We start from the raw sequence: 144,179 nt of genomic DNA on the forward strand, positions 1-144,179 counted from the left end.
TATGCTGTGCAGTATCATGTGTTAGGGCCCTTTTGCAGAAGTTAATAAGTCATTCTCTTCAGGGCTATCACAAAGTGCTTATGCAAAGTCCTATTGTAAAGAAATAAGTAGCCCAACTGAGAAAACTCAGAGCCAAGGTTGTTGAGTGTTCTCAAAGGAGGAAGTTGTTGGGGACACTGGGGCATGGCCACTAGGTAACTCGAAGGCATGGAAGACCACGAGTGTCGATGAAGCCCCCTCGCACTAGGCCCAAGTGTCCTTGACCCCCCCCAACTGGAGGCACTCGCAGCAGCTCTGTGTACTAGGCCCAAGTGTCCTTGGCCCCCACCGCCTGGAGGCACTCACAGCAGTTATGCTGAGGATCTGCAAAAATAAGTCGCAGAGTCAGACTGCCTGAAACTAAGCAAGGCAGAACAGGGCAGATATGGAAGAACAATGCTGAATAAAGCAGCGTTATGTATAGTTTAACAAATGATACAGAGAACAAGGGAACTAGCTGGGAACTGGATTGGCTGGCTATATGGATACTTAGGGCAGCTTGCTATTGGATAAGTATGCTGGAAAAAAGGATGTATAAAAGCCTGTGTAACTTCCTGCTCTGGGTGCAGGATTTGAGATCTTATTCTCCCTGTACCTTTTTGCAGCTGCAAATAAACCTTTCTGCTTCTCCACCCCGTTGTGATTATTGGGTGTAGCACACCGGGTAGCGAACCAACCCCAGCTGTCGTTTAGCCTCTCAGCACTGGGTGCCAGCAACACCCAGATATTTGAAAACATCTCGGAAATCCTTAACGCAAGCCACATTACAAGATTCATTGCTGAGCATCCCCACATTCGTCACAACTGGAAATAACAGAAGCAAAGAAGAAAGCTTGGTACTTCCCCCACTTTCGGTGTTTGTCGACCACCCTATCTTCTCAATTCTCTCTCTCTCGCTCTCTCTCTGCCGTAGATACTGAAAGTAACTTCAATTACACAAAATGCACCAATAAGTCTTTCTTTCCCCCTCAAGCATGGCATATAAACAACCTTCATACAAGCTTAGACCACAAAATATATCCAAGAAAAATCACCAGGTGAAAAACTTCTGTTTAGAACAGTCTCCAAATGTGAAATGCCACTCAAACCTCATCGGCAGACATCTCTGAAGCATCTTATATATTCATAAAGGCCTCATCAGCACTGTTGACAGCATGTCAAAGAATGTGTTTAACTTCAAAGCATGCAAAACAGCTCACTTCAAAGTCAAAATCAAGCAAACTGTTCTTCCTCTAAGCTCAAATATACTGCAGCTGGGGATTTCTCAGATAAAGGAAAATAAAGTTTTTAGGGTAAATGGCCCACATATTGGAAACCTGAAGACACTGAGTAAGTTATAAGACAGAATAATGAGACTGTCACTTTTGATGCCAGCCCTAAATATTTTATATAAATTTCTATTATCTGAACTATGAGAACAATTAACCAATTCTTTGACTTAGCATTAACCCACCACTAAAAAGGGTACTACTTCAGATGTATGCAGGTAACAGAACTTCCATATACGAAAGTTACTGAATTTTTTTTTTTTTTAAATCAATTTTTAGCTTAAGTGTTGTTCTCACTGAAGAGTATTGGAAATATTCAACCAGGGAGAGTCACAGTAGGCAAAGGATTATTAGGATTTCTGAACTTTTCCCGGGCTTGCTTACCTCTTGGGAGAATTTTAGTTTGTTGCTCAATAAGAGCTGCATTGGCAGGTGGATAGCTTTCAGAGCTCTATAGGAACATGGGTATATTCACACTAACATGACTATTAGGCTATGTTTGTGAGGCTCTGGGAATTCCACAACCAAACTCAAGTAGATTCTACTATTGTCCTGCAGATTAGCAATTGTGTTTTGGGATGCTAATTTTTTTGTTTTGTTTTGTTTTGTTCCCCCTACATTTCTCCTGTTTAGTTTTCTATGACTCACAATCAAACCTAATTTAGATCCATCAGTTCAGACTAGCACAAAAATCATGGAAATTAAAATTAATGATCAAAGAATTTATTTTTATGTCCAAAATCAACGCCAAAGACAATCTGAATAACTACAAGTCGAATATATTGTACACAAAGCAATACAAAACATTAGCTTATATAACAAGTGTTGCAAGAGCATATTTCAAAAGGTCCCAATCACAACAGATGCCAATGGTGGTGCCTTTATCCATTCCTGAAATGAGGTATATGTGCACATCATTCTTACTATACACCTGAGCAACTTTCTCACCATGTAGATGTTTATTAAAAACAGACTAGAGTGCAGATTTGTGTTCTTATGTATTTTTGTGTAGGGCATGGCTCAAGGGTCACAGCTGGCAAAGTTGGTTATCACTTAACTATTCCAGCAAGTTACAGGAGGGGCAGTGTGGAACATACAACTACACTATTGGGAAATACATCCGCTGGTTTCTAGCACTGTTAATTTCTCTCTAGATGCCTGGAATACTTGCCAATAGTGCAGTGTGCTGAACTAAACAGAAACACCCATGCATAAATCACTGGTCTGTAGGTGCATTTCAAGCAACCAACAAAGGAAAGTCATGGAGAAATGATAGATCAACTAACAACGAGAATAAGGAGATGAAATATAGTGCTTGCTGACACAGCAGAATTAGTGCTAAACTTAGAAGTTTATTATTTATTCACTTTTTAGTGACACACATGAACAAAGGGACCTTTCTGAGACAGATTTCTCCCACCGGTATTTAAATGGCCAATCAATGGCAAAACTATCTAGTGGGCCTCATCTCCTCAGGAAGATTACACATCACTACCATTAGTGCAAGTGAGAACCCTGTGCAGGAACAGATCGCTACATGGTTTAGAACCAGAGTTCCTTACAATTCCAAGCAAAATGGCAGAAACATTAAACCTTTTGCCTCTCCCAATAAGAAGAAAACACCACACACAATTCTGAAAATACACATTACTGTATGCAGATACTGCAAAGAAATTCACCTAGGGCTTTATATGCTTTGCTGTTTACTAGAGTATCTAGATTAACCTTGAGCTTCGTTTAAGCCAAAAACAGTAAATCCTTTTGAGGAGTTCCTACATAATCCTTGATGATCTTAAACAGTTAGGGAAGAAACTACTAAAATAACCCAGAAAGCAACCAAAAATTAGATCAACACTTTGAAGGCAAATTTACCTCGGTTAATGAGCCAAAGCTCTCTGAAGTGGCATTTTAGCTACTCTAAGTCCTTTTTCTAACTTTCAACCAGAGAGGAAATAGACAGTCAGTATCTGTCAATCATTTAACAATTAAAACAAAATAAGGATTTCGGCAGGTTTGGTTTTTTGATTTAACATTTGTCAATTGTGTCCAACGAAACGTTGGACTCCAATATGAACCCTCACAGCGACGTTAACAGAAGAGGAGCAAGTCTGACACCATGTACAGTGTGGCAAATATATCCATACACACAAATACAGGAAGAGTCCAAAGCACCTAAAATAACCTCCTTCATCCAACAGAAGTCACTTTATTTGCTAATGAATAGACTGCCATGTATTTGGCACAAACATTTTACCAATTTAAGGAGTTTTGTAGTTAGTGTAACATTTTGTTCAGTGCTAGTGTTGGATTCAAGCAAAAAAAAAAAAGTGGTATACTTTTCAGGGGGAAGATACACTATAGAACTATATAAGGGGAATGTTCTGGTTTATGCAGTGTTGTATAGTACTGTTGTATTGAACTAGCTAGTCCTTTAGGTTCTTGGGAAAAAATGGACAATAAACTTTCAGCCTGACAGAATTTTAGTTAGCTTTCTTGCTTTTATTAACAAGCATATAATATTAATTGGCAAAACACTGAATACAAGCTTCACTATCATAAAATCAAAACATTAAGCAATAATCCCAAAAGGCTTATTCAGACAAAAACTAGCCACCAATAGTACAAAAATTACACAGCAACACAAAGCATAAAAAAAATGTAAACTTTCAAATGAAACTAAGTCAAAAATATGATTTTATACTGTGATAGTTTCAGTATCTTTATTATACCACATATTGAGGATAAAGGCTTAGTGGTTGCACTGGCTTATTGTCCCTTAACCCTAAATTAATCTTGTTCCAGAAAAAAAAGTTTTCTTTTGTCCAGTTAAATCATTTGGATGTTAAGGATTATATTAAACCAATGTTGTAAATCATAAGGACTTCTGCAGGCATGCTGCTAAGTAACTCTGCTCCTGTGAATAATCCCACTGGATTTAAATAGAACCATCCATGTGAGTAAAGTTACAAGGTCAGCATTTGCAGTATTGGACATTTACGCCCCAATCCTACAATCTGCTCTGGGGCAGGCCACATTGACTTCAACTGGATTCTGCGAGGGCATAAGGATCTGCCAGGTGGATCAGATTGCAGGACTGGATATTAAGTTTGTACATGAGCAAATTCAAACTCAATAGTATAAAATAAAAATAAAAGAGTGGGCTTACCATGAGGAGCAAGTTTCCAGAAAATCTGTACCTAATCTCTGCTTTCATCAAAACGCAGTTCAAAGTTAAATTACGCACTTTAAAATAAGCGCTCTCTCTGCACCTGGTACCTAAGGAAATGTTAAGTGAACCTCTCCGTTATAGTTAAGCATAGTTAAGTTATGCAAAAATTCTAGCCTATATGGGATTTTTTCTTTTCTTTAACTTTGAAGCAGAGGAACAAATGAGTAGGTTGCTTTAAAACTTCCAGTGAAGCATCTGAACTGAAGTGATTACCTGAGGAAATACAGAAACTGAATTTTTCTGTAGAGTACAGTTTACGCTGTCTGCATTAAATGCATTTCTTAAGTACTGATTACAATATAAATTTATCAAAGATTCATCTGTTGATGTAAAAACTGGTTGGCTTTTTCCTATTACATTTATCTCAATGGTAAGATTCTCCTAAGACTAATTATGCTGTTACGAAGACAATAGAGCCAGATAAGCTTTCAAAGGCTCATAGCCTATTGGAAAAAATAGCACCATCATAGTTGAGTCTGATATTTCATATGGTCCCATATCCCCAGAGGTTATAGTGTTGTGTATAGTATTGCACAACCAATAAAAAATAAATATTCCCAGGTTAGATGGTACACAAAGATACCAGACGTAACAATGGCACAAAAACAATTTCGGATAGGCTGCAAGTCTTGCAGATTGCTTCCACAATTCACATTAAGGTTTCTTGCCAGATCATTTATTTTAACATATTGCTGACAGGTAGTTCTTGCACTTACACACAATTTTAAAACCCCAAACTTCACTTCAAAATAAAAATAAAAAAAAAAAAAAAGAAAATTAAAAAAACCAAACAAAAACCCATTTGAATGTACATTTTAAAAATCCCACCTACATTCCTTCTCAATTTAGCGGTAAGTAGATGCTACATTTACAATTTAAACATATGCCTTATAAATGCATGTTTCAAACCTATTGCACAAAAGCATAAGTAATGCTCTTTATCCATACAAAAACATCAAATAAAAACTACTCAAACTCAAAGTAAAAGGAAGAAGCTTGTAAAAACATCTCACAATTTCATTTTATATGCCCGTAAATAAAGCTGGACCATAGAAACCAAAATACTTGGATGGTAAAATAAGATAGAAGGCTTAAAATAGAATAAATAATTTTATAAAGTTAATTTTTTTAAAACCCCCAAATCTTATTTAAATTCAATATTATATATTCTATCTGAATTCTCTATTTTAAATGAAAACTATATCTAGTGAGACTATGAGCCTGGGTAATTAGTCTCATTGCTGCTGAGGATAATGCAACAAGATACTTGTACTGCAATTATTTACCAGCGTAAGCAGTTGTGAAAACTACTTCACAGTAACTCCATCTTCACTAAAACCAAAATAAACTGAACATGACCAAGCAGGACCAAGAGATATCTAAGCTGAGCCTGACTTTCAGACCTTAAACAATACTTAAAAAAACAATAGTTATTTTTCCCCAATATAGTTTTGACATTAAATCAACTGTCTCTTAAGCTTCACAGAAGTAAAACAGAACTTTCAGAAATAGAATTCTTAAGGTCTCACACTGACTGTTGAATTTAATTGTATGCTACTCTTTCTACAAAGTTAAAATCAAACCAAATGGTGCAGTAAACCCCTATGGGAAATAGTTTCTGTAGTGAAGATATTCTGACATGATGCAATTTAGAAAAATAGGTATTTTTACCACTGAGGTTTTATCAGGTTAATACATTTAAAAAAAGCAGAATTACACACAATTATGAGCTATAACCAGCTGTTGGTGTTAATACAGGCTTCAGATTTACGTATCTATACAGATATCAACAGATATTTAAATATATTGATATAGCACCATAGCAAATTCAAGTGATTCCAAAGATAGCTACAAACTTACAAATATATATTCTGTACTGTAGATTGCTACAGTGAGAGTTAGAACTGAATGGCAGAGGGTTTTTTGAATTTGCACGTTCATCTGTTTAATTGCTCCTCAGTTTAATTACACAGGAAAATATTCAAATTCTGATGTACTTCAATGGCACTACAGTAACGTCTGGTTTTACAAAATGCTGCTGCAGTGCTTGTTCTGAGGTAGACACATCATGTATATATATTTATTAAACCCTTAGATTCAAATTAATCTGATTGATTAGGATAGGGTCATTTGGTTGAAGTTCCCTGACACACCCCACAATGCGGACAACTGATTAACAGTTCCACAAAGTCCTGGTAAATCAACTGACTTATAGGGTCATGTCGCCTAGGTTCATTTTGTGAAAAGCTCACAAAGGGCCAGTTGCTAGAACTAAACTACTGAAGTCTCTCCTTTCCTCTTCTGACACTGCTATTTTTTCTTCATGTTATACATAGATAAAAGCTGAACTGCAGGTAGGTGCATACAGGAACAGAAAGATCAAACCAAAGCCAAACTCTATTCCCCACACCCTCCAAGGCCTAGATGTGAAGTTGTTTTGCCTGGTCCAAGTACATTTACATCTCTCCTGCCCTAGATTTGCAGAGATGGCACTCCTACTAGTCCAGTAGATTTCCCTTGTTTCTCCATTTGCACCCATTCTGATTTCCTCCTCATTCACCTCTACGATTATGAATAAAAATAAAAGAACACAGCTTTATAACGCTGTTTTGAAATATATACAGGTGAGATTGTGTTCCCTCTCACAAATGTGGCAGTAGGAAAACTAAGAGAGGAGTCAAATGGAGGACCAGCAGACTCCAGGCAAGTACGTGTAAGGAGGCACACAGGAACATGCTGTTTTGGGGAGGCGGTGGATTTCTTTCAGACCCAGGAGAAAAGCGAGTGTACATGTTTGGATAAGCCAGTATTTCTCAGGATGTACTTCCTGATGTTAAATCTAATTTTAAATAATGATTTCTTGCAGGGCAGAGGAGCACAACTGGATGGAGTAGGGTGGTGCCAACAGGCATAATGCTTATGTTAGCCAGTGAGATTTGCCTTATGGAGGAATAAAAGGGTTTAATAATATGTATACAAAACTGGTTTTCAGCTGACAGGGGAACTTTCCCTCCTGAGAATTTAAAAAGAAAGTAATAACCTCCAGCTGCCAGTGTGTCATACTGCACACCCTCTTTTCAGTATCTTACAATCCCCCATGCCAGTCAAACATTTTAACATTTAATATTTTTATTATGTTATACAGTATATCGCCTGCAGAAATCACTTTCAACCAATATTAACAGTTTTTTTAAGTCACCTATTTTTAAAAGCCTTTCAAGATTTTTTTTTTTTTAGTTACCACCCCTCTAAGCATTATCTGAGCATGGACTTGATGACATACATAGTGTCCTGCATCTCTCGAGGCTGAACACAAAATCTAGATTAATAGATTTAAGGCCAGAAGGTACTGCTACGATCTAGTCTGACCTCCAAGATAGCTAATGATGACACTAAAGAAAACAATGGCTTTTTAAGGAAACCATTAAAGGAAATCTAGAACTGGTCAGTAATTAACAGCTGAATTTTTAAACCAGTGAAATGGAAACTTGTGTAATGTTTCTATGGGGTGTTTCTCAAAATAAAAATGCTTTAACCACTAGTTACAAATTTAGCGAAAAAACATTCTCCATAAAGAAAAAAATAAATTTCTGCAAGCCCTTACTGTATAAGACAAGTCTACCTTAAAATTCACAAATTTAGCACTTTGAGTACTCGTGTGTTATGATCGGATGCAATTTATGCCACAGCAAAATATTGGGCCATGTTAAAAAAGTAAACTCATTTTCATTAGCCTCATCAAAACATGCAGAGGATGCCAAAACATTAATGAAATATAAAATGAGATCAAGCACTGTGTGAAACTCATGAAGTTTTCAGATGCCTAGTTTTTTAGGAAGTTTTTAATGCAGCATAAATATCACCAGTCTCTATAATCATAAGGTACGTTCAATGCTCTTCAAAGGGCTCAATGAAAGCCAAAGTAACTGAGGCATACTATGTAAGATGGGAACACCTTGCAGAATATCTCAAAATAAGCTTTAGAAGTTTCAAAAGATGGAAAGTAACTAAAGGTAATTTTGGTGTCAAAGACAACCTTTAAACCCCTACGTTTTAACTTATTTTTGTGGAACTGCAGCAAAGAGATGAATGAAGTTGAGCTACATGGAACTGTGAAGTGTTTTCAGGATCTGTAAACTTAGTGCTGGTAGTGTCCTCTTGTGATTTATTTCTTTCGTACAAAAAAAGTATAAATATTTTCTGTCCAGAAATCTGGGCAACACATCTCCAGAAGAATATTCAGAAAGTTGGTTGGCTGTGAGAGCACTACAGTCTTCCAAAACAATTCTGCTGGTTCGTGTCACATGTGAGTTAAGTGATGCACTAAGAAGGTGCCTGATGATAGTCTCTGCAAAAAACGCTGTCCAGAAGGACAATAAAGGTCTCTTACAGCAAGTCCATTTTGGGTCTGTAATGTAGCAGGAGAGGTGCTTTCTGCAAGATAAAATAATGAGCTAATTTAAAAAGCAAAAGCAAAATGAATCCTTCTATGTGATAGGCAATCAACTCATCAAAATATGTTATCGATTAATATTTTAAGGCCAGAAGGGACTGACCATGTATCATCTAGTTTGACTTTATGTATAACAGATCACAGAATTTCACCCAGTTAGCTGTATATTGAGCCTAACTAGAACATCCAGTGTGCTTTGAAGAGAAGAGATGGAGAATCCACCACTTAACCTTTAGAACAAACTACAAAGGTAGCTACCTTCACTGCTAAAAATGTGTCTTATTTCTAATTTGAATGTGTCTGACCAACTTCCAGCCACTAGTTCTTGTTATGTCATTCTCTGCTAGCTTCGAAAGCCCTTTAGTACTCAGCAGTTTCTACCCATGAAGGTACTTGTACACTATAAGCAAGTTACCTCTCAATATTATTTTTGATAAGCTAAACAGATTGAGCTCTAAGTCTCACCATCAGGTATTTTTTCCAACCTACAGATCATTTTAATAGCTTTTCTCTTCACCCTTTCCAATTTTTCAACACTGATGCCACATATAGAAGTAAAATCACTTTCCTATTCCAGTGCATTACTCCCCGGTTTATGTGGTCAAGGATCACATCCACAGTATCGTACTTGGAGCACACACTGAGCTGCTTGTCCACCACTACGACCCCATAATCATTTTCAGAGTCATTGCAGCCTAAGATACAGTCCCCCATTCTGTAGATATGGCCTGTATTCATTCTTCCTAGATGTGTCACTTTGGTTTTGGAAAATATAATTTGTTTGAATGGGCCCAGCTTAGTAAGCGATCCAGATCGCTCTGTATGACTGCTCTGGCCTCATCTTTATTTACTACCTGGCCAATCTGTGTCATCTGCAAATTTTATCTGCAATAATTTTATACTCACTTTCAGATCTTTGATAAAAATACCAAATAGCATAGGTCTAGTACTGATCACTGGGGGACCCCACTAAAAACATCCCTCTCAATGATTATTCCCTATTGACCATTACTTTGAGATCTGTCAGTCAACTAATCTATTTAAGGTGTGTTTTGTTGATATTGTATAGTTCAAATTTTTAAAACTAGAATGCTGTGTAGTACTAAGTTGAACCTCTTACAAAAGTGTAAGAATATTACACCTACGCAACTACCTTTATTAACCAAATTTGTAATGGTCAAAAAACAAAATCAGGCTTAAGACATTTTCCATAAAACCATGTTGGCTAGCATTAATTATTTTCCCATCCTTCAATTCTATATTGTTTGAATCCTGTATCAGCTTCTCCGTTATTTTGCCTGGGATTGATGTCAGGCTATTTACCCACGTCATCCTGCTTGTCCTTTGCTGATGTTTTGCCAATATGCATAGTTTCAGGCGAGAAGGGAACATGAGATCTTTTAGTCTGACCTCCTGCATACCACAGGCCATTAGTTTTCGTCTTTTTCTATTAAGGCTGAAGACTTTAGTTAGACCAAAGCATTCCAGACCTCAGGAAACTAAACTATTGTGTGCCACTGGGAGAGAACATGAGAGACCAAGGTGCCACCAATGCCCGAAGCCCCTGCAATGGCAGGGAATGGATCTGGTGAGTCATGCCCAGCAGGCATCCACATCCCATGCTGCAGAGGAAGGCAAAAAAAACCCCAAAGTCCCAGCCAATCTGACTTAGGGCAATATTCCTTCCCATCCCCAAATCTAGCAATCAGTGTGACCCCGAGTATGTGAGCAAGACACCAGCTGGGCATTGAGAAAGAGGATTGTTGGAACCACCTCAGAGCGATGGCCAACCCCACCAAGTGTCCCACCTCCAGTTGTGGAGAAACTCGTCTCATCTCCCGGAATTTCCCCATTATTCCAAGGGCTCCTAGGTGCTATGGTAATATAAATAATAAACAGCACCAGCAACCCAGAGATGTCCTGAACCAACCCTCTTAGTTGGTTCACACTATCTGGGCCTGCTGGATGACCTTTGGGTAAGTCACTTCATTTCCATGTGCCTCAGTTTTCCCATCTGTAAAATGGGGACAATGTTTCTTATCTGCTTTGTAAAACACTGAGATCTACTGATAAAAAGTACTATATAAGAGCTAATTATTACCATCATCATCCCTAGCATCCTTAATGCCCTCAATTCCCAATGGACCGAAAAGTAGTTCATCATCGTCACGTAACACAAGTGTATCATCTTGTTTCTTTCCAAATACAGAACTATAAATTGATCGCTTTTACCTTTTCTGCATTATTAACATTTGCACCATCTCCATATAGTAAAGAGCCTATACCACTGTTAGAATTTCTCTTTTTCCTGATTTATCTGAAAAACCTACTGTCCTTAGCCTCGCCAGCCATGGATTTTTTTCCTGTTGTCTTTAGTTTTCCCTCTCCAATTTTCTACATTTCATAATTTCTAATTTATATTGATAGCTATCTACTTCCCCCTTTTTCCCCAGTTGTTATATATTGTTCTTTATTTCGAGTTGTTGCCCTCACTTTGCCCCTAAACCAGGATGGACTTTTAACCAATTTTTTAGCCAGTTTTAAAGTTACTGCAGGTATAAAACTGTGTACAATAGATACTTTATGAACTCTGTTCTATAACCAGGTTAATGACTTAATTTTCATTCTAAATATGAGTGAATTTATGAAAAAGCAGTTGTGTCGTACCTTAAATCTCCATCTAGTGACAACTACAAATTTGAGCGTATGGTCCTTGCCAAGAATTTCTTCATTGCATAATATATCCAGCTGATTGAAAAGGAAGAGAGACTTAAATTCATTAAGAGACACATAGAACACACTTCTGTGACAAGACAATGCAGATGGATAAAAGTCATGTTAAACACGTCCAAAATCATCTGAAGACAACGGAAAAATCCTAACGCTTCCCACACTGTGTGAAACAAAACTTTCAGTCCTAATGGAGAGAGCACCTAGGTCTCTTCTCTGATTTCTGGATGTTGAAAGACATCCTCAACCCATGAAAGTCCACCATGGGAATGTTTCATAATGTAGACCCTAACTTTTTGATCCACTGACTCTTTATGTGATATTGACACCTTCCCCTAACTCCAAACCATCATCGGGACTTTTAAAAAACCTGTACAAACTTTACTTCCTTCCAAGTCTCATGTGAAGACAGCTTATCCTGTTTGACATGCTACGAAAACTGTTTAGCATCATATTGTCGTATACAGTGTTGTTGGTCCTAGGACGTTACAGAGACAAGGTGGGTGAGGGAATAGCTTTTATTGAACCAACTTCTATTGGTGAGAGAGACGAGCTTTTACCTTGAAGTGGCTTTCACCTTGAATGGACCCTTGAAATGTGTGTTAACTACTCATGCTAAACAATCTGTTCCACATTGTACTCAGAGTGGCACAGCTAAATTCATTTCCCAGACCTGAAGAAGAGCTCTGTGTGAGGTCAAAAGCTTGTCTCTCTCACCAACAGAAGCTGGTCCAATAAAAGATATTCCCTCACCCGCCTTGTCTCTCTAGGCATCATATCGCAGATGACAACCTGGGTTGGAAGCTGTATTTTTAATGGCTGGTCTCTTCCACACAGGGACTACGTTTTATATAAATTAACATTGGCTACAGTACCTTTTTGCAGATTTGAAAACTAACATCCTAGTAAAAAGGTGTAAGAACTAGTAAGTGTCTCTGTGATAATTTAAGTGTGCAATTACTTCAGTCCTTAAGTCTATTCTTCACTTGGTACAGGAATGCAACTTCCCTTTGTGAGAACTCCATGCAACCACACAGGGGAAAAGACCACTTATAAATACAATTAAGAGCCAATAAAATTAAGCATGTTCCTTCCTTCACACTACCCAAATAAGTTTTTAAATTGGTGATCGTAACAAGAGTACAGGTGGTCTTCTCTTGTTATATACATGAGCAAGTGAAGCTGTTTCAGTTGACAATTTCTATTTTAAGTAAAAGTAGCCTTCACAATAATTTTGAATAGAGGTAGGTAGATAGATTACACACGGGGGGGTGCAAGGAGTGGGTGACTTCTGAGCCAGGTGAGAGTGGCTGTGGTCAGGTAGGAAGGGGAAGGGTTCAGAGTCTGAAAGGCTGGCTGTTTTTGTAGGTTGTATTCTGAGCATGGGAGAGGATGTTTCAGAGCTGTGGAGAGGTTAGGTAGGAAGAGGAGAGAGGTGTGCATAAGTGGGGACAGGGGTATTTCTGAGCAGGAAGGCGGTTCTGAGCTGGGAAACAGACAAGGAGTTGGCAGGGCTGAATACCAACGCAACACTCAATTGGGAATGAGGCTGTGAATGAACTGGTGGTATGTCCTTTGGGCTAGGACATGGTAGAGTAAGTACTAGATTGTGCGAGGAGAGGATGGGACTGTTTATATGGCTGCTGCCCTTCATAATAATGTGTCCTAGTTTTACAATCTGAAATGGGGCAGATCAGAGGGAAGATGATGACCCCCTTTTTCTTTCTACTTCTTCATTCACCTCTCTTTCCCCCCCCCCCCCCCACCAAATGGCTTCCCAGTGACCCACAGTCTCCTAGTTTTTCCACTTTGGAAGCATGATCAACCTCCAAGGAAACGCAGGAGCATGGCCAGCAGTCCCCCCAGTTTATGTTGGATACATGCTGACCCTATACTTTGGGTGAAATTCATCCTTGTGCATAAGAGCAACACAAGGGCTATGGACCACTTAAGCTATATGGCTTAAAAAAGACTTCAGTGGTGGATAGGCCTGGCACTGGCCCTATGCACTGGGGTGAAATTCTCCATTTTCTCTTACACGCATGATCATATAAACATATAACACTAGTGGAAGCCTATGCCAAAGCTTACCTTAATGACAATGATTTAAAACTGGATGTGGAAAAAGGTGTTAAAGTATTAGACAAGCCATGTGTCTTATATTACTAGCCCAAGTACCAACAAGGGCTGAAACCCAAGGGGATTAAGTTGGGGAAGGAAGGAGGTAAGTGCTTCAACATTCATATTTTGCCTTTATATTTTTATAAAAAGGCTACAGATTTGCCTTGATCCAGCTCAGATGAAAAAGCTATTTTAGTCCTACTACAATAATCACATTTTATCTTAAAGTGGTTTGTTCAGTTCTCTCTAAGAACAAGATTACAAGGAAAAGCTTTGCTTTTAAAAAATGAGCTTCATACACTTGCTACAAGCTTTTTATTTACAGTGCGATTTTCTCTTATATTAAAACATTACCTCATTAAAAGAAGAAAGATTAAGTTTTTTGGCAATGAACTTCTTTAGATGTAAGACTGTTGCTTGTGCTGAGCAGCGGATCCATTTTCGTTTCAATCCACGCAATTTGCTGCTATTGCATTCCAAGCAGATGCTTACCTTCAGGGAAAAGCAAACAGTCCAGAATTGGTTAATAGGATTTCCTGCAATCCTGATTATGCATTCTATAGGCAGCCTTCATTGGTCTACCAAAATAAGGTCAAAACTTAAAAATTAAACACCTTTGAAGTCAAATGTTCACCGTCACCTTACTTAAAGCAAACGAGTTGTCTATAACTTGTCAGCTTATAGTTACACTTCATTTACCTCTTAAAATGTCTGGACAGAAGTTGGCAGCGGCTAATCTGTACATTTTAGAGGTCATTCTGACTAACTCAGGAGTTGTCAAGGTCAAACCACAAACCAAAAGGTGTAAACACTAACAAGTGTGCAATAAAAAGAAAAGGAGTACTGGTGGCACCTTAGAGACTAACAAATTTATTTGCGCACAAGCTTTCGTGAGCTACAGCTCACTTCATCGAATGCATTCAGTGGAAAATACAGTGGGGAGATTTATATATACACAGAGAACATGAAACAATAGGTGTTACCATACACACTGTAACGAGAGTGATCAATTAAGGTGAGCTATTACCAGCGGGGGGGGGGGGGGGGGGCGAAACGGGGGACCTTTTGTAGTGATAATCAAGGTGGGCCGTTTCCAGTAGTTGACAAGAACGTCTGAGGTACGGGGGGGGGGGGGGTAACATTGGGAAATAGTTTTACTTTGTGTAATGACCCATCCCAGCCTAAGTTAATTGTGTCCACTTTGCAAACTAATTCCAATTCAGCAGTCTCTCGGTGGAGTCTGTTTTTGAAGGTTTTTTTTGTTGTAATATTGTGACTTTTAAGTCTGTAATCGAGTGACCAAAGAGATTGAAGTGTTCTCCAACTGGTTTTTGAATGTTCTAATTCTTGACGTCTGATTTGTGTCCATTTATTCTTTTACATAGAGACTGTCCAGTTTGACCAATGTACATGACAGAGGGGCACTGCTGGCACATGATGGCATATATCACATTGGTAGATGTGCAGGTGAACGAGCCTCTGATAGTGTGGCTGATGTAATTAGGCCCTATGATGGTGTCCCCTGAACAGATATGTGGACACAGTTGGCAACGGGCTTTGTTGCAAGAATAGGTTCCTGGGTTAGTGGTTCTGTTGTGTGGTATGTGGTTGCTGGTGAGTATTTGCTTCAGGTTGGGGGGCTGTCTGTAAGCAAGGACTGGCGTGTCTCCCAAGATCTGTGAGAGTGATGGGTCGTCATCCTTCAGGATAGATTGTAGATCCTTGATGATGCGTTGGAGAGGTTTTAGTTGAGGGCTGAAGGTGATGGCTAGTGGCGTTCTGTTATTTTCTTTGTTGGGCCTGTCCTGTAGTAGGTGACTTCTGGGTACTCTTCTGGCTCTGTCAATCTGTTTCTTCACTTCAGCAGGTGGGTATCGTAGTTGTAAGAATGCTTGATAGAGATCTTGTAGGTGTTTGTCTCTGTCTGAGGGGTTGGAGCAAATGCGGTTGTATCGCAGAGCTTGGCTGTAGACAATGGATCATGTTGTGTGGTCTGGATGAAAGCTGGAGGCATGTAGGTAGGAATAGTGGTCAGTAGGTTTCCGGTATAGGGTGGTGTTTATGTGACCATCGCTTATTAGCACTGTAGTATGCTGGAAGTGATCTCTTGTGTGGACTGGTCCGGTTGATGGTTGATGGTAGGATAGAAATTGTTGAAATCATGGTGGAGTTCCTCAAGGGCTTCTTTTCCATGGGTCCAGATGATGAAGATGTCATCAATGTAGCACAAGTAGAGTAGGGGCATTCGGGGACGAGAGTTGAGGAAGCGTTGTTCTAAGTCAGCCATAAAAATGTTGGCATACTGTGGTGCCATGCGGGTACCCATAGTGTGCCGCTGATTTGAAGGTATACACCGTCCCCAAATGTGAAATAGTTATGAGTGAGGACAAAGTCACAAAGTTCAGCCACCAGGTTTGCCATGACATTATCGGGGATACTGTTCCTGACAGCTTGTAGTCCATCTTTGTGTAGAATGTTGGCGTAGAGGGCTTCTACATCCATAGTGGCCAGGATGGTGTTATCAGGAAGATCACCAATGCATTGTAGTTTTCTCAGGAAGTCAGTGGTATTGCAAAGATAGCTAGGAGTGCTGGTAGCATAGGGCCTGAGGAGGGAGTCTACATAGCCAGACAATCCTGCTGTCAGGGTGTCAATGCCTGAGATGATGGGGCGTCCAGGATTTCCAGGTTTTATGGATCTTGGGTAGCAGACAGAATACCCCAGGTCAGGGTTCCAGGGGTGTGTCTGTGCGGATTTGTTCTTGTGCTTTTTCAGGGAGTTTCTTGAGCAAATGGTGTAGTTTCTTTTGTATTCCTCAGTGGGATCAGAGGGTAATGGCTTGTAGAAAGTGGTGCTGGAGAGCTGCCTAGCAGCCTCTTGTTCATATTCCGACCTATTCATGTTGACGACAGCACCTCCTTTGTCAGCCTTTTTGATTATGATGTCAGAGCTGTTTCCGAGGCTGTGGATGGCATTGTGTTCTGCACGGCCGAGGTTATGGGGCAAGTGATGCTGCTTTTCCACAATTTCAGCCCGTGTACGTCGACAGAAGTCCAGTCTGTTGTTTCGACCTTCAGGAGGAGTCCACCTAGAATCCTTCTTTTTGTAGTCTTGGTAGGAAGGTCTCTGTGGGTTAGTATGTTGTTCAGAGGTATGTTGGTATGTTGTTCAGAGGTGTGTTGTTCAGAGGTCGAAAATAGGATTCTAGGTCACCACACAACTGTATCATGTTTGTGGGGGTGGAGGGGCAGAAGGAGAGGCCCTGAGATAGGACAGATTCTTCTGCTGGGCTAAGACCATACTTGGATAGATTAACAATATTGCTGGGTGGGTTAAGGGAACCACTGTTGTGGCCCCTTGTGGCATGTAGTAGTTTAGATAGTTTAGTGTCCTTTTTCTTTTGTAGAGAAGCAAAGTGTGTGTTGTAAATGGCTTGTCTAGTTTTTGTAAAGTCCAGCCATGAGGAAGTGTGTGTGGAAGGTTGGTTTTTGATGAGAATATCCAGTTTTGAGAGCTCATTCTTAATCTTTCCGTTTGCTGTAGAAGATGTTGATCAGGTGGTTCCGCAGTTTCTTTGAGAGCGTGTGGCACAAGCTGTCAGCATAGTCTGTGTGGTATATACAGTGTGAAAACCACCTTCACTTTTTCAATGACTGTTTAGAGTGTCATCTTTACATAATTTTAAAGGCCATGTTAACGTACATTCAGATTATATGCATGTTTTAAAAAGGATCATCAACTTGAAAGTTATTTTGTCTGAGATTTAAAGGTGTTACAAGAAAACAAGTAAAAATTTTTCAAAAAGAAGCTAGTAAAACACCAAAAGATTTTTACTCAAATTACTGATAGGCTAGGCTATGATTTTTTCATGGAAATTTTAATAAAGGTCATGACAGAGGTGCGGGAAAAAAGGCTTATGTCACAGAAATGGGGGAAAGCAGATGACCCATGGGGATGTGAGGTGGCTTGGACAGCAAGCTCTCTCCACACTCCCCCACAGTGGCAGCTCCTCTCCCACAAGGCTAAGCCGAATTTTTTGGTCCGGCACCCTGTCGCCATCCACACGGGGTGGACGCACCAAACCTGAGTGGTCCTGCAACCATGTGGGCCAGATTGCAATATTTGGAAGGGAAGGAAGGGTTGACTAACTTTATTCAAATTTACAATTACCATGAACACTGACAGCTGTCCCAAAATCATAGCCTTACTAACAGGTACTCAACTGTAACAAGGTACTTTTATATTACCGTTTAATTTTTAACTAATCCTAACCTAAGACTGTGAAGAACTGCATTGTGGGAAGCATAAAAAGCAGAACAGAGGGCAATCTTCATGACTTCCAGGAGCAGAGAAGGTTTTGCCATAGGTGGTGCATGGCAACAGAGCCCCACTTAGCAAAGTGCCATCAGCCCCCCCAAAATCTTAGTGGTTTGTCACCAAACCCCACCACTTAGGCAACTCATCAGGGTCCCCATCCCAAATGAGTAGGGCCTTACCAAATTCACGGCCATGAAAAATGCATCACAGACCATGGAATCTGGTCTCCCGCCAGGAAATCTGGACTTGTGTGCTTTTACCCTATACTATACAGATTTCACAGGGGAGACCAGCGTTTCTCAAATTGGGGGTCCCAAAAGGGAGTTGCAGGAAGGATCACAGGGTTATTGGGGGGGGGGGGGTGGAGGGGGAAGAAATCGCAGTATTGCCACCCTTATTTCTGCACTGCCTTCAGAGCTGGGTGGCCGGAGAGTGACGGCTGTTGGCCAGGTTCCCAGCTCTGAAGGCAGCGCCCTGCCAGCAGCAGCAGCGCAGAAGTATGGGTGGCAATACCGTACCGTGCCTTCCTTACTTCTGTGCTGCTGCTGACAGCAGCTCTGCCTTCAGAGCTGGGCTCCCGGCCAGCAGCCGCCGCTGTCCAGCTGCCCAGCTCTGAAGGCAGCGTTGCTGTTGGGTAAGAGTAGCAGTACCACAAAGACACACCCGCACACAACCCCCCCCCCCACCACCACCACACACACACACACACACACACACACACACACCCCCCTTCCTCCTTTTTGGGACAGGACTCCTAAAATTACAACACCTTGAAATTTCAGATTTAAATAGCTGAAAACACGAAATTTACTATTTTTAAAATCCTACAACCATGAAATTGACCAAAATGGACCATGAATTTGGTAGGGCCCTACAAATGACCCTTAGGTACCACATATTCCTGCATGAAGTTATTAATGCTCACCGGGGGCTGGCAAAGCTTACCGAGGTTCATGGCGTTGAGCCCTACATGAACCTCCTAAGGCTTGCAGGGGAGTTGGCTGTGGGTCACAAGAGGTACAGTGTCCCCTCACACAGTCCTGAGCCACTGTATTAGGAAGGGGAAAATCCCCCTGAAATTCTCCCACAAAGCCCTCTTGCAACCTCCAAACTTTAGGTATGCAGGAGAAGGTAACTCTCCATCTCCTCACTGGGCTCTGCACAGGAGAACTGACGAACAGACAACCCCGCCCTTTTTGCTTTCTTTTGCCTCTCCAGGCCTGTCTCCGGAACTTGCAGCAAGTCAAAGCAAGCTCAGCAGCTCCTGACATTCTATTCTGAAGCTCCTGTTTAATGTGTTAATAACCTTAAAATTAGACTACCCAACTAGCATCTCTTGTTTACACACCCACACGCATGCAAGCACTGGAAGTGTGGAGATCCTTTGCTTGGAACGCTCCTGGCCACATGATAAAAGTATAGTTACAGACTGCTCCCACTTTGGACTTTATGGACTCCCACTTTGCCCAGTAAAAAGCACTAAATCCCCACCCAGCAGGGGTAGACATGGAAAAGGTGTATAATCATCTCCTGCTAGCATCCTTCCAACCCATCATAGCTTGGGAAAACACAAATGGGACTTTCAGTGTGCCACGAGGTGGATTAATGAGAGCAGCTTCAGACAGGGAGCGAGTATCCCAAACCTAAAGGAGCCTTCAGAAAATGCTTTGCCAGCGGCCCTGTATCTGGGTGGCATCCCCATGGATCTCAATGTGGCAGGATGGCAGAGGGAGAGAGGTCATCTTTCAGAAAAGTAGGTTCCAGGCCATTTATGCCTTTATAGGTAAAAGACCAACACCTTCAATTGTAGCCAGTACCTGGGGGATGGGAAGCCAGTGTAGATTTAAAAGCACGGTTTCCTATGCTTTACTGGGGGGAGAGGGGAGGGAGGGGGAATTGATGGATTCCATAACAGACAAGCTAGTTTATTCTACACGTTTTTTTTATCTGAAGAGTGGTTTAAGCTGTAGTGCAGTTAACAACTACAATCTCCTGGCCATACGAAAAGGTGAAAAAACTGACCTACTTTACTAGCAAATGAAAGTCCAGACAGATTGATAAAATGCACACCTGCCCCACAAACGGCAACTGAACACCCTCAGCAGAGGTGGTATCTCTGCCATTTTTTCCTGTTTTTTCCCAACCAACATCACAACTCCAACTTCTATGGATTTTGCCTCAGCCATCTGGCTCTCATCCAAACAGCAGGCTAAGCAATCAATTGCTTTGCCTAGGTAAGGGACTTTGGAGCTGGTCCTATGACAGCTATTTTGGTCCTGATCTGGAGTATAAAAAGACGCCATTAGTTCTCTTCCTTCCTTGCTGTTTTTGCTACAAAGTAGCAAAAACAAATCATCATCTGTATTAAATATATTTTAAGGTGTTAGATAAAGTTCTAGATTTAAATTACTTTGCATTTTTAGAGAGTAATTTTCTCAGCCACAGACATCACATACCAGTTTTGAGGCACATTTTTTAATTCACTTCAGGCTAGAGGACAATCAATCACAATTATAACGGCCACTGATCCTTAATGAGATTTTCTTGAAAAACAAACGCCACCCCTTCCCTACACATAAAGGCACTTGGTTCAACTTTATACATTCTACTAAAAAGCATGGAAAAACAGTACCTTGCTTCCATCAACTGATGAAAGTATGGATATAAAAGATTATTCGTCCTTCATAGCACATAATGAAAATAAAGTTAAATGGCAACCTAAAACTAAGTAAAAGTTGCCTGAAAGATATTCTACCTGTTCATCACTTCTGTGATAGTCATTATCTTCTTCCTGTTTTTCTTCTGATGTTTCTTTGTTTGAACTCTCATCAGCTTTAGTTTCACCTTAAATAAAAAAGGAAAGCATTATAATCATGAAATTAAAAGATGTTAAACTGTAGGTAATCTCAATCGATAGTAACAAAAATAAAATCAAGACAAAGCAAATGGGGTTTTATAAGTTTCTGAATGCGTCAGACTGGGGGTGAGCTCATTTTATAAAAGTTAAAAAGGAGCTTAACCATCTTTGGGATTTTCTGGATGCATACTTAGCTAGGTGCAGATTCACAGGCAGTGCACCTATGTTTCAAGGGCCCTAATCCAAAACCCACTGAGGACAATGGAAAGACTGACACTGAGCTTTAAAGCAGGACATAAATGCACAGCTAAGGAAGAACGCATTTGTTGCTTTGAAGGACTTACAAGCTGGACAGTCACCATGTCGAAAAATAATTTTCTCCTTAAAAAAAAGATTATCAATGCACCATTACTGTCCCAAGATTGTATTCAAAAGTCAGGAAGTTCAAAAACTTCAGGTTGCCAAAGAAATGTCAACTCTGCTAAGTATTATATACGCAGTAATTTCTATTCCTTTTCCTCTCAAAAAGAAGCCTTAAGGTATTACATTTATTAGTAAAATATAATTCCAGCCCTAACTGTTCAAATTTCCTAGTATTAGAGTGTGATATCCCCAGCTTTATGCATTGATGTGCTGTTCACTCAAATTTTAAGTAAACTCTGAAAACTGTTGTGTGATACTTTTTTTTTTTTTTGGTCACTAAAAACTATATTTAATAGGAAATTTGGGAGGGGGCGGGGGGGTTGAATTATGCATGCACAATCAATCTCTACCGACAAACAAAATTATGGTCCAAATCCCTGGATATAGCAAGAGGGGAAATCACAGCTCAGGAATGTGACCTTTGCTCTCCACCAAATCTTGGGCTTGCTACTTTAAGCGACTGTCAACAGCCCCACGGGTCCATGGTGGCAACTGGGTATCAGCAGACCATAACCCTCACCATGGCCAACTCTGCTAGCAGCCAGTATCATGGTAGTGTAGGAGCCCCTACACCAGCACAATTCCAAAAGATATCCCATGCGGGGGTGGTCTTCCTATGGCCAGTTAAGATGGTTTAAGGGTAGAGGTAGTGTGATGCAAAGCGGACTCACCACACCCTAGGAGGTGAGCATATAGTACTCCTGAGGGAATTCTGCGCCAAAAAATTAAAAATTCTGCAAGTTTTATTTATCAAGGAATAAATGTGGAGGTTCCAGCATGGCAGCGAGGAGCACAGGCCACTGGCTACACAGAGGTGGGAGATCACCCTGCAGCCTCCCTCCCCCATCCCAGGACACTGACTTGGTCCTGAGGCTGCACCCAACTTTACGTAGCGCAAGGGCTGAGCCTGCCCCAGAAACACTGCAGGGCCCTGCCCCTCCATGCCAAATGCACCAGGTGTGGGGTAGGCAGGCTCAACCAGGCAGGAACCAAGTGTGGAGGGGCTCAGTGTGTGGGGATCCAGGTGTGGAGTGAGAGGGTTCTGTGTGGGACAATCTGGGTGCAGACAGCTCAGTGAGGGATCCAGGTGTGGAGGTAATCTGGATGCACAGAGGCTTGTTCTGGGGTTTCAGGTGCAGGGGCAATGGGACTCTGCAGGGGAGGGTCTGAGTATGAGGGGCTCAGCGGGAGGGTGGGGGGCTAGGTGCTGGGGGAGTGGGGCTTGGGGGTCTGGGTGCAGCTAGCTAAGGCTCAGTGGGGTGGGGGATCTGGGTGTGAGGGAGCTCATTGGGGTGGTCCAGGTGCAGGGGGTGGTCTGGGTGCAGAGGTGGAGGTCTGGAGACAGGGGGTCTGGGTGCAAGGGGGTCTCCAGATGTAGGGGTTGAGGTTCAGCAGGGTAGGATTCAGGTATGGAGGGGTGTGGGGGGCAGATTCTGGGATGAGGCTTGGCAGGATGGGTCCGAGTATGGGGGGGTCCGGATGCAGGGGGTTGGGCGGACAGGGGAGCAGCTCCCCATACAGTGACCCCTTTCCTGCAGCTGAGGTGTGATGAGGGCTGGAAGCAAGGGAGGATGCTGAGCTTCCTGCAGCCAGGGGAGGTTTCTGGGGGTGGGTCTAGCAGCTGATCCCAGTGCAGGGTAGGAGCCACCATAGTGGATTTGCCTCTCTGCCAGCTGCTCCAGGTGCATGAAACTATGTGCCTGAGCTGCTAGGGAGAGGTGCGTGACCGCTCTTGCAACTTCCCTTTGCTTCCCCTGTCAGAAAGTCATTTTTCTGAGGGGAAGCAAAGAAATCCGTGGGGGACACGAATTCTGTGTGTGCATAGTGACGCAGAATTTCTCCAGGAGTAGTACAACTTAACACCATTAGATCATAGAATCATAGAATATCAGGGTTGGAAGGGACCCCTGAAGGTCATCTAGTCCAACCCCCTGCTCGAAGCAGGACCAATTCCCAGTTAAATCATCCCAGCCAGGGCTTTGTCAAGCCTGACCTTAAAAACCTCTAAGGAAGGAGATTCTACCACCTCCCTAGGTAACGCATTCCAGTGTTTCACCACCCTCTTAGTGAAAAAGTTTTTCCTAATATCCAATCTAAACCTCCCCCACTACAACTTGAGACCATTACTCCTCGTTCTGTCATCTGCTACCATTGAGAACAGTCTAGAGCCATCCTCTTTGGAACCCCCTTTCAGGTAGTTGAAAGCAGCTATCAAATCCCCCCTCATTCTTCTCTTCTGCAGGCTAAACAATCCCAGCTCCCTCAGCCTCTCCTCATAAGTCATGTGTTCTAGACCCCTAATCATTTTTGTTGCCCTTCGCTGGACTCTCTCCAATTTATCCACATCCTTCTTGTAGTGTGGGGCCCAAAACTGGACACAGTACTCCAGATGAGGCCTCACCAATGTCGAATAGAGGGGAACGATCACGTCCCTCGATCTGCTCGCTATGCCCCTACTTATACATCCCAAAAGGCCATTGGCCTTCTTGGCAACAAGGGCACACTGCTGACTCATATCCAGCTTCTCGTCCACTGTCACCCCTAGGTCCTTTTCCGCAGAACTGCTGCCTAGCCATTCGGTCCCTAGTCTGTAGCGGTGCACTGGATTCTTCCATCCTAAGTGCAGGACCCTGCACTTATCCTTATTGAACCTCATCAGATTTCTTTTGGCCCAAGATGTTTAATGCAGTCACATTCAGAATGTACAATACTACATAACAATTTCTATAATTATGATTGGTGTTTAGAATAATCTTATTAGCATAATGGCATTTTTCCAAAGAGAGCAAACAAAAATAAATTACCATTCCGATGCGAATCTAAATGTTGCTTAGCAGAGCAGGTCTCCCCTTTGATGTCCCCTGGTACTTCCATGCCTAGTTTATGATAGAATTCTCTCTGCTTTCTCATTTCCGCTGTTTAAAAATTTAAACAGTTTCACTAATAAGTGTCAATGTAACATTTATAAAATTGTTTCAAACCTCTCCCACTTCCTCATAGAAGAAACTTCCCAGCAAGAAGAGGCACTTATCGGAGTGTGAACAACACTATCCCTTCACTTTTGGCTGCATCTCTGCTTTTCCTAATTGCCATTTTATCAAGTTACACCACATATCTTGTCATTCAGCTGTAGAATAACCACCTCATCTTCCCAGGCTGCTATTACATCATTTCTGTGATTTCAGATCATATGGATTTTAAAGCTACTCCATATTTTTCCATGTATCCTTCTACAAATCTCTCAGTTGAAGTACATGATACATGCCTGTTTAGTTACACATGTAAGAGATTCTGAATTTCCTTTTTTCTCCCTACTTCTAATTTTTAGCCTGAAAGAATTTCATTTATATATAGTCTCTTTACTTAAACTTGCATATTTAAAAGTGAGAGAATGTCCTCTTGACTTGACAACTTAGTTTCAATGAAAATTTTCCACCTAAACAGGTAGTAAAACACTACTGAAAAAAAATGAGAATGGTCCAGTAGTTGGTACAGAATATTCCTTCAGCTCAAGACACCCAATACTGTCAAACTATTACTGTTATAAGAAGAAGCACACAAATTAGAAGTTACCTGTTAGCAAAGGCCTAAAGTACAAAAGGAAGAAAATTATGCTGAAACCAAACATTTTCTCTGCATTAAATGTTTCACTTTTGACAACTTGGGAAAGCAGCAACCAAATGATTGAATAAACGTAGAATTCAAAACAAAATGTACATACAAAATATAATGCCAACACACAAAAGTTTGCTTTAAAGTGTTACACAACATTATACAATGTTTTAATTTTCCTGAAACATCCCCACAATTTTCATGACTGGAACATTTTCCAGTACTGGGTGTCTAACATTAACAGAAAGCACATATTGAAGGATAAAGTGAAATCAGTGCTAGAATTTGAATAAGTGCAGAAATGCTTCCACTGTATATTTTTCACCACTATCTTTGTCTAAAAGCAGCAAGCAGGTGAAAAACCTATGCTATCCCTTAAACATGCACAGTAGCTCTTTGTAAATCTAACATTTACAGCTAAAAGAAGACATACCAAGACTTACCATCTTGAAGGCCTGGCACAAGTTTGTAAACAATATCTTGCATTGTTCTGTCATGACTGGCAAAAAGAACAAAACAATTAGAATTTGAAAACTTCCTGTTTTTTAATCAATCATCTCTATTCTAAATGTCATCTCACTTAAAGAGAAAGACTCCAATATTAAATAGATTATGCAGACAGGAATATAGACTTTTAAACATCACTGTAGAGAATATTCAGATTTATAAATGGTAATTGAACATCAGAAAGATGTAATATGAGAAAATGATTTTAGTGGACTGGAAGGAGCAAGATGAGAAAGGAAGCCTGATAAGGCCCCAACTATCAAGGCAGAAGGTAATAAAGTAGCCCATGTGATGTGGAGAATGACATACTAGAATGTTAACAGGCTGTGTGAATTTTCTGAAGTCCACCCTTAACAGAACACAGAAGAACATGAATGATCCGTCTAGAGCAGAATGTGGAATTGCGCCCAACTGCATCAAGGTACACATGTTGGTAATGCACATTTTACTATACCTCGATAGAATTTTGACCTAAGGCAGGCAATTTTTGGCTCAAGATGAGGAAAAATACACTTTAACACGGCCTTCCTATTCAGCACGGTATCAGCCAAAGGATATTACTGAAGGTTTGCAATGGTACAAACATCTTTATGAATAACTGTACATTTCTCATACATGTGGAACAATACTTAAATCAAATTTTCATTAGTTATAGTGCACTGCACCAGAGAATCTGGTCCCAGCTATTTCTGCTGCTATGCAGCTTGACTATCTAAATTACAGGGTCCCTATTCTGTTACAAAAGTCTTATTTCTCTTACAGCTATTTTAAATAGAGTCTAGAAGATTTTGTTTTCCTCCATACACAGCTGTTTCATGAAGTTACATACCACATTCTTTGCTGGTGATAAACTGGTGCAACTACAACAACTTCAACAGATATTTACCTATTTCCACCAGCAATGAATTTGCCCATATGGGATTAGACCAACATTCCTATATAAATAGATAGAGATAGACCATTTTGTTATGAGAATGCACAGATACACTAGGAGATGTTAACATCCCCAGGTCCTTCAATCCCACATTTGGGGATGTTTGGCGAAATTATCCATACTATGTTCCTTTTCTAACGAACAGCTAGAGAAAAGCATGCACAGGAAAAGCATATAAATCAAGAAAAAGGAGTTAAGCCCATACATTCGGCTGTTTATAGGCAAAGACAGTAAATTGCTCTTAATCCAACCACTTCCATTCAAATTTAAGAGCAGCAATGAGCAGCTCACAAAGCTGAGTTGTCCAGTAATTCTTAAGCAGAAAGGTAAGGTGGCCTGACACTAGGCATGAAGGGGGAAAAAAGCAAAATTGGTCAAGACCCTAAACCTTTAGCCCTCAACCTCCTTGGAGAAGCTAATCTACTGATTCGCTTTCAACAGAAATTCAAACAAAGAAAAATCAAGAAAGGGCAATTCTATCTAGAAAAGTACCATTTGAAAGGGCCAGAATGTTACCAGACCTCTGAAACGATACTACCAAGTTCTAATATTAAGCAAAAACAGTGCAATAATTTTAAAAATACACCCATCCCAGCTGACAGCTGGCATTACCCTGGAAAAATGTACCATGTTGAGCACTGGCTCTGACTCCAAGGCAGGAGTGTATGCTCGTAACAGAGGTCAGTTCTCAGCAGTACTCCACAACAGCGGAGACCACTCAGACAGAAACAGCAGTAACAGAGTTAGTAGCAGTTTACTAGTTACTTCAACCTTTTAAAACAATATTTTAAGAGCATGAGGAGAACAATTAGGTTTAAATGAACTAATGGAACATCCCCATTTTAGCTAAGTCTCTAACATGAGTGTGAGGGGTCTATTTCCAGATTGCAGACGCTTCACCAAGAGCATTTCAATATAAATGAACCACAGTCAAGCAGTCAGTCAAACTACAGTAACCAATACATAGCAGCAAGCAGGTATAAAAACTTAACTGCCTTCTCACTTCTGAATCACGAGAGGTGCTTAGGTTACCTATTTCCCAGCTGGAGGGGAAGAAGTCAAGCTATGGGTCTGCATAACAAGTGGTTAACAGAATTAAGATTTATATAAAACAATTTCCTTCCTGTACACATTCTCTAGTCGAAAAATCGTGTATCTTCAACAGCAGCTTGAACAAAGGAACCACTGTGACCATCTAGTCTGACTTCTGTATAACACAGGCCAGACAACTTTCCCAAAATAATTCCTAGAGAATCTCTTAGAATGACATGCAATTTTGATTTAAAAATTACTAGGGATGAAAAATCCTCCGCGACCCTTAGCAAATTTTTCCAATGGTTCTCTCTCTCTCTCACTGTTAAAAATTTACACCTTATTTCCAGTCTGAATTTGTCTAGATTCAACTTCCAGCTGCTGAATTATGTTAAGCCTTTCTCTGCTAGACTGAAGAGCTCATTATCAAATATTTGTTCCCATATAGGTAGGTACTTACAGACTGTAATCAAGTCACCCCTTAACCTTCTCTTTGTTAAGCTAAATAAATAGAGCTTCTTGAAACTATCACCCTAAGCCAAGTTTTCTAATCCTTTACTCATTCTCATGCCTCCTCTCTGAACGGTCTCCAATTTATCAACAGACACCAGAGCTCTGGATACAGTAGTCCAGCAGCGGTGGCACCAGTGCCAAATACAGAGGTAAAATAACCTCTCTGGGAAACTCAAGTTTTCCATTTTTATGCATCCCACGACTGCACTAATCCTTTTGGACACTGTCACACAGGAGTTCATGTTCAACTGATTATTCATCAGGATCCCCCAATCTTTTTCTGAGTCACTGATTCCAGAATAGAATCCCCCATCCTGTAAGCATGGCCTACATTCTTAGTTCCTAGATGTACACAGTTATATTTGCCATATTAAAAAACACATTGTTTGCTTGCACCCAGGTCATCAAGTGATCCAGATCGCTCTGAATCAGTGACCTATCTTCTTCGTTATTTACTACTTCCCAAATTTGTGTCATCAACTAGAAAACGGGGGGAAGGAAGGCAGGGGGTTGACTACACTTTTCAAAATCCACTGCTTTCAGCATCTGTGCCAGGGACTGTGGGATACATATTCAAAGTAGTGCAACTAACAATTTCATCAAATACTTTGCTTGGAGGCAGGGCAGAAGTGCACCTTAAAAGAATAGCTGGTGTGGATGCACTGCCCCGATCCAACTTACAGCGCTGCATTTTCAGCAGTGAAATCTGCAGTAGTACAGTTCTTTAGTGTGGACCAAGCCAGGTGAGGCAATAGCAGCAGTTGATTATCATGGTGACCGATGCCTTAGAAATATTTAAGTTGAGAGGAAACTGTAGGAGAAAAAGTAAGGGAAAGCACAACCTGCAAAAATATATTATACAGTAGAGACACAGAAAGAGAGGACAATACAAGCAGGATACCACAAACATGCTAGGGCATGTTGTGAATGGACATTGAGTGGCTGTGGGCTTAGAAAGAGGGCAGGTACAAATCCTTCAGCATTGGCTCCAACCAAAAGAGGTCGGTCTAAGCTTTCTGCTGCTCTACCTCTTATGTGTAATTAGATTATCCTGCAAATTAACTGTCACTCAGAAGACTAAACAATGACAATGCTGCCACCTTCAGATTTCAGTCTTTGAATAGTACCTCAAATAAAAGATTAAAACCACAGTGCATCTGCCATAACAAAAAATACATTTGAACTACCAGTCATGTGAATATAATGAAATATTAGATAAACATGTAATTCGCACAATCAGAAATAGATTATATACAACCTATGAGAGCCAGATAAAGTCTAACCAGAAATTACTAAATCCAACTAAACTTCAGTAGAAATTGGTAAAAACTAGACAAATATTTTGCTTGTTCTTAAATTTGACCAAACACATTAAGTTTCAAAGATCACTTCAAAGTTCAATCTCCCACTTTGCTTACACAGAATCATTATTTTAATTTCAAATCAAGCTCCTCGCTTTTAAGTATTTAAGAAAGAATAGCAGGGAAGTAAGAAAATCTGGTAAAGAATCGTGCCATAATCGGAGATATCTACACATGACCTTTAATGATTTTAATTATCTGTGATTTTCATTTCATGCTGCACACTTACCCGATATACTGTAGTGGATGGCTCTGATGTATAACAATTCTACATGTTGGACAGGTGTTATTTTCCTCCAAATACTTCACCAGGCAACTTCTACAGACTGCAGACACATTTATAATTAGGAAGAAAAAACACCTACTAAAACAAGTTCACATTTAATTTCTTTTCAAATGTTCACAAAAACACAAATTGCATAGAAATAGAAACAGAACTCACACACAATTCAGATTTTGTCCCTTATATTTCATATAAATAAGTTCTAATATACCACTGAATAACACACAATCTCTATTATCTTTCATGGGAGTTCTTAAAACAGAACAATGGTAGATGACAATCAACGTATGAAGGACATATTATGTTATTGTCCTGTTCCTGAACATGTAAAGCTTACTTCAAAACTATTAGAATACATAATACACAACCCAAAATACCATATGCTAGAAAGAAAGTTAGAGCTGTGGTTGTAAACGAAAGGAAACTTAGCCAAGGAAATAAACTTTGGGCAAAGAAAATATTTCCTTCCGAGAAGTTGCTGTTTAGTGAACATGCAGCTCCTAGCTGAAAAAGTGCATTCAGGTGCTATTTCACCTCAGACCGAATACAACGTACGTTATAATTACAAATATTAAAACAATCATAATAGAGCACTGCACAATAGTTTGCTTTTGGACCTGTTTCAAAGTCTATATACATAATTGTATTCATTTCATTTTACATAAATTTACAACCAAGTTACTCATTTTAACCAAATACTATTAACTGTTTAAAGGAAAATCATACAAAATTATTTACTTGGACAGTAATTGCTTATAGAGACAAGATAGGTGAAAGAGACAAGATTTTGATCTACAAAGAGCTCTTCTTCTGGACTGTGTAGCTCAAAACTTGTCTTTCTCCAACAGAAGTTGGTCCAATAAAAGATATTACTTCACCCACCTTGTCTCCCTAATATCCCAGGACCAACACAAGTACAACACTGCAAACAGTAATTACTTATGTGATAAATGAATTCCAGCTAAAGATTTTTCTTTTTTCTAATGATTTTTGAGTTACTGAAATTTCTGTGCAAATATAAAGTGGGAAATTTGGGTAAGTGAGCATCTTTCTAATAACTCAGGCTGATTCATTATTTTTACCCAACAGTGCTATAAGAGTTCTAAAGACTAAGTTACAGAGGTATACTTTCTGCAGTTAAACAGTGCCATCTACCTCTCACACAAGTTGATGTATGTTTGAAGAATAATTACAAATCAAAAGCCAAAAGTCAGCAAAGGTGTAATGTATGAACGGATTACAGTATTTTCAGTCATTACATTTAAGATAACATTGTTAGCACCTGCTGTCAATGACTTAACTAGTAGGACAGCATTCTTATCCTGAACCATAAACCAAGTCTAGTAGCACTGCTCACTGAAGCCCAGATCCTGCAGAGGAATCTGCCTCAGTGGGACTCTACACAGGTGAAGAGGTCCAGACTAGCAGATTCTCATGCAGAGCGGAAGCCCAGGAAGGCAACCAGGAAACCCAAATCCTGCTCTCAATGAGTCAATGAAAGCAGAATCAAACCCATCATTTATAGCTTTAAACTCAATTGTAAGTTTTATTTCTTATTTTAAACTATAATTCAGAATGTTTATTTTAAAAAGCATCCACTAGAAAATAGCAGTCACTATCCGTTGCAATCTCCTACACTACCTTTCTTACATTTTCATTCCTGTCAGCTTTTTTTTTTTTTTGGTTGTTTATAACCAAGAAATCTATCTTTCCTCATCTTTTATTATCCTTTTGAATGACGAAGATAAAAATCTATATTTGGAGCATAACTTTTCATGACACATTAAGACAGCTTTCATATACATCCTGCCGTCCAAGTATCAAGGTAGAAGATGAAGTATTAAAACAATTTTAACAGAAGCTGCATTTTGTTATTGCCATTGTTAATAAAAAGGCATGAATAGGAGAAGACTGTTAATAGCTACCAAAGCACAGTATCTGTTGGAGTTTGTCCTAACCATGTCATAAGACTGGAAAGTTATAATTACCAAGATACATGTGAAGGAAGAGAGCATGGGAAGAGATGGAGGAAATTTACTTTCCCCATAATTCTCCTCCTCTGGAGGGCACCTTGCAGGGATTCTCACTCTAGTTTTAAGTACCTAGCATGACAGATGGAATCCCTGAAATTCTAAAGGTTTGAGTATCCCCGAAAGCAATAAGTAGCAACCAGACATGTGAGCCACCCCGCCAGTGCCCATATAGTACCTTGGAATCTTCCAGTTTGGTTCTCAGTTAGTAGAAAACAAAATTAAAGCCAGACACAAAAATAGCATTGATTGAGAGAAGTCAGTGCCTTGAAAGCACGTAATATATGTAAATGTTGCAAATAATCCAACATCTAAAACAGACTCCTCCAAGATAATATTTTCCAAAAGGGAAAATAAAAAAGACAATTTTCCTTCCTCTAAAGATACTTTACAGCAGTGTGTCCTGCATACTCAAGGAATATCCCAAAAGACAAACATAGTACTATCCAACAGCACATGCAATTTGAACAATGCCAATACCAACAAGATTTGTTGTAGTTTTTCAATTATAGTAAGGTAACATACCTCCTGTCACCTGTCCAGCTTAACATAAGACTAAAGGATGGATCCAGAAGTAACAAAACTTTCCAAAAGCACAGACAACACAAATGAACGACATACCTGAAAATATAAAAGCTCGAGGGGCTGGAGATTTGAGCTTTCTTATTTCAGATACGGGTTCTGCATAATTGTCACCCCAAAACAGTATTCTTCTCGAGTCCCAATCCAAGAAATAGTGCTTGGCAAGCATATGTAGCAACAACCATATTTATGCCTTGCCTACATGAACGGAACATGCTTGCCTGCCATGCACATTTCTCAGCTACAGGCAAGCAAAGACTTTCCTGCTTCAGATCGAATGAGCCTTGACATGACTTTCTAGCCTTAGGTCTGGCAGATCATTTCTATCAGCCATTTAAACATAGTCCTTTTAATGACAGCATTGCTCAAGTTTGGTACTAGGTGGATCAGCAAAAAAAAACCCTTCAACTCATTCCACCAGGGAGGAATCATTCCAAAACTAGACTGGTAATTCACGAAGCAAAGAGTAGCAGCCACGTACTGGCAACCTCTTCATCAGAGCAGATCCCAGCCTTGGATCATAACATTTCAGGGTTATGGGGCACAGTACAGCCCAGGCCACCTGTACAACCAAGTTCTTGCATTGGGGTGGGAGAAGTAAAAACTGGTACAGGATAGGGTGGCAAGACTGGATGGTGTTTAATCCTAGTACCTCTCTCTGATGGCCCTTATCAACATAATCAGAATAGATAGAAAGCAGAGAAAAACCACTAGAAAGAGACACTGCACCACCCCAAAGCTGGAGCGGATGAAGAGCTAAGTGGTAATTGAAGAAGAAGTTGACCAGGTGGTTTAAAGGCAAGTAATAAGGTTACTGTAAGGGTAGGGTACGACAACCAGTTTGGGGAGAAGGGACTAGCACTCATGGCTGCTACTGCCTATAGTGTACTCTAGAATTTCAGAGCTCTGCCCATCTCACTCCAGGGTGAGTTCTGAACAGACAAAAAACCAGAAAATAAGGTTTGTTTTTTTTCCAAATCAACTTAGTTACAATTCAAAGTCCTTCTAGCATTTGTCTTCATATTTTGATGTACAAATTTTCTAACAAGTATTTAGTATGATAAATTTTTTTTAACTACCAATATTGCGTATGTGAAAAATCAGTCTGATTATTGCTGTTGAGATAACTACTACTTTTTTAAATCAGTGCAAGATACTTTTTAAAACCACTTCCATTTATTATATATGGTGTCAGCTCTGTGCAACACATCTAGGGCTCATGGTTTTCCTTCTCTTGTTCTCTTCATGAGAATATAATTTTTGCTTACAACGTGAAGTATATAGCAAAATTTGCATTGTTTTGGCAGAGCCACAATAGATTTTTAAACGTCAACTGAAAACTGAAGTATCTAGTATGTGAAGTAAAAAAACATTAATTTTCTTTAACACGCTATAGAATCATAGTCATACTCACAGGTATGTAGGCATTCTGTTACAGTGGTGGCATCAATAAGGTATCCATTGCAGAGACGACAGGTTATATGGGCATTAATATCCCAGAGTTTAATCTTTCTAGTCAGCATCTTTGGTGTCTATAGAAGAAACACACAATTGTTAGCATGTCAGGTGTACTGATTATGTAGCAAGTCTTGGAGTAACCTAATTATAATAATTTGTATTAGGGATATCAATATGCAACTTCAGGCTCCCAGGCATTTTATGTATGGAATAAGGGTATTATATAATTTTAAAGGATTTACCTGATAAAAATGGGCAGTGAAACAAACAATGCAAGACCTACAGTATTTTGAGGTTTGAATAATGTAAATGAGAAGGATTGGTAATTACTACATTAATATAGCTCAGATTCCGTAAGCAACTAGAAGGAGTTTGATATTCTGATCTTAACAGTTTTTCTTCTAAGTTACGCCAGCATGTGGCATAACAGAGCTCCTTTACTGATGAAAAAGACTAAATTTTAGGGCCAAATCCTGTTTGTTTTACTCATGTAAGTAATCCCATTCAAGCCAATATGAAAGTGAGAAGAGTGGACCCTGAAGAAAGTTCATCAGAGCACAATATCAAAAGGAGTAGGTCTGGCTAGGTAAAATTTATCAAGTTGTACTTTGTATTTATAGCCTATTTTCCCTATAGATAAAACTTCACTTCGAAATTGAAGAAAAGTTGTATTTGAAAAAAGTGGCTGTAAAGTAAACAGAAATGGTTTTCCTAAAAGCTAAAACTAGGTTCTCAGGAAGAAAAAAAGATGACTTCAAACATAAAATTAGCTCTATACCGACAAAGTTACCTCCTATGAAACTAAGAAATCTGAACTGCATGTGTCTTTCCTTCCAAGGTGAAGGAGATTACAAATACCATAACGAAAGAAAAGGAAGACAGGGATTCTAAAACAGAATAGCTCTTTTCAAACCATTTTTCACAGCATTTCTGATATCGCTGGCAGAGCAAAGAGAAATCTGCAAAAGCCTTTTTAGGGGATGGTACATGCCTCTGATTGTAAACTGGGTAGTGGTGTATTTTAACTAAGAAATAGGTATGTACTTTTTCCTCTTCTGGAATCGCAAGAAAGTCTGCTTGAAATTTTAAGAAGTTTGTACTTCACCCTTAAAACCATTTTAGGATGACAGATATTTATCATAGCTAGAAATTAGACTACAGCACGCAACGCTATATAGATTCCATATCCCTTTACTTCCATAAGCATACAGTAAACAAGCAACATACATGGATTTAGATTTAAATTCTGGCCCCTAGAATATTTTAACACACTAATCTTTTCCAAAATGTCAATACATGAGCACTTAGTGTATAATTTATCTCCTCTGTTGCTGTTAGCTGATCCTCCTGGAAAAATGTGACTTCGTTGCTGACCCGATTGATGCAGGTAGTTTGTTAGCCCCAGCCAAATATTAAGGAGCAAGGATTGGCTCTGTAGAAAGGACCCATGGTGTGAACTGAGCAACCCACAAACCAGAATATGGGAAGCAACCAAGTCTGAGGAAAACGCTAAATTCTGCTAAATTAAACCAAATTCTGTGCATCATTTTAGTTCCTTTTATTTAAACAGCAGACCCAGAAAGGGCCAAGCTATGACCTGCTAAAATCTGTGTAATTTTAAGCTTGGTAAAGAAGCTGTGGTAAAGAAGCCACCGCTTACACATTCTTGCTGTAAAGGAACATATATTGGTAGAATAAAATGATAGAACTAACATTAAAGCAGGAAGAAAAACTGGTTTTACAATGAGTTACATTCAGCTCCCACACTGCAGGTGTCACCAAACTGCTTTTTAGTAAAATGATTGACAGTGTTTGGTTCAGAACTACAAATTTTAGTTTATTTTTGAATACATTTCATAATCTGAATGAAGTTCTTCAGAGCACGCAAGCTTTCCTATTTGGATACAGCAAGAAGATAGTGTTCAACCTTTACCTTGCACTCTGCTTTTTTATTCTTTCCCTCTGTTTAATTCAAGTATGTAATTAAACATGATGGGTCAGCGGAAACCAAGCTTTTGAACCAATAGGAGGAGTAATCGGACTGAAAAAAGTACATTACCCTCTATTTTAAGCCACTAAAATGCATTTCACCTCTAGCACTGTAAAAACATAGCATGTGACATGAGAAAAAACTTGAAGTACTTCAAATTCTTAAGGCTGAGAAGACAAGTAAATGTAAAAAGAAGTGTTGTATGGAATTCTAAGGTTTCATAATTAAATGAAGTAGTGAGTAGCTGCTAAAGACACACTAAAAGTGCATTTAATTTGTGCTGTATAACAGATAGGTCAGAACCTAATTCTGTAGCATAAAGTAATCCTTTTTCAGTATACATTTTCTAGCTTAGTTTCCAAGCAACTGAAAGATTTAGCAGTTCATAGATAGTAGGAGTCTCGTTAAAAAGACTGTTGCATAGAAGACAGCTATGTTTACAGAACCCAAAGAGGAGAGACTATTTGTGACTTATTCTTAAAATGATGTACGGTAGTTGGTATAAGTAGTAGCTACTGTTAAACCACTAGATAATGGTGATCACAACAGAATTAGGTTCCACATCTTTGTGGGGGGAAGGGAAAGAATCATACTGTCATGGTGACAGCCAAACTTTAGAAAAGGGCATTTTAAAAATGATTATTAAGCTAGCCAAATAAAACTAGTGTAAGTAAACTTACACTTAGCCATACAATAATCAAAGGCACACATATCACTAAACAAAGTAAAAAAGTCTGGTGAAACGGTAACTTTCAAGAAGTTGATAACGCCAAATAGGAGAGTCACTCAGAAAATGGAAATTCAACACTAGAAGCTCATAGAAAGTATAAATTAGAATAGATAACATGTTAGTTAGGAAGGCTAAGAAGATATTTGAAGGGCAAATAGCCAAAGCCATAAAAAAAAATATGACTAAGTATTTTAGTAGGAATCCAGCCAAAGAACTGATGAGTCCACAGAAACAGCAAGGAGTAAACAGAGTAATTAATAAGGATAAAAATACTGGTGAACATTTACTTCTCTAGAGAATGATGGGGGAATTCTTCACATTGTAAAGATGAGCTACTATCAAACAATGAAGGATCAACACAAGTGGTGCCAGAACAATCTGAGCAGTTAGTTAGCAAAAGGCTACCAGGACCAAGTATTATACATCTACCAGGTCTGAAAGAGCTAAAGAATGAAGCAGCTGAGATACTAACAAAAATACGCAACCTCATTAAAATCAGCTATTATACCAGAAAACCAGAGGTACCAAACGTTGTACACCTATATCTAGAAAAATGCCGTAGGGGCAAACCTGGGAATGAATTAATAGTTTAACTAACTGGTAGGGGAAGTCTTAATTAATAAGCCCCTGAATGAACAGGAAAGCAGAACAAACCAGCATGGTTTCTGTAAAGGAAAACTACACATCTCCAATCTATTAAAATTCCTTGAGCATATTAACAAACTACAAAACAACACCGGTTGACAAACTTTCTTAGAACTTTCAAGGAGTCTGGATAACTCACAAAAGAGATTTAAAGCAATCAAGTACTGTGAAATTAAAAATTGGCTAGAGAATAAAAAGAGTAGACATGGTTGTTCAGTTTTCAACATACTGTAGCTGTTAACAGTGGTGTTCCTCAAAGTTCTGTATTACAACCAGTGCCAGATATATTTGTAAATATTTGGAAAAGGGGTGAGCAGCAAGATGTCAAATTATGAAGTTCCCAATTACTTAGTCAAACCTAAGACTGGGGTAGTACAGAGCGAAGGTAGATAAATGGGGACATAATGGTAAATTCAATGTTAATAAATGCATATTAATGCACATTGGAAGGAATAATTCCAACCACTCATATTACTGGGTTCAGTATCACCTGTAAGCACTTAAGCCCAGATTTTACTCCACTCAGCATCACAAGGCTTGAATCACTTAGGAGGTGTCTGCACCACAATCACGAGGCACGATTGCAGTTTAGGCAGGCATATCCACACTAACCTTAATCTAGCTACTGCTACTAAAAATAGCAGTGAAAATGCAGCAACACAGACCCCAGCACAGATGAGCAACGTGAGTCCTTACCCAGTTTTCTGGGCAGGGTTCTACAGCCCACGTTAAAGCCTGTGATTACAATACTCTTAGGCACTTAGGCCCTATTTTTTATAACTATTTAGGCATTGCTCAGCTCAGCATCACAGTGCCTGACTTAGGAGCCTAAGGATATGTCTATACTACAAACTGCAGTTGACACAAGCCAAAACAGCATACAGCCGCAAAACTTCGCATATTGCTTAGGCATGTGGATACTTGGCTGCTTGTAGCAGCACTGCACACAGAAACGCATTCCTGACGAGCATGTAAATGCAGGTAGGGAATTATGATGTGATTGGAATAACAGAGACTTGGTGGGATAACTTGCATGACTGGAGTACTGTCATGGATATAAACTGTTCAGGAAGGACAGGAAGGCCAAAAAAGGTGGGGGAGTTGCACTGTATGTAAGGGAGCAGTATGACTGCTCAGAGCTCAAGTATGAAACTGCAGAAAAACCTGAGAGTCTCTGGATTAAGTTTAGAAGCATGAGCAACAAGGGTGATGTCGTGGTGGGAGTCTGCTATAGACCACCGGACCAGGGGGATGAGGTGGACGAGGCTTTCTTCCGGCAACTCACAGAAGTTACTAGATCGCACGCCCTGGTTCTCATGGGCGACTTCAATCATCCTGATATCTGCTGTGAGAGCAATACAGCGGTGCACAGACAATCCAGGAAGTTTTTGGAAACTGTAGGGGACAACTTCCTGGTGCAAGTGTTGAAGGAACCAACTGGGGCGGAGCTCTTCTTGACCTGCTGCTCACAAACCAGGAAGAATTAGCAGGGGAAGCAAAAGTGGATGGGAACCTGGGAGGCAGTGACCATGAGATGGTCGAGTTCAGGATCCTGACACAAGGAAGAAAGGAAAGCAGCAGAATACAGACCCTGGACTTCAGAAAAGCAGACTTCGACTCCCTCAGGGAACTGATGGGCAAGATCCCCTGGGAGAATAACATGAGGGGGAAAGGAGTCCAGGAGAGCTGGCTGTATTTCAAGGAATCCCTGTTGAGGTTACAGGAACAAACCATCCCGATGTGTAGAAAGAATAGTAAATATGGCAGGCGACCAGCTTGGCTTAACAGTGAAATGCTTGCTGATCTTAAACACAAAAAAGAGGCTTACAAGAAGTGGAAGATTGGACAAATGACCAGGGAGGAGTATATAAATATTGTTCGGGCATGTAGGAATGAACTCAGGAAGGCTAAATCACACCTGGAGTTGCAGCTAGCGAGGGATGTTAAGAGTAACAAGAAGGGTTTCTTCAGGTATGTTGGCAATAAGGAGAAAGCCAAGGAAAGTGTGGGCCCCTTACTGAATGAGGGAGGCTACCTAGTGACAGAGGATGTGGAAAAAGCTAATGTACTCAATGCTTTTTTTGCCTCTGTCTTCACGAACAAGGTCAGCTCCCAGACTACTGCACTGGGCAGCACAGCATGGAGAGGAGATGACCAGCCCTCTGTGAAGGAAGAAGTGGTTCAGGACTATTTAGAAAAACTGGACGTGCACAAGTCCATGGGGCCAGATGTGTGGCATGAGAGAGCTAAAGGAATTGGCGGATGTGATTGCAGAGCCATTGGCCATTATCTTTGAAAACTCATGGCGATCGGGGGAAGTCCCGGAAGACTGGAAAAAGGCTAATGTAGTGCCAATCTTTAAAAAAGCGAAGGAGGAGGATCCTGGGAACTACAGGCCAGTCAGCCTCAACTCAGTCCCCGGAAAAATCATGGAGCATGTCCTCAAGGAATCAATTCTGAAGCACTTAGACGAGACAAAAGTGATCAGGAACAGTCAGCATGGATTCACCAAGGGCAAATCATGCCTGGCTAATCTAATTGCCTTCTATGATGAGATAACTGGTTCTGTAGATGAAGGGAAAGTAGTGGACATGTTATTCCTCGACTTTAGCAAAGCTTTTCACACGGTCCCCCACAGTATTCTTGTCAATAAGTTAAAGAAGTATGGGCTGGATGGATGCACTACAAGGTGGGTAGAAAGTTGGCTAGATTGTCGGGCTCAACGGGTAGTGACCCATGGCTCCATGTCTAGTTGGCAGCTGGTATCTAGCGGAGTGCCCCAAGGGTCGGTCCTGGGGCCGGTTTTGTTCAATATCTTCATTAATGATCTGGAGGATGGTGTGGATTGCACCCTCAGCAAGTTTGCGGATGACACTAAACTGGGAGGAGTGGTAGATACGCTGGAGGGTAGGGACAGGATACAGAGGGACCTAGACAAATTAGAGGATTGGACCAAAAGAAATCTGATGAGGTTCAACAAGGACAAGTGCAGAGTCCTGCACTTCGGACGGAAGAATCCAATGCACTGCTACAGACTAGGGACCGAATGGCTAGGCAGCAGTTCTGCAGAGAAGGACCTAGGGGTTACAGTGGACAAGAAGCTGGATATGAGTCAACAGTGTGCCCTTGTTGCCAAGAAGGCCAATGGCATTTTGGGATGTATACGTAGGGACATTGCCAGCAGATTGAGGGACGTGATCGTTCCCCTCAGTTCGACATTGGTGAGGCCTCACCTGGAGTACTGTGTCCAGTTCTGGGCCCCACACTACAAGAAGGATGTGGAAAAATTGGAGAGAGTCCAGCGGAGGGCAACAAAAATGATTAGGGGACTGGAACACATGACTTATGAGGAGAGGCTGAGGGAACTGGGATTGTTTAGTCTGTGGAAGAGAAGCATGAGGGGGGATTTGATAGCTGCTTTCAACTACCTGAAAGGGGGTTCCAAAGAGGATGGTTCTAGACTATTCTCAGTGGTAGAAGAGGACAGGACAAGGAGTAATGGTCTCAAGTTGCAGTGGGGGAGGCTTAGGTTGGATATTAGGAAAAACTTTTTCACTAGGAGGGTGGTGAAACACTGGAATGTGTTACCTAGGGAGGTGGTAGAATCTCCTTCCTTAGAAGTTTTTAAGGTCAGGCTTGACAAAGCCCTGGCTGGGATGATTTAATTGGGGATTGGTCCTGCTTTGAGCAGGGGGTTGGACTAGATGGCCTCCAGAGGTCCCTTCCAACTCTGTTATTCTATGATTCTATGATCTGCCACTCTCACTGTGCCACCTGTCACTGTCCAGCACAATACCTTTTGGGAAATTTTTGCAACATATTGTGGGATAGAAATGGCTTGCCCAGGGATCTCTTGGAGCTAGGGGTCGAATTCCCAGCATGCAACTTTCTCCATCCCACAATGGCATCCATATCCCGTAATTTTGACACCACTTTTTTAAAACCCAACAAACCCACGAGGCACTTTTTGGTGCTTGCTATCTGTGACATGCATGGAGTTTGCAGAGCTCTGCACTCTTCTCATGAACACTGCATATACCCGATAAACGATTCTCCTGTATTTGCAGACCTGCAAGTAGTACTGCAGCAATGAGGGACAGGAGGATCTCTCCAAGGACAGCTTGCTGAGAGACACAGAGAAAGAAAATTCAGGATTGCTGGTGGCATTCAAAAAGCAGTTGCAGACTGTGCAGCACTGCTTCTGGGCCTGAGAAACAAGCACCGACTGTACCACAGGTATGGGACAACAAGCAGCAGCGGCTGCAGCACTTTAGGATGCAAAAGGCCACATTCCAGGATCTGTGTGCAGAGCTTGCTTCAGCCCTCCAGCACATGGACACCAGAATGAGAGCTGCATTGACAGTGGACAAGCAGGTAGCAATCTCACTCTGGAAACTTGCAACATGGGACTGCTACCGATCAGCGGGAAATCATTTTGAAGTTGGAAAATTCAGTGTTTTTTGTGCCTGGAGCTTGGGACGCTGTTTCAATTGTGTAGTGCTTGTTGTACATTCATATAGATGACAGGGTTTTTCCTGAAGCTATGAATTCTTTGGTGTGTATTTATAAGTACTGTATGCTTTGACTGACTTGGCATTCTGCAATCTTTGTTGTGAACTAATATAGATAATAAAATTACCCCAAAATAGAACTTTACTGAAGGAGGAGGTAGGGTAGTGTAGAAAACCAATGTGCCAAAAACATAAACCAACCTTGTCCCCACCCCACACACACACACACAATGTTAAACAAATTTCTAACATAAAACAAAGAGATAAAAATTTAAAATTAGAAGAACAAATCATTTTGTCCATTTGAATGCACAAATGTAGTCTGTTATGGCTACAGATATATTGAGCTGTGTCAGCCACAGATTAGTGTATGTGAAAGCGTGGTTTTCCTTGCTGTCCCCTGACATGGAGTGATAGGAGTAAGGATACCGTCTGTGATGACACATGATATCTGGGGGGAGAGGGAGTAGCGACCAAGGAGTTCTCCAAGGACTGCAAAGGGTAGAGTCCAGCATTTTTGGACTTGTAGGTCAACCAGGGTCTGCAGCATTTGGGTATGCAGCCTGAGAAAACCCATTATGTCCAGGTGCTTTTCCCTCTTTTTGTCCTGCTAGGACTCCTGGGTCTTTTCCTATCCTCTCTGCCTTTCTCCATGCTGTCAGTCATATTGGCCCTTCAAGCCCTTTGTTCAGTCTGACGCAGCACTGGCTTGAAAGATCTCACAGCACATGTCCTCCTTAGTCCTCTTCTTTTCATCAGGGTCAGCCGTTCTGTGAGTTTGGAAGGGACATCCCTCAAGTCCACCATGCCAGAAGCTGCTGATAAAAACAGACAGACTAAATCCAGTGGTGCCAGTCACAATGGAAAGGGAAAGAATTTTCCAAACTCCCTTCCCTTATTCCCATAAATACTTTTTAATAAGAAATTCTTATTGACACTTCAGCTTCAGAATGCATCGGCACAGCATCAATCTCCTGTCCCAGCCACAGTGAGCATGGCCCACGAAGAGCAAGAGTGGGAAAATATTTTCTCTTGCATGAAGCTATAACATTTCAGTCCTTATTCCATGGGTAGGAATATAGGACAATGGCATTGAGTATTGGCACTATTTTCCACAGGTGGTGGTTATTTCAGCTGATATCTCACTCCTGAGCATCACAAAGGCACAGCTGCTACTGGCATCCCGAAGCTGCCATTGCCTGTAATGCTTCTTGCCTGTTTAGTCTCAAAACAGATCCTGGCTCATGGCATGGCTGGAGCCCCCCACACATCTCCCCCTCCTCCTCACTGTTCAAGTCAGGGGTCTGTGTCTTGGACTCCTCTGAGGTATCCACAGTCATCTATGCAGTGCTGGTGGGGTCTCCACCAAGTATGGTATCCAATTCCTTGTAGAGGCGGCAGGTCTGCAGTGCAACACCAGACCTATACTTGCACTCTCAGGCCTGGGGTATCCCTGGAAAAGTTCATTCACTTTCACCCAGTACTGCTGCTGTACCCACTTGCCTGCATCATCTCTGCAATCTCTGCTCATAGGTGTCCACATTTCTACAGCTGTACTTGCACTGCCTCTTCTCCCCACAAGCCCAGGAGAGCCAAAACTTCATGTTTACTCCAGGCAGGGGTGCATCTGGTGCATGCAGCCCACATGAGTTGGGCAATTGCACACAATTGCTAAGTGTGCTCACCAAGCTGGCCAACTGGAATATTTTTAAAATGCCTCTTCAGGGGCTTTTAAAGGGGGGTGGCTTCCAGTCTCTATGCCCCTGTGCAATGGAGTTTAAAATTGTGACCAGAGTGTTCATACCAGTTAGTAAATATTAACCCTTTTAGTCCTCTTTTCCTTTTTATAGATTATATTCATTTGCATATTAACTATTCTTCATGATATTACCAAAGAGCGTGTTTGAATTTTAAGGCCAAGGTTTTGCTGTTTAATCTGGGAGGAACCTGTATTCAGGAATTTCATGTGACCAAATATTGGGCCGTACTTTATGATGGCTGGCATCACCAAGTCTGTGGGAAAAATAGATGTGTAGGGAAAGACCCCCCTCAAACTACAGAAATATAATACCATAGAACCTCAGAGTTACGAACACCAGAGTTACAAACTGACCAGTCAACCACACACCTCATTTAGAACCAGAAGTATGCAATCAAGCAACAGGAGACCAACAAACAAAAAAAAGGCAAATACAGTACAGTACTTTGTTTAATGTAAACTACTAAAAAAATAAAGGGAAAGATTTGACAAGGTTAAAAAAAAGATTTCACAAGGTAAGGAAACTCTTTGTGCTTATTTCATTTAAATTACGATGGTCAAAAGCATTTTTCTTCTCCACAGTAAAGTTCCAAAGCTGAATTAAGTCAATGTTCAGTTGTAAACTTTTGAAAGAACACCGATAACGTTTTGTTCAGAGTTACAAACAACCTCCATTCCCAAAGTGTTCGTAACTCTGAGGTGCTACTGTAAAAACAACACTGAGTGATTGATAAGGGGTGCCTAAGATTTAGTTATGCTCTTTGATTAAGTAGGATCTTGTTATTGCAGATATTTTCTGTTATGGACAAAATAAGGATCAAATGAAAGATGTTTAGGTTAACTCAGTAAGAATTAATGGTTGTCACAGCTGTCAGTAATTATGACTGGATTATAAATTCCCTTTATTTTATCAAATCATGTAACCCAAAGATAAAGGAAATTCCAGAAGTAATCAGGTAAAAAGACAGGTTTCAGAGTAACAGCCGTGTTAGTCTGTATTCGCAAAAAGAAAAGGAGTCCTTGTGGCACCTTAGAGACTAACCAATTTATTTGAGCATGAGCTTTCGTGAGCTACAGCTCACTTCGAAGTGAGCTGTAGCTCACGAAAGCTCATGCTCAAATAAATTGGTTAGTCTCTAAGGTGCCACAAGGACTCCTTTTCTTCTTTCAGGTAAAAAGAAAACATCAAAATAGGATACAGTGGAAATTAATTGTGGGAAAGCATTTTTCCCCTCCAAAAAAGGGGTTTCTGTGTCTCAGATCCTCTTTTTTTTTTTTTTTTTTTTTTTTTAAAGAGAGAGAGGGGTTTGGAAATTAGGTGGGGAGTGCAAAACTGTCAGCATCCCACCAGTTACAGAGGTGAGAGACACAGAGGCCAGCTCCTTCCCTCACATCCCACAATAATGTATCAATTATTTCTGTATAATGTTGTACTAATCTCGGATTGATAATCTTTGACTAAATAATACTGTGATCAATGCGGGGGTGGGGTGGGTGGGAAGGGGGGAGAAAAGTAGCTCCCTTTTATGGACACCCAGCTAGCCAACAGCTATAAAATCCCTCTTCATAGCTGTTCTGTAATTGCTCTAACTGTAAAGGGTTAAAAAGTCTCACTGCTACGCATAGGTAAAAGGAAATGAATGGGCACCTGGCCAAAAGAGCCAATGGGAAGGCCAGAACTTTTTAAAATTGAAGGAAGACTCCCCTTTTGTCTGTCTGTTGTTGTTCTCCCGGGGAGAGGCAGACAGGGCAACAGCTATGCTGTAAGAAGCTTGGGCCAGGTATGGAAAAATCATCAGTATCATACCTAGAAACTACTCATTTAAAACCCCAGATATGTAACTAAGTCTTAACGTAAATGAGGGGGTTAGGTTACAAGGAAATTTTTTTCACCAGACAAAAGACTATATTTTATACACACACACAAGTTTTAAACAAATAATTTAATACTGGTACACGATGATGATTGTGAAGCTTGGCTGAGGTGGAGGAGTCAGGGGGTGGGATATTTCCAGGGAATACCTTACTGCTAAATGATGAACTAGCAATTGGCTGAGCCCTCAAGGGTTAACTCTCCCACTCTACAAGGCAGCAAGAAAGGAGGGAGAGCAAACAGAGACAGAAAGACACACCCTGTGTGTGTTTGAGAGATAGAGATGCGCATTTCCCCTTTAAGTATGAAGAGTGGGGTCAGAAGTACACTGCCTTGCTAATTAGATCAGCAAGCTGAGACCAGACCGCACCTCCATCCCTCCATGTGTGTCCCCTGCTCTATGGAAGATGGCGTAAGCGGGGTGCAGGAGCAGGGGGACACCCTGAAATTAGCCCCCCTTTTCTTCCCCTCCCTCACACAGTAAGCAGTAAGTCTCAGGGAGCAGCTCCAAGACAGAAGGCAGGAGCAGTACATGGCAGTGGGAAGAGGGACAGCTGAACAGACGGCAATTGATAGCCTGCTGAGCAGCTGCTGCACAGGGAATTTAGGGGAGCAGGGAGCTGCTGGTCCACCCTGGTTCCAACCATCCACCAGCTAGCTGCAACGGGCTGCTCTTCCTGAAAGCTGTGGACAAAGCAGGTGGCTGCCAAATGATGTTAGAAGGGAGCACTGCACAACTTTAAACGAGCATGTTCCCTAATTGATCAGCAACCTAACATTAACCGGGACAACTTTAAGTGAGGAGTTCCTGTACACTGTTACAGAGAATGGGGTACTGTGGGATAGCCTGGAGGGCTGTTGGGGTTGCCAGAGGTCATGCAGTGTCTACACTCACACTACGTGGACCTCAGTATGCCGACCGCGCCTCTGTGCCCTTGAGGGAGGTGGTTTTACTGTGTCTTTGTGAAAAGGCACCTACATGGGCCAGAGACAAATTGAGTGTTAGACCATACATGCAGAGAGACACATCAACCTAACTTTGTAGTGTAGACCAAGCTTTATGTCCCATTAAGTTTCAGTGAGAATTAAATTCCTAAATGCTTAAGTCACTTTTGAAGAGAAGACTTAAGCCTTGTAATGTTGAGCTGAACAATGTCTAAATGCTTTAAAAATCTGGTCTTTAAGACCTGGCCCTTACTGTGGATGGCTCCACATTGGCAGTCAAATAAAGGAATGAAGTGTTAGTATACAGAAAGAATACCGTATCATTGATTTAACATCTCAAATGCTGTTTTCAATTATCGTCACACTGTCTCAAAAACTTTACAGCAGACAGAGGGGTTCTGAGCCAGTTAAAGGGTGACTTCTACAAGATATGCACTAGAAAGGCCCGACACAGTTTCATTTAGAGGGGAAATGAATAAGGAAGACATGAAGAGGTACAGCAATTACTGATATACAGAAAGTAATTTGAATCTTATTCATCCTCCCTCATAGAATCATAGAATATCAGGGTTGGAAGGGACCTCAGGAGGTCATCTAGTCCAACCCCCTGCTCAAAGCAGGGCCAATCCCCAATTAAATCATCCCAGCCAGGGCTTTGTCAAGCCTGACCTTAAAAACTTCTAAGGAAGGAGATTCCACCACCTCCCTAGGTAACGCATTCCAGTGTTTCACCACCCTCCTAGTGAAAAAGTTTTTCCTAATATCCAACCTAAACCTCCCCCACTGCAACTTGAGACCATTACTCCTTGTTCTGTCATCAGCTACCACTGAGAACAGTCTAGATCCATCCTCTTTGGAATCCCCTTTCAGGTAGTTGAAAGCAGCTATCAAATCCCCCCTCATTCTTCTCTTCCACAGACTAAACAATCCCAGTTCCCTCAGCCTCTCCTCATAAGTCGTATGTTCCAGTCCCCTAATCATTTTTGTTGCTCTCCGCTGGACTCTCTCCAATTTTTCCACATCCTTCTTGTAGTGTGGGGCCCAAAACTGGACACAGTACTCCAGATGAGGCCTCACCAATGTCGAATAGAGGGGAACAATCACGTCTCTAAATCTGCTGGGAATGCCCCTACGTATACATCCCAAAATGCCATTGGCCTTCTTGGCAACAAGGGCACACTGTTGACTCATATCCAGCTTCTCGTCCACTGTAACCCCTAGGTCCTTTTCCGCAGAACTGCTGCTGAGCCATTTGGTCCCTAGTCTGTAGCGGTGCATGGGATTCTTCCATCCTAAGTGCAGGACTCTGCACTTGTTCTTGTTGAACCTCATCAGATTTCTTTTGGCCCAATCCTCTAATTTGTCTAGGTCCCTCTGTATCCTATCCCTACCCTCCAGCATATCTACCTCTACTCCCAGTTTAGTGTCATCTGCAATCTTGCCGAGGGTGCAATCCACGCCATCCTCCAGATCATTTATGAAGATATTGAACAAAACCGACCCAAGGACCGACCCTTGGGGCACTCCACTTGATACTGGCTGCCAACTAGACATGGAACCATTGATCACTACCCGTTGAGCCCGACAATCTAGCCAACTTTCTATCCACCTTATAGTCCATTCATCCAGCCCATACTACTTTAACTTGCTGGCAAAAATACTGTGGGAGACCGTGTCAAAAGATTTGCTAAAGTCAAGGAACAACACGTCCACCGCTTTCCCCTCATCCAGAGCCAGTTATCTCATCATAGAAGGCAATTAGACTAGTCAGGCATGACTTGCCCTTGGTGAATCCATGCTGACTGTTCCTGATCACTTTCCTCTCCTCTAAGTGCTTCAGAATGCAAGAGAAGGTTCAATAATATAAAAACAACAAATATAGGATTAATTAATTAATTAATATACAAAGGTTCAAATAATATAAAGACAACAAATTTTTAAAAGAACAAAAGGAATTATCTTGTAGCAATCAGTTACCCAAGTTGATTATGTATTAGGAATAGTATTGAGGGCAGGTGCATGGAATTATTGATACAACATAACCATGTGGAATTTTTTCTTGAGAACTATGAAATAGTTGAGTAGAACCCTCTCCCTTGATACTGAGGTGGCACTTACTGTACAGCTCCTCACTCAAGGAGAGTCTCCACCTCCTGCTGGAGGATCTCCTTGGGAGAATGGTCCCTGAAGATGGGCCTGGAGCAGGTTTTGGAGGAGGTAGAGAATAACTACAGTTCTGAGTTTCTAAGTGGATGATATTTGGTACCCACGTGTCCTTTGTTACAGCATTACAGTTGTGGGCAAAGTAAGGCAGGTGGATGCCAAAAGGGGAGTTTGGAAACAGGTGGCGATGGCGTCACTGTCAGGTTGCATCTCTCAAGTGTCCTGTCAAAAGGGATCTTTAGAAGTGAATGAGGTTGGGTGACTGTCATTGAGGTGGATGTAACTGCATACCTTGACCTGCACCCTTCGATGCTTGCGTGGTGAATCGTATGGTTGCTGGTGATAGAAAGGCTGGGGAAGAGGCCTTGGTTTATGTATGCCTGTTTGTGTTACCTTCCTCTTCAGGGACACGATGTAAATGCCCAGAGACCAGAGGGCTGTCCTGGAGTCATTTAATGAGTGCAAAGACTGTTTTCTCATTAAAGATATTGGTTTCATCAAAGAGCAAGTCCCCAATGGTGCTGCTCACAGTTCAACAGGCTCCATGATAAGTCCCCAGTTTATAAACTGTCTCTTGGAGGAACCCCTTCACCTCTGCAAGTATCCATAGTGGCATCCAAGCAGTGTTTTCAAAACAGCGTAGGATTTGTTAGTCAACTGGAACACAGCACTGGAAATCCTTAGGTTAGCACAGAGAAATAAAGGTTAATGCATAGTCAAGCCAGATCAATTCACCAGCCAAGCAGCAGTGAACTCCATTTTCAGGCTCTGTCTCTCTGATTTTCTTATTCAGTCCCAGTAGACAGCAGCCTGCTTCTTCCAGAAATTCACCTCCACCTGAAACCTTAGTCTTTTGCTCTCAAGCTGGTGACTCTGCTCAGCTTCTGGGTCATTGTTTCTAGGGTTTTCCATTGTCTCCTCAGATTTTCCACTGATATGGGTCTGCCTGCCAGTCTTTTTAATGACCCAGTCAGTCTGCTCAGATAGACCTGGGGTTTTTATAACATACGGCTTCCACAAACCCAATCTTCCTACCTCCACAGCATCTTAGTTGTGGGCGATCAGCAAGCAGCAACAATTTTCAAAGGAGGGAGGCTAAGGAGCTGGTAGAGGATTGCTCAGCCTATGCAAGCAATCCAATCTAGCTTTGGCACTGAAAAAGGAGTGCTGAATAATACGTATACATTCAACATCATACAGCCATCTCACAATTTCTGAGTATTGTAACATTCTAAGACAAGTTATTATAGTGCTCACAAGTACCACCTGGAGCCTTACCTGGACTGAAGTTTAAATGCAGTTATATATATTCTGTTTTTAATAAATAAAAAGTATCCAAACAGAGACTAAGCACCCTGCCAATTATTTAAAATTATGAATACAAAGCACAATAAAAATAATTCACACCTACCTGGCAGCAGCAAATCAAATACTAAGGCATCATATTAGCCTATTTAGGCAATATTTGAACTGAATTTTCTTACCATTTGGACTTCTCTCCAACTGCAGTGAATACCTAGGAGAATCTAAGTTCCTTCGCCAAATCAAAGTATAAATTAACAACTCTCTATGATCAATTAATGTAGCGTGGCCACACTAGGTACACTGTTGTGTTAGAAGACTGGCAGCATATGATTCAAATGGAAGTCAAACACTAGCTTTGGCAAGAACTTGAAGTAGAATGAGGATGTAAATTCAGGCTTTCAGGGTCTGGAGCTGAACTGCAAGCAAACTAGACTGCATCTGAGATATTTTAATTGTCATTGTAGTGATCTGTATGGGAGAAACTTACCCTGCGTCTCTACCCCCCATTTAAGGTGTTTTAGCAATAGTCCACAACAGCAGAGACTCCCAGACAGACCAAACAATATGTAACATTTTGCCAAAGATTTTTATGATCTAGTGACTACTGAGGGTTGGACTTGAAAACTTGTATTCTTAACCTAGCAAAGGCGCAAGTGCCCAAGGTCATGAGAGTTAACATGTTAGTATTGTAATCTAGGTTCATGGACTATAAAAATAAGACACTCTGGACTTTACAGTAACTCTTTCTAACTCTGATAATCATAAAACCTTTGTAAACTCTAGGACAGACCTGAAATTAATCTGAGTCCAAGTTGTTCAAAGAGGGAACAGGACGCCTGAAACATAGGTCAGCCCTTGGCAAAACTGAGCTCTGGTGAGCCAGCCTTTCAATTGGGAGGTTCTTGAAGACCTTGACAATGGAACTTAATAGCAAGTGATGCCAGACTCTTAGTTAACAGATGGAGAGTCACTGCTAACCCAAACAGAAGCAATTTATACTGGGAATGGTCATTGTTCAGTCTGAACTAAAGGTAATACTTGTGGCCACGGTGGAGAAATGTGAAACCTCCCGAAGTTTGAGAGTTCTGAACTAATCCTGACAAAAAAAGGGAAAGATTATAGCTGTTACTTTGAAAAAGTTGCTGAGCTCTTACTGCACTGAAATTGGTTGACTCTGTTTTCTTTTTGTGCATAAGGGGAAAAAAAACCCTATTCTTGTGAAGTTCTCCAAAACCTGGTTCTATTGCTTCAAATTGTAGAAAGAACACTTTTCCTGTTTGAGAGTCATCCTTGAAATGGATAGGAAAACAGTAGGGTGAGGTAGCAGCATAGATTTAAATTGTAGAGGATTGCCATCTCTAGCATCTGTAAAACTAAATTTAGAAGTGATAAATGTACCAAATCTTGGGAGGGAAAGGAAAGCAGTCCCCTAAGAGATGCAACATGGAGGCCAAACAGGAATCAAAGAGCAATACCAAGCTCCTTCTCAACATACCTAAGTTATTGCTTTGATAGAAGCTGTGGCTGGAACCAAGGCAGTTGAAAAGAGTACTGGTGAAGATATGATTTTATTGCTGGATCACTGGGACTGTTTTACAGTGCTTTTTGCATCTGATACCCCGAGTAAGCCAGTGGGGGTGACTAACAAGGGTATTTGGAGTACAGTCCCATCTTAAAGGAAGAAAAATCTTTGACTGGGGGGGATTGGCTGGGTGTTAAGTTACAGTCCTAGTCACCTTGTGGTTTCCCAGAGTATTGTTCTGTCAACAATAAAGAGGTCAAGATCATCAAACAGAAGGTTAAGCAGTTTATTCTGAACCTCTTATAGAAAACTGAAGATTTTAAGTGGCAACAGTGATGAGACATTCTTTCTGGTGAAATTGAAAGCCTTCTGTTCAGATATGCGAAGAAACTCCGGCGCTGAAAATAGAATTTTACTTTTTAGCGTGGACTATAGAAGTACTGCCCATAGATTTTGAGAACCCATTTTGGTCTAGTGGAAGTTCAGTTTGGAGCCTCTTCATATTTTCTGGGACTTGAGTACAGGACAAGCAAATGGACATCCCTTGAAAGAATGGCTTTGTCCCCAATGGCGTACATGCTAGTCAGGAATATTTCTGGCTATATGAGGCATACCTCTTAAAACTGCATTTCTTTTCAGAGTCTGCCATCCAGAGACCTGAAAAGACAGAAAAATAATCTGAAAGTTAAACACTAAAGCGGCCAGAAATCCAACCACCACTAATAAGATTTAGCTGACCAATTTACCTAATACTAATCTAAATTAGCTAGTAACAGTCAGCAGCAAAATGTGTTACTTTTTGTAGAGAAAAGGAAGGAAAAACCCTGACATAGTAGTAGAAAAAGGAATTCCGGGAAGCTCTCATATGATGTTCCTTAACATGGCTCATCATATCATGGGAAATTACTTAAAACTCAAGTGTTTCTGTCACCATACAGTGGCAAGGAAGACCAATATCCATTCATCTGCACAAATAAAACAATGACAAAAAACTCAGTGGGACCAAAAATTATATGCTTAATTTAATAGACCAATCATTTCCCATCTGAGGTCAAAAGATTTTGGACGAGAGACAGTTTAACAACCTCCAAAGTGAATTTCAGTATTTCAATTTTCAAGTTTATTTTTAAAAGCTTAGGCTCTGTCTACACTACAGATCTTACAGCAGCTCAGCTGTACCACTGCAGCTGTGCCACTGTAAGGTCTTCCGTATAGCTGCTGTATGCCGACGGGACAGAGCTCTCCTGTTGGCATAAGGAAGCCACCCCCAAAGACGGCTGGTAACTATGTCGGCGGGAGAGCATCTCCCGCCAACATAACGCTGTCCACACCTGTTCACTGTCAGTGAAACTTATGTTGGTCAGGGGTGTGTTTTTTCACACCCGACTGACAAAAGTGCTGGTGTAGATGTAGCCTTATCTGCTATCTATTTCTATTAGTTTGCACAAATATTTCCAAAATGAAAAACTCCCTATTCCATTTATATATATATATATATATATATATATATATATATATATATATATATATATATATATATACACACACACACACACACACGCGAACACTTTTACAACTTAAGGGTCATAAAAGGAAATCGTCTCTATTATTTTGGGGGATAAAGTCATCGCATGTTAATGGTTTTAGTTTGACAAAAGAAGCAAGTTTTTTATTACAGTAACTTTACACAGGAAATACTCAGGTATTATAAAGAAAACAATGAGAACTCCCTCTTCAGTCTCTTTCCTTAGGGTATGTCTACACTTAAAATGCTACGGCATGCTGCTGTAGCACTTCAGTGTGGACACTTACTATAGCAATAGGAGGGGTTCTCCCATTGCTCTAGTAAATCCACCTCCCTGAGAAGCACAGAGTTAGATTAACAGAAGAATTCTTCTGTTGAGCTAGTGCTGTCTACACAGAGACTTGGGTTGGCTAAGCGATGTTGCTCAGGGGTGTGGATTTTTCACACCCTGAGTGACCAAGCTGGGTCGATCTAATTTTTTAGCGTAGACCAGCCTTTAGGAACTGAAGAAATAGCGAACAGTATGTTAAAGGACTTATTTCTTCACCCTCCCACTTCCCTGGTCCTTCTCGCATGAACAGAGAGCAACAATACCCGAAGTCCGAAGGTGCAAATAATTCGATGTTTATTGGAGTGAACTTTCAGCAAGCTTAAATCCAAGTTCTTTTTTCCCAAATCCCAATTTACTTCCTGTTTGCCCCTAATTTATATAGTAATATTCTCAGCTATACCTTAACCAATCATTTTACTGAAATTTACCTAACCAATCCTAACATATTGTAACATGATTAGCTAACCAATCATATCCCAATACCTTAATTAGTTTAGACCCAGCAAAATTAATTATACATCCTAACACAGCAAGGTACAATTCACAACCACCCTTGCATTAGACCAGAATTGGGATAACATGCAACAGAAAAATCTACCGGCAACCTGTGTGGGAACATTTCTGCTGACTGCATTCAGAAATGAATTCACCACTGCTGTATTAAAAGCAGCTTAGATTCTTTGGAGTAAATGACATGAAATGTCTCTGTGCTGAAATCGATAACTCTGGGTTTTAAACTGAGGAAGTTCCTGGACACTCATGTATATAAGAGTAGGATTCTAAAAGGTATCATTTGACACCCCAGCAAAAAAACCAAAACCACCAACATTAATGCTGGCAATAACATTACAATATTGTAACTATAAAAATAGAGTCAATTTTACAAATAGAGCATTTTCGAAGTGTTATGTGTGTTTTAAGAATACATCGCTTATCTCTTTACAACCCAAGCCTAATAAGCAAAAGTCAATCCAGGTGTCTGTAAAGGATCACTAACCTTCTCTCCCTTACTGCTTCCTGGCTGCCTGGAGGGGATGTAGAGCACCCCTGTGGTACTCCCCACTCACGTGACCCATGGGAGGAGGGTGTGTGACTTTCCTCTATTGTGTTTTTGGGTTTTGTTTTTGTTGTGTGTGTTTGGATGGGTGGCACATTCCAATTCTCTGCTATTGAGGCAAAGTCAGGATTGATCATAAGCATGCCTTTGGACTTTCCAATACACATGTATCTGACATGGCTCAGGTTGGACTGTGATGTGAAAGTGCAAGAGTGCATATACACACACTGGGGAAAGCTGATAGCTGCTCATCAGTGTAAACGCATTTATCTCTCTATTTCTCACTATTTCTGCCTGCTCTTTCACTAGTAGCAGCATATGGGTATTCCATTATTATTATTGTTAAATATTTAGGCAATAGTAGTGTCCAGAGACATCCTGAAGGATCACGTGTCCTCACTATGCTCAAAGCCATACAAGAGACTAGAATACCCTATGACTGGGACTAATCTTCACGATCAAAGCATTTAACAGGGCCTGGTGGCATAGGACCTTCATGCTCTGGGCATGACTCATCAGTGATGTGCCTGGTCTACGCTTAAAACTTATACTGGCATAGCTATGTCTGTTAGGGGTGCAATATTTTTACCAACACAGCTACGCTAGTATAAGCCCTAGTACAGATGTACTTTTATGCTGGTATAAAGTACTTTTGCTGGAATGTCTTATGTTTCTCATTGAACTGTTGTAAGCTACGCCAGCAGAAGCAGTTTTATGCCATTATAAACTGCAGCTACACTAGGAAGGTTTGCCAGTACAGTTTTGCTGGTAGTGCTATACCAGCAAAACTTTTCTCGTGTAGACAGGGCCATGGAGAGAGAAGAGTGAAATTGATCACTATTAAGACTGGCTGCTGGTGAACAGGCAAGTGTGTTTTTGAACATGTACAATAACTTAAAATACGAACACAGCGACTTGGTCCTAAAAATTTAAGTCAAACAATATCCATATTAGTAGTCACAGCTTTCTCAGGGGCTAGCACAGGATTGGGCTGAATTCCCTCAGGAACTATGAACCACCACAAAAGTCATCACCTCACTTTCCACATGCAAAGCATACTCTGACCTTGCTTTTACCAATATAAATACAGTGCAGTATACAGTTTTTTTTTATAAACCAATGCCAACAAAACTACAGTGTACACACAAATTCTCCTCTTGGGGAGAGGGTAAGGGAAAAGGGGGAACCCCACGTAACTGATGTTCATCACGGTGCTCAGTGAACTACTGGAAGGTGCTCAGATATTACAGTGATGAGAGATTACAGTGTCAAAACTTTTATAGAATAGAATATGTATGCTCTATTTCATAACGGTTGGCATTAAAAGAAAGTGAAAATGCCACCTTCAAGAACAATCATCACATTACACATTCCCATGAGTCAACCAGACATCTTGTAATGTGTGGAGGGTTCGAATCAGGAGAATAAATCCTGCCTAACACACACCTGACCTGTAGCTCTATCCGACATCCTGTTTCTGCTTGGATGCACCGATCAGATGAACCGAAGTGGCCAAACCTAGGGCAAGGTTTAGAAACAGACATTGCCTGCCCTGGTGACCAGCTTTATTACTCTTATTGACTACCAACAGTTTTCAGTTCAAAAACTAGCTCTCTTCAGATTTCACAGCTCTTTTCACCTGGTTCAATAATTACCAGCTCATGCTAGCTAGACAGGAGATACCTTCAAAATTCTGATTCCAGTAAGAAGAGGCTATCCTGAATCCTTTCTCACTATAAACATACATTTCAGTTTAACTGAAGTGTAAGATCACTGCTGAAGAGATCATAATCAAGACTTAAAGCATGATGTAATTGGATGGCAGTATTGCATTGCCATGCGGTCATAGACATGAAGTATTAAAACCCAGAACCTTAACCTTATTTCAAGCACCAGGACTGCAGTATACAAGTGAACAAGACAATGATATCATGACTGATCAAGTTCAGCCACCACAATACTACCACTATTTTTCATAGTCTTGATATCAAAGTTTAAATCAAAATGGATGTCCTTTTTTACCAACACACTTTAAAAAGCCCCACATAGCACACATGCATACTCCTTGATGTTCTGATGACATTTTCATAGTATTTATATCTATTTTGCATAATTTTCTTCCTTTGGACACTGTCATCTATGGTTAAAAAAAAGAAGATTTAAACCTAGATTGTAAAGGATGAACAAAACAGGTTGTGCATCATCAGGTCAAGCCCTGCCCCACTTCCTCACTCTGCTAACACTGAAGGAATTTCAAAGGGCAGTCTCACGCCCAGCTGCTACAGGCCAAAAATCAAGGCTCAGTTTAATGAATTACATTGCAACCAGATAAATGCTAATACTTGGCACCATGCAAAACCTTTCCATCCAAGTATATCACTAGTTGACCTCCAATACACCTGGGGATGATATCCCCTATTTTGTTGATCATCACTTTCTATACAGCAGGGTGAACCAATTTTAATCAAAGTGATTTAAATCACTTATTTTAAATCAAGATTTAAATCACCAGGCAGGAAACCTTAATTTAAATAATCAATTTTAATGCTGTTTGTATTTATACTTTTTAGTTAGTTATTTTCTTAAAGGTTGATTTCATTGGTTGGTAACCATTAAAACATGTGATTTGTAACTAATTATACCCTTCACACTAAATGTGGTGCTTCTTTTTGCTAACCAGGAGGACATGCTTAAGTCTGTTATTGAGTGTCCAGGGAGATCGAAGTGCTCTCCTACCAGCTCTTCAATCTCCCTGGACACTCAGTAAGAGACTTAAAAGTGGCCATTCTTCAACAGAAAAACTTCAAAAACAGACTTCAACAAGAAACTGCAGAACTGGAACTAATTTGCAAACTTGACAACATGAAATTAGGCCTCAATAAAGTCTGGGAGTGGCTGGGTCACTACAAAAAGTAATTTTTCCTCTGTTGATATTCACCCCTTCTTGTCATCTGTTGGGAATAGGCTGCACCCACCCTCTTTGAATTGGCCTCGTTAGCACTGACCCCTGACTTGGTAAGGTAACTCCTATCTTTTCATGTGCTGTAATATATATACCTGCCTACTGTATTTTTCACTCAATGCATCTGATGAAGTGGGTTTTAGCCCACAAAAGCTTATGCCTAAATAAATTAGTTAGTCTCTAAGGCCTGGTCTACACTTCAAGTTTAGGTTGAATTTAGCAGCGTTATCTTGATTTGACCCTGCACCCGTCCACACGATGAAGCCCTTTTTTTTGACTTAAAGGGCTCTTAAAATAGATTTCTTTACTCCACCCCCGACGAGAGGATTAGCGCTGAAATCGGCATCGCCGGGTCAAATTTGGGGTACTGTGGACACAATTCAACGGCATTGGCCTCCAGGAGCTATCCCAGAGTGCTCAGTTGTGACCACTCTGGACAGCGCTCTCAACTCAGATGCACTGGCCAGGTAGACAGGTAAAGGCCCGCGAACTTTTGAATCTCATTTCCTGTTTGGCCAGCGTGGCGAGCTCACCTGTACAGGTCACCATGCAGAGCCCATCATCACAAAAGACCATGCAGTCCCAGAATCGCCGAAGAGCTCCAGCATGGACCGAAGGGGAGGTACTGGATCCGATCGCTGTATGGGGAGACGAATCCGTGCTGGCAGAACTCCGTTTGAAAAGAAGAAATGCCAAAATATTTCAAAAAATCTCCAATGGCATGAAGCACAGAGGCTATAACAGGGACCCGCAGCAGTGCCGCGTGAAAATTAAGGAGCTCAGGCAAGCCTATCAGAAAACCAGAGAGGAAAACAGCCGCTCCGGTTCAGAGCCCCAGACATGCCGCTTCTATGATAAGCTGCATGCCATTCTATGGGGTGCAGCCACCACTACCCCAACCCTGTGCTTTGTCTCCGTCCAAGGAGTGGCAGGCAACACGGAAGAGGATTTTGGGGGTGAGGAAGATGAGGAGGAGGAGGAGGAAGAGGTTGTAGATAGCTCACAGGAAGGAAGCGGAGAAACCGGTTTCCCCAACAGCCAGGATCGGTTTCTCACCCTGGACCTGGAGCCAGTATCCCCCGAACCCACCCAAGGCGGGCTCCCGGACCCTGAAGGCGGAGAAGGGACCTCTGGTGAGTGTACCTTTGTAAACATTGTACATGGTTTAAAAGCAAGCGTTTTTAATGATTAATTTGCCCTGGCATTCATGGCCAGTACAGCTACTGGAAAAGTCTGTTAACGTGTCTGGGGACAGAGCGGAAATCCTCCAGGGACATCTCCATAAAGCTCTCCTGGATGTACTCCCAAAGCCTTTGCAAAAGGTTTCTGGGGAGGGCAGCCTTATTCCGTCCTCCATGGTAGGACACTTTACCACGCCAGGCCAGTAGTACATAGTTGGGAATCATTGCAGAACAATGCATTGCAGGGTATGGTCCCGGTGTTTGCTGGCATTCAAACAACGTCCATTCTTTATCTCTCTGTGTTTCCCTCAGGAGAGTGATATCATTCATGGTCACCTGGTTGAAATAGGGTGGTTTTAGTAAGCGGACATTTATAGGTGCCTGTTCCTGCTGGATTGTTTGCCTGTGGCTGAACAAAAATCTTCCCCACTGTTAGCCACGCGGTGGGGGGAGGGGTGAAGCCATCATCCCAGAGAATTGGGGGGGGGGAAGGGTTAGTTGGGTTTCTACTGCATATGAACCCGGAAACCACAGCCCCTCCTTTTAAACTGCCAACCCATTTTTAATGGTCAACCCAATGGCTACTTCGTATGGGAAATGAGGGCACTGCTGTTTGAAACCATTCCCACACGTTATGAAGGTTAAAGAAGCCAAAAGGGGAAAGGAGTCCCGGAGATATGGCTGTATTTCAAGGAATCCCTATTGAGGTTACAGGGACAAACCATCCCGATGTGTCGAAAGAAAGTAAATATGGCAGGCGACCAACTTGGCTTAACAGTGAAATCCTTGCTGATCTTAAACATAAAAAAGAATCTTACAAAAAGTGGAAGGTTGGACAAATGACCAGGGAAGAGTATAAAAATATTGCTCGGGCATGTAGGAATGAAATCAGGAAGGCCAAACCACACCTGGAGCCGCAGCTAGCAAGAGATATTAAGAGTAACAAGAAGGGTTTCTTCAGGTATGTTGGCAACAAAAAGAAAGCCAAGGAAAGTGTGGGCCCCTTACTGAATGAGGGAGGCAACCTAGTGACAGAGGAGGTGGAAAAAGCTAAATGTACTCAATGCTTTTTTTGCCTCTGTCTTCACGAAGAAGGTCAGCTCCCAGACTGCTGCGCTGGGCATCACAGCATGGGGAGTACGTGGCCAGCCCTCTGTGGAGAAAGAGGTAGTTAGGGACTATTTAGAAAAGCTGGACGTGCACAAGTCCATGGGGCCGGACGCATTGCATCCGAGAGTGCCAAAGGAATTGGCGGCTGTGTTTGCAGAGCCATTGGCCATTATCTTTGAAAACTCGTGGCCAACGGAGGAAGTCCCAGATGACTGGAAAAAGGCTAAAGTAGTGCCAATCTTTAAAAAAGGGAAGAAGGAGGATCCTGGGAACTACAGGCCGGTCAGCCTCACCTCAGTCCCCGGAAAAATCATGGAGCAGGTCCTGAAGGAATCAATCCTGAAGCACTTACATGAGAGGAAAGTGATCAGGAACAATCAGCATGGATTCACCAAGGGAAGGTCATGCCTGACTACTCTAATCGCCTTCTATGATGAGATTACTGGTTCTGTGGATGAAAGAAAAGCAGTGGATGTATTGTTTCTTGACTTTAGCAAAGCTTTTGACACGGTCTCCCACAGTATTCTTGTCAGCAAGTTAAGGAAGTATGGGCTGGATGAATGCACTATAAGGTGGGTAGAAAGTTGGCTAGATTGTCGGGCTCAACGGGTAGTGATCAATGGCTCCATGTCTAGTTGGCAGCCGGTATTAAGTGGAGTGCCTCAAGGGTTGGTCCTGGGGCCGGTTTTGTTCAATATCTTCATAAATGATCTGGAGGATGGTGTGGATTGCACTCTCAGAAAATTTGCAGATGATACTAAACTAGGAGGAGTAGTAGATACGCTGCAGGGCAGGGATAGGATACAGAGGGACCTAGACAAATTAGAGGATTGGGCCAAAAGAAATCTGATGACGTTCAACAAGGATAAGTGCAGAGTCCTGCACTTAGGACGGAAGAACCCAATGCACGCTACAGACTAGGGACCGAATGGCTAGGCAGCAGTTCTGAGGAAAAGGACCAAGGGGTGACAGTGGACGAGAAGCTGGATACGAGTCAAGAGTGTGCCCTTGTTGCCAAGAAGGCCAATGGCATTTTGGGATGTATAAGTAGGGACATAGCCAGCAGATCGAGGGACGTGATCGTTCCCCTCTATTCGACATTGGTGAGGCCTCATCTGGAGTACTGTGTCCAGCTTTGGGCCCCGCACTACAAGAAGGATGTGGATAAATTGGAGAGAGTCCAGCGAAAGGCAACAGAAATGATTAGGGGTCTGGAACACATGACTTCTGAGGAGAGGCTGAGGGAACTGGGATTGTTTAGTCTGTGGAAGAGAAGAATGAGGGGGGATTTGATAGCTGCTTTCAACTACCTGAAAGGGGGTTCCAAAGAGGATGGTTCTAGACTTTTCTCAGTGGTAGAAGAGGACAGGACAAGGAGTAATGGTCTCAAGTTGCAGTGGGGGAGGCTTAGGTTGGATATTAGGAAAAACTTTTTCACTAGGAGGGTGGTGAAACACTGGAATCTGTTACCTAGGGAGGTGGTAGAATCTCCTTCCTTAGAAGTTTTTAAGGTCAGGCTTGACAAAGCCCTGGCTGGGATGATTTAATTGGGGATTGGTCCTGCTTTGAGCAGGGGGTTGGACTAGATGACCTCCTGAGGTCCCTTCCAACCCTGATATTCTATGATTCTATTATTCAAAAGACTGGCTTACCATGACTCCCTGCAACCCAAATTCTGCTGCCCGGCTCTGCGTGACTGATCTCTCACACCAAACTGACATACCCTCAATAAGAGGCAAAATGCGACCTTGTAATGAAAGCACATGTGCTATGGAATGTTAACAGCAAGGTTTACCGTGAAAAAGTGTACACATTGTTCTATAAAATGTGTCTTTAACTACCACTCTCCCTTTTTTTTCCTCCACCAGCTGCATATGTTTCTCCTTCCCAGAGGCTAGCAAAGATTAGAAAGCGAAAAAAAAAGCACTCTTGATGAAATGTTCTCTGACCTCATACTGTCCTCCCACACTGACAGAGCACAGCAAAATACGTGGAGGCAGACAATCTCAGAGTGCAGGAAAACACAATATGACCGCAAGGAGAGGTGGCAGGCTGAAGATGGTAGGTGGCGTCAGCTTGCTGAAAGAAAGCAGGAGTCAATGCTCAGGCTGCTGGAGGATCGAACGAATATGCTCCAGCATATAGTTGAGCAGCAGGAAAGGCAGCAGGAGCACAGACCGCCTCTACAGCCGCTGTGTAACCAACTGCCCTCCTCCCCAAGTTCCATAGCCTCCTCACCCAGATGCCCAAGAACGCAGTGAGGGGGCCTCCGGTCACCCAGCCACTCCACCCCAGAGGATTGGCCAAGCAACAGAAGGCTGGCATTCAATAAGTTTTAAAGTGCTGTGTGGCCTTGTCCTTCCCTCCTCCACCACCCCACCCGGTGCTTCGCTCCTCAACATTCCTCCCAGGCTACCTTGGCAGTTATCCCCCTATTTGTGTAATGAATAAATAAAGAATGCTTGAATGTGAAGCAACAATGACTTTGTTGCCTCTGCAAGCGGTGATCGAAGTGGGGAGGGGAAGGTACTTAGCTTACAAGAAAGTAGAGTGAAACCAGGGGGGTTCCATCAAGGAGAAAAACAGAACTTTCACACCATAGCCTGGCCATTCCTGAAACTGGTTTTCAAAGCTTCTCTGATGTGCACCACACCCTCCTGTACTCTTCTAACCGCCCTGGTGTCTGGCTATGCGTAATCAGCGGTCAGGTGATTTGCCTCAACCTCCCACCCAGCCATAAACGTCTCCTCCTTACTCTCACAGAGATTGTGGAGCACAGAGCAAGCAGTAATAACAATGGGAATATTGGTTTCGTTGAGGTCTAACCAAGTCAGTAAACTGCGCCAGCGCACTTTTAAACACCCAAATACACACTCTACCACCATTCTGCACTTGCTCAGCCTGTAGTTGAACAGCTCCTGACTACTGTCCAGGGTGCCTGTGTATGGCTTCATGATCCATGGCATTAAGGGGTAGGCTGGGTCCCCAAGCATAACTATAGGCATTTCAACATCCCCAAAGGTTATTTTCTGGTCTGGAAAGTAAGTCCCTTGCTGCAGCTGTTGAAACAGACCAGAGTTCCTGAAGATGCGAGCGTCACGTACCTTTCCTGGTCATCCCACATTGGTGTTGGTGAAACGTCCCTTGTGATCCACCAGTGCTTGCAGCACCATTGAAACGTACCCCTTTCAGTTTATGTACTTGCTGCCTTGATACTCAGGTGCCAAGATAGGGATATGGGTTCCATCTATGGCCCCACCACAGTTAGGGAATCCCATTGCAGCAAAGCCATCCACTATGACCTGCACATTTCCCAGAGTCACTACCCTTGATATCAGCAGCTCAATGATTGCGTTGGCTACTTGGATCACAGCAGCCCCCACAGTAGATTTGCCTGCTCCAAATTGATTCCCGACTGACCGGTAGCTGTCTGGCGTTGCAAGCTTCCAGAGGGCTATTGCCATTCGCTTCTCAACTGTGAGGGCTGCTCTCATCTTGGTATTCTTGCACCTCAGGGCAGGGGAAAGCAAGTCACAAAGTTCCATGAAAGTGCCCTTATGCATGCAAAAGTTTCGCAGCCACTGGGCATCGTCCCAGACCTGCAACACTATGCGGTCCCATCACTCTGTGCTTGTTTCCCGGGCCCCGAATCGGCATTCCACGCCATGAACCTGCCCAATTGACACCATGATGTGAACACTGCAGGGGCCCGTACTTTGTGAGAAGTCTATGTCCATGTTCCCATCACTCTCGTCACTGCACTGCAGTTGCCTCCTCCTCGCCTGGTTTTGCTTTTCTTGCAGGTTATGGTTCTGCATATCCTGCTGGATAACGCGCACGGTGTTTATAGTGCTCATAATTGCCTAGGTGATCTGAGCGGGATCCATGTTCCCAGTGCTATGGCATCTGCACTGAAAAAAGGCGCGAAATGATTGTCTGCTGTTGCTCTGACGGAGGGAGGGGCAACTGACAACATGGCTTACAGGGTTGGCTTACAGGGAACTAAAAATCAACAAATGGGGTGGCTTTGCATCAAGGAGAAACAGAATGGCCCCCTCAAGGATAGAACTCAAAATCCTGGGTTTAGCAGGTCGTTGATTTCACAGAGGGAGGGAGGAAGGAAGGAGAACATGAATACAAAACAAATCTGGTCTATTTCTTATTTTGATCCACTTCATCTATCTGTATAGATCTTGTTGGCAGCAGACGGTGCAGTACGACTGCTGGCCATCATCATCTCCTGGGTTCTCGGCAGAAGACGGTGCAGTATGACTGCTGGCAGGACTGAATCACCATGAGACGAAACTTAAAAGGGAAAAGACCTGGCTGAGTCACTCCCATGTTTTCCCAGGCGTTGCTGACCGACTACACTGAGGTCGGCTAAAAGAGCACCCTGGAGTATGGCGACAATGGCTACCAGTCATATTGCACTGTCCACTGCCAAAAGGCAATGAGCTGCTGCTGTGTTGCAATGCAGTACCGTGTCTGCCAGCACCCAGGAGCCATACGGTGACGGTGAGCTGAGCGGCGTACAGCATCTGCACGGGTAACCCAGGAAAAAAGGCATGAAACGATTGTCTGCCGTTGCTTTCACGGAAGGAGGGAGGGAAGGGCGTGCCTGACGATATGTACCCAGAACCACCCGCGACAATGTTTTTACCCCATCAGGCATTGGGATTTCTACCCAGAATTCAAATGGGCAGAGACGACTGCAGGAACTGTGGGATAGTCAACCATTACCTAGGTACTGTGTATGCACTCCGCCGACTAAATGCACTTAGAGCATTTGTGCTGGGACACACACAATCGACTGTATAAAAACGCTTTCTACAAAACCAACTTCTATAAATTCGACCTAATTTCGTAGTGTAGACTTACACTAAGATGCCACAAGGACTCCTTGTTGTTTTTGCTGATACAGACTAAGACGGCTACCCCTCTGAAATGTGACTCATGTAATTCTGCATAAAGTTGTTGGGTATGGTGTGCAAGCTTCATATATATGTACAGAAATATATATTATGCTAGCCTTATTTTTTAAATTCTCAAAAATTTAAGTAGTACTCTTAACAACTCAACAGAAAAATAATAGCTCCAGTGGAGGGCACCAAACCACCAACTTTATAAAGCAAGCATATAAGCTGCTAATAGATTCATTTTCTGCAGATCTGGGGAAAGAAGAGACTAAAAGCCCAGTCATGCAAGCCCACATGCATGCTCTTCTAATGCAGTCAAAACCAGCTTCATACCAGGCACCTGAACCTGAGAGGTGCCGAACACAATAGCAACATACACTTTTTAAAAGACGTACGCTGTGCTGTATTTTGACAGTACTTGAAACAATTATGACCCAATCAAAATCCTCAGTAATCAGAGCTACAAAGACTTTCTGTACAAAACAAAGTTGTGAGGAATCCATTTCAATTCCAAGCCCATTGCATTCCAGTTGATTAATTGGTTGTGATCTCGGACACAGAAACGAGATCATTAGCAGTTCAGTTCTCACCGGTTCTTGGGAAGATCAGTATTGTAATGATTTTTAAGATTTAAAAATCTGAGCTGCTCTCATTTCTATGCCACAGTAACAGTCCACCATCTGTTTTGTTTGTCAGAGTACCTACTTCTCTCCTGAGCACTGACAAATTATTAGCTAAATAATTAAGCTGAAAAGCTGATCATATAAGGAATGTTCCTCAGGTGACTACTAAGTGATCTGAGGTTAAAAGAGTAGATACCTTACTTTAACACAAACCATTTCAAAGCAAATCCACCTGTCTTCTCTGGCCAAGACTGAAAGGACACCAGGATATAGGTCATTGAATGCAGCCCTAAAACATTCAGTAGGGCTCGCTCGCTCGCTCTCTCTCTAGAAAGCTACATTCTTCTCAAGTGTTTCAGGGCAGTCTTCGGGGCAGGGACTGTCTTATTCGCTGTGTTTCCCCAGCAAAATAGGTCCCTGGGACTTCAGGTACCATCAGAATACAAGTATTTACTCTCTACCACCTTGAGCCTCATACCCTACGATACAGGAAGGGTGTTAGTGTTGAGTACAGGCAAATGGGTACATAATTCACCTACAAGTCAGAGGACAGCAGAAATGAGGAAATACACACTAGCCTTATTTTAAAGAGCTTTCTTCCAATAAGTATGACGTTTGTAGCACAAAGTAAATGGTCTGGCGGTTCTCACACAATAGACTTAAGTGAACAGGATTAAGATAGTTTGGGGTTTGTGAACAGGATCAAGGTGCTCCACCAAGATTTAAAATAAATGCTCATTCCATAAAATCCTCTTAATTAAGACATCCTATTACATATCTTTTCCCAATTAAGAGAAGATGCCATTTTTATAAAACTGAAAATCCTTAAAATATACTAAATTAATAAAAACACAAGACAAATCCATTTTAATTCATTCCATCAGAAAACCTAATTGCTCCCTGCAAAAAACAAAAACCTTCAGGAAAACCTAATGAATACACCTGATAATAAGCATGAAGAGTTCCTTTAATACAGGATTTTTCTGGAAAGCTTAAGGGAAGTCAGCCACAGATTTAAACTTGGTGATTGGAGTTAATGGTCTGCACTTACAGCCACAACTGAACCTTAAGCGATCAGAAACCTGGAGTTTAGACTGGGTAATCATTTAAACACTTTATATTGACTAAACAAATCCCTATTTAGAACTTTAGAGTATGACTACATTGCAATTTAAAAAAAAACCATGCCACCATGTCTCAGAGCTGACTCGGACTCACAGGGCTAGGGCTGTTATAAAACTACAGTGTAGAAGTTTGAGATCAGGCTAGACCCCAGGCTCCGAAACCTTGCAAGGAGGGGAGGGTCTCAGAGCCTGGGGTCCAGCCTGACCCTGAACGTCTGCACTGCAATTTCATAGCCCCGCAGCCCCAGCGTGAGTCAGCTGACCCAGATCAGCTGTCGCGGATCTTTTATTGCTGTCTAAACTTACCCTTAGCTAATACTATTCCAATTAAGCAGAAATAACTGTTCATTAACACTGAGCTAAACTGATTCCCCTGAAATGTCTCAGGGATTGCCAGTCATCTGTACAGTAATGTGAATCAAGTCCAACAAGCTATACCCTAAAAGGATGAATAAACCTACCCTAGTTTCTCCAGTATTTGAGTTTCCATCCAATTTAAGCGCTGGGTCTCCTCATCTGAAAAAATTTACAAACAGTATTCCAAAAATCGGTCTCAAGTTCTCTTCACTAAAAGGGAAAAGAGGACAGGATATGACATACAAAATGTTTAAATCTCCACATATAACCGTTAACATCAACATACACCTCTTACCACGTCATAGAAAGGCCAGAACATGAAGTCCCAGGACCCCTCTAAGTTTAATTAACGTGCCTTCACATGCACAAAGAAGACAAGTATTTTTCAAGTGTGGTGGAAACGCAGAATATTCTCCCATAAAACACAATTAATTTTTAATCTGGTGCAAAAGCAGACCACACTTGTTGCCTGAAGAAGCGTGTTTAAAACTGTAACAAAGATGCTTTTCACAATTACTTTAGGGAGGACTTAAGTGCCTGAGGTAGACTACTGATTTCTTCCTAGTATTGTATATTAGATGAAGTTCACACCTTAGGTGCACTCTATTGACATAAACGTACTTTGTCAATTTCCTAATGAGACCAGAAATAACTTGCACAGCAGCACAACTCTTAACGTACACTTAAGAGGCAAGCAGAAGGTGGGAATATGAAAGCATCTGGAAAATAAATTTGTATTCAAAGCTTCAGACCTTAGAGTGTTCTTCACTCTTGGGACTCTCTCAGTTCTTCACTCAATACTGCGGGGTTTTCTTTTTTAAGAGAGACACCATCATTAACTTACACACATTTCTTGTTTGATGGACAGCAGAATAAAATCATTAAGATAGTAGGTAGAAACTTTTCACTAATATCTCAACAGTACTACTGTTACACGATGGCCAAGATTTTAGAAAACTGGTAAAGTTAGGCTCCTAGGCTAGTATTTTTAAGGGGCCTCAGGCAGTTGGGTGCCTAAGCTCCTTTGAATATCCCAAGCAAAGGCCCATTAGACAGCTCTTAAGTGGCCTGATTTGTTATGGGTGCTGAGAACTCAACAGCTCCTGTTGACTTCAATAATTTTGTAGTAAAATGGTTGATAAGTAGTCACTGCCATGTAACTAAGTCTTAATATGGCTTCCTGAGTAACTGCTTCCATGCCATGTTTCAGACTAGCCCAGTTTGAAATATTGGCAATATTTACTATTTTATGCAAGTTAAAACATCCAACTTACATAATACTGGCCATAGTGGGTCAGACCAAAGGTCCATCTAGCCCAGTATCCTGTCTTCTGACACTGACCAGTGCCAGGTGCCCCAGAGGGAATGAACAGAATGGTAATCATCAAGTGATCCATCCCTTGTTGCCCATTCCCAGCTTCTGGCAAACAGAGGCTAGGGACACTTCAGAGCATGGTTTTCCATCCCTGCCCATCCTGGCTAATAGCCACTGATGGACCTATCCTCTGTAAGTTTATCTAGCGCACTTCATGCTACTCTCTGAATTGGCAACAGAACATAAACAGTCAAACATCAGAAACCCTCAGGGAGGTAAATTTTTATCGGATTCTTCAAACAGTTGAACCAATGTAACTTTTGTTAAGTAAAACAAAATATGTATAAACAGGCCTAATCTTCAGCCACAGGCTATTTGAAATGGTTAAGGTATTAAACCCTTAAACACAGGTTTAAAAAAAAAAAAAAAAAACCTGACAGACCTTAGTAGTAACATCAGCAGTCAGGTAAGACAAAACAAAGAACAAACAGATGGTAGGAGCATATCACTTCTCTGTAAATCTCCTGTGAGACTCACTGTGTGATCAGATACACAGATTTTATTAAATTTGTATCTACTACTAAGTCAACACCAGGTTTTACTCAATACTGTGGCTTAGCATGCTCAAGGGGCCAGATCTAGTGCAGGATGCATTTACATCTACTTTGAATAGACTTTTATGATTCTTAGGTTAAGGGATATTTTAGTTTACTCCTATGATCCTGGCTGGTAACACTGTTTAAAGAAAGTCATAATTAGATTTAGTGACATTCAACGTGACAAAGAAATAAAAATGACATGGTGATGAACAAAGAAGAAACGATCGCGACAGAACATGAATGGACTTGACAAGTTTTGTAGTGTATCACCTACAAAGAATTTATTTGTAGGTTGAGAAATAAGATAAAATTCAAATTCTTGGCCAGACACTTGACCTAAGTACTTCCGATGTCTTCACAGCAAAATATGGTGTGTTAACTATCACCATTTATAAAACACACCCTTTTTTCCCCACTGAGGATATAGCCTTAATGCTAGAGTTACAGACACTGTATTAAACTGAGCACAACTCCTCACAATAAAGGCACTCTATTAGGCAACTGAATCTTTAACATACATATATGTATTTTAAAGCAGCAGCAACTATGGTGATTTCAGAGTAGCAGCCGTGTTAGTCTGTATTCGCAAAAAGAAAAGGAGTACTTGTGCCATCTTAGAGACTAACAAATTTATTTGAGCATACGCTTTCGTGAGCTACAGCTCGTAACACTTTTAATAATTCCTCCAACCAATTTGCAGGCGGGGGAGAGACTTCTATTTCCTCCATGCACTGCAGCAATAGCTTGAAACTTGCTGGCAGCATAAAACCAATCCAGCTTTGGGCAAGTTTTGGAGCTAAATTAAGATGGTAATTTTCCACCAATGATTTGACCGGTACAGCTTGCTCCCAGTTTGCTGCCAAAAACCTATATAATTCTGCCAGCACCGTGTCTTATTCCAGCCAAACCACAGCTCCAAATAAGAAAAAAAATGTGCAACTGATTTATCAAAATAGGCTTTGTACTAGGCTAAGGTACAATAGACTGGGAACCCAGAAATCATGTGTTCGAATTTAATGTTTACCAACTTGTGATTGTCCTATCTACCTCACTACTAACTGAACAAAGCCTCCTATCCCACTGAGAGGTTATACAACTGGGAATAGAACAACTCTCTAATATGACAGACCTAAGTCCCAGTCACTTCAGATACAATGGGCATGTCTACTCAGCGTTTTGGAGCGAGCAGGAGCAAGCCTCCCAGCCCACATTGACAGACTGTGTAGCACGGCTCACTCTAGTGCTCTAAAAAGAACTATAGAGTCAGCACTTTGAAGTTGCAGCTCAGGCTCTGCAATCCCCAGAGTAGGGTGGGCTTCAACATCTGGAGCACAACTTCAGAGCTCGTCTATAGAGCTATTTTCAGAGAACTAGCACAAGCCCCTCTAGTCCGAGTCTGCCAACCTGAGCGAGGAGGCTCACTCCCGCTCGCTCTGGAATGCTGAGCAGACATACCCAATGTCCCAATGGAAAAAAGTTGCCCCAACTTTAATTATCTGCTATGCTGTTTAAAATGGGGCTATTCAGGCATATAAAACCTACTGTTATGGTGTATTATACAACAGCATCTCTTAGTGGGTGATGCACAAATGGTAACAGGTTATTCCTTCTGTCAGCATTTGTAATTAATATCTTAGCACAGGTGCTAGTAATCTGTGCTGCAATGTTGGAAGCCCAGAGTTCCAACGCTGCTGATTCTGGAGGGGTATTTGCACATAATTCTCTTTATTTTACCTTTAAAAAAAACCAAGTAAATTACATATAGAATGTGTCAAAAAAGTTAAGGATTGAAAAATCAAATACATTAGGACAACTAGAATAAAGCTTACTTGTTTAACTTCAATTCACTAACCACCAGCCCCCCACCACTTGCTATGAATTATGAGAGTCTGTAATTACAGAGCACATACTATTTTTTCCACAGGACCCTTGCTTCATTCAGTGGACAGGATGGATGCTGCTCACGGAATAAATCAGTGTTGTGTAGGGAAGCAGGCTGTTGTCTGTTGAACTTCTGTCTCATCTGTTGTAGAAGTTGAAACTAGTATAGCGAATGAGACAGAGGACTGCAAAAAGAGAAAGGATGGTCATAGGGTTAAAGCAGTTGAATACCTACACCTCAGGGAATTCTGCACCAAAAAAAATTCAAGTTTCTGTGCACAATATTTTAAAATTCTACAAAATTCTGCATATTTTATCAAAACAACACAATATAATCACTCTGTTTTCAATTATTTTGGTAACTTATTTAAACTACAATACAATGGATGGAGAATAGGAAGCAATGGAGGAAATTCCCAAACAGTAATGTACTAGGTTTGACCCTTTATTTCTAGGTTATTAGTCAACAAATGTATGCAGCCATACGCTCAGTGCTACATCATAGGTAACTGAAGAGCAAGTGAGGGCTGGAGAATCAAACTCACAATTTATACTGGCTACTGACCATCTCCAGAAAGATCAGTAGCAAACACTTCACGGAGCACATTTTGATAGGAAATTTTTTCAGTCCAAAAATGTAGACCAGTTCTAATCACGAAACCACCATAAGCATTTATAAGGCCATACTGTCCTTTACACCCCTCTGGCAATGTGAAGGAGCCCTAAAATTTTTATACCTGTTTTATACTCCTGTGGGAATTCACAAAGACAATGGGAACAATTCACTAAGCAGCCAGAACAGAAGGGACAGGGCCTGCCCCATGCCTACCTCCTCAGAAACACCCGGAAGCCCTGCCCCTCCATGTTGACTGTGCTGCAATAGCGAGTGAGAGGGACAGAGTCTCTCTCTCTCGCACGACTCCCCCCCCACATACACACCCCCAAGCAGTGATTTACGCCTCTGCCAGCTGCTCCAGCACCCGAGCCAACCTGCCTGTGCTGCCAGGGAGGGGCACATGACCTCTCCCGCAGCTTCTCTTTGCTTTCCCATCAGAAGTCATTTTTCTACAGGGAAGCAAAGAAATCTGCAGGGAACATGAATTCTGCGTATGTGCAGAGACACAGAATTCCCCCAGGAATAGAATATCACTCAGAACAACTAGGTCCTACCTCTGTTTCTCTCATAGCCCTTTTACATGATGCTGGGCAATGCACTTTACCTTTGTTTCAGTTTCCCATCAGTAAAGTACTATGAAAATATATGTTAAGTGTCATAGTTTCAGGGCAAATGAACCTGTTTTTCCCTGGCATGTTCCAGCAAGGGCACTCACTTAAGGCTTCCAGCTCCCACCAGCCACTTCTCTTGGGTGCAGACTAGTGTCTCTCACCCTCCTGACCAGGGATTTTCAGACTGCACAACTCCCTGCCTTACACTGTGATATCCCCAGCAAGGCAGACTGCCTAAAACAGGCCAGCACCTGCGCTTTGCTTTCTCTCATATACAGGCTATAACCACTGTATTGCCTACAGTTATAAATTACTACACAATTCCTTCCAAGTAAGAACATTTATTCTGAAGATAAAAGCATGAGAAAAACAAAAACAAAAAACCACCAGTAAGAGTTCCTACACACATACTAAAAATCTTACCAGAAGTGACCCCCAACCCCAGCCTAGGGCTCAGGTAGGTTTTAGTCCTTCAAAACCCACAGATGAGTCTTCCCCAAGGTTACGAGTTCATATTCAATTTAGATCCAGAACAAGAACAAAGGCTGGGCAAATCAGCTGTTTCTTTATACAGCTTGGGCCTTCGAACTTGGCCTTCTGTAACAGATAATCCGCAGACAAAGACCCTCGTCTCAGGGCATAGATAGTAAAAGCTGGGGGTTTTTCATAACTGGAGTTGGATAATTTCCATTATTCTCTCCCTAAAGATTCCCCAGGGAACCCACTTATTGTCCAAAAATTCCATATTCATCTGAGACATTTTCAATACAGTCTTTTGAACTCTCAGGTCTTCCATCTGTTACATCTCCCCACTATTGATATTACATGCAATCCTGGCACACAATAATACATAAACTTAATACTATATGGTCTTTCAAGGAAATTGCAGGAAATTGCCCTATTGGTCACATTAAGAACTTTGAAAAATTGATCTCTGAGGCCTCAAGTTTGGCAACCAATCAGTAGGCACACAAGATTAGCAGAGACTTGCAAGTTTTGGTCTGAGGGCCTCAGTTCCCAGTATATGAAAGCCCTCCATATCTAGAAGTGTGCTGAGGGAATCCCATGAAAAAAACAGTGTATAACCACAGCGCTACCAATTCGTTTTATGATAAGTTGCATGATATTTGGTGTTTCTTAAAGCCCCAGATCCTGGAATCCTGCAACTACATGTAGGTTTTCAGCTCTCATTTAAAGTTTCTAGCTCTCAGGTTTGCAGAGAAAAGCTTGAACACATGACCCAATTGTACCTTAAAAACTCAAAACCCAAACGTAAATAAAAGCCCAAAACTTTTTTCACCCAATCTCATGATTTTTTCCAACACTTGAGATTGGCAATACTGCAATCATGTAGCTGAAGCCTATAATGCATAAGCAGGAAGCCAAATTATGTATAATCAAAATTATTTCAAACATTTAACTTTTTTGAGCTTGACTTTGCAAGCTTAAAAACTTTAACCTAGGTTTTCTGGAAATAAAAGATCTTGGTAACAAGTGAATCAAAGTTATTGTCAAGTAACAGCTTTTCCCAATGATGAAGTAAAAAAGTGTTTGGTTTATCAGTGACAGAGGAAGGCCGAAAGAGTAAATGGGAATCATAAAACACTAAGAACTCGACCCATTTACATGTGTGCTTAGGTACAATAATACATTTTTTCATTTGATCTAGTGCAGTATTGAAGTTACAGCCTAGGGTAATAATGAACATTTACAAGAAAGGAAATATTAGGCTGCTTATATCTGAATTTGTGACAACCACGGAGTAAGCTGCAGAATCATGAAATTTGTGATAAGACCTTCCACCTGAGGCTCTCATAGCACCTTAAAAAGAAACCTGTTACATCACCCATGAGATAGGCTAGTATTACCCCTATTTTAAAGGTGATGCAGAGCAATTTGCTCAAGGCTACACACAAAACCTGAGGCAAATCCAGGAGCAAGAGCCATGTCTCCTGACTCCCTGTTCCATATCTTTAGTTCAAGACCATCTTTCCTTCTCATGCAATCAACTGTAGATTGACATATGAAGGCATACTATTGCGTACCTTTGACCTTCTCATCTGCACAATGCCCACTAAACCACTCAAAGCAGGACTACTTCTAACTCCAAATTTAGGAGGAATTTGCCAATAGTCCTTTTTCTTTGAAGAGTCTGCGATAAAAGAGATTTCTTTCACAAATATGGGGGGCGGGGGGAACAGCCTTAAAAATCACAGATAGGCTTTTCAAAGAAACCTAAGGGAGTTTGGCACCCATTATCAAATGTAAATGGGATCTTGGTATTAAATCCCTTAGGCTCCTTTGAAAATCTCAGCCTTCAGAGATCACAGGTCTGATGTCCAAGATTTACATTATTCAATCCTGCATTACTGACCAATTTAAGATCTATTACCTCAACATCTAGAAACATTCATCACTGGAGACCTGAGCTTCATAGCTTTCCAGTTAAATACAGCACTAGACATCACACCTTAGGACCATTCAATCTTGGATGGGAGGCAGGGAAAGGAGTATTTTAGGGGCAGGGGGAGGTGTCTTCTAAAGCTATTTAAAGTCTATACTATTACTAAGTTCGTCCTCCCTCTGCATGTATAGTTGTGTTCATAGTACTAGAGTCATCTGGCTCCTCAGGAAGAAGGATGTTAAGAGTATCTTTTAAAAAAAATAAAAATAAAAAACTCTACAAAACTTAAGTGAAGTGTGACTTCACAGTCTGATGGTTTAAAAGTTTCATAATCTTTTGGAATGACCATACTTCATTTCTGCCCATTTGATTCTGAAATTAGGTGGAACAAGCAGAAAGTCAAACAGAAGTTATTTCAGCTCCCTTCACCAAGGTAGTACGATTGTCATTTATTAGTGAGGTTGGCAACCTAAAATCTTGTTTTCTGCTACTCTGATATCCAAATAGGAGAAGCTGCCTTATGTGATTTCGCACTGAGCTCAGCAAGGTGACCACCTCCTCATTCTAATGAGGACCTCACCAGAGTTATTCATGCCTTTGTCACCTTCAGACTGAATCACAACAATTGGCTTTTGTGGATACAGAGCCAATGTAGTTTTTATACATTTTCACAAAATGCACACTTAAATCTTAGAAATATATTTCAGCTTGCCAATGTGTTATAAACTTGTGGCTTGTGATTTTCAAGAACCATATATTTATGTTTGTGGGTTATAACTTGACACACACGACTATAATATTTGCTGTCCAAAGTGCAATGTCTATTCTACCACACGTGCAAACTGGCTATGACAAGTTAACTCAAATACCCCCAACTTTCCAAAGCAGAGTTAGAAACCACTTCTGAAGTTATGTTACTTTCCACAAGTGATGTCAGCAGCTTTTCACAGTTTAACTGGTCAGAGCATAGCTAGCTCTTTGTAAATAAATTTATACTGTCAGTATAAAGTGGAGTCAAACACACTTGCTTTTACAAGTTGCTTATTAGTACATAACTCCTTCACTGAAAGACAAGTTACTCAGTCGTACCACTTGTCACGGTTGCTTCCCCACTCTCATCTCTAGGGTACAGATGTGGGGACCTGCATGAAAGACCCCCTAAGCTTATTCTTACCAGTTTAGGTTAAAAGCTGCCACCACCAAAGTGTTACACAAAGGACAGGGGAAGTGCCCACTTGGAAAAGTCTTCTCCCCCCCCCCCCCCCCCCGCCAAAAAAATATCCCCCCAAGCACTACACTCCCTTTCCTGGGGAAGGCTTGATAAAAATCCTCACCAATTTGCATAGGTGAACACAGACCCAAACCCTTGGATCTTAAGAACAATGAAAAAAGCAATCAGGTTCTTAAAAGAAGAATATTAATTAAAGAAAAAGTAAAAGAATGACCTCTGTAAAATCAGGATGGTAAATACCTTACAGGGTAATCAGATTCAAAACAGAGAATCCCTCTAGGCAAAATCCCTTAAGTTACAAAAAGACACAAAAACAGGAATATACATTCCATTCAGCACAACTTATTTTATGAGCCTTTTAAACAAAACAGAATCTAATGCATATCTAACTAGATTGCTTACTAACGCTTTACAGGAGTTCTGACCTGCAATCCTGCTCTAGTCCCGGCAAGAAACATCACGCAGACAGAGAGAACCTTTGTTTCTCCCCCCTCCAGCTTTGAAAGTATCTTGTCTCCTCATTAGTCATTTTGGTCAGGTGCCAGCGAGGTTATCTTAGCTTCTTAACCCTTTACCGGTAAAAGGGTTTTTCCCTTGGCCAGGAGGGATTTAAAGGTGGTTAGCCTTCCCTTTATATTTATGACACCACTACAGAGTCATGATCTGCTTATTTCTCACTTCTCTATTCTTCTTTTCATCTGTTTTATTTTTGGCAATTCTATCAGTGTTCATAGGCCCAGCCTCCTCCAAATTTTAAGAATAGTTTGCAGCGCACCATTACCCTTTACATACAAAAAGGTATCCCCAGACAAGTTATTCAGTAAATCAGGAAGTGCAATCAACACCCCTCTTACAAGCTTTGTAGAACAGTAACACCTTCAAAAATTTATACTCTAAAGAAAATAACGATACATTTTGAGAACAAAGACCAGAATTAGAACAGTTTTACTGTTCACAGGGCTCATGAGGATGGAATCATAGTCCCATCATACATGACACTAATACAATAAGCTCTGCATGGTACGATAGCAAGGCTTCCTGCAGGGGACCCCAAAGGGCCTGATACACTCTGTCACAGCCCCTTAGTTGTGTCTTTTCTAAACTCAACAGTGCCACGTTTTTTAATCTCTCTTCATATGGAAGCTGTTCCATACCCCTAATCATTTTTGTTGCCTCTCTCTGTACCTTTTCCATTTCTAATTTATTTTCTGAGATGGGAGACCAGAACTGCATGCGGTATCCAAGGTGTGAGCAGATGTATATAGTGGCATTATGATATTTACTGTCTTATTACCTATCCCTTTTCCTAAGGTTCCTAACATTGTTAGCTTTTGTGACTGCTGCTTCACATTGAGCAGATGTTTTCAGATAACTATTCATGATGACTTCAAGATCTTTTCTTGAGTGCTAACAGCTAATTTAGACCCGTAATTTAATGCCTCAAACCTTTCTAAACCTGTAGTAATCCTATCCAAATAAAGAACTGTTACAGGGGCAACCTTTTTTTTTTTTTAAAAAAACCAATCCCATTGTATTCTTCTCTGAATACAGTCTAGCTCATTAATAAGTGATCAAAATCACTGCTGGAGGCATCAGGCTTTTGGGGAGAAAAGCTATTCATTTTCATGGGCTATCCCAAATTAGGTATACTAGCAAAAGTTACAGAAAGAATTTGTAATATACTAGGAGAAAATGTTACAATGGATTTTTTTGTTGGGAATTAAAAGCCACAAATTACCAGTCATTAAAAAGGCACTTGGATTCAATTTAGATCACACTCTTGTGTAAAAACATGTATTAAAAGGAGATGAAGATTCTTAACTTCCAGTTATTAAAGAATTGTTTAAAGAACCCTTATACTATTATGTCATGAAGGACAAAGTCCCTTCAAAATCATCAAGATGTCAACGGAAGGCAATGCTGTGGTGAGACACCAACCACCACTAGCTGCTAAAAGCAGAGCGGTGCTGGAATTTAATTGATTGCACCTATTTTATTTGTAACTTCTCATTTTTACTGGGATGTTAAAAGTTTTTATTAAACAAAGCCTGAATTAGAGCATTACAGTCATTCAACTAACTAAAATTCAGGGTTCAACGGAAAATCTGAATATCTGTATATTTGTGTCACCAAAAGTCTCAAACAATGATCAACATCTTCACATTCCTTGATCTTTCTGACCCAGGGACAACTGTCTCCTATTAATTGGCAAATCAGAAGGTGAAAAAGGTCATTCTGCTGAAATGCTCCATAAAAATCCTTGTAACTGCAAGAAAATCTCCCCCAATCCCTTCCTAGGCTTAATATTTAGACATTTGAGTCAAGGGATACCTTCATTCAGACTTGCATGAAGTGAAGTCATCCAAGAGCCTTACAGAGTTCAATGCAAAATGAGCCTTCCATAAACTCCTCTTGTCAGCAGCTCTTGAAACCCACAGGATGGTGCCTGCAACAACATACAGAAGTACTATGCTCTCATCTTGCCACCTACTCTCCCCAGTATTTTGGTCTTTCAGAGATAAACTGAAGCAGTCATGAGAATATAGATTGTACAGTTTGTTGACCTCATTTAACATCTTATATCTGGGGGCTTGGAAAGCTGCAGTTCAGGTTTCTGTGATTTAACTATCCTGGTCCTCCAACGACATTGTCAAACTCCAACAAAAAAGAAAGGTTAGAACCTGCTGTTCTGCTTTGTTTACTTACACAACTTTTTTTAAAACCCAAGATTATCTTTAATCATGAAAGTATTAACAGGCCCCCAATAATTGATTTTCAGTTATTCTTTAAGCATTCTGCATATTTAAGTCTTCTACAGTTTCATACATGCGTTCAACTTGGGGCCATGAAACAAATTTTGAAAGATTAGCCTTTAACTTTCCTAAACTTTAAAGAACTATGTAGCTGAAGAGGCAAAACAGATTAATTGTTAGATTGTAAGCACTGATGCAGGAATTCTCTTACTATATGAATGCACAGCTTTTAACAATGGGACTTTCTTCTCAACTGGGGCTTCTGGTACTGCTGCAGATATAGCCAAAACAGAATTACAAAATGTGCATTTAAATGTGGTATTGCACCCAAGATACAAAACTTTCTCTTTGTCCAACAGAAATTCAGCTTTTCAGAGACAATAGGCCAATTGATCTGTTGACCTGTAAATTTCCTGTCTTCATGTAATTAGATCCAGAGATGCATTACAATGAGTACTTCAGCCTGTTTGCAGCTCAGGGGCGGAACCAGACCTGTCAGCCACTGGAAGCAGAAGAATGTCCCACACTCCAAAGCTGCCTCCAGTTGCCATCTACCACCTCTCTTCTCCACCTTAAAAGGTTGAACAAACATTGCAAACAGCTTAGATTCATCAGCAGAAAACTAATCACTTGCTTTACTTGGCTACCGAGTAAGAAGTTTGAAAATGTATCCAGAGTAACAATTCTTCATATGAGGACTTTCTACTTTGCTGATACAGAAGGATTTTGCATTCCTAGCAAAGGAGACTATAAAATTCAGTGAGTAACAGACATCTTTCAGCCTATGCATAGTCTCTAATTTCCAATTAAATTTGACTTCTAAACTTTATTACATGAAAGCATTTAAACACTGCCCATAAATTCAGAAATCAAGCTATTTATTAAACATTACCAAGTCTGCAGAGATACCATATGCTTAGAAACTATGACATAGCTACAGGTTAATCTAGATAGAGTAGAAGTTTATATTCTTAATTTACTTTGTCACTGTCATAACATTAGTGTTAAGAGAATTCCCCTTTGTAAACTAAGAAAAAGTTTCACAGTAACAGTTTCCAAGAAATCATGAATGTGGATGTGAACATAAGACATTTCAAATCAATTTAAACACCTTCAGTTGAAAACATATGGGTTTTACCTTCAGATAAGTGTACAACAGGTTACCATCTGAAGTTACTATTTATTCCACATATAGCAAGAAAGTGTTCTTATCATTATTAGTCAAATCAGAACACATAAGAGCACACACAGCACTGAGCAGTCTAGTATGAAATGTAACTTTCACTAATCTGTTGGGCTTGCCTTGTTTCAAAACAGATATAGTTAAAGCAGAACCAACAGCTAGGCCCGGTCTACACAAATTTTGTCAGCATAACCCATGTATGTTAGCACGGAACAGGGGAGGAGCACACCCACATTTGTGACCAGCCTAGCCATGCAAGTAAAAGATCTAGTGTAGATGCAGGCAAAGAGTTATTTTGCAGGAATAGCTGATTTTATTCAGAGAACTAGTATAAGCTACCCTCTTGTCAATATAAACTCCATCTCCCCTGGGAGATTTTGCTGGACCTAGCTACTATTGCTCGCAGAGGTGGTGTTCCTACAGTGACTGAAAAACCCTTTACAATTTAAAGGGTAGCTGCTTCTACACTATGAGCTTATACTGGCATAGTTATGGCACCATCGCTATGCTGCTGTAGTTCCATGGTGCAGACATGGCCTAAACTATAAACCACATTTACACCCACTGCATTAAGTAAGTTGTTTTAATTCACATAATTGGTGGTTTACCTCATATTAGCATCCTAGTATAAACAGTGCAACTTGTAGTTTTCACACATTAGCAGGTCAAAAACTGTAGGATGCCGCTTGTATTTATCTAGGTCTGCTAATATATGTAAAAATTACAAGCTGCCCTGTCCACACTAGGATTTTACCAGGTATTCATTACCATGAGATTGATCCATCTTTTTCCTAATGAAAAGTCACAGGTTATACTTACACTAGATGACTTTGGCAATCAATTAACTCAAGGAAAGTAAACTGCCTAGTGTAGACAAGTCCCAAGCATAGTACACTTCTAGTGATACGTCAGGGAAAAAACGTAACTACTTCTAGTTAATGACATTTGGTATAATGTTCTATAGCACTATATATTTAGTGCAGTGGATTTCTCAAGTTAATTTCTGGAGAAAATAGTAATAAGTAGTGTAAAATTTTGGTAAAGTGGGTTAAAAAAAACTTAATAGCCTTGTTTTCTGAAATCTTTTCTTCTCCCTGCTCTTCAAAACACCAAAAAAAAAAAGAAAAAAAAAATCAAGGTCTCCCTCTGCCTCTCATTACTGATCTCACATCAAGAGGGAAAACCTAGAGCACAGCCTTTCAATGGGTTGACCAATCAGGAAGCAGCCAACAGTTGCCTCCTGGGGATGAAGAATCTACAGTCACAGTCTCTTGCACCATCAAACATTCTGGCCTACAAAGGGTGTCAAAAGAAAATTAAATGGGTAGCTAATACAAAGACTTGAGCACAGATGTTGCACTCAGAGCTGCTTGCCCTACATAGGTAGGTGGTGGGCAATTATACTATACATTAGCTATACAGCCCAAATATTTGAGAATCCATACTCCACACAAACTAATAGGCAACAAACCCTCATTGGCAGACACGTTTTGGTAGCTCCCTGATGACTTAACTGTCACATACAAAGGTGGGCAATGCACACAGAAATGTATGAACAAGGACAAGTTGTAAATTTTCAAGAGGGTCTGAAACTGTACTTACAAGTTTCAGACCCTCTTGAAAATATGGCTTACACATTCTAATTTCACTTCAAGTATGACCCTAAGCATAGCTTCTTTTACTAGTTTATCTCTGAGATGTCCAGGTCAGGGAGAACCACTGCAAAGTCTGCTTTGGAGAGAAATGTCACAGCTTTCCAACCAGCCGCAGATCATAAGGCACTACAATCCATAAAACCTAGGAACAGAGACAGATATCTGAACTCTAAGGTTGTAAACCATTTTGGCAGAAGGTGAAGACGGGCCAACAAACTAGAAAATCCCTTCATGCCCTGCTTCAGTTCACTTCGATCCAGAGCTCAGATGCTAGAGGACTAATAAAGCCTGCAGAATCTTGGTTTGAAAGATTCTATGTTTTTATACAAAGCTTAGCACAATGGGGTCCAGATTCAGGCTTCTAGGCATTACCAGAATACAAATCAAGGGTATCTACAGCTAAGTATCAGCATATTGAGGACACTGCAGCCCAGAAAATCATATTTCTCTCACACATACATTGAGCAAAAGAGGATGCTGTGGAATCCAAACACTACCCTCAAAACTTTTGGGAGATAAGCAGCAAACCCAGTTGGGTCATGTAGGAGAGAACAGAGCAGCACCCAACAAGCAAATTAAGAGGACCTTGTGGTTAAGGGTATAGAGCAGGGGTCGGCAACCTATGGCATGCGTGCCAAAGACGGCACACGAGCCGATTTTTAATGGCACACTGTTGCCTACCGGGTCCCAGCCGCCGGCCCCGCTCAGCCCTCTGCCCCCCCCCAGCCTGCTCCTCTCCACCCCCTACTCCCCTGCGGGGGCAGGGTGAAGAAGCTTGGTCCTGCCGGCTACTGTTGCAGGGCAGGAAAGGTCCCCCCGACCCCAACTTTTCCCCAAGAGTCCTGGGTCCCGGCCACTCCTCCTCTCCCTCCCTGCCGTGGATCAGCTGATGACACTTGCGAAGAGGTGGAGAAGCAGAGCTGCAGCGCACTTGCTGCTCTGGGGAGGAGGCGGAGAAGGGACGGGGACGGGGGGTGGAATCAGGGCATATCCCCTCCAGCCCCCTGCCATGAGCCGCTCTGGACAGGGGGCTGGGAGCACCCCCAGGACCCTAGCCCATGCCCCCAACCCCCTGCCCTGACCCCTACATCTCCCCCCACACACACACACACCCCTAGCCCTCTGCCCTGACCCCTGCACCCCCACACACCCCAGCCTCCTGCCCTGACCCCCACGACCCCAGCCCTGACTCGAGCACCCCTCACACACCCAGCCCCCTGCCCTGACCCCTGCACCCCTCACACACCCCAGCCTCCTCCCACAACCCCAGCACCCCCCACACATACCCAGTCCCCCCACACCCTATGCCCTGACTCTTGCAGCCCCCCACATTCCCACCCTGAGCACCAAACAGGAGCTCCCTGCACCCCCCCACACTTCCCTCGCACCAAATGGGAGCTGCCTTGGTGAGCACTCCACACCCAAAACTCCTGCCCCAACCATGAGCCCCCTCCCTCATTCTAGCTCCTGGCCAGACCCTACACCCCAACCCCCAGCCTGATCCTTCACCCCCAGCTCTGTGCTCAGTGCACTCCCACCCTCAGCTCAGTGCAGAGAGGAAGAGAATGGGCTAGAACCAGGGAGAAGCTAGGTATCTGCTCTATGTGGGCAGGGCCGGGATCCCAGAGCGGGCTGAGCGGGGCCAGCAGCCAGGACCCTGGCTGGCAGGAGCCGGTGGATGGAACCCCAGACCGGCAGCGGGCTGCCGGCCCCGCTCAGCCCACTGCTGGTCGGGGATTCTGGCTGCTGGCCCCTTGCCAGCCGGGGTCCTGGCCACAGGCCCCGCTCAGCCTCCTGCCGGCCTAAGTGAACGGACCCCCAGGCTCGCAACAGGCTGAGCAGGCCGGCAGCATAAGATCAGCATTTTAAATTTAATTTTAAATGAAGCTTCTTAAACATTTTGAAAACCTTTTTTACTTCACATATGACAATATTTTAGTTATATAATATATAGACTTATAGAGAGAGACCTTCTAAAAAACGTTAAAATGTATTACTGGCAGGCGAAACCTTAAATTAAAGTGAACAAATGAAAACTCGGCACACCACTTCTGAAAGGCTGCCAACCCTGGTATAGAGAATTGCTGGCAGGCACAGTACAATCAGCATGAACCCCTCTACTTCACTATCAGAGGGGTAGCTGTGTTAGTCTGGATCTGTAAAAGCGTCAAAGAGTCCTGTAGCACCTTATAGACTAACAGACGTATTGGAGCATAAGCTTATGCTCCAATACGTCTGTTAGTCTATAAGGTGCTACAGGACTCTTTGAAGCTTCTAGTTCACTAGAAGTTCAATCAACAACGATATTAGGCTGTATTCCATATCAAAGTCTGAACACAAACTGACAAAGATTAAGAAAAATCTGACAAATCTTTGAATTGCTGAGTTGGCCCAATACCACCTTCTCAATAGCTTTATGTAAAATCTACAGGGAGGTTAGAGACCATAGTAATTAGCGAGGTTATTAAATTCCCAAAATGTTTATTTCAGCAATAGCTTAAACACAATTAAAACATGACTGTACATTGCCTTTATGAACGGATGTATTAACAGTTCACATCACCAATGGATTGATCTCATTTTAGCTATGAAGGTCATAGATTCAATCTACCAATATTTCCCTAAAGTTCCCAAATACACCAAAAGCCCCAGTAAGTGCAACTGGGTAAAATCAAACCAATGGATTTTACTTCTCACTGAAGTCAAAACAGCCCATATCTGTTGAACTTCACCTGTTAAATCTGGCAATGCCTTACCAGTGGAACAGGTTTGAAAAACACTTGTTTCTTCCCTCCTCCCATCCCCCGCTTCCCAGATCTGTTACAGCCTTACAGAATTCATGTGTTTAGTAGTCTACACACATTTGTCTGTCCTCTGTATCAAGGCGGGGGGAAAACATTCTACTCCCTTAAAAAGAGGTAATTTGAAATAACTTGAGTTTTGTAAAGCTACTAAAAAAAATTCACCTCCAAATCTTCACTCACTAGAAAAACAGCCAGCATAGACTAAAGATGAAGTTTTCAGTACCGAGTACCTACAGTTAAACACTCAAATTAAAAAAAAGCCTTATTTTCAGAGGTACTATGCACACAGATCCCACTGACCAATAAAAAAAAAATGGACCTAAGTAAAGCCCTTTGAGTTTACTTGGGACAGTAATCTTACCTGGGAATCTAATAATCAGTTTCTAGACAATAAATATTACTTCACCTTCACTTTTGTAGGCGTTAGATGTGCATTACTGCAGTTATTTAAGATTTCTCATTAATATACTCATTCATTAACTGTTGGGTCACCCTCACAGTTATAGGAGTATGATAGAATTCTAATTATGTAGTAGTAGAAATAAAGACAGACAAAAGAGTATATAGGTATTGTAAAAAGGTATGAACATCAGTTCCATGCTGTTGAATTTCACTCTGTAACAAATGCAAGGCCAAAGTACTAATTATTTCAGGCTGGTAAGGGACAGAGTCTGTGCTGGAAAGTGATAAGAATTTTGAGAAAACAATGCTGTTCTTTAAAACAACACTCTGATGCTCTTCCCCAGCGGGGCCCCTTGTCATGCCTATGTAAATCTTGGTATCCAAAGAGGGAAAAATAGATAGTGGGATAAAACTTGTTAAACAAATCAAGAGTCGTAAATTGTGTTGTTAAGTAAAAGAATGAATGATGAGTGCATGGAATTGAGAGCCTGAAGCAGGGAAATAATTGGTTAGTAAATGGTGCCAGCCTAATCCTAAGAATTTCAACCTTGGTATCGATGGGCCGAAGAATATACAAAGTGGAGATAACCGGATGACCCACGGAGTGCAAACCGGAATCCACCCAAAACCCATCAAGGAAGAACAAGAAGATAACACCTAGCCATCATGGAGCCGTCATGGATGTACCACCTGCTGATTGATGGTAATCTCAATTGTAAATTCAGCATGATGAAGCAACTTCCATAGACTTGTATTGAACCAGAGACCTATAAAACTTGGGTCCAGGGACTGTGTTCTTTGAGTCTGGTTCTTCGACCACCCTCCAGGAGCATCGGATGCGCATCTGACAACAACTCGGCTCCACTCTCGTGTCCAGGCCACCTGGCCAGTGACTTGGCACGAGCAACGACTAGACTGGTAACTATAACAACCTTTTTGTAGAACCTGTGTGTGAATGTCTGTGTGTGTGAATGGTTTCAGAGTAACAGCCATGTTAGTCTGTATTCGCAAAAAGAAAAGGAGTACTTGTGGCACCTTAGAGACTAACCAATTTATTTGAGCATGAGCTTTCGTGAGCTACAGCTCACTTCATCGGATGCATACCGTGGAAACTGCAGCAGACTTTATATATATACAGAGAATATGAAACAATAGCTCCTCCCACCCCACTGTCCTGCTGGTAATAGCTTATCAAAAGTGATCATCAGGTTAGGCCATTTCCAGCACAAATCCAGGTTTTCTCACCCTCCACCCCCCCACACAAATTCACTCTCCTGCTGGTGATAGCCCATCCAAAGTGACAACTCTTTACACAATGTGCATGATAATCAATTTGGGCCATTTCCTGCACAAATCCAGGTTCTCTCACTCCCTCACCCCCCTCCAAAAACCCACCCCCATACACACACAAACTCACTCTCCTGCTGGTAATAGCTCATCCAAACTGACCACTCTCCAAGTTTAAATCCAAGTTAAACCAGAACATCGGGGTGGGGGAGAGGGGGGGCGTAGGAAAAAACAAGAGGAAATAGGCTACCTTGCATAATGACTTAGCCACTCCCAGTCTCTATTTAAGCCTAAATTAATAGTATCCAATTTGCAAATGAATTCCAATTCAGCAGTTTCTCGCTGGAGTCTGGATTTGAAGTTTTTTTGTTTTAAGATAGCGACCTTCATGTCTGTGATTGCGTGACCAGAGAGATTGAAGTGTTCTCCGACTGGTTTATGAATGTTATAATTCTTGACATCTGATTTGTGTCCATTTATTCTTTTACGTAGAGACTGTCCAGTTTGACCAATGTACATGGCAGAGGGGCATTGCTGGCACATGATGGCATATATCACATTGGTGGATGTGCAGGTGAACGAGCCTCTGATAGTGTGGCTGATGTTATTAGGCCCTGTGATGGTGTCCCCTGAATAGATATGTGGGCACAATTGGCAACGGGCTTTGTTGCAAGGATAAGTTCCTGGGTTAGTGGTTCTGTTGTGTGGTATGTGGTTGTTGGTGAGTATTCGCTTCAGGGTGCGGGGCTGTCTGTAGGCAAGGACTGGCCTGTCTCCCAAGATTTGTGAGAGTGCTGGGTCATCCTTTAGGATAGGTTGTAGATCCTTAATAATGCGTTGGAGGGGTTTTAGTTGGGGGCTGAAGGTGACGGCTAGTGGCGTTCTGTTATTTTCTTTGTTAGGCCTGTCCTGTAGTAGGTAACTTCTGGGAACTCTTCTGGCTCTATCAATCTGTTTCTTTACTTCTGCAGGTGGGTATTGTAGTTGTAAGAAAGCTTGACAGAGATCTTGTAGGTGTTTGTCTCTGTCTGAGGGGTTGGAGCAAATGCGGCTGTATCGCAGAGCTTGGCTGTAGACGATGGATCGTGTGGTGTGGTCAGGGTGAAAGCTGGAGGCATGCAGGTAGGAATAGCGGTCAGTAGGTTTCCGGTATAGGGTGGTGTTTATGTGACCATTGTTTATTAGCACTGTAGTGTCCAGGAAGTGGATCTCTTGTGTGGACTGGACCAGGCTGAGGTTGGTGGTGGGATGGAAATTGTTGAAATCATGGTGGAATTCCTCAAGGGCTTCTTTTCCATGGGTCCAGATGATGAAGATGTCATCAATATAGCGCAAGTAGAGTAGGGGCTTTAGGGGACGAGAGCTGAGGAAGCGTTGTTCTAAATCAGCCATAAAAATGTTGGCATACTGTGGGGCCATGCGGGTACCCATAGCAGTGCCGCTGATCTGAAGGTATACATTGTCCCCAAATGTGAAATAGTTATGGGTAAGGACAAAGTCACAAAGTTCAGCCACCAGGTTAGCCGTGACATTATCGGGGATAGTGTTCCTGACGGCTTGTAGTCCATCTTTGTGTGGAATATTGGTGTAGAGGGCTTCTACATCCATAGTGGCCAGGATGGTGTTATCAGGAAGATCACCGATGGATTGAAGTTTCCTCAGGAAGTCAGTGGTGTCTTGAAGGTAGCTGGGAGTGCTGGTAGCGTAGGGCCTGAGGAGGGAGTCTACATAGCCAGACAATCCTGCTGTCAGGGTGCCAATGCCTGAAATGATGGGGCGCCCAGGATTTCCACGTTTATGGATCTTGGGTAGTAGATAGAATATCCCAGGTCGGGGTTCCAGGGGTGTGTCTGTGCGGATTTGATCTTGTGCTTTTTCAGGAAGTTTCTTGAGTAAATGCTGTAGTTGCTTTTGGTAGTTTGCTCCAACCCCTCAGACAGAGACAAACACCTACAAGATCTCTGTCAAGCTTTCTTACAGCTACAATACCCACCTGCAGAAGTAAAGAAACAGACTGATAGAGCCAGAAGAGTTCCCAGAAGTTACCTACTACAGGACAGGCCTAACAAAGAAAATAACAGAACGCCACTAGCCGTCACCTTCAGCCCCCAACTAAAACCCCTCCAACGCATTATTAAGGATCTACAACCTATCCTAAAGGATGACCCAGCACTCTCACAAATCTTGGGAGACAGGCCAGTCCTTGCCTACAGACAGCCCCGCACCCTGAAGCGAATACTCACCAACAACCACATACCACACAACAGAACCACTAACCCAGGAACTTATCCTTGCAACAAAGCCCGTTGCCAATTGTGCCCACATATCTATTCAGGGGACACCATCACAGGGCCTAATAACATCAGCCACACTATCAGAGGCTCGTTCACCTGCACATCCACCAATGTGATTTATGCCATCATGTGCCAGCAATGCCCCTCTGCCATGTACATTGGTCAAACTGGACAGTCTCTACGTAAAAGAATAAATGGACACAAATCAGATGTCAAGAATTATAACATTCATAAACCAGTCGGAGAACACTTCAATCTCTCTGGTCACGCAATCACAGACATGAAGGTCGCTATCTTAAAACAAAAAAACTTCAAATCCAGACTCCAGCGAGAAACTGCTGAATTGGAATTCATTTGCAAATTGGATACTATTAATTTAGGCTTAAATAGAGACTGGGAGTGGCTCAGTCATTATGCAAGGTAGCCTATTTCCTCTTGTTTTTTCCTACGCCCCCCCCCGATGTTCTGGTTTAACTTGGATTTAAACTTGGAGAGTGGTCAGTTTGGATGAGCTATTACCAGCAGGAGAGTGAGTTTGTGTGTGTATGGGGGTGGGTTTTTGGAGGGGGGTGAGGGAGTGAGAGAACCTGGATTTGTGCAGGAAATGGCCCAAATTGATTATCATGCACATTGTGTAAAGAGTTGTCACTTTGGATGGGCTATCACCAGCAGGAGAGTGAATTTGTGTGGGGGGGTGGAGGGTGAGAAAACCTGGATTTGTGCTGGAAATGGCCTAACCTGATGATCACTTTAGATAAGCTATTACCAGCAGGACAGTGGGGTGGGAGGAGCTATTGTTTCATATTCTCTGTGTATATATAAAGTCTGCTGCAGTTTCCACGGTATGCATCCGATGAAGTGAGCTGTAGCTCACGAAAGCTCATGCTCAAATAAATTGGTTAGTCTCTAAGGTGCCACAAGTACTCCTTTTCTTTTTGTGTGTGTGAATGGATCTATATAGAACTTGCACATAGGAATATTTTGTTGTATTTACAATAAACGTGGCAATTTGCCTTATCCCTCTTACAAGATCCTGTTGGTATCATTTTTATCAGTGCAATATTAACTACAAAAGTAAATGGCACCAAAAGACAACATTTGAAGTATCAGTTCAGTGTACATAATCTGCTTTGAGGGAATAACCTGCAATACTGCAGTCAGATTTCAATTACAATTCTAATAATACAATCCTAGAATATCAGGGTTGGAAGGGACCTCAGGAGGTCATCTAGTCCAACCCCCTGCTCAAAGCAGGACCAGTCCTGAACTAAATCATCCCAGCCAGGGCTTTGTCAAGCCTGACCTTAAAAACTTCTAAGGAAAGAGATTCCACCACCTCCGTAGGTAACGCATTCCAGTGTTTCACCACTCTCCTAGTGAAAAAGTTTTTCCTAATATCTAACCTAAACCTCCCCCACTGCAACTTGAGACCATTACTCCTTGTCCTGTCATCTGCTACCACTGAGAACAGTCTAGATCCATCCTCTTTGGAACCCCCTTTCAGGTAGTTGAAAGCAGCTATCAAATCCCCCCTCATTCTTCTCTTCCATATACAAAAACAATCTCAGTTCCCTCAGCCTCTCCTCATAAGTCATGTGTTCCAGTCCCCTAATCACTTTTGTTGCCCTCTGCTGGACGTTTTCCAATTTTTCCACATCCTTCTTGTAGTGTGGGGCCCAAAACTGGACACAGTACTCCAGATGAGGCCTCACCAATGTCGAATAGAGGGGAATGCATTATAAATTCAAAGCACTGTCACAAAAAGTGAAATATTATTTTGATCACAACAATGTCATGAAATTTTTCAAATTTTACCATGAAAATTCTTAACCTTAATTATGCCGCCCAACTCTGTAAGCCAAAGTGCACTGCAGGCCTTCCACTATTATTTAAGCAACAACTGCTTTACATGGACAAGCAGGAAACAATCATTCATTTTAGACCTACAGATTGTTTAATGACAAGTACAGTATGCCCTCTCTTATTCTTGCAGACATTAACACTTATTGTGAGCCCCAAGGCCATTTGTAGCCTCTGAGTTCTTGTGGTCAATGATACCACGCAGATACCAAGCACTGCAAAATTTTAAAACTCTCCTTGTATAGACTGTAGGTTACAACTCCTGGGAGTCAAAACACCATTTTCACTGCCCTGCCCCAGATGTAGAATAATTGTAAAACCCCCACAACCATTGTGTCTATTTACAAGGAACGCCTTTTTCATGGCAGGACAACATCACAGGTTGATTCTCTCTCCTCTTCAGAGCTAAGGAACACTGCAAAGATACCAATACACCTGTCAGCCTTCCACAGAAAGGAAAGAGCTACCAACACAAAACACAATCAGAACGTGTGCTCCTTTTTCCCCGCACGACCACGACCACATTCCATTCCCTGACACACACGAGGTGCACATTTTGGGCTAGTCTATGTGAAAAAATCAACACCCCAAGTGCCATAGCTATGCTGGCTGAACCCCAGTGCAGATGCCGCTAAACTGACTGATCAATGCTTGCAATGGTGAAATCTTCATTTTTCATGTGACGCTTGGGTATTCAACAGGAGCAACTGCTCTTCAATTAAGCTAATTTTGAAGAACAGCATGAAAGGCCTAAATTATTGTGGCTGGGTATCAAGGTCAGTGGTGGTCTCAAAAAGTCTCAAATGCACGAATCTCAGTGTGGAACCCTGCCACTCGTGTAATTAAATGGCATATCTGATTTTGAAAATCTTTTTAAAATCTATATTTGTGATGAGCATAAATCTTTTTTATCTTGCTGCTTAACTCCGGACAAGGTTTATATTTTACTTCCAATGGACTGAAGTTCCAAAAATAATTTTTAATTGCTTGTTGCCAATCACTTCATTCACCTTCAGGGAAGGAAACTGATTACCAGTTATCTATGTGTGAATGTATCCAACACTAATTTCACTACTGATCAGCAGCTTTCACATTTACTAGTTAGAATGACAGGTTTCAGAGTAACAGCCATGTTAGTCTGTATTCGCAAAAAGAAAAGGAGTACTTGTGGCACCTTTAGAGACTAACCAATTTATTTGAGCATAAGCTTTCGTGAGCTACAGCTCACTTCATCGGATGCATACTGTGGAAAGTACAGATCTTTTCATACACACAAAGCATGAAAAAAATGGGTGTTTATCGCTACAAAAGGTTTTCTCTCCCCCCACCCCACTCTCCTGTTGGTAATAGCTTATCTAAAGTGATCACTCTCCTTACAATGTGTATGATAATCAAGTTGGACCATTTCCAGCACAAATCCAGGTTTTCTCCTCCCCCACAAACCCACTCTCCCCCCACCCCCTCCTCAGACGTTCTTGTTAAACCCTGGATTTGTGCTGGAAATGGCCCACCTTGATTATCATACACATTGTAAGGAGAGTGATCACTTTAGATAAGCTATTACCAGCAGGAGAGTGGGGTGGGGGGAGAGAAAACCTTTTGTAGTAGTAAACACCCATTTTTTCATGGTTTGTGTGTATAAAAACATCTTCTGTATTTTCCACAGTCTGCATCCGATGAAGTGAGCTGTAGCTCACGAAAGCTTATGCTCAAATAAATTGGTTAGTCTCTAAGGTGCCACAAGTACTCCTTTTCTAGTTAGAATGAGAAATGAGCACCTCATGAAGTGAACACGAGACTAAAAGCTGTGCCAGTTTTACATACAACCATATAACCACATGCCATGCTCACTAGTATTCTAGAAAGTTAAGAGATTCTAGCAACCAAGCCAGCCCATCCTACTATTCACAAAATCAGCCCACTGCCCTCTTAAAGAGCCAATGACAGTAGATTCCACCCTCTAGCCCACTTCTAATTAGCAACACTCAACTACTCCCGGTTTCAGACAATATTTACTGTTTTCTAATAGGCCTAACAAGAACCTGAACGTTGTCATCCCTTCCCTTTTAACTTTTAGGATAGTTTAGCTTCAGTCAATTAATGGAAATGTTTTGTCTAATATGCCCATTCTCAAACTTCAATAAATGTTGTTTTCCTGTAATTCCTCCATAATGATATTCAAAACCACCAAGAAAATCCCTAGAAAAAAAGCACAGAAGACGCTAGTTTTTACCCAACCTGAGGAAGCATCATTGGGGAAGAATGAGGATGGAGTAGATACAGGAAAGAAAACAGATGGAGTAGAGGTTCCCAATTCGAGATCTGCAGAGAGCTGACTGCTAACATGTTGCTGACCCTTTGTTCCATCGGATAAAAATTGAACAGATGGGGAAGATGATGAAGAAGTGAAGAGCGAAAGTGAATAATGTGAGTAACTGTTTGAAGGGACAAAACACAGACTCTAAAGACAACTTTAAAATACATGGGAAAGTAAGAATGAAGTTAGATAAGCAATGGTGCAGTTAGGCTTGTACAGCCCCTTCATATACAAATAGGAATATTTTAATGTATTAATTTGCCAGTGTCACATAAACATTACATGGAGACATAAGCTAATTGCATGTACAGCACAGAACCTCACTAATTCACAAGAGTGATTGAGAAGCCTATTGAAGCTAGCAAGTAAAGAAAAGAGCAAAGTGATCTATCTAAAAGTATATTTGATAAATAGTTCAGCTTGGTTGTGTTCCTTTCTCATATATGTAATACACTTGGAGATATGAAATCAATTTGAGAACTTTTGACACTACTATAACAGCCTTGTTGATAAGTAGATAAAAGCCACCATTTTCAGTGTGCCAGTTAGCAAGGTTCTGCGTATACTGTATACAGACCTAGTATTTGAACTAAATGTCGGATGTAGTTCATCCCTCTGTAAAGAAACTGACACTCCATACCATATAGTTGACATATTCTTAGCAACAAGACCCCTCTAAAATCCAATTGTTTGCCTTTGTAGTATAGTATCCTATTATTTGATGACAGGTACTTTCTAAAAGCATTCTTAGGGAAATTAACCCTGAAGCCTCCCTACTGGCCTTCATTCCTTCCCCACCTCAAAACTACTCAGTTCAAACACTGGATGAAAAATGAAGGTGGTAGACATGAGAGGGGAGATGGTGATTTTTAAATGTAAAGATGCCAAAAAACTAATGCAGTCCCTTCAGTGGTACTCCAATGGTAGAATTTGGATCCTGGCTGTAAGTCATCAAGTACGACTCTGGCTGATCAATTTGTGCCATAAAGCAAAATTTGAAATATCTATCATTATGCTCAGCTTAAACAGACAGAATAAAACTAACTCGCAGAAACAGTTTACTTACCTACGTATAGCCAAGTTATATTATTCGTCTAGTGGGATCTCACTTTACTGCATCAGTCTAGCCTTTTCAAGCTGAGATAGGTTTTCCTTTCATTCTATGGCTATACATACAGAAGACCAATTGTTATATAGAACAGCCCATTTAATAACTTATTTAGACTAAGTATAGTTTATGTCTATCCTTGGAGCTTATAAAAAATATGACGTTATTTAATGAAGCAAATGTTTTCTCTCATAAAGTCAGAAAGTGCAACTACTATAAACCTAGAGTTCTACAATCTGTTACAGTTGATGATCCTCCAACGTGACCAGAAAAGATCACAGATGCTCTAGAGCTGCAAGTTGCATTGCTGGTTTTAGGGGCAGGAAGACATCTTTTATCAACATGTTCCCCTTAAATTATTAAAAAGAAGCAGCATATTGTGTGCTTTATGTTGAGAAATCCACTTGACCAGGCACAAGTGGTAAAACACATGTTTTCCTTGTAAGTGAGGTGGGCCTAAACTGCTCCTGCAGAACTTAAATAGTTTCTAGCTGCAATGGTAACTATCCATACGTTAAAAGAAAAGGAGTACTTGTGGCACCTTAGAGACTAACCAATTTATTTGAGCATAAGCTTTCGTGAGTTACAGCTCACTTCATCGGATACATTCAGTGGAAAATGCATCCGATGAAGTGAGCTGTAGCTCACGAAAGCTTATGCTCAAATAAATTGGTTAGTCTCTAAGGTGCCACAAGTACTCCTTTTGTTTTTGTGAATACAGACTAACACGGCTGCTACTCTGAAACCTATCCATATGTTAATTGTCTGTTTTTAATTTGCTTTCATACCAATATAGCACTGCTCACCACCATATCTAGGCACTGATGTCACCTTCCTCAGTCTGGAGACAAACAGCTCCAGTGCATCTACTGCTTTCCCTAAGCCAGGGGCGGGCAAACTTTTTGGCCTGAGGGCCACATCGGGTTTTGAAAATTGTATGGAGGGCCGGATAGGGAAGGGGGGGCGTGGCCTGCTCCCACCCTCCCCACCCCCGACTGCCCCATCCAAACCCCCCTGTTCCCTGGGACCCCTGCCCCATCCACCCCACCCTCCCTGTCCTGACTGCCCCCCTGAAACCCCTGCCCCGACTGCTCCATCCAACCCCTCCCCTCATTCCTCACTGCCCCCGGGGACCCCTGCCCCATCCAACCATCCCTTCTCCCTGACTGCCCCCAGGGACCCCTGCCCCTGACTGCCCTCTGCCGCCCGATCCAACCCCGCTCCTTCCTGACTGTCCCCATTCAACCCTTCTGTTCCCCACTCTCTGACCGCCCCGACCCTTATCCACATCCCCACCCCTTGACCACCACTCCAAACACCCCTGCCTTCTATGCAACCCTCCCGCTCCCTGTCCCCTTACCGCGCTGCCTGGAGCAACAGTGGCTGGAGGTGCTACAGCCACGCCACCTGGCTGGAGCCAGCCATGCACCGCGCAGCACAGAGCACTGGGTCAGGCCAGGCTCTGCAGCTGCGCTGCCCTAGGAGCTCGCCCCCGCCCCCCACGCCACCCAGAGCATTGCGCCAGTGGTACAGCATGCTGAGGGGGAACAGCGGGGGAGGAGCTGGGGGCAAGCCTCCTGGGACAGGAGCTCAGGGGCCGGGCAGGAGGGTCCTGCAGGCCATAGTTTGCCCACCTCTGCCCTAAACAGAGGCAGAGCAAAAAGTTAACAAAAACACCAGTCATATTCTCAGCTGCTATTCAGAATGCTGTGGGCAAACTGTGAAACTAACAATATTCATTCCAGTCTTGCTTAGCTGCTATGTGAAGAAGCTGCAAGCACCTAAAGTAGGCACTGGGAGTTGTTCAAAGAAAGATTTCCAAAAAAAGAATGCTAGAGTAGCAGAGATGCACCAGTCCCAACAGGTCACGAGTTTCTGGTCCAAAAAGTTGTTGTTCTTGCACCAATGAAGTACCCCCTACATTTTGGTGCACACTGCCCAACTCCTCCTTTTTCCACCCACCCTTTTTGGGAAAAGCTGTGGCTTCTCAGAACTCTACTGGCCTCTGACTAGGATGTTATTCCCACTGGCTAGCTGGAGCCTAGTAACTTTTTCCTGCTTTGCCCAGACACTATCAATCATTTAAAAATAAAAACAAACAAACCTTTCAAATCAATTCAAAAATATTTTAATATTGAGGGGAAAAATTATAAATGTTATCAGATTTAAACCTACATCTATCCACGCTTCATTTTATTTTTACTATCTTTGCTGTTTAAATTGTTTTAATACAAACATTTTCCCTTTTTCTATTTGAATCTACAGTGAAATAAGAACACTGAATAACAAAATTTCTATGGTAACAAATGTCAGAAGGAGGAGGATTATGATTTAACTGAGAGATCAAATAGAAATATAAACCAGACAGAAAAAAACTATTAAAATATAAGCAACTTTTGGAGGGATAGCTCAGTGGTTTGACCATTGGCCTGCTAAACCCAGGGTTGTGAGTTCAATCCTCGAGGGGGCCATTTAGGGATCTGGGGCAAAAATTGGGGATTGGTCCTGCTTCAAGCAGGGGGTTGGACTAGATGACCTCCTAAGGTCCCTTCCAATCCTAACCTTCTATGAATCTATAAGATAGATCTGTATGAGGGATTTTTTTATTATTTGTTTTAGGTTGAAAGTATCTCTTAAAATAGGACTTGCACATTGTGACAATCAGAAATTTATAGTTATCCAACACTGCCACTACAGCCAGATTTTTTCCTTACTCTTTGTTTGATAACCTTTTGGACCATTTTGTTATAAGGTGAAGTGTTAAAAGCGAAAAGTTTGGATTGCTGATAGGAGAGAGGATTCCACTTGGGAAGCCACATGAACAGCTCTGCACACAATACACCCAGATAATCTAAGAGTGATTCTCAGCAAGGGGCATGTGTACCCCTGGGGGTACTCAGAGTTCTTCCCAGGGTACATCAACTTACCTAGATATTTGCCTAGTTTTACAACAGGCTACACAGAAAGCACTAGCGAAGTCAGTACAAACTAAAATTTCATACAGACAATGACTTGTTTATACTGCTCTATATACTATACACTGAAATGTAAGTACGACATTTATATTCCAATTGATTTATAAGTATATGGTAAAAATGAGAAAGTAAGCAATTAAGTGACAGCGTGCTGTGACACTTGTGTATTTTTATGTCTGATTTTGTAAACAAGTAGTTTTTAAACTGAGCTGAAACTTGGGGGTATACAAGACAAATCACACTCCTTCCTGAAAGGGGTACAGTAGTCTGGAGAGGCTGAGAGCCACTGATCTAAGAAAGAAAAGGAGTACTTGTGGCACCTTAGAGACTAACCAATTTATTTGAGCATGAGCTTTCGTGAGCTACAGCTCAGCTCATGCTCAAATAAATTGGTTAGTCTCTAAGGTGCCACAAGTACTCCTTCTCTTTTTGCGAATACAGACTAACACGGCTGTTACTCTGAAACCTGATCTAAGAAACTCTTTTCAGAAACATTTGGTCTCTTTTTGCTTTTAGGTTTAGAGAAAATCCAGGGAATGTTTTTGACAATTATTTCCTTTTCAAAAAAAATCTTTAATATGTAATGGCCATACTGTTATTTGTTAATGGCCATACTGGTGATTAGCTAGGGAAGTGGTTTGTTAATATGGGGAGCTTTGAGTGATTAAGGCAGTTGTGAGAGATCTCACAGAGCAGCTCACCCTCACTTATTTTGCTCCAATTAAAGGGTCACAGAACAATGCCAAGGCCAACTGATTAAGGCTAAAATGGAGAAACACTTTCCTCTTAAAAAGAAAAGGAGTACTTGTGGCACCTTAGAGACTAACCAATTTATTTGAGCATAAGCTTTCGTGAGCTACAGCTCACTTCATCTGATGAATTGGAAAGCTTATGCTCAAATAAACTGGTTAGTCTCTAAGGTGCCACAAGTACTCCTTTTCTTTTTGCGAATACAGACTAACACGGCTGTTACTCTGAAACTTTCCTCTTAACCACTTTAAAAAGATTGCATATCCACACTTTAAAGAGTATAAACATATTTGCATGATGCCTTTTTGGTCACAGTAATGTATTCAGTTCAAATTCGCTCATATTATGGAAGCATCATAGAGGCTCCATAGTTAGGGCTATATTTAAATTTACACTTAAATTTAATCTGGTTTTATGTTTGCGTGATATGAGAGGAAGAATTATGCAGTGGTTAAGGCAGTAGCCTAGGATTTAGGAGACCTACTTCAAGTCCCTCAACAATCTTGGGTAAATCACTTAAGCTATGTGCCTCAGTTCTCCATCTGCGAAATGGGAATGGTACTACCCAACCTCACTGGAGTGTTGCGAGGATAAACACACTGCAAGGCTCTCAGACATTACATTTTGGGGGTCATAAGTATAGAGTAACTCCAAACAGAATATGGTGTCTCATTAAGAGTTGCTGATTTTACTGGGATAAATGAATACCCAGTTTGAATATTGGTAACACAGTATTATCCTCTACATGCTTACAGCATTTACTCCAAGTATAGTCTAATTTTCTGAAAAGTCTCAAGTAAACAATTCATGAGATAGCATTTACAAATGCTCCCTTTAAGAGATTTGAGTAACATTTTTAGTTCCCTATAGCAAATACATTCCAGATTATAGAAATCATTATTCTTAAATGTAGCAACAATTAAGATTTAGTGGCTAAAAAGTTACTACATTAGTAACGGATTACGACCAGTAGGCTACTTTTTAAATGTTGTGTATATCACAGTGATAGTCAAACATATTTAGCCAATGAAAGCTTCAAAATGCAAGCCTTTCATTTAAAAATACACCAGCATAACTTTCCTGGCCTTCATGAGTCTTCTTGAAATCAAGTGGTAAACTAACCTTAGTAGCACACAGGAGTGTAGATACATGAAAATTCACTCACTTTGGCTGGCTAAAAGTCTTTCCAGTTGACCACTGCATAGTGTGTACTGCCATAGGAAGACTCCCATGTTGGTCTAGACCAGTGAGCCACAGTCCTGTATCCTTGTCTGACGATGGCCAACATAAGATGCTTCAATGAAGCTGTAAATCATCTCATAAAGGGACAATTAAGCAATAACCCACCCAGAGAAGAAATTTCTTCCCAACTCCAGGCAGTTAGTGGCCTGAAGGATGAGGATTTGTGAGGTGGGCCCTATAAGCATACAGCAATATAAATACAAAACTAAGTTTGATTATAAAGCATTTTTCAGTTAGGCTGCTCTTGTACAATGATGGTTAAATCCAAACTTTTTGACAGGGTACACAACGATGCTATCATCCACAACTTCAGTTAAGAAAAGGACTTCCCAGACATTATACAGGTGGGTTGCATTAGTAACCAGGAGTGACACAAATTCCAGACACAATGACAGTTCACTAAATTTATAGATCTTTGGGAGGGAGAGAAAAGGAGGGAGAAAGAGGGAAATGCTTCACACTCAGATTATCTGAAACACTCAAATTTTGGTAGCCACCCTAACCCAAAGTTTGAAAACCCTACAAAAATGTAAATAGCTTGATATGTGCTTTGGACAAAGACTTCTAAATTTTAAACTCATTTTTAAAGAAAGCTGAGCTTTTGTGAATTTATAGTTCTTATCTTGGCAGTCTAATATCAGAGTCATAGGTTGGGTCAAACAGCAGAGCCAGTTGGCACCAGTCACCTCTAAGTCAGAGAAAGGTATATCCATTGTTTTACTTTCCATTACATCCTTCCCAAACTAATGTTGGCACACAGGACGGAAATGAGTTTCTTTCCATTCTTCTCTGTCATTTGCTGCTGCTTCCATCTGCTCTATTCCGTTAAGATAGATTGTTCTGTCCTCCCTGCTAGGAGTAGTTCTTAACGGTTTCTCTTGGGTGCCCTTGTTTTTTCACAGCAGTTGGTTTCCGCCTGACAGCTTCAGGTGAGAGTCTGTATGCTGGCATCCAGAGTACATGTCCCAGATACATCCAGCACTTCCTTCTGATTCTGGTAGAAACAAGCGGGCTGGTTGGTGATTTCTCTGATCTCTCCACAGGTAATGAAGTCTTTCCAACCAACGTAGGAACTTATTTTCAAAGCTTCTAGTTTTCTATCACTTTGGCAGATCTCCAGCTTTTGCAGCCATATGTCAGCACTGAGATTACGTTTGAATTGCAAATTCTCAGTTTTGTTCTGATGCTCTCCCCCCTTCCCATATATTAAGTTTAGTAAATGCTGTGGATGCCTTTCCTATCTTCGATGTCACTTTCTTCTTAAGATCTGTTGACCAGTATGTTGCTCCTTAGGTACAAGAACTGTTCTACTTTCCTGATATTTTTGCCTTCTAATGTGAGGTTACTGCTTGATGCCTGGGTTTCAAGGATGTTTGTTTTAGCGTAACAAATATTGAACCTGGTTGACCTGCAGTTTTTGCCAGCTTGTCTGTCTTTGGCTGTAACTTTTCGGGGGTGTCACTCAGGAACACAAGATCATCAGCAAAGTCTAGGTCTTCCGGGCATTTACCATCTGCCCATGACATACCAGTGTTTGTGCTGCTAATACACGTAGGCTAGGACTACACTACCAACTTATAATCAGTAAATCCATACCCCTCTGCAACATAATTATACCAACCTAACCCCAAGTGTAGGCAGTGCCTCTTGGGGAGGTGGAGTACCTATGCCAACATGAGAAGCTCTCCCATCGGCGTAAGCAGCATCCTCACTAAGTACTGCAACTATGCTGTTGCAGCACTGCAAGTGTAGACAAGCCCATTGACTCAGACTTTAAGGCCAGAAGGCACCATCATGATCACCTAGTCCAACCTTCTGCACACTGAAGGCCACAGAACCTCACCCACCTGCTCCTATACTAGACCCACAACTTTGGCTGATTTCAGAGTAACAGCCGTGTTAGTCTGTATTCACAAAAAGAAAAGGAGTACTTGTGGCACCTTAGAGACTAACCAATTTATTTGAGCATAAGCTTTCGTGAGCTACAGCTCACTTCATCAGATGTGAGCTGTACCTCACGAAAGCTTATGCTCAAACTTTGGCTGAGTTACTCAAGTCCTCAAATCATGATATAAAGACTGAGTTACAGAGACTTCACCATTTATTCTAATTAAGCCAACAAGTGCAGAAGAAGGCGAAAACGCCAGAGGATCTCTGCCAATCTGACCTGTAGAAAAATTCCTTCCCGACCGCAAATATAGTGATCAGTTAGAGCCTGTGCACGCGAGCAAGACCTATCATCCAGACACCTTGAAAACAATTCACTGTAGATAGAGCCCTCCTCATCTAGTGTCCCATCTCTGGCCATTGGAGATATTTGCTACTAGCAGTCGCAGATCGGCCATATGTCATTGTTGGCAACTTCATTATACCATCTTCTCCATAATCTTATCAAGCTCAGTCTTGAAACAAGTTAGGTTTTTTGCCCCCCACTGCTCCCCTTGGGAGGATGTTCCAGAACTTCCCTCCTCTGTTGGTTAGAAACATCTAATTTCAAGCCTAAACTTGTGATGGCCAGTTTATATCCATTTGGTCTTGTTAGCATAGTCCCTAGCTTACATCTTCCCTCTCCCTCCCTCATGTTTATCACTCTGATGTATTTACAGAGAGCAATCATACCTCCCCTCAGCCTTCATTTGGTTAGGCTAAACAAGCCAAGCTCATTAAGTCTCCACTCATAAGGCAGATTCTCCATTCCTCTGATCATCATAGGAGCCCTTCTCTGCACCTGTTCCACTCAATTCACTTCATTATCCAGTATATGGAAATGCCAAATAACAGAAGTAAAATGCAGTCATGTTTCACACCAGTGTCCACATTGAACCACTCTGTTGTCTGGTGGTTCATCCTTACAGAGTACTTTGCATCTCTGTACCTGGCCTTCATGAAATTGACAACTTTAGCTGGGATGTCATCAGACTGAAGACTATTCCAGACTGTGGACTGGCCATCGCTTTCTGTGAAAGCTACTATAGAGCAGTTTAGGAGAAGTGTCTCACATTCAACAGATCCTAGCCTACTGAGATTAATTACAGAAACTCCTCACTTAACGTTGTAGTTATGTTCCTGAAAAATGCGACTTTAAGTGAAAGGATGTTAAGCGAATCCAATTTCCCCATAAGAATTAATGTAAATGGGGGGGTTAGGTTCCAGGAAAAAAAATGTTGCCAGACAAAAGGCATTATACACATTTTAAACAAGCAATTTAATACTACAATCACTGCAGAGTATGAAGCTTGGTTGAGGTGGTGGAGTCAGAAAGTGGAAGAGAGTGGATTGTCCAGCTGCTCCTCTTGCTGAACTTTCTGAGCTCGAAAAAACACATCTAGAGATTGTTGTTTTACTTCTTTTTTTTTCCTTGGTAAATTTCTTTATAGCAAGTCATTAGATGACCAACTCCCCTAATCACTTTGGAGCTGCGTTCCCAGTCAGGATCGTCATCACTCAGGATTTGCAAGCCAGCTTCAATCGTTTGGAAAGCTTCAGAAAGACGTTTGGCAGTCAAATTTTGATGGGTTGGTTCTTCTTCTACTTCTTGGCCCTCTTCTTCCATTGCTCTCGTCACCTCTAGTTGCATCAGATCCTCATTGGTTAGCTCTACTCCATGTGATTGCAGAAGTTGTGTATCATCGGCTTCTTCCACCTCATCAAAACCTGCTTTCGTGGCCAAGCCGGGGACAACATCTTCACAGCGGGGACAACATCGTTAAATCCTATTAAGTCACTGGAGACAATGAGGCAGACAAGGAGGCTGACGGTGCCGTAGCCTAGGAGAAGCATGTTGTGCAGCAGCAGTGGCAGCTTCCCCTACTCTGCAAGCACCAGGGGCTCAACCCTCAGCCCGCCCACTCCACCCCTTCCCCCAAGTCCCCACCCTTGACCCGCCTCTTCTCCTCCCCCCCCCCATCCCCCTTTGCTTTGCAGACTACTTCCACGCTCCTATCCCTGACTGCCAGAGGCAGGAGGCGGGGGGGGGGGGGTAGGAGGGGAAAGGTGCTGATCCGCATCTGCTGGGGGGGGAGAGCATAGGGAGGCTGCCTGCTGTGGAGAAAGCAGGCATCCAAAACAACGTAAGAGTGGAGCATTGCTCAACTTTAAACAACTGTGTTCCCTAATTGATCAGCAACGTAACAATGAAACAACGTTAACCGGGACAACTTTAAGCAAGGAGTTCCTGTATTCTCAATTCATTACAATACAGCAAGTTAGAGCACCTATTGGATTTGATTTTGAGAGTTAAAATATACTTTGCCAACTTTATCACCACCAGGTTGTCCTTTCAGAGGCAGCCTTACTCCAACTGTGGGACACAACACTTGGGGAAAGCAAACCACCAACTGGGACATGTGGAAGTATTCTGTAAGATGGGTAGGCTTTTAACAAATTGCATGGGTGCACATTTTATTTATTTTTCCTGAAGGAGGATTATATAGCAAGGGCTTGTGAAACACTGTGCATATGGAAACAATTCAGGGTTCACAGCGGACAAGTAACTCATCACAATATCCAAGTGCAATGCTTTGGCAAAAAGGGCTAATGTAATCTTTGAATATCTAAACAGGAGCAGGAGTAATGAGCAGGCTTAGGAAGGTGGTTTTACCTCCGTTTACAGCATTTGTGAAACCAGTAATGAAACACTGTATCCAGTTCTGGTGTCCGTATTTTTAAAAGGATGCTGAAAAGCTGGAGAGGTTGCAGGAAAGAGCCACAAAAATGCACAAGCTAGTGTAAGTGCCTTACAGTGAGATTTAAACAGCTCAATCTGTTTATTTTATCAAAAAGATAGATTATGGTGTAGAAGTACCTTCACAAGAAGAAAATACCAGTTACTAACAGGTCTTTAATCTAGCAGAGAAAGGCATACCAACAAATGGCCAGAAGTGAAAGCCAAACAAAGTCAAATTAGAAATTAGGCACAAATTTTCAACGGAGTACATGATTAATCATTGGCACAAACTATCAAGGGAAGCGATGTCTTCAAATCAAAAGTTCTGGAACACAAGTTATGCGTCTCAAGACAGGGGCAGCTGCATGAAATTTAATGGCCTGTGCTATACAGAAGGTCAGACTAGATGATCTAATGGCACCTTCTGGCATTAAACTCTATCATTAGAAGCCTCACTTCAAATGGTCCGAGATATTCTGGGGTTTGGACAAGTCATTCAGAAGGAATGAAGCATGCCATCATTTACACCACCCCACTCCCACAAATCTAGCCTATTCATAGCCACTGTTAACTGGTAGAACACAAACTTAGTATATAACATCCAGGGTGGATAAAGATCAATGATTTAAAAAAATAAATAAAAAAACACTCAGATGTTTTTTATTTAAATTGGATTTTTTTGGATAAAATGCTTTTTGAGGAAAAAAACCTATCTCATCATGGAATAGGGAGTAAAAATTCTAATTCTATAGTATGAGACAATATATTCATGTAATGTTTAAGAACAGTTTTGTAAATGAATTTCAATAGTTCATGGATTAGGGACCCAATCTTATGGGGTTCCAAGGGCTTCAGTACAGATTATTTAGGTTAATCTTTCTATCTACCCAATGGGACTCAGTGCTCAGTCTAAAAGATACTATCAGAGATGCTTAGTTTTGCAGTTCTCAAACGATGGATTTGTGTCTCCAGAGATAATATGCTTGTTAACAGCACAAATGTTAATAGAGAGAGAGAGAGAGAGAGAGAGAGAGAGAGAGAGATAGATAGATAGATAGAGGTGAGAAATAACAGACCTCAACCCTATTGTCCCTCTGCAAATGTGTGTACACAGAGTCAACCCCTTACCTCTCTCTCTAAAGGTGCAAAGTTTCAAAAAGTTCAATGAATAGAAGATTGTTGGGAGTGAAATAGATCTGGACAAGGAGAAGAAGTCTGGAGATAAATAAATGTGAGAAGGGAGGTACAGGTAGTAGAAACAAAAGTGAAACTGTTTGAGCAGCATATTCCAGAAGTCTTGAGGTCTTTCTGAGTGTAGCCTTCATTGATCGGAGATCTACCATACCATTCTCTCACTGGAAGGAAAAACCTATAAGGGCAGCAGGCTGTAAAAAAGGCCCCGTTTGGGAATATTTTAATGAAGTTCCTCTACCTGTGGTTAAGACAGGCATGCGTGCAAAATGCAAACAGTGCAACAAAGGAATGCAAGGCCTGGTTGCCCTATTGAAACAACATCATGGGAACTTTCAGAGTAACAGCCGTGTTAGTCTGTATTTGCAAAAAGAAAAGGAGTACTTGTGGCACCTTAGAGACTAACCAGTTTATTTGAGCATGAGCTTTCGTGAGCTACAGCTCACTTCATCGGATGCATACTGTGGAAAATACAGAAGATGTTTTTATACACACAAACCATGAAAAAATGGGTGTTTATCACTACAAAAGGTTTTCTCTCTCCCCACCCCACTCTCCTGCTGGTAATAGCTTATCTAAAGTGATCACTCTCCTTACAATGTGCACGCTAAGGAAGGTGGGCCACTTCCAGCACAAATCTAGGGTTTAACAAGAACGTCTGAGGAATGGGGGGGGGGGGGGAAAGGTAGGAAAAAACAAGGGGAAATAGGCTTGAGTAGAGACTGGGAGTGGCTAAGTCATTATGCAAGGTAACCTAAGTTAATTGTATCCAATTTGCAAATTAATTCCAATTCAGCAGTCTCTCGTTGGAGTCTGGTTTTGAAGTTTTTCTGTTGTAATATCGCAACTTTCATGTCTGTAATCGCGTGACCAGAGAGATTGAAGTGTTCTCCGACTGGTTTATGAATGTTATCATTCTTGACATCGGATTTGTGTCCATTTATTCTTTTACGTAGAGACTGTCCAGTTTGACCAATGTACATGGCAGAGGGGCATTGCTGGCACATGATGGCATAAATCACATTGGTGGATGTGCAGGTGAACGAGCCTCTGATAGTGTAGCTGATGTGATTAGGCCCTATGATGGTGTCCCCTGAATAGATATGTGGGCACAGTTGGCAACGGGCTTTGTTGCAAGGATAGGTTCCTGGGTTAGTGGTTCTGTTGTGTGGTATGTGCTTGCTGGTGAGTATTCGCTTCAGGTTGGGGGGCTGTCTGTAAGCAAGGACTGGCCTGTCTCCCAAGATTTGTGAGAGTGTTGGGTCATCCTTCAGGATAGGTTGTAGATCCTTAATAATGGGTCGAAGGGGTTTTAGTTGGGGGCTGAAGGTGACGGCTAGTGGCATTCTGTTATTTTCTTTGTTAGGCCTGTCCTGTAGTAGGTAACTTCTGGGAACTCTTCTGGCTCTATCAATCTGTTTCTTCACTTCCGCAGGTGGGTACTGTAGTTGTAAGAATGCTTGATAGAGATCTTGTAGGTGTTTGTCTCTGTCTGAGGGGTTGGAGCAAATGCGGCTGTATCGCAGAACTTGGCTGTAGACAATGGATCATGTTGTGTGGTCTGGATGAAAGCTGGAGGTATGTAGGTAGGAATAGCGGTCAGTAGGTTTCCGGTATAGGGTGGTGTTTATGTGATCATCGTTTATTAGCACTGTAGTGTCCAGGAAGTGGATCTCTTGTGTGGGCTGGACCAGGCTGAGGTTGATTGTGGGATGGAAATTGTTGAAATCATGGTGGAATTCCTCAAGGGCTTCTTTTCCATGGGTCCAGATGATGAAGATGTCATCAATATAGCGCAAGTAGAGTAGGGGCTTTAGGGGACGAGAGCTGAGGAAGTGTTGTTCTAAGTCAGCCATAAAAATGTTGGCATACTGTGGGGCCATGAGGGTCCCCATAGCAGTGCTGCTGATCTGAAGATATACATTGTCCCCAAATGTAAAACAGTTATGGGTAAGGACAAAGTCACAAAGTTCAGCCACTAGGTTAGCCGTGACATTATCGGGGATAGTGTTCTTGACGGCTTGTAGTCCATCTTTGTGTGGAATGTTGGTGTAGAGGGCTTCTACATCCATAGTGGCCAGGATGGTGTTATCAGGAAGATCACCGATGGATTGTAGTTTCCTCAGGAAGTCAGTGGTGTCTTGAAGGTAGCTGGGAGTGCTGGTAGCGTAGGGCCTGAGGAGGGAGTCTACATAGCCAGACAATCCTGCTGTCAGGGTGCCAATGCCTGAGATGATGGGGCGCCCAGGATTTCCAGGTTTATGGATCTTGGGTAGTAGATAGAATATCCCGGGTCGGGGTTTCAGGGGTGTGTCTGTGCGGATTTGATCTTGTGCTTTTTCAGGGAGTTTCTTGAGCAAATGCTGTAGTTTCTTTTGGTAACTCTCAGTGGGATCAGAGGGTAATGGCTTGTAGAAAGTGGTGTTGGAGAGCTGCCGAGCAGCCTCTTGTTCATATTCCGACCGATTAAGGATGACAACAGCACCTCCTTTGTCAGCCTTTTTGATTATGATGTCAGAGTTGTTTCTGAGGCTGTGGATGGCATTGTGTTCTGCACGGCTGAGGTTGTGGATCAAGTGATGCTGCTTTTCCACAATTTCAGCCCGTGCACATCGGCGGAAGCACTCTATGTAGAAGTCCAGTCTGCTGTGTCGACCTTCAGGAGGATTATCATACACATACCTTGATTATCATACACATTGTAAGGAGAGTGATCACTTTAGATAAGCTATTACCAGCAGGAGAGTGGGGTGGGGGGAGAGAAAACCTTTTGTAGTAGTAAACACCCATTTTTTCATGGTTTGTGTGTATAAAAAGATCTTCTGTACTTTCCACAGTATGCATCCGATGAAGTGAACTGTAGCTCACAAAAGCTTATGCTCAGATAAATTGGTTAGTCTCTAAGGTGCCACAAGTACTCCTTTTCTTTTTGCGAATACAGACTAACACGGCTGTTACTCTGAAACCTATCACTACAAAAGGTCAAGAGCCGTGTTAGTCTGTATTCGCAAAAAGAAAAGGAGTACTTGTGGCACCTTAGAGACTAACCAATTTATCTGAGCATAAGCTTTTGTGAGCTACAGTTCACTTCATCGGATGCAGACTGTGGAAAATACAGAAGATGTTTTTATACACACAAACCATGAAAAAATGGGTGTTTACTACTACAAAAGGTTTTCTCTCCCCCCACCCCACTCTCCTGCTGGTAATAGCTTATCTAAAGTGATCACTCTCCTTACAATGTGTATGATAATCAAGGTGGGCCATTTCCAGCACAAATCCAGGGTTTAACAAGAACGTCTGAGGAACGGGGAGGGGAGGGGGGGAAGAAGAAGAAACAAGGGGAAATAGGTTACTTTTTATAATAACTCAACCATTCCCACTCTCTATTCAAGCCTAAATTAATTGTATTCAATCTGCAAATTAATTCCAATTCATGAGACATGTTCCTTCTCAAGAGGAAGCTGCGTTGAAGATGATGAAAGGAACAAGTCTGAACATGCAGAATCTTCAGGTTTGTAAACTTTTTTTTTATTTCATACTTCTTTCTTAAGGACTGCCTGTCTTCTTTCTGGACTATTCTTGAATTCTCATGTTTGAGCAAAAAATATAGTTGTTACTCTATGGTACTATCAATTTTAGATGCAGTTGTGATAAAAAAAACAAACAGCTGAAATAGGCAGATCTTCCTTGCACAATTTCACCTTTGAAGTAGTACTGAGTGTTAGTGAATGCAATAAGTAATACTAAATGAGCAGTATGGTAATAATAATTAAATAACTGCATTGATTTATTTTGTTTCGGAGAATCGATCCTCAACATACAGGATTCTGAAGACTATCCACCTTCAAGATCACCATCATTTTCTATAGTTTCAGAGTTATCTGACAGGGATAGTGTTTCAGTCACATCATGTATGTCACATAGCCACAATATATCACCTGTAGCAAAGACGAAAAAAAAACTCATTCATCCAAAAACAACCATAGATAAGTTTGTGATAAGAACCCAGCAGATTACAAAAAGAGTTAATTGATGAAAAAATTGCCCGGTTTGTTTATGCAATAAACTCTCCTTTTTGTATGATTGAGAACCCACACTTCATTAACATGGTTCAGTCATTAAGACCAGGATACAGTCCACCCAACAGAGCAGATATTGCAGGCAAATTGCTGGATAAAGTGTATGAAAGAGAAACTGAGCAGTGTGCAAAAGGTCTAGAGGATGAAATTGTTAACCTGAGTCTTGATGGGTGGAGCAATGTCCACAATGATCCTGTTGTATGTGCTTGTGTGACAACAGAAGAAGGGAATGTCTTCCTTACAGAAACAACTGATACATCAGGAAATGCACACACAGCAGAATATTTACAAGTAGCAGCAGTAAAAGCTATAACAAATTGAAAAAAAATTCAAATGTCTAGTACGCCGCTTGGTCACAGACAATTCTGCAAATGTATCAGAGAAGAAATTATTTAGGAGAGAGTGAAGAGAGTCCCAAGCTAATAATATATGGTCGCAGTGCTCATTTGATGCACCTCCTAGCCACAGACTTCAGTGTTCCAGAAATAAAGGCTAATGTTGTTGAAACTGCAAAGTACTTCCCGTAACAACCACTTTGCAGCAGCTGCTCTGAAAAAAGTGGGAGGAACCAAGCCAACTCTCCCACAAGACGTGCAATGAACTCAGTAGTGGACAGTTTTGAGCACTATATCAAGAACTGGCCTAATCTCATGACAGTTTGTGAACAAAATCGTGAAAAAATAGATGGCACTGTCATAGCCAAAGATCTCAACATTGGGCTTAAGAGAAATGTAGAACACATGCTGAGTACCCTGAAGCCTATTTCTGTAGCCTTGAACAAAAAGCACGGAAATAGCTGTTTTATTGCTGACACTGTTGAAATTTTGAAGGAACTGAGTGAGATCTTAAAAAGAGAAATATGCAATGACAGAGTTAAATTACAAGCATTAAAAAAAACGAATGGGACAAGCACTATCTCCAGCTCATTTTCTTGCAAATATTCTCAATACTTGGTACCAGGGTCAAACCTTAACTGCTGAAGAGGAGTTGGCTAGGACATGGACATCCAGCAATCATCCCTTCATAATGCCAACTATAATAAACTTCAGAGCTAAGGGTGAACCGTTCAAGAAATATATGTTTGCTGATGATGTTTTAAAGAAAGTCACACCAGTGAACTGGTGGAAGTCACTTAAGCACTTGGATTCAGAGACTATTGAAGTGATAAACTCACTTTTAACAGTAGCTTCTTCCACCGGTGTAGAAAGAACATTTTCTTCCTTTGGACTAATTCATTCCAAATTGAGAAATTGTTTCGGACCTGAAAAAGCAGGAAAGCTTGTTTTTCTTTTCCAGATTATGAACAAAAAGGAAAATGAAGGTGAAGACAACTGAGTTAGTTACAGGAGCCAATATTTTAAGTTTCTCATGTTGACCTGGCTGATATAGTCAATTCAATTTTTTTTTTTTTAAGATTTCATTTAACTATTTTAGTTAAAATCAATTTTAAACACAAACAAACCTGATTTTAAAAAACTTGAATGTTTAACTAAATTCAAAAATTCGTATGCCTGTTTTGTTAAAAAAATTATACGTTTGCTGTTGAAGAAAAAGATCCAGAATACATAACATTGTTGTTTTAGTTAACTAAAACAATTTAAATGTCTGTCTGGTGATGTTCTCCTCCTAATACAGCATGGCAAGAAAATCCTCCAAATATTGGAGAGAGTTCACCTCCCAATTACTTCATAAATATCTGCTTCAATTACCCTTGGTAAATGATGTAATCAAACAATCATTCATTTTCTGATATAGCTGTAAAACTAATCTGAAAAGTTTTCAAAATAAATCACTTTAAAAATATATAGTGTGTACCTTCTAAAAATGAAACCTACATCTATCTCTGAGTTGTGAAGAATATGTTTTAAGGTTATAACAACCAACAAGAATGCACTTTTATGTAGAAATCTATGATTAAATCAAGTCTTCCTGACTAGTGATTTAAATCAATTTGATTTAAATCAAATCCACAAAGATTACACCACAAAAAATGCCTTGTCTAATACGTTAACACATATAGAATTATTTTGGCAATACAATGCACTTCAACTTAGTAATCAATTTACTAATAGCTTCAATTATGACAATCTATGTACTTAAACCAATAAATGACTCCCACATATTAGAAAACACTATCAGCAGAAGTGAACCATAGCTTTCTAGATAAAATACTTGAAAGTACAAGAGAACTAGCTAACTTCAAGTTGTTCCTTCAGTTGACAAAATGAAAACAGCATTGTACAAGAATGTACATTTCATACGAAAGCTGTGCAATCTGGGGACACCGGCTGGGTTTACATATTGTTCTAAATAGGTTGAGGTTTATATTTGTACATGGGTAGATTATGTTTTTGAGTGCACGCTGTTAGAGAATCTCTCAGAGAGAGTCTATTGGGCTAGGTCTTTTTTCATTTTGAATTACAGTCATAATTCACCTAAGATTTATAATACATCCACTACTACTTCAATGGATATATGTTCTATTGAAGATACAGAAGAAGTGTCACACATTGACTATCTGGATATAAGAATAAGGGGTGAAAAATTATTCATGTGTAGGTTAAATTGAGAGGTTTGTCGACAAGATAATCATTTGCAAGCCAGCAATTCAATGATATTCACTTTTAGCTAGCTGAAAAAACTTGTTTTCATAATTAATCAGCTACTGCATATCAGCATCAGGTGTGTATTAAGGAATAAATGTTTCCCATCTTAACAGAAGCCAAGACAAAGCTATGCTATTTGTGAAGTGTAGACAATTATCCCCAAGTTCATTTGATACTATTGGAAGTTATTGCCACTGAATTACAAGTTTTAATCTTAAAACTTTGGGACATTTTAAGTTACTGTCAGTCACAAGGTTAGAATATGAAAGGATCATAAAGTTATCTGTCAAAAGCAGCTCAAATGCATGTCCATGGGGATATCATAAATTCACTTCCTGTCACTCTAGAGCGAGATGAAAAATAATGATTTTGAGGTAGTTGAAAGAAATATGGAAGGAACTTTCAGTTGAGAGGGCTTTTAAAACACACACAGACTATAATGATGAAAAGTACAAAGATGTGGAACTGCTACTTGGGGTTTCCTTAAAGTAAACTATTCTCTTGCGGCAAATCCACTTTTCAAATTAATCTTCTATAAATGTTTAAAAATTATGTATTTGAGAATATCTTCATTAATAAAACTCTCAGAAAACAAATGGGAAGGCTGCATTCCATTGTCAAATGCTTCATACCCTCATCAAAACAATACAAATGCACTGTACTGACAGTACATGGGCTCTTACTATATGATTTAACATTTTTCATGAATCAAGTTAATTGCAGTACATACATAGGTAGATACATTTCCAGAGTTTGCATACATCAGCACAGTTCCTGATCAGACGCACCTTTGGGGAAAAGCACCATAAGCACTAGTTCAGGTATACACAGCAACACAACAACTGATTTGGTTATAGTAGGAGGTGGCCTTTTTCAATAAGCAAATACAGTAACCTATTTTGTCTGGCAAGGGCTGACAAGTCACTTCAGGAACTGACAATTTTCTGATTTTCCTCTGAAGAGAATTTTCACTATTTTGCACAGTACATAGTTCTGTCTCTGTAGTTGCTTCAGAAAGATTAGAGAACTCTCACTCTCAACCAAACAACAGCCTTTCTAAGAGTAAAAAAAGTGTCTGAATTATCAAGCCATTGTTTGGTTCTGTTCCACTCCCTCCTCCCCACAAACTTAGCCCTGTAACATACCTGGAAGAATTCTAAACCTCTGAGATGAGGGGTTTTGTTAAACTTTTCTCCAGTTTGTTTTCCCCCTTGTTACTATATATGCTGTGAACTTGACACACACAGGTAGAATATTAATTAGGAAATATATGAATTATATTTTCTTGAGAGAATCTAAGTATGGCAATGTTCCTAAACTGCTGAATATTTGTACTGTTTCACTGCAGTACAAGAGTGTAGTGTATGGATCTCTTCTACCAGACTAGTGGCATCATCTTTAACAAAAAGCCAGTGGCATTTCACAACGGCTGGGATTGCTTTTGGTGCAAAGCAACTTTCTTTTATCCTCTCTAGTCTACATGAACGCAGCAAGTTGAGAGTCTTTAAGCCAATCAGCCTGACCCTTATTTAATTGCTTAACATTTGCCTTTAGTTTTACTATGAATTTAGTTTAGACAGAACTTTTGTTAATAAAAATGCAACACATAACTAGCAGATTCTGGACATTGACAGCATCTGCCCAGATCTGAACTTATTTTGATCAGACTGAAGGACAGCCAAGCTAGAGCAAACTAGCACAAGACAAAATTGACAGTGTACTTATACCAACACTACTGCATAGCCCTAGATGACATTCAACCATTTTTATTAGTGATGTCAAAAAGTAGTAAACATTCAAGAGCACCCGGAGGTGGAAGAGCTAAAGTTAGTCTTATATCACCAAGCACAATGTGCTCCAAATTATTAAGAAATACTTAAAAGCATTTATGTTTCAAACTATGTACCAACTGGGCCCCCTGCCCAATATGAAAGAACACCAGAAAATGCTGGTGCTCAAATTCCTGCAAGACATCTTGCTCCACTTCATGTTTTTAAGATATTATAGCTTCAAAGATGCAGTTGATGGGAAGCAGATGATTACAGACTTGAATGGTTTTCAAAACACAGGTTCACATCAATTCAACAGGTGACTTCTTCCTAACATCAATAAGCCAGTTGGAGTTTCCATGCAAAGATTTATTTTAATGTATTCCATGGGTGATTTACTGTAGAGTCCAATTTTCAAAAAGATTCTAGTTTTTCAGCTCTTAGTGACCACCAATTTTGTTCATTTTTTCCAGTTAACTAAAGACCACCTAGCTTAAGGAGCCATTTGGGAACACAATATTGAAGTCCATTACAGCAGAAATGTAATACTCAAGTATGTTAGTGGAGAAGTAATATTTAGTAAGGTTACCTGTTTACAATATAAGTCTGTTTCACATCTAGTGGACACAGTTTGGGCAGGTCTACACAACAGCGGGGATAGATGCTTTGAGATCAATCCACCAGCGGTCTATTTAGAGGGTCTAGTAAAGACCCACCAAATCGACTGCAGATTTCTCATTGGGGGTGGAGTACAGTGGTGGACTAGAGAGCAGAGTAAGGTAAATCAACGGGAGATTTTCTCCCATAGACCCCCCCCCCGGTAACTCAACCTAAGGTATGTCGACTCCAGATATGTTATTCATATAGATGGAGTTGCATAACATAGGTCGACGTACCGCAGTAGTGTAGACATAGCCTTAGTCGGATGAGTCTATGAAAATGCAGGATTAAGTTGATCAGAACTAATGATTATAGTACTGTACCTTGAGGTTCTGGTTCAGAGTTTATCTAGTAGTAAAAAACCTTCATACAATGGTGTTTAGTTTTATCTAGATAGGCATTTATACTGTGCTAGCATTGCTATCGAATCTCAGTCAACTTCAAGACAACACAAAATTTAACAAGTATTCAACCAAGACTCACATGATAAGATTTGGCTAGATCAGTCCATATGAATAAAAAATATGACAGATTTTTGGTCTGATAAGGGCTTTGAAAAAAAATGCAATCTTTATACCAGCACCCAAATTTAAATCAATAAGTCTTTTCTGCTGTAGCTTCTGAAGGGCACTCTTTAAAAAGATTGGTGTCCCCCATCCTACTGTAGTAAATGATCACTGACTTCTTCCAGTTCCACACAGAATGTATTCCCTTACATACACTTTTAATTAATATGTTTTAGTGGGCAGCTAAGAAATTTAAACAAGGCCTTTCTATGAAGCATAAAAGTCATCCATTACTAGAAAGGAAACTTCTAACCTATCAAATAAATCTTATGAATCACAAACAAACCTTTACAAGGCACATCACTAGCTAAAACAGCTTTTTATTTAAATCAGTCACTGAGGGAATGAGAAGTTCTCATTGTTAAAAGACCCAATACTCGTCAATATGGAACATACACAACACTTAGCACTAAGAAAAGTTGTACTTAAGTCCTCGAAGTACACAGAATTCCAATTAATAATCTGAAACTTTAGATTGTTTAACACTGTAAAACAAACAATGTAAGTAAGTTGTAGTATACATTACATCTTGAGGTTTACATGCCTATAGATGTGAAGCATTTTTCTAAAAGGATATTTGTTTTTCTAACAACAAGTAGGACAGTTTAGCAGTAATAAACCTGGAGAACATCAAAGTTTTCAAAAGGAAAATTCCAGAGCACAATGTGATAATTAAGCAAAATCTATAAAGACTGGATTTGATACATTGATAACCAGGGCCCTGAGTGTAGAAAAACAGTTACACTAACTCTGGATTAAAGTTATGTTAAATTAGAAGTATTTAATTTTTTCAGAGTGAGTTCCACTTGCACTAGTAAAAGGGCATTCAAATAGTAATATGGTGGAAGTACCAAGACCTTTAACCACGATAGCATCAAGTTCATGATACACTACATTTCTTCACAGGCCAGTTTGAGGTGACGCTAATCACTTGTGGACTAAAAGACACTGCAGTGCTACTATTAAATTGCACCTTGCTGAGAAGACACAACATCACAGCTGAAAACAACCAAACTTCACTGTGTAACATCAGGACCGTGAGAAAATTTTGGCAAAAAACCGATCCATTATTTTACCAATTGGTACCACCTTCGGGTGATGCTTTTCACAAGCCTAAAACCTATAAACTATTCCAGATTGCTACACACACCTCATGCCACTAAGAGCCATAGCTATCCATAGCTCAGGTCACTTCTCACGCAGTTTAACCCTACTTCTCTCGATGGACGCAGGGACAGACATTTTTCAAAAGATGGGGGGTTTCTTAGCAACGTGAACCAACCCTTGATTGGGGGAGGGGGTTCAGAAGGGGACTCCGCCAGCCCCCACCCCACACCAGACACATCTGAGATACTGCACAGCAGGGGCGTCTCTGCCAAGCTTGTGGGACACACGGAGCTGGGGCCAGGCACTACCAGGGCAGACCGAGCGGGCTCCCCCACATGCCAGGCGGCTCTGCACCCTGGGAGAAGGGGGCTGCAGAGAGGAGAGCCCTTGCCATACAAAGCCAGGAAAGGGACGGACGGACGGACAGACAGACAGCGGGGGGGGGGGGGAGATAGAAGCACAGACAGACACCCACACCGCAGCCCAAGGGGGGGGAGGGGGCGGGCTGGTAGAAGCGGACAGACAGACAGAGGAAGGGACGGACAGACAGGCACAGCGGGGACGGACGAATGGACACACGGGGGGGGGGGACAGGGAAGCGGACAAACAGACAGACACAGCCGGGGGGGGAGGGGTGCAGACGTCCTTGACAAACCCCGCTGCTGCCGCCGACGCAGAAAGTTAAAGCGCCCCCTCCCCAGGCTAGGGGGACGGAGGGGCCGGCCCTGATCCCCTCCCGGCGCCCCCTCCCTGGCGAAAGGCCGGGGGAGGCGGCGGCGGCGGCGGCGACTCCCGGGGGAGCGGGCGCCGGACCCTCCCCCGCCCCGCGCCGGGGGTCTCGGGGCTGCTCCTCGGCAGCTTGCCATGGCGCGGCCCGCTGGAGCAGGGGCAGCCCCGCAGGGCCGCCGCGGGGGGAAGGGGGCCCGGCACTGACCTGGCGGCGCGGGGGCCGGGGCGCCGTGTCCGCCCGCGGGGGGGGCCTCCACTCCCTCCGACTCTCCCCCCAAAAGAAGGAAAAAATTCCGGCCGGAGTTTAAAACAAAGAGGCGGAAATAGCCGAGCGGCGCCGAGGGCGGCCGAGCGGGGGCGCCGCGCACCGGGAGCATGCGCACTGCCCGCGCCCGCCTCCCACACGCGCGGAGGGAAGGGGGCTGCGCTCGTGTCGCCGACCGCGGGAGGGGAGGTGACGTGCGCGCGCGGGGAGCATTAGAGCAGCCGTGTGCCCCCTCCTCCCGTGCGGGGAGCCCTACCTCCACCCTCCCCCCGCAGGGAATCCCCATGGGAACCTGCCCCGTGCCTCCACTAGTGCGGGGGGGCTGGGAACGTCCCGCCCACCGACAGGGGGTGCGGGCTTAAGAAGCACCTAGCAACAGCCTGCGCCCCCCGCCGCCAGACACCCCCAACCCTCCACTAACCCCTACCCACACAAACACCCCATCACACAGAGCTGGACACCCCCATCCTCACTGCCAGACCCCTCCCCCAACTCTCCACTAAACCCCTTCCCCCACATCCACCTTCATCACACAGGGCTGGACACCCCCATCCTCACTGCCAGACCCTTCCCCCAACTCTCCACTAAACCCCTTCCCCCACATCCACCTTCATCACACAGGGCTGGACACCCCCATCCTCACTGCCAGACCCCTCCCCCAACTCTCCACTAAACCCCTTTTCCCCACACACACACACCCTCATCACACAGGGCTGGACACCCCCATCCTCACTGCCAGACCCTTCCCCCAACTCTCCACTAAACCCCTTCCCCCACATCCACCTTCATCACACAGGGCTGGACACCCCCATCCTCACTGCCAGACCCCTCCCCCAACTCTCCACTAAACCCCTTCCCCCACATCCACCTTCATCACACAGGGCTGGACACCCCCATCCTCACTGCCAGACCCCTCCCCCAACTCTCCACTAAACCCCTTTCCCCCCACACACACACACCCTCATCCTCACTGCCAGACCCCTCCCCCAACTCTCCACTAAACCCCTTTCCACCCCACACACACACCTGCATCACACAGAGCTGGAGACCCTGATCCCTACTGCCAGACACCCTCTCCCCAACTCTCCACTAAACCCCTTCCCACACACACACATACACACACACATCACACAGGGCTGGACACCCCCATCCCCACTGCCAACCCCCCCCAACCCTCCACTAAAGGCTCTAGGACAACCCCTCCCCCCACATACAAACACCCCCTCACACAAGGTTGGACAACCCAATTCCCACTGCCAGACAACCCCCAAACCTCCACTGAAGGCTCTAGGATAACCGCTCCCCCACACACACCCTCACACAGGGCTGCACACCCACATCCCACCAGGCCAGACTCCCCCCAGCCCCACACACACACACAGCCAGATACCCCCGAACTCTCACCAACACCCTCAATGCAATACAAAAAGCTCTGTGACAAACCACTTACACACACACCCCCATATGAGACAGTCAGATACCCCCAACCCTCCACCCTAGCACTAAAGACTCCTTGACAACACACCCCAACAATCTCGTCACAGACAAGGCTAAATACCCCCTACTGCCAGCTCACCATAACACCCAGGCATGCATGAACACCACCACAAGCAAAAGGCTCCAGAAATATCTGCTGGTGCCCACTCCAAAACACACAGCACCAATCCCCCACGTGCTGCTAAAGGCACCAGAAAAACATCTACTGAAACCCCCACAGAGCATTGCCAAAACACTCAATTCGCTTAAAAATCCTGACCATTTAAAGACAATTTTGGGGTGCTATTTACTTGCTTTCCAGTTTGAGTCTCAGGTTACACATCTTTTTAAGGTTTTTTTCCTACAACTTTGAGGGCTAGAAACCTAACTTTTTAAATAAAAAAAGAAAAAAGAAAGCTGATACATTCAATCATATACCTCCATGAGCTGAGGTTTAAGAAATACACCAGTTACTGAGAGACTCACAAGAGCTGGCAAAACTGAATTATATGCAAATTACCTAATGAGCTAATTTGCAGATAGACCATACACTGCAGTTTATGAAAGTAGGTGGATTTAGTGCTGGTGAAAAGCATTGACTTGACAAGCGTACTGGAAGTCCTCTGCATTTAGTGGACAAGCTTCCTGCATTGCCATTAGAGCAAGAGGCAATAAGAAGAAGGATAGCTCAGTGGTTCGAGCACTTTGCTAAACCCAGAGTTGTGAATTCAATCCTTGAGGGGGCCATTTAGAGATCTGGGCCAAAAATTGGCAATTGGTCCTACTTTGAGAAGGGGGTTGGACTAGATGACCTCCTGAGGTCCCTTCCAACCCTGATATTCTGTGTGAATACTGATCTGGGGGAGGAGCTTCCTCTAGGAGTAAAAGGAGGGGGGTAGTTCAACTCCATGCAGTTATTACATTCTATCAGGTCATTCAGATCTGAAGAAGAGCTCTGTGTAGCTCAAAAGCATGTCTCTTCCTCCTCCACCTTGTCTCTCTGTCAAGTCTGTCAATTCATGCAAGCATCATGGTGAGTTTGTGATGTGGGATCTGTAACTGAGGACCAAACTCATCCCAAATAGGGGATACTAATCATCATCCCTTAGACGGAAAATTATAAACTCTACTGAGCTGGACTGGGGTCAAACTGGTGACCTATAGATGAAAGGCTCTGTAGCTCATTAGTAGTGCCCTGAGGCATCCAATCCCTCACAAAAATGCTAATAACACACCGTCAAAAATTAGGCTTGTTTTCTTGAAATATAAATTTATTAAATGCAGTTCTAATACAATATTAACACAACAGCCAAATTCTCTTCTCCACAGATTGTTTCTGCAATATAATACCGTTTCCCATTAGAACTATTCCATGATCACATTTGGGGTGGGGGAGGACACATACATACACAAAAACCATGTAAAAGAATGTTAAGATTGCAAAGACAAGTACTGCAAAATTAAGACTTTCCGGAATTAAAATTACCAGTGCAAACCTGTATCTTCCCATATGTTCATGGTACTCTTTAGTTACATGCTCACACACTATTTTCCCACATAGTTGTTCAGCAGTATTTTAACCCAGGACTTTCAGAGCCAAAGGATAGGTGGCTTCCACTTCAACTAGAAGAGCAACTGGTAGCACAGGTAGGCTGTCCTGTGTGGTACAGTCCCTAGAGGGGACATAGCACTTTGCCCATTTGTTACCCAATATTCCACTATTGTCTGAAGCATTTATGTATCTACTCCTGAGGTCTATTCCTGGTTCTAAGAGCAAAGTGATATCTAGTGGCTAGATCAGTGGGTACACACAGTAAGCCAAACCTATAGAAGCTGGATATGAGTCAACAGTGTGCCATTGTTGCCAAGAAGGCCAATGGCATTTTGGGATGTATAAGTAGGGGCATTGCCAGCAGATCAAGGGATGTGATCATTCCCCTCTATTTGACATTGGTGAGGCCTCATCTGGAGTACTGTGTCCAGTTTTGGGCCCCACACTACAAGAAGGATGTGAAAAAATTGGAAAGCGTCCAGCGTAGGGCAACAAAAATGATTAGGGGACTGGAACACATGACTTATGAGGAGAGGCTGAGGGAACTGGGATTGTTTAGTCTGTGGAAGAGAAGAATGAGGGGGGATTTGATAGCTGCTTTCAACTACCTGAAAGGGGGTTCCAAAGAGGATGGATCTAAGACTGTTCTCAGTGGTAGCAGATGACAGAACAAGGAGTAATGGTCTCAAGTTGCAGTGGGGGAGGTTTAGGTTGGATATTAGGAAAAACTTTTTCACTAGGAGGGTGGTGAAACACTGGAATGCGTTACCTAGGGAGGTGGTGAAATCTCCTTCCTTTGAAGTTTTTAAGGTCAGGCTTGACAAAGCCCTGGCTGGGATGATTTAGTTGGGGATTGGTCCTGCTTCGAGCAGGGGGTTGGAGTGGATGACCTCCTGAGGTCCCTTCCAACCCTGATATTCTATGATTTGGCACATTTAGCTTCAAAGGCAGTATGGCCAAGTGGAGGAGACTTGTCTGGAAGAGACCTGGGTCCTATTCCCAGTTTTGCCTCAAATGACCTTATGCAGTTCTTCTGTTACCTTATTTAAAACATGAAAACTGATGGTTGCCTGCCTCCTGGGGTTGGGATATGAGACACTGATGAGTAAAAAAGGTAATGAACTGCACAGAAATATTAACAGCACTTAACAGAAGTGAAACTAGAACCCATAGTCTCCTGGGTTTTTCCAGCCCAGTGTGTCTTCTCTTAGGCCAAATAATCTTTTTGGTGGGAAAAGGTCTCTGGGCAAGCATGGCGGAGCTAACAAATGTGCAAGTGTCACAAGAGGAGATGCAACACCAACTGACCCCAGTCGGCGGTGGGCGGGATCAAACCTGTCAGCTCTGGAGCTTAGTGTGTGAGCCTCTGCATGACCTAAAAGCCATATGGCTATTAGCTAAGGCTGTAGAGCAGACTCATTAATCTCTCTCTTTAAGTGGTATCGGTGCCCCAAGATGGGACAGAACACCACACCCAGGAGGTGTGTGGATTACAGAGACACTTAACTAATCAAGTAAAGGCTGCAAGACAAATCCATCAGCACCTCCCCAGTACGTATGTCAAAGGCTCCAGGATATTAAGGTTCCATTACCTTCTATCAGTTCTTTTAAAAGTTTATATGACGTTTTGTATTACTGAAGGGCCTACATCCCACCCAAGAGCTGGGGAAAGATAAGGTCTGAACTCTGCAGCTCCATCTCTAGTTACAAATATTTTGTAAGAGTCTGCTTCCTTGGGATGTCTACATCAGAGAGAGATGACAAGACCATGTCTGCTCAAGGAATTAATTTACTTTAAAAATACCCTTGAGAGCAAACGTGTGAAGTGACTGTCCTGACCCTTCAGTGAGAGCTGAGGCCATAGTTTTTTCTCACTGTAACCTCTTTGCCCTAACATTAGTTCTGCTGCTGCTGCTACCCATTGAACAGTGATTTAACCTGTAAATAACATTTCTGACAGGCAAGGTCAGCCTGTAACTAAATACAGTTCTACTTACATTGTGATTGAACAGGTACAAGCAGTCATAGGAACTGTAGCATTTGGAACAAATGCTGAGCTGGAACTTCCTGTTAGCATCTCAATCATCAACAGTATTGCACTAAGGGGAAAGCAACAAGAAGAGAGAAAGAGATCTGGATGGAACAACAAGAATTAGCAGTTAAAGAATTTCTCCTTGATATGTTTGACAAACTTTAATCCTCAACGTCCCTGTGAAATCAAAGTGTTACAATTATAAATGAAGCTGAGGTTAAGAAACTTGCAGAAGATTACAAGGGGAATCAGTGTCAGTGCTCAGTACTGGAAACACTCCAGGCTGAATAAAGATTAAAGAGCAAAAATCCTAGCTAAAACTGAGGGGGGAAATAGTTTTCGCTTTTTGGTTGCAGAGAAATATGACAATATATCCAAGCAATACATTTCTGGGCCATGTCAAAACACAGCAAACTATACAACATTTTAGAGATACCAGCTAAAGTACAGGATGATCCAAGAATTATTTTTGGAGATATCATTTACAAGCAACCAAAGCTTGAAGTAGACAAAGTCACCCTAACTTGCAGAGATCTAAGCTGCAGTCCCACAAAAGTAACAAGAAGGGATTACTTCTCAAGTACAGAAGCCAGAATGGCTCAGCAAAAGGCTCCATTTGTACAAGCATAAGTGTCCAGAATGGCTAATTAAAGAATTCATGGAAGACAAAACCACACCTTTACTAATCTGCTCTAAGGGAGCATTACCATTCAGCTCATGAGGTGAAAAATACTATTCTAGAAGAGTAAGCCTTAACATTTGACCTTTGACATCTGGACTATGACAGCATTCAGTATTGCCAACTCCTGCAATTTCATCATGAGTCTCACGATATTTTGTGTTGTACTTCCTTAAAGCCCCAGTTCCTGGAGATAAACACTTAGGCAAGTGTCTCAGCTTGAAGTTAAAAAGTTGGTGCAACTTTGAGAGCTAGAGAAAAAGCTTGAAAACATGACTTGAGTGCACTCAAAGTTTCAAAAATGGATATTAAATAACTCCAAATTATGTAAGATTTACTCAGTTTTAAGCCGATCTCATAATTTTTTGGGCTGGACTCATGGATTTTTAAACATTTGGGCTAGTAATATTAGCATCTCAGCCTCACTGAAGTTTAAGGGAAATTGAAACAGAGCACAATTTCCTCATGGGAACTGGAGAAGCACATATGAATGGAGGAAGGGATAACACACAGGGCAACCTTATCTTTGGAAACACCAGTAATGAAGGTTTAATGAGCCAGAGACAATCGTTTATACACTGGGCACACCAATATAATGGCTTTTAGAAGAACCTACTTAAGAGTTAAATATTTCAGAGAAACAAAGCAATGTTCATAAGTATTGATACAGAGAAGATGTAGCACAGGAATCTGTCTCCATGGAAATCCTTAATTCTCACTATAGCTCTAAAGGGAACATTTGAAAGAGGACATTGACGTATGAGACCCCCTTGAATGCTTCCTGATAGCCAAGCTTGCATCAAAACTCTGATAAAAGAAACCCACCGTCTTGTTGATGGGGTCCTTGAGCTTAATCATAGAACCATAGGGTTAGAAGGGACTGCAAGGGTCATCTAGTCTAACCCCCAACAGGATTTGTTGTATCTAAATGGATGTGTCAGACCAGAATGACAACTTGCTCAAAATGCTGTAAAACAGGAAACAGATGGTCTCATGAACCTTTAAAGTCATAGATTCTGAAGCCAGCAAGGACCACTGTGATCATCTAGTCTAATCTCCTGTATAGCACAGACCATAGAACTTTCCCAAAATACTTCCTAGAACATGTCTTTTAGAAAAACATCCAGTGTAGATAAATTGTCAGTGATGGAGAATCCACCACCACCCGTGGTAAATTGTTCCAGTGGTTAATTACCCTCACTGATAAAAACGTATGTTCTATTTCCAGTCTGAATTTGTCTAGCTTCAACTTCCAGCCATTAGATGGTGTTATACCTTTCTCTCCCAGACTGAGGAGCCCATTATCAAATATTTGTTCCCCATATTGGTACTTATATATGTTTGTAATCAAGTCACCCCTTAACCTTCTCTTTGTGAAACTACATAGATTGAGCACCTTGAGTCTATCACTAGAAGGCAGGTTTTCTAACCCTTTAATCATTCTCAAGACTCTTCTCTGAACCCTGTCCGATTTATCAACATCCTTCTTGGAGAATAATGCTCTCAAATACATCTTTAAGGTGACATGGCATCCTAGAAGCTGGCTATTTGGGTAGGAGAGGATTCAGTTCCAGCTCTCAACAAGTTCCCCAATGTACAAGCTTGGCTCTCAGGAGGGCAGAATTTGTGCCCAACAATGAAGCATGATGCCTTTTCATGACTCCTGTTCTGCTACTCTGGTTCCTCGTCAGTTAAAGATCTGGCAGACAGTCTGGTATGACAGCAACAGCGAGGCTAAAGTGCAGTGCCTCACCAATAAATAAATCAAACAATGAACATGAATTCACAGTCTTCTCCACCTTCTTGGCTATTTTAACATCCCATGAATTTGAAGGTCTGTCTAGATTGGCAAAATCTGAGCTAAGAAAGCAAAAGGTGGTTCTGGACAAAATGAAATCTTTTCCTCTCCACCGTGCAAGGCAGAGCAAGAGTGGGATGTTGACAAGAGGCTCCAGCACAGCTGGACCAGCACACCAAAATTATGCCATTCAACTGGTAGGTGGTGCTGCTTCTCAAAGCAGTGAGAGAGTGGAAGTGAAGGACCCAGTCCTTTTCACCCAAAGCCCAATCAATTTCTGTTTGTTCATTCTGGATTCTCTGTGTGTCTTCTCCATGCCTAGACACATAGCATACAGTTAGAACAAGCTTTACTACAATACCAGCTTCATCCACTAAGTCTTAAACTTCCTATAGCATCCACAGGATCACCAGCACATCACAATGGCCATGCTAGATCAGACCAATGGTCTATTTAGTCCAGTATCCTGTCTTCTGGCAGTGGCCAATGCCAAGTGTTTCAGAGGGAATGAACAGAACATGGAAATTATCAAGTGATCCATCCCCCATCATCCACTCTCAGCTTCTGGCAGTCAGCGGTTAGGGACACCCAGACCATGGGGTCGCATCCCTGGTGATTAACCATTGATGGACATTTGCAAATTCTTTTTTGAATCCAGTTATACTTCTGGCCTTCAGAACATCCCCTGGCATGGCAAAAATTGACTGTGTGTTGTGAGAAAAAAGTACTTCCTTTTGTTCCTTTTAAACCTGCTGCATATTAATTTCATTGGGTGACACCTGGTTCTTGTGTTATGTGGAGGAGTAAATAACATTTCCTTATTCATTTTCTCCACACCATTCATGATTTTATAGACCTCTATCATATCCCCTCTTGGTCATCTCTTTTCCAAGCTGAAGAGTCCCAATGTTTTTAATCTCTCCTCATGTGGAAGCTCTTACATATCTTTAATCATTTTTGTTACCCTTCTCTGTACCTTTTCCAATTCTAATATATCTTTTTTGAGATGGGGCAACTAGAACTGCATGCAATTTTCAAGGTGATGCTGTACAATAGATTTATGTAGTGGCATTATGATATTTACTGCCTTATTATCTATCCCTTTCCTAATGGTTCCTAACATTGTTTACTTTTTTGACTGCTTCTGCACATTGAGCAAATGTTCTCAGAGAATATCCACAGTAACGCCAAGATCTCTTTCTTGAGTGATAACAGCTAATTTAGACCCATCATTTTGATGTATAGTTTGGATTATGTTTTCCAATGTGCATTACTTTGCATTTATCAACACTGATTTTCATGTGCCATTTTGTTGCCCAGTCACTCAGTTTTGTGAGATCCCTTTGTAACTCTTCACAATCTGCTTTGTACTTAACTATCTTGAGTAATTTTGTATTGTCTGCAAATTTTGCCACCTCACTCTTTACCCCTTTTTCCAGATCATTTATGAATACGTTAAACAGCACTCGTCCCAGTGGGACACCACTACTTACCTCTCTCCATTCTGAAAACTGACCATTTATTGCTACCCTTTGTTTCCTGTCTTTTAACCTGTTACTGATCCATGAGAGGATCTTCCTTCTTATCCCATGACTGCTTACTTTGCTTAAGTGCCTTTGGTGAGGGACCTTGTCAAAGACTTTCTGAAAGTCCAAGTACACTATATCCACTGGATCACCCTTGTCTACCTGTTTATTGACCCTCTCAAAGAATTCTAATAGATTGGTGAGGCATAATTTCCCTTTACAAAAGCTGTTTTGACTCCTATCTCCAACAAATTGTGTTCATCTATGTGTCTGATAATTCTGTTTTTTTACTATAGTTTCAACCAATTTGCCTGGTGCTGAAGTTAGGCTTACCAACCTGTAATTGGCAGGATCACCTCTGGAGCCCTTTTTTAAAAAAATGTCACATTAGCTATCTTCCAGTCATCTGGTACAGAACCTAATTTAAGTGATACATTACATACCACAGTTAGTAGTTCTGTAGTTTCATATCTTAGTTCCTTCAGAATTCTTGGGTGAATATCATCTGGCCTGATGACTTATTACTGTTTAATTTTTCAATGTTTTCCAAAACCTCCACTATTGACACCTCAATCTGGGACAGTTCCTCAGATTGGTTCCTTAAAAAGAATGGCTTAGGTGTGGGGATCTCCCTTACATCCCTTAAAGTGAAGATCAGTGAAAAGAATTAATTTAGTTTCTCAGCAATGGCCTTATCGTCCTTGAGTGCTCTTTTAGCACCTCGATGATCCAGTGACTCAACTGATTGTTTGGCAGGCTTCCTGCTTCTGATGTACTTTAATAAGTTTTTGTTGTTAATTTGAGCTTTTTGCCAGTTGTTCTTCACATTCTTTTTTGGACTCCCTAATTATAGGTTTACACTTGACTTGCCAGAGTCTATGCTCCTTTTTATTTTCCTCAGTAGGATTTAATGTCCAACTTTTTAAAGGATGCCTTTTTGCTTCTAATTGCTTCTTTTACTTTCTTGTTTAGCCACGGTGGCACTTTTTTGTCCTCACCGTGTTTTTTAATTTGGGTATACATTTAATTTGAGCCTCTATTATAGTGGTTTTAATAAGTTTCCATGCAGCTTTTGGGCAATTCACTTTTGTGACTGTACCTTTTAATTTTCATTAAACTAGCTTCCTCATTTTTATGTAGTTGCCCTTTCCTAGATTAAATGCTACTGTGGTGGGCTTCTTTGGCATTCCCACCACCCTCCAAGGATGTCAAATTTATGGCTGCTATTACTGAGCAGTTCAGCTATTGTCACTTGTTGTACCAAATCCTGTGCGTTACTTAGGACTAAATCAAGAACTACCTCTCCTCTTGTGGGTACCAGGACCAGCTGCTCCAAGAAGCAGTCTCTTTGACTAGCCAGATATTTCTATTTTTCCCCTCATTGCCCCTGCTACACAGCTGACAAGGTCTGGTGTCTCAGCCTCTAACTGAACAACTTTAGCACTGCTCTGATCTGCAGTGTTTTTTATTTTCTTAAAGGATAACAAACACAATACCCCAGGCAATTTAAACCTAAAAGACTGGTATTTAGCTGTACCTTTAGTCCTAACAACCCAGCTGAGCTCTTCATTCCCCACTTTCATTTTCCTCAGATATACCTACATTCCCCATCAAAAAACCTTCTGTTTTCTCTCTATTGCCAAATTCAAATAACCCATTGGTTTCTTTACACTTTGTAACAAAATCCATTAAGCTGCATTTAATGAGATGAACCTAGTTACAGATCACTGGAAAAAATGCAATATGAACATTATTTTAGCAAGTATGACAACATGTGAAATAATCATATTCCTGGAAATATCCCCACTAGTGAGAGATCAAAATTACTGGGTTGGCTTATTAGCCACTGTTAGCTGGTATAGTGGATCGGTTAATTCAGCAAGGAGCCATCCAGGAGTTTATGATTCACTGGTGTAGTAAAAACTCCTGAATCCTGCTAGAATCTATGCTAGTGGTAGAATCCCTACTGGGAAATGACACTTAATTAACTTCTGTAAATATATCCTGGGTGTGGAACACTCCTTTCACAGAGACTTTAGTCCCCCTACTTAGAGAATAGCCATCCTTAGCTTCCAATATTAGTCATCTGAACCTATTGGCCCTTCTACCCACCAGTCCTGCTTTCTTATTTGCTCTAGATATTGTGTTAGACCTAAGAAGGGAGATAACTTCCTGCCTGGTATAATTCAGCTAGAGAATCTGCACTGTCACAATCACGAATGATTCATCAACTGATGTATCAGACTTTGCATATATTTAACAGGGGGAAAGATTTTTAACTGCAAGATCATAGCACTCCTCAATGTGTGGAAAACACTCCAAGTACCACCTTATTTCTAACCATCTTCATTGTCCTTTTCTAGAACTTTTGCACCTAAGTTATGTTTCTAAGATGACTCTCAAGGCTGGACATGCAACTCCTGGTCAAATATAGCATAACATTTTCAAGTTCTTTTTAATGCACCAAAGTATCCAATGTGACTGTACAAACTGATCTCTCCCACTGGGCTGACGTCTGTTCAGCTACCCACCACTGTTGCTCCTGAATCTTCTTCCTAACAGTTCGGAGCTTGGCCTGAGAATCTGAGGAGCCAAATTGACTACGTGCGTTGAACTCCACTGAAGCTAATGGATTTATACCCACTTATGCCAGCAGTGTATTTTGCCATTGTGTACTACCTTATACCTACAGAAATTTCATCAGTCATGTTTATTACACAACATGATCAGCCGGCAGCTATCCTCCTTCAGTCTTCCACATATTTTACTACCCAGAACAATGGATTTAGGACTCTGCAGATTTCATCAGCTCCCTGTCCACTTCCTCCCTCAATGGTTTCTATGGATCTGCAGCTCTGGTCCCAAGACCAATCCCTGGAGAGTCCAGGCATCAACCTCTCTGCCCTAAGAAACAGCAATTTACTACTGGCCAGAAACAGCCTGGTGTAAAGCTCTGCTGACTTCAACTGAGTTGCATTTGCTGATTCTAAGGCTAGATTTGGTCATATGACTCTTGTATTAATAACCAGTTATTTCACAACCAAGCTTACGTGTTACCCTGTTTATTGTATTCATTATTTATTTTCCTTATGACTTTTTGAGGAACTCTGCCAAAAGTTCTTGTTTAGTTTTTTCAATGCATTCTAGAGAGGCACAATATTCCCTTGCAGACACTGTGCTGGCATAACGTGTGCTGACCGCAGTCTCCTCTTGTACACTGAGTGCTAACAACACTGTACATCCTGACTGAAGCTTTAGACACAAGCTCCTAACTCGTCTCCATGCCATAGGCTGTGATGCTTTTTCCTATCTGGAGGGATATGCCTATCAACCCTTGTCAGGGTACCATAGCCCTAACATGCAACTCACTCTTTAAGATGACTTATCCCACTCTAGATAGGGAACACCAAGGATACTAATTAAGTCCCACCTTACAGAGAAAGCTGAAAGTAGAGTGCAGTATAACAGGGTTCATTAGGGTCAGGTCCATTACAAGACACCATACCACATTCCTTAGTAAACTGTATTACTTCAAGAGATACCACTTTCTTTAAGCTCCATTGTCTCCACATGTCCTGCGCATCTAAGATCAGATCTGCTTTGATGCATGGATTTCAGGTTCAAATGACAGTTCTTGCCAGTATCCCAAACCTCTATGCTTTCCTGGGTCAATATCTCTGCCAGGCGAAGACCAGTGATTGGACTTTAAAGGACTTCAAGCAGAGAAAGCTTTTGACTAAACAGAGTCACATTCAGAGGCCTTAGGAGATCTCAGGTGCTCTGCTCTTTCTGGACAGCTTGGGTTAATGCCTTCAGGACAGGGAAAGACCCTAACAATCCCAAAGGACTGAATTCATGAACACGATTTCAGGCCAGTCTAGGAGAAGACAAACACAGAAACAATCTCCATGCACTCAGAAGATCCAAAGCTGATGGTCAAGAGCCAAGGCCATCAATATGCAGGATGTTCTAAGTATCACCCTGCCAGGAAAATCTGGCCACAGAGAGCCACAATCAACCCAGATAAACTGCTGCAGCCCAGAAACATGCTGCTTCTGATGCAACTCAAGTAACCCAATTTTTACAGCTAAGTGTCAGCGGAAACTAGAGAGTGAGGAGATGCCATGGGGAACTAAAGGGGAACAGGACAAACCAGTTAGAGGCCACACAAATATCATCCAAACCAAAGCTGAAGTCCATGGGGCAGCAGTGGCTGGGACCAAGCTAAAAGGATTCAGTTCCAGTGGGGAGCCCCTTAGCTGAGTGTGGACAGAAAGTAACTCACAGAATGTTCAAGAGGTGGGTGCTGAGGCCCTGGCAAAAAGAAGCTGTGCAGCTAATGGCTCAAAGGGCCAACAAAATCTGAGAGTTGGGGCAGTTCTTACTGGTCTCATGCTGCAACCCAAGACCTGGGAGCAGGAATCCAGCCAGCATGATGTTCTCAGAGAATCAGCCTGTGTATATCAAGTACTATATCAGTGTACATATCAAGTACTTTGAGACCACTGGCTGAAAGACACTAGGGGTTTCTGGCAGGATCTCACCTATTTGCCATAGGAATACAGCCATTTCCTTGCTTGGTTTCTCTCTCCAGCAGGACTAGACCACCCCTCTCCATAGTACCTATCATCCAAATAAACCAGAGACCCAAATCAAAATGAACTTGGTTTTTACTCTTAAATTAGAGAGGTCCTCTCACATTAACTACAATTTAAAGTCCTTTGTGGCTTGAATTAGGAACTGTGTGATTTAGAGTATCTATCCTCAGCTAGGAGACAGTCTAAGGAACATTTTGTTATCCCTTAAGTCATTCTGGATCATGAAGATCACTTTATGCAATGTAATGCCCTGGCTCCAAAGTTTTGCCAGACCAAAACCACTTGTTTGAAGTTCCCTAAAGAGCCGTTTAAAGAGACATTCCCTTGTTCACTCACCTTTGACACAGCTTTTTCTGGGTTTACCAATACCATCTGTGACCTTTTCCCCAGTGTTGGTGTGTTGGAACACCTCTTAGCTTGAGCAGATTAAGGTGGCCCTAGGCTCCCCACTTCGACCAGCTCAATGGAGGGAAAGAGGGACTGCGATGCCTGCTCCCTAGGGAGGAGGCAGTGGTCACACAGATGTAGAGGTTTTTCCAATGCAGACAAGCCCCTTCATAGCTATAAGCTGATGTGTCACCACAGGGTAACGCCATCTCCATGACACTGTCTGGCCAGAGAGCTCCCAGCAGTAAGATTCTTCTGCAGAGTCCTGCAGTCCCCGCCCCTGCCTGCCAGACAGGGCTGTGATCATCTGGCTCTTCCTGCCTGTAGCCGGCAGCAGCCGCTTCTGTGCCTCTCCCCATGCTGGCTAGCTGCTCCCAACTATCAGTGCCTCAGGAGACAGCCATCCACCCAGCTCCGCTAAGTTGGGGCTGGGTTCAAAGGGGGAGCAGAGCATGGTTCCTAGTGGGAAGAAAGGAGAAGCAGATAGGGGCTGGTGCAGAGAGGCGCAGAGGCACTGGCTGGGTACTGAGGGTTTATGGAGGGAAAGCAGGGGCCAGGACTTAATTCTGAGCAGGAGGCAGAGGGGTGGTTTTTCGGGGTATAGGGGAGGGAGAGACAGCTACTCCCTGGGAGTGCCGCAGCAGGGTAGGCAGGGGCAGAGGAGGGTTCCTGGGGGCAGCTGGATGGGTGTGACAGGAAGTTAGGAAGTGATGGAAGCAGAATTGCTCGGGGTCATGGAGCAGAATGAGGAAGTGACTGGCTGCTACCGGCACAAGGAGCAAGTTGGAGACTGGGGTGCGAAGAAGGGGAAGAGATGGACAAATGCAGACAGGAGAGAAACTGAGCAGGAGAAAACAAGGGAGGCTAATGGAATGGAAGGGAAGGCTGGATAGCAGGTACCTAGTAAAGAGTGACTGAGCAGGGGCTGCTGCTGGAATTTGGTGGAGGGTGGGCTGAAGGAGAGGGGGGCTTTGAGATCAATGAGGAATGAATGGGTGGTGTGACAAAGTTCCTCCTCTACCTTGGTGGGTCTTGCGCTTATTGGCAGATTTGCTCACCTTGGAGCTTCACAACAGCCCTCAGTTTGGCCGTTTTCATGAACCCACAGTCCAGGTCAACTCCTCCTGTGTCTGACCAGGAGTTGGGAGGTTTGGGGGGAACCCGGGCCCGCCCTCTACTCCGGGTTCCAGCCCAGGGCCCTGTGGAATGCAGCTGTCTAGAGTGCCTCCTGGAACAGCTGTGCGACAGCTACAACTCCCTGGGCTACTTCCCCATGGCCTCCTCCCAACACCTGCTTTATCCTCATCATAGGACCTTCCTCCTGGTGTCTGATAATGCTTGTACTCCTCAGTCCTCCAACAGCATGCATTCTCACTCTCAGCTCCTAGTGCTTCTTACTCCCAGCTCCTCACACGCACATGACAAACTGAAGTGAGCTCCTTTTTAAACCCTGGTGCCCTGATTAGCCTGCCTTAATTGATTCTAGCAGCTTCTTGATTGGCTGCAGGTGTTCTAATCAGCCTGGCTGTCTTAATTGTCTACAGAAGGTTCCTGATTGTTCTGGAACCTTCCCTGTTACCTTACCCAGGGAAAAGGGACCTACTTAACCTGGGGCTAATATATCTGCCTTCTGTTACTCTCCTGTAGCCATCTGGCCCAACCCTGTCACAGTGGATGGTGGGGAGCGAGTGAGCGAACGTAATGAAAGGAGGGGTGGATGATAAGCCATAGAGGAAAGGTGAAGACAAGGGAGAAAGGAGGAGACAGGATGAAGAGGAGAGGGTGGGGGAAGCCCAAACAGGAGACCAGAATGGGCAAGGAAGAGAACTGAGAGAGAGAAAGAGTGAACAACTAATAAACACTGAACTGAAAACATTCTGGGAAAGACAAAGGAAATGGGTTAATCCCAACGTGTGCTGGAAGGAAAACTGTAACAGATGGAAAGGGAAGGAAAAGCTAAAGCAATTGAAGTTGGGTTTTGTTTGTTTACTTTATAGAAAATTCACTGCCTGTGTATGTAAACTGTTTCTTCATCTATCATTTGGGTCCATACACGTTACAAACATATTGAAAGCCCCACTAGAGAGCTTTCACATAGCTGAGGGACAAGGTTAATAGTTGGTTCCCATCTACACCACAAGGTTCTATCTTTGCCAGAGATGATCATGTGGTGAGCAGATCTGCTGACACGGCTGTATTTGTACTGCAGACCAGACCCCTGAGTTTACAGTGGGCCTTCTAATTTCTCTTTCCAGTTGGTAGGATCTGTGGAGTGTAGAAGATCTCATGGTGAAGTTTCTGTGCAAAGACAAAGCGTCATCTAGCTTGTTGGTTTTTGTTATTTTTGCAACTTTGCAATGTTGGCTTATCACTTGATATTTTATGCTGTAAATATAAATATATATTACTTTATATTACATTGGTTTATCCCTTGACAGTCACAGTAAAAACTCCATGAAGGTGGAGTTGAGAATACCTATTAATAATTTGGGATTACATATGTTGCCGGAGTGGTGTAATTATCCCAAAGTCAAGCATGACAGACCCAGACAATTCTGAGTTAAGGTTTCATTTAATAGAAATCCAGATACATTTAGGTATGGAAATGCCCATTTAGACATCCAAACAACCCTCCTCCTGCCCTGTAGCCACATCATACAATAACCATCTGATTAAGGCATTTCTGTTTGTGACCTGTGACAAAGTTCCTGCTCTACCTTGGTGGGTCTTGCGCTTATTGGCAGATTTGCTTGCCTTGGAGCTTCACGGCAGCCCTCAGCTTGGCCGTTTTTCTGTATTCACAGTCCAGGTCAACTCCTCCTGTGTCTGACCAGGAGTTGGGAGGATTTGGGGGGAACCCGGGCCCGCCCTCTACTCCGGGTTCCAGCCCAGGGCCCTGTGGAATGCAGCTGTCTAGAGTGCCTCCTGGAACAGCTGTGCGACAGCTACAACTCCCTGGGCTACTTCCCCATGGCCTCCTCCCAACACCTTCTTTATCCTTACCATAGGACCTTCCTCCTGGTGTATGATAATGCTTGTACTCCTCAGTCCTCCAACAGCATGCATTCTCACTCTCAGCTCCTAGTTCCTCTTGCTCCCAGCTCCTCACACGCACACCACAAACTGAAGTGAGCTCCTTTTTAAACCCTGGTGCCCTGATTAGCCTGCCTTAATTGATTCTAGCAGCTTCTTGATTGGCTGCAGGTGTTCTGATCAGCCTGTCTGTCTTAATTGTCTACAGAAGGTTCCTGATTGTTCTGGAACCTTCCCTGTTACCTTACCCAGGGAAAAGGGACCTACTTAACCTGGGGCTAATATATCTGCCTTCTATTACTCTCCTATAGCCATCTGGCCCGACCCTGTCACAGACCCCAGATTAGGTTGAATTGTCTTGTAAAGATGTTATATTACTTTTCATTTTATTTTTGGGAGAGAATTCCGAGAAACTTGCCCAAATTTTTTTTTAACTGCCTCCCATCAGTTCCCTCCAGCCTCCCCCATGGGCTAGCTGCAAGCCTGGGCCTAGAAGAAACATTTGCAGAAACACAGAGCAATGTAGTGTTTGAATGGAAACAAATAATAAAACAAATTGCATTGGAGTTGTGCAGCTCCCCCGTAATGGAGGCAGTAGAGGACTATCAGTCTGGAAGCTCAGAACTGCCTTTCCAGAAATCCTCCTCTAACAGAGATTAGGCAGTGCACAGCACCTGCCATTAGCATGAAATGTAAGGTAGATGAGCAACCTATCTCTAACTAGAACAGTACACAACAATTAGCACATGGGTTTCTATTAAACAATATACACCTTATTTTAAGAAGACACTCCCAAAAGGGAGCTAGTCTGATGCATCGCTTTCTGGCGTGCAAACTAGTCACCCAATGATTAACAGTTTCTCCTAAGGATCAGTGAGTCAGCCAAATCACCCACACAGTATGAGAGCGAGCCACACATCTGAAAATTAAATGTGCACATCACTTCCTTGCAAAAAAGGCACTTCTGCATAATGAATCTCAGTCCACTGAGGCATCCAATTGTGACAGAGGCATACTTTACCCTTCCTAACAACAGAGCCTGAGATTTTCAAAAGTGACTAGCAAGTTGGGTGCCTCACTTGAGAGCCCTGAAGAGACCACCTGAACACGCACCTTCAGAAAGTCAGGACACCTGTAAAGGTGTCAAGCTGGGAACTCAAAATTAGTCACTCGAAACATGCTGGCCTTTAATTATTTTTAAACATTTTGGAAAGGCAATGTCCTCTCCATAATTAAAGTAACAATCTGCTTTCATGCTGAAACCCTGGTTTAGCAGCCCCCAAAAGCATTGCTTATAAGCTTGCTTTGAGTGGAACTTTGTCACATTTCTCTGGAAGCCAAGCAAAAGGTTTGTGAGGCTTGAAGAAAATTGAAAAGACTTTTGTCAGAGGTCATTGAAAAGTACCCTGCTTTGAACCATTGATTTTTGTCTTCTATTTCTATGTCTCCCTGTAACTCAAAAAAGGTCTTGTTATCGCCAATTCAGACTTCCCACATAGTTACACCCCCTGAAGAACTCACGTACTGACTATATTGGAAGAAAATAGGTTGAAGTTAAGCTAAGCTAAAGGATTTGGGGGTATAGTTTGGGCTCAGCTGAGCACCCATTGAGTTCAATGAGAGCTTTTTGCCGTTGATTTGATGGGAGTAGGTTCAGCCATTATAGCAAAATACTCGAGCTTGAGTGCCTAAATTAAACATTTAAATCCATACTTAAGATATTATCTTGAGAGATTGTCAAGACTCTACCTCTAAAAATACACAACTTACGGATCGAACAGTTTACTCAAATTACTCCCATGCAGTTGTGGGCTGGAGGTTTTATCTTAATCTTTGATTCACATGATTGGCTCACCCAAGAATTCTAAATTCTTAGCTAGCTAATCATAGAATATCAGGGTTGGAAGGGACCTCAGGAGGTCATCCACTCCAACCCCCTGCCCAAAGCAGGACCAATCCCCAACTAAATCATCCCAGCCAGGACTTTGTCAAGCCTGACCTTAAAAACTTCAAAGGAAGGAGATTCCACCACCTCCCTAGTAACACATTCCAGTGTTTCACCACCCTCATAGTGAAAAAGTTTTTCCTAATATCCAACCTAGACCTCCCCCACTGCAACTTGAGACCATTACTCCTTGTTCTGTCATCTGCTACCACTGAGAACAGTCTAGATCCATCCTCTTTGGAAGCCCCTTTCAGGTAGTTGAAAGCAGCTATCAAATCCCCCCTCATTCTTCTCTTCCGCAGAATAAACAATCCCAGTTCCCTCAGCCTCTCTCATAAGTCATGTGTTCCAGTCCCCTAACCATTTTTGTTGCCCTCCGCTGGATGCTTTCCAATTTTTCCACATCCTTCTTGTAGTGTGGGACCCAAAACTGGACACAGTACTCCAGATGAGGCCTCATCAATGTCAAATAGAGGGGAACGATCACATCCCTCAATCTGCTGGCAATGCCCCTACTTATACATCCCAAAATGTCATTGGCCTTCTTGGCAACAATGGCACACTGTTGACTCATATCCAGCTTCTTGTCCACTGTAACCCCTAGGTCCTTTTCTGCAGAACTGCTGCCTAGCCGTTCGGTCCCTAGTCTGTAGCAGTGCATGGGATTCTTCTGTCCAAAGTGCAGGACTCTGCACTTGTCCTTGTTGAACCTCATCAGATTTCTTTTGGCCCAATCCTCCAATTTGTCTAGGGCCCTCTGTATCCTATCCCTACCCTCCAGCGTATCTACCTCTCCTCCCAGTTTAATGTCATCTACAAACTTGCTGAGGATGCAATCCACGCCATCCTCCAGATCATTAATGAAGATATTGAACAAAACTGGCCCCAGGACCGACCCTTGGGGCACTCGGCTTGATACCAGCTGCCAACTAGACATGGAGCCATTGATCACTACCCGTTGAGCCCGACAATCTAGCCAGCTTTCTATCCACCTTATAGTCCATTCATCCAGCCCATACTTCTCTAACTTGCTTGCAAGAATACTGTGGGAGACTGTGTCAAAAGCTTTGCTAAAGTCAAGGAACAACACGTCCACCATTTTCCCCTCATCCACAGAGCCAGGTATCTCATCCTAGAAGGCAATTAGATTAGTCAGGCATGACTTGCCCTTGGTGAATCCATGCTGACTGTTCCTGATCACTTTCCTCTCCTCTAAGTGCTTCAGAATTGATTCCTTGAGGAACTGCTCCATGATTTTTCCAGGGACTGAGGTGAGGCTGACTGGCCTGTCGTTCCCAAGATCCTCCTTCTTCCCTTTTTTAAAGATGGGCACTACATTAGCCTTTTTCCAGTCGTCCGGGACTTCCCCCGATCGCCATGAGTTTTCAATCACATCCGCCAACTCCTTTAGCACTCTCAGATGCAGTGCATCCGGCCCCATGGACTTGTGCTGGTCCAGCTTTTTAAATAGTCCCAAATGACTTCTTTCTCCACAGGGGCTGGTCACCTCCTCCCCATGCTGCACTGCCCAGTGCAGTAGTCTGGGAGCTGACCTTGTTCGTGAAGACAGAGGCAAAAAAAGCGTTGAGTACATTAGCTTTTTCCACCTCCTCTGTCACTAGGTAGCCTCCCTCATTCAGTAAGGGGCCCACACTTTCCTTGACTTTCTTCTTGTTGCTAACATACCTGAAGAAGCCCTTCTTGTTACTCTTAACATCTCCTGCTTGCTGCAACTCCAGGTGTGATTTGGCCTTCCTGATTTCACTCCTGCATCCCCGAGCAATATTTTTATACTCTTCCCTGGTCATTTGTCCAATCTTCCACTTCTTGTAAGCTTCTTTTTTGTGTTCAAGATCAGCAAGGATTTCACTGTTAAGCCAAGCTGGTCGCCTGCCATACTTACTATTCTTTCTACTCATCGGGATGGTTTGTCCCTGTAACCTCCATAAGGATTCTTTAAAATACAGCCAGCTCTCCTGGACTTCTTTCCCCCTCATGTTATTCTCCCAGGAGATCCTGCCCATCAGTTCCTTGAGGGAGTCAAAGTCTGCTTTTCTGAAGTCAGGGGTCCGTATTCTGCTGCTCTCCTTTCTTCCTTGTGTCAAGATCCTGAACTCGATCATCTCATGGTCACTGCCTCCCAGGTTCCCATCCACTTTAGCTTCCCCTACTAATTCTTCCCGGTTTGTGAGCAGCAGGTCAAGAAGAGCTCTGCCCCTAGTTGGTTCCTCCAGCACTTGCACCAGGAAATTGTCCCCTACCCTTTCCAAAAACTTCCTGGATTGTCTGTGCACCGCTGTATTGCTCTCCCAGCAGATAGCAGGGTGAATGAAGTCTCCCATGAGAACCAGGGCCTGCGAACTAGTAACTTCCGTTAGTTGCTGGAAGAAAGCCTCGTCCACCTCATCCCCCTGGTCCGGTGGTCTATAGCAGACTCCCACCACAACATCACCCTTGGTCGCGGTGGTCGTGGAACCCCCATCCCTAGGAAAGTGCATCTCATGCCTTCCAATCAGCGGAGTCTCCTTCTTTTCCCTTCCCTCAGATGTATCATCTTGTCCACTCTCCGCATTAGTACCTGTGGAGAGAACATGAAAACAGTTGATTACCTGGATCTGCATTTCTGTTACATGGACGCTCCCCTTTCTTCCTCTGGAGGTCACATGCTGCCAAATTTCTTCATCGTCCTTCTGTCCCCGCTGCGCGGCCTGCTCTGAATCTTCAGAACATTATGTCGGTAGAAGTATATCCTGATGTCTGTCCAGGAAATCTTCAGTTTCTCTTATGCAACACAGGGTCGATACTTGTTCCTCCAGACCTTGAACCTTCTCTTCCAATATGGAGACCAGCTTACACTTTGTACAGACAGAGTCACTTCTGTCCTGTGGAAGAAAGACAAACATGGCACATCCTGTGCAGGTCACAAAAGCTGAAAGCTCACCATCCATATTATCTTCCTTCTACGAGCTTCCTCAGGAGTTGTAGTAACTACTCAGAGAAGCCTGCAAGATGTAAGCCTCAGTGAGCTCTCCCCAGACGAACTCCCAGGCAAACTCCCTCTGTTAGCCTCTCTGCTGTTCACCCATGGCAGATTCTGAAATGAGCATCTTTTACAACTGGTACCCTGAAAAAAAATATACAATACAGCCCAAATCTGTTGCAAAGAAGATTCTTTGCCATTTAATACTGCAAAGTAGAATTAAAGCGATACCTGAAGAGGAATCTCTAATGGTTAATCCACACCCATATATTTGAATGCCAAAATGAACAAATTCCATTCTAAATATGCTTCTCTTTAGTGAGATCTAGTGGCACTGAACATTTGTAGACTAGCTAACTACACATAAGAACATAAAAGCAGCCATATCGGGTCAGACCAAAAGTCCATCTAGCCCAGTATCCTGTCTTCCGACAGTGGCCAATGCCAGGTGCCCCAGAGGGAATGAACAGAACAGGGAATCATCAAGTGATCCATCCCCTGTCACCTCTTCCCAGCTTCTGGCAAACAGAGGCTAGGGACACCATCCCTGTCCATCCTGGCTAATAGCTAGTGATGGACCTATCCTCCATGAACTTATCTAGTTCTTTTTTTAACTCTGTTGTAGTCTTGGCCTTCACACCATCCTCTGGCAAAGAGTTCCACAGACTCACTGTGCGTTGTATAAAGAAATACTTCCTTCTCTTTGTTTTATACCTGCTACCTACTGATTTCATTTGGTGACCCCTAGTTCTTGTGTCATGAGAAGGAGTAAATAACACTTCCTTATTTACTTTCTCCACACCAGTCATGATTTTATGGACCTCAATCATATCCCCTCTTAGTCATCTCTTTTCCAAGCTGAACAGTCCCAGTCTTATTAAACTCTTCTCATACAGAAGCCGTTTCATACCTCTAATAATTTTTGTTGCCCTTTTCGGAACCTTTTCCAATTCCATTATATATTTTTTGAGATGGGGCAACCACATCTGCACGCAGTATTCAAGATGTGGGCGTACCATGGATTTATATAGACGCAATATGATATCTTCTGTCTTATTATCTGTTCCTTGCGTAATGATGCCCAACATTCTGTTCACTTTTTTGACTGCTGCTGCACACTGAGTGGATGTTTTCAGAGAACTATCCACAATGACTCCAAGATCTCTTTCTTCAGTGGTATCAGCTAATTTAGACCCCATCATTTTATATGTATAGTCAGGTTTATGTTTTCCAATGTGCATTACTTTGCATGAATTAACATTGAATTTCATCCGCCATTTTGTTTCCCAGTCACCCAATTTTGAGAGATCCTTTTGTAGCTCTTCGCATTCTGCCTGGGACTTAACTATCTTGAGTAGTATCAGAAGTTGTTAAACAAGCCATGCTCATTCCATGGTTTATGAAATCCACCTGGAGAATCAGACAGTTAATTGGGAATGTTTGCATTTAATCCTCACATACTATAAAATAGTTTAGTGGATGTATTTATGGCAGTGACCAAATTCTATGAAGGCTAAACTATGCAAATATCAAATCACTAAGTGGAATAATAAGCTATTAATCAGATATTTTTATTGTCAATAATATTACCAGCTCTGGTGACAGCGAGTGAACACTTTGAAAATAATGGAACCATTACAAGAACAAAGCACCACTTGGTGTTTCTTTCTGAAGACAGGGACTTCTGCTACTAACCATTTTAGTAGCTTAAAACTGCAGACACATTCAGACATGAAAGCATTGGTTGGAGTCAGATAATAGTTAGGAGTGAAGGAATTCTGCCAGGTCCAGCTCATCTTCCCCTTTCCTTATACAAGTGCTTAGGGAGAGGCTGCTTAGCAGACAGAGGAGGGGAGAAGGTTGCTGCCCTTGGTCCCTCTTCTGTGGGTAAACAGGATGACATTACTCTGAGCTGCCACTGACACCTACAGAAGCATAAAAAGAAAACATTGTGACAACCTTTTTCCCTGGAAGTCTCCTCCTCTGTTCCCCTTGTGGATTTATCAGACATTCTGAGAAGTCTGTTTGTGTTGTTTTATTTCCTTTTGAAGGGGGAAGATACCTGTTTATCTGGATCACTCGATCATACGAAAAGCCCACTGCGTGAGCTCCACAACAACTGAGATCCATGGAAGGGCACAGGCACATCTGTCCCCTGCTTTATCCTCCTCCCTCCAACCCCACAAGACTGCAGTGAGTCAGTGTGCATTAACCCTGTCAGGAGTAACTCAGCCACTCTCTTTTTCCAGCGTGGAATCCCCATTGACAGCACCTGCCATATTGCCATGCAAATGGGGGAGGAGCTGCAGGCTACATAAATATGTTACTGGCATGGGGCCTCCACAGATGTCCTGGGCTCTTGCAGACAGGGGTGAAAGTAACTTAAAGGATTTACCAGTATGCTGGAGTTCTGAGCAGGGGGCGGGGCCTCAATTGGAAGAGGCAGGGCCTTTAAAGCCACCGGCCCTTTAAATTGCCAGCCTGGGGAAGCCAGTACGGTCGGCGATGTATCAGCTCTTGTCAGTACGCCGGACCGGACCAGACCAGCTTACTTTTACCTCTGGTTGCAGATCTCTGGGGCTGAAAGTCCAGCTCATGCTAAGTGCAGGGAGTGAAAGGAAGCACTCTGCCCACCAGGTGTAACAATCTGGTGGGAAGCTGACGAGTGCAGAATCATTGGGTCCCAGTCTCATCCGTGGGTGTAACCTATACAGTGGATACTGTAGCCTGACAGGGATTAATGCAGCATGATACCTCAGAGACCTCATTTCAGTGCAAGTTTAAATTAAGATACAAAATTTGAAAACCAAAAATGTTATGTACACTGAAAAATGCACCTGGATCGCTAGTGTGAAAGTTCATAACCGTGGTGATTAAATGCAGTGCAGGATATAGACTAGAACAATGAAAGGGGCTAATGGCTTGCCATCAAGTGAGTCTTTGATCCAAAGACAATCCCAGACCTCACTGAAGTCAATGGGTGCACCAAAGCTCTCTTTCAGGCTCAAAAAAAAAAGGAGCAATTAGGTCTCTTCCTATAGACAACAGCTACAGACAACAGAAGGACTGCCCAGGACGCATGGCAGATCAGAGCTCAGCCATTTGGGTGATTGCAAATGCAGGGGCTAGGTTAGGGGTATCGCAGCCTGCAAGCTAGGATATTGGGTTTGCAGCTTGTGTGAGAGGCAGAAAGCTGCCCAGCAGAAGCAGTGGTAAGCGTGACAATCACCAAGTATTCCCCGGTGGGCCAGGATGACCCAGCCACAACAGAAACAGGATGGGAGGAAAGGAAGCCAGAGATGGAGCAGTTCTTGAAAAAGGTGTTGGTAAAATAGGTACCAGTGCATTTGCACCAACTTACTTTTAGTCCCATTTGCCCCCATAAGATCCAAGCAGAGCATCCTAAGTGCAATCAAAGTCTTTGTCCTTGCTAGGAAGCCCTCAGTCTTTATAGGCTGGCTCCAGCTTGTGCCCAAAGGTGGTACTTGTTTTTCCAATGTGTTGTTTCTCCTCAGATGCTGACCTTGTGCTGACTAGAAGTGGGCGGAAAATGGCATTTCTCCCCTAATGTACAGAATCATAGGACTGGAAGGGACCCCGAGAGGTCATCTAGTCCAGTCCCCCGCACTCGAGGCAGGACTAAGTATTATCTAGACCATCCATGACAGGTGTTTGTCTAACCTGCTCTTAAAAATATTCAATGATGGAGATTCCACAACCTTTCTGGGCCATTTATTCTAGTGCTTAACCACCCTGACAGTTAGGAATTTTTTCCTAAAGTCCAACCTAAACCACCCTTGCTACAATTTAAGGCCATTGTGTCTTCTCCTATCCTCAGAAGTTAAGGATTTTATAGATATATAAACATTTTCATCCTGAATCAAGACAACGAGTCAAAAGTTTGATTTTTGCACAGGAGGAAATGGAATTTTTTAGCTGCTCCCAATTGCCCAACTCAGTGGGCAGCTGCTTGACTCCCCAGACCTCCAGCCCAGGGAAGTAGCTGCTCAGGGAGATGGGCAGCCAGAGGAGCCCAGACTGGCACTCTGGTCTGCCTGATTTCTACTGGAAGTTTCAAGGGAATCAACATGCTCCCACAGAACATTTTGACTCCATCAACTCAGCATTTTTCAATGGAAAAGCGCTCTGTTGGCCAAGTGGTAGCAGCTGTCTGCAGTCTTGCATGCTGCTTTTCCGGTGCAGGGGAAATCAGCACATGGAGTCTGGGTATATTCTAAGTGTGACCTATTTTACTGACACGTATCTGCCCATTCTGAAACAGAGGAGGACTGACAGCATGTGGGGCAATTGTCCTTTCAGGAACCTCAGCCCAGCACCAATCCATGGCTCCCAAGCAGCAACTCTGCTGTAAGAACTGACTCCAATCAGAGACAGCCCAAGACAGAGCAAACTCTCCTGTGGTCATGCAGCTCCCACTTCTTCACCACAGCCTCTACACAGAAGCTAACTACCCCCACTGCATAACATGTGTTCTGAAGACTGAAGATTTGCTCGTACACTAAAAAAAAGTACTTGGGAACACATGGTGACACCTGCCATAATAGCTCTTTTATATCTCTAATTTATATGGTTCTACAGGAAGTGTAATTTTTTAAATAGCTTCTTAAAAAGGGACTTATAACCGCAACTCACTTTTCCAAAAGACTTATTTTTAAAGAGCCTAGGCTGAACTCCACATCCTGGCTTAAGAGCCTGGCACATTTCATTCCAACAATAGCTATTTTCAGGACTCCAAAAGATGCATCTAAAACCATCTTTAAAGCTTCTCTCAAGAAGCAGGCTGAGATTTAATTTAAAATGTAATAAAATAAGATCTTAAACTTCAGGCTCAACAAGGCTCAACAAATTTATTGCTAGTTTCATTTAAAAAACAAGCATTTACACCTGTGATTTAAGTGGTGCAAGGAGGATTCAAATGTAAACACTCAAAACAACCCTACTAGCAGCCCTGGGGTAAACAGGCCCAATTCCACCAAGCTGAGCCTGAGTTCAACCAGTGGAATTTGGTCCCATGCCACACCTGGAGTATTGTGTCCAGTTTTGGTCCTCCCCAAAACAGAAGGGATGTGGACAAATTGGAGAGAGTCCAGCAAAAGGCAACAAAAATAATCAGGGGGCTGGGGCACATGACTTACGAGGAGAGGCTGAGGGAACTGGGGTTATTTAGTCTGCAGAAGAGAAGAGTGAGGGGGGATTTGATAGCAGCCTTCAACTACCTAAAGGGGGTTCCAAAGAGGATAGAGCTCGGCTGTTCTCAGTGGTGGCAGATGACAGAACAAGAAGTAATGGTCTCAAGTTGCAGTGGGGGAGGTCTAGGTTGGATATCAGGAAAAACTATTTCACTAGGCAGGTGGTGAAGCACTGGAATTTGTTACCTAGGGAGGCGGTGGAATCTCCAACCTTAGAGGTTTTTAAGGCCTGGGTTGACAAAGCCGTGGCTGGGATGATTTAGTTCAGGTTGGTCCTGCTTTGAGCAGGGGATTGGACTAGATGACCTCCTGAGGTCTCTTCCAACCCGAATATTTTATGAGTCTATGATTCTAATAAATTGCAGTACAGAGTAAGAAAAAGGAAATAAATACTGTACACAAGGTAATGATCGACATTTAGAAGCCAAGTTCATTTCTTATTTAGAAGTCAAGCATGAGTAACTATTACAACTAGTCTTAAAAACCAGCATTGCTTAACTTTCTGACTAGTAAATGCAGATCTATCACCTCTTAGGACAGAAAATCTGTCTAGCCATAATGTTAGGATGTTTGCTATAAAAGCCACAGAATTACCAATAGAGGAGACAACATACTCCTGTCAATGCTCATATGTCTTTGAAGGCCTAGGATGTCTGGAAGGAGTATGAGCAGATGATTTCATGTGCTTAAGTGCTTAGCTGAATCAAGGCCTAGATCAACTCTAATGATCCATGCACAAAGAACACAGCCATTTCTCCCAACAGATAAAGAGCAGACTTGCGGGAAGTATGGATAAGGTGGCACATGTAAACTACATCCAGGAATCACACGCCCCCTCGGTTGCCCCATGCAATGTGGTGCCAGTCCATAAACTTGCTGTGGCCCTGCTCTACTCCTATCTTTGCATCCCTCTTTTGTTGGGTTTTCTGCTTCACTTGCTTCGACCTTTGCTATTCCCGTGCCCCCATTATATCACATTATATTACCCCCCATGTAAAACATGCCACCTCCGTCCCCCTTTCTCTCACCCCCCATACCAAAGGCCACTTCTGCAGCAGGTGGGAGAAGGGGAAGGACAGACAGAGGCCAAAGGGGTGATTCAAACAAAGCCCCCAACATCAACTGTATCTGATGCAGGCTGTTGAACCAGCAGCAGGAAAACTACCAGCAGCAAAACTATGTCTGTTTAGACAAAGGACATACAGTTTGGCAAGGGAAGTTCACACAAGTCAGGCTCTCAACTGGTGACTTTCACTGGCCCCATTTGGACATTATTAAGATAAGCAAATCCTTAGTGTGTTTAGTTCTACTCCTGAGGTATTTAACAGATCACATGGCCTTGACCTTCTAATGACTGATGTTTTAATTTGGGCTACTGACCTGAAAGAGCACAATCACAGGCCAGGTGGGTTCCTGCTCTCTGCACAGTTTGTTCAAGACCACACAAACTAAAATATTGGTATAACAAATCACCCCTACTGGACATAAATTGAACACAGATAGCTTAACGCTGAGCCAGCTAAAAGAAAAACAAGCGCCATGATTCCTAAATACAGAGCATCCTGCAGAGTTGTGTGTGGGGACGGCGAGACCCAATTTGGAAAGTTTCATTCCAGGGTCAAAAACCCCAGAAGGTAAAGCCTGGAAAGTGACACAG

At 42.2% G+C, this 144,179-nt stretch overlaps 1 protein-coding gene across 13 annotated transcripts; it reads right to left on the reverse strand.

Annotated features, from left to right (window-relative positions):
* Positions 1–3,785: 3,785 nt before the first annotated feature.
* On the reverse strand, positions 3,786–115,383 carry PCGF3 (polycomb group ring finger 3). Of its 13 annotated transcripts, XM_077817857.1 has the most exons (15): positions 115,247–115,372; positions 108,779–108,865; positions 77,367–77,481; positions 70,203–70,358; positions 66,483–66,588; positions 51,807–51,849; positions 48,657–49,044; positions 33,706–33,823; positions 29,626–29,722; positions 25,493–25,548; positions 24,242–24,352; positions 20,913–21,001; positions 14,195–14,332; positions 11,657–11,737; positions 3,786–8,970 (listed from the first exon to the last, which is right to left on the reverse strand). In XM_077817857.1, the coding sequence occupies exons 7-15, from the start codon at positions 48,861–48,863 to the stop codon at positions 8,923–8,925; spliced, it is 945 nt and encodes a 314-aa protein (XP_077673983.1). In that variant the 5' UTR covers positions 48,864–49,044; positions 51,807–51,849; positions 66,483–66,588; positions 70,203–70,358; positions 77,367–77,481; positions 108,779–108,865; positions 115,247–115,372; the 3' UTR covers positions 3,786–8,922. The 13 variants fall into 13 exon arrangements, 12 of the variants coding, with proteins under 12 accessions (XP_077673983.1, XP_077673982.1, XP_077673980.1 ...); XM_077817856.1 differs by lacking the exon at positions 108,779–108,865 and having other exon boundaries at positions 115,247–115,383; XM_077817854.1 differs by lacking the exon at positions 77,367–77,481.
* Positions 115,384–144,179: the final 28,796 nt, after the last annotated feature.

Source organism: Eretmochelys imbricata, chromosome 5 (assembly GCF_965152235.1).
Source record: "Eretmochelys imbricata isolate rEreImb1 chromosome 5, rEreImb1.hap1, whole genome shotgun sequence".
Classification (NCBI taxonomy): Eukaryota; Metazoa; Chordata; order Testudines; family Cheloniidae; genus Eretmochelys; species Eretmochelys imbricata.

Coding starts and splice junctions, on each gene's coding strand:
- PCGF3 (XM_077817859.1), bottom strand. CDS start 48,863: ATGAAACCAATATCTTTAATGAGAAAACAGTCTTTGCACTCATTAAAT. Junction 21,002..24,241: donor TTTAGATTCGCATCGGAATG/GTAATTTATTTT, acceptor TTTTTATTTAAG/GTGAAACTAAAGCTGATGAG. Junction 11,738..14,194: donor ATCTTTCTTCTTTTAATGAG/GTAATGTTTTAA, acceptor CTTTTCAATCAG/CTGGATATATTATGCAATGA.